Raw genomic sequence first — 144,179 nt, 5'->3', positions numbered from 1 at the left:
TATAGTCACAATAATAATCTAAATATAATAAGATCTCTAATTCAAATCGAATTCGTTATTATTAAAATTTGTACTCCGTATATATTTTGAATTAGAGATCTCTAATTGGATTTATCATTTTGTAAACATAGACACATGATATAAACTTAAACTAGAGCTCTCTACACTGGACTTACATTCGTTATTATTAAAAAAAAAAAGAACTCATATCATATCATTTAATATTAATATGATAGGACTTTAAATTATAATTATTATTCATTAAATTTAATATTTTAATAATTAAAAGCTATTATATTTATACTTTTAAATAAGCAACATGCCACATAAACGGGCTCATAATCTATGCATTACTATTTAATATTAATATTAATGTTTTCGATGCATCAAGAATAATGTTATCGAACATTAAGTTATAAAATTGACATGCCATGCACGGGCTCACGTTTGTATTTAATACTAATGTTTTCGATATAAATATTATTAGTAGTAAATAATATTTTCATTGTAATTGTATTATACATTTGATAACATATTAATACTAACGTTATCAGATACAGAAACTACCGTGCAACGCACGGGCTCATAAAACTAGTTTTGATATAAATATAAATAAATATGTAAATATGTAATATGTATATGTATACGTGTTATCTTATTCATAAACTTTATTTCATTAATACCAGCAATTTTAATATTGGATACCTAAAATTCTTTTCTTTTATTTATATATAGATATATAGATAAGTTTTAGATTTTTATAAGATACAATAACTTATTTTGATAATACTAAAATTAAGGATTTGAACCTTCATCCATCCAACTTTCATTTATTAGTTATTTATATTTATATAAGATAAAATTCTACAATAAGTATATCTAACGTTTGAATCCTTATCTATCTTATCTTATACTTTAAACCAAATATTATCTCAAATACAATACGAGTAATATAATAATTAACTAGCTTTATGAGCCCGTGCGCTGCACGAAAAGGTAAAAACCAAAGAAATTTTTAATTATAAGAGAATCGTTTTATAAGCCCATGATGTGTTGATATGTTATATATTCTTGTGATTGACCAATAGTTTTAGGTGTTTGTGCGTTGTACATAAACGTAAAAACTAAAGAAATTATCAATTATAAAAAACAATCATTTTATGAGCCCGTGATTTGAGAATCTATTATATATTCTTGCGATTGATATAGATTTCTTAATGGAGACGCATTAGATTGGATGAGAATATTGATAAATATAACATGATACATAAAAGTTATAAAACAACAAAATTAGCAAAACATGACAATGTTTGTTTTTTGATTTTTCGAGTTTTTTTTGGATCAATCACTTTAATCAAAATCAAAGTGCATCATATAAGTTAAATGAACATGCTAATTGACTTAAATTTACATACTAATACTAATCTTAAGAGATGCAAATGTTTCGCTAGAGAAATTATTTAAAGATTAACCAAATAAGTATTAAATTATGGAGGAGAAATAAATATAAAGTATTTAATCAAACGATGTGCAAATTTTAAGATTTACTCCTTTTAACAACCGAGTACATATTATTATTTTTTATATTTTGTATTAATTAAATGGTCAATGAATTATATATAATATCATATTTTCTGGAATGGATAATGATTTGGCCAGCTGGTGGTAGCTACAGAAACAAAAGGAAATATATTACCCAGAGTTGAAAATACTACGGAATAATAGATATTGAGCTATATTTACATATTAATTTTTGTGTTATTAGTAATATAATTATCTTCATTTTTTTTGTGGACGATCACCCTAGGGGGACTAAACCACCCGTTGCGATCATCTTTCGTTTCGACTATGCCGATGCAGCGATAATAACTCCGCCCCTATCGCTGCCCGGGAGGAAACCTTGAAACCGATCCAATAAAATTAAAATAAGATTGTTAAAACAAATATGATAAGTTTATTCTATAGAAAAATATGTTAAGTTTATTTTAGAGAAGCTATGGTGTATAGAAAAATATGGTATGTTTATTTAAGAGAAAAATATGGTGGTTACACATGGCATAATAATTAAAGGAGATAATTACATGTGGCATAATTGAATCTGATAGTGACACGTAGGATTTATAGCACACGCTTTATAATATATATATATATATATATATATATATATATATATATATATATATATATATATATATATATATATATATATATATATATATATATATATATATATATATATATGGTGAGGATCCATAGAGAACCAAAGGTAGTAGAGAACTCAGAGAACCAGCGGACTCACCTTCAGACTAACTTTCAATCTGCGTGCCGATTGAGTCAATCTGCGTGCAGATTGACTCAATCTGCTTGCAGTTTGAGTCAATCTACTTGCATATTGAGCTTATCTTATGTGCAGATTGATCAAACAGATGGAATCAACATATGATATTCAATATGTTGCAGGTTGATCTTCAATCTGTATGCAGATTGACCTTCAATCTGCAACAAATTGTAACTTTTATTTTTAATTTAACTCTGCAACATTATAAAAATTACACGAAATGATTAAAGCAAACATGTTATTATCGATTGAACTCAATATGAGTACAGATTGAACTCAATCTGTGTACAGATTGAACTCAATCTGTATCTACAAAATTTACCTACTCAATCGAATGTGCAGATTCTTAAATCAATCGAATTAATGTTTTAAATTGATGTTACCTTGTTCCATTAGCAGCGACTAGAAGATTTTGTGAAGGATTCAAGGTCTGAAAACAACTGAATCGTAAAAATCAAAGTTGCAGTTTATCTTCATCATTCGTCACTGTTCATCATGAAATTGAGGAATTCGATGATGATTTGGAGTATTGTCCTTCAAGGAACTTGATAATCGCTGCCTTAGAATCTTGTTTCAATCGACTGGGTTCTCTCCTATGGAGAGTTCTTCCAGGATCCTTTCACTATATATATATATATATATATATATATATATATATATATATATATATATATATATATATATATATATAAATCTGATTCTGATTAGTCAATTAATCTTCGAATTTAAAATCGAGACCAATAATTTGCTTCATATAATAATTAATATGTAGACATTTGGAGTTGTCTTTATATACACATTTACGTTTACTATATTAGTGTATAAACTTTTTTATTTTATTTGGAAGGTGAAGGTGATTTAATTTAATTAAATGTGGTCAAAGTGATGCATTATAGTTGTAACTTTTAAGGCTCTAGATATTGATTAGATGTGTTATGCTGGTAATATTGTGTTAAAATTGTCATAATATTAGATAAGATGAGATCGTTTTTTGGAATTGATGGTGTTATAAGACACGATTCAGATTGCTTTACTATATTTTGATTACGAGACACAATGTGTTAAGAGCACCGGTTTTAATGAAATGTGATGAAGTATGATCAATCCTATATCAAGTTATTACTTAATTAAGGATTGAGTGCAATGATAAGATGGAGGATGGAATGTTTGATGATTATTTTGAGCCCCGATGATCGTCTTTCACTTTATCAATCAAGTGATCAACCACCCCGACCCGGTCTTGATTATCAATTAGCATGATTCACCTTAGCACAATGTAGAAATTCCTTGGGCAAGATCACAAGTGAAAATCACAAAGGCTAGAGCAAATGGCAGAAAATCAACAACCTATAAATGAGAGGCCATGCTCTCTATTTATAGTATTCAAAATATCCGCGGTCTGCAGATTGCTTAACTATCCACGAAAACTTAGCGAAATGACCCACAGTCTTTTATTAGCGCGGAAACTGACCCGCTATCTTTATTTTAAGCGAATATTCCAAACCTTTTGGCTATAGTTCGCGTAGCTTCTGGTTCTAGCCCTTAGCTAATAAAATATACATATACAATGCTATGAATATGATAAAGTCCCCCCAGTTTATTATGATACATTTTGCGAAGTAAATGTATCATGATAAACTCTAAAAATTCGCGGTTAACTTGACCATTATCCGCATTGAAACATTTTTCGCTTTGCCTTTGTTACCGTTATAGCAAACAAAATTACCGTTTTTGTCGAAGATATTACCGTTTGAATTATCACAACGAATAATTAACACAATCAATTGCTTCGCCTATATATATTGTGATCCAAAATCACAAATTCCCTACTCACTTCTCTGAGATACTACGCAATTACTCAATTTTTCAATCAACCTTTACAACTTTACACATTACTTGCAACTCTTTTCCAATTGAAAATGAAGATTGATGAAGTGGATAGCAAGGCTGACCCAAAGGCACTAATTAATAGGCTATTAACAAGCCCGGAATCCAAGTCAGCTGCATCTTTCGAAAAAGAAACCAAACAATAGAAGCAAGCAATTCCAATTGTCGATCTAACATCTAAATCTCCCCCATTGAAACCGAGTTCCACCAAACGACAATACCAAACGCCGCCATCATCTCAAAGTAAAAAACTCAAACAACATGATACCCCATTTCACGATAATCCAATTACATCGGATTATGAAGGGGACCAGCAAACTGGTATGTCGCAAACATGATTTCATATTTATAATACTCACTACACTTTTATGTTGCCAGTTTATTAATCGCGTTGTTTTGTAGGGGGTTCGCCATTCAATCCAATTTTTTCAAGGCCACATACCGCGGAGCAAATTACTGAGTTATTCCGTACGCCACCCGACTCTTATGACGTGAGAATTGATGGCTTGTCGGGATATACTTACGCTTCTTCTGCGGCAGCACTGGATCAGCGCCAACAAATGAAGTTGGCAATTCCAGGCGAGCTTCGCCGCGAATTTTCGAAACTCTCTGCGCTTGACGCGCACAACAGCTTTGTTCAGAACTTTTATATGTGCTTTAATTCGGCGTACGATATGATATGCCGTCAAGAACAATTTTTCAATGTTCTTGAGGCTGAACAGTTGAAATACAACGCTGAGAAGATCAAGGCTGAAGACAGCGAAAAACGCTGTGTTAACCTCTCCTATGAACTCACCGCGGCAAAAACCACGGTGGATGACTTGAAACTGCAAGTTTTTGCTGCAGCTGAGAAAGAAAACAACTTTCACGCCACCATTAAAGCACTGTCGGAGGATGTGGCGAAGCTAACGACAGAGCGGGACAGCGCTCTTGCTTCTAAAGCTTCTACGGAGCTTGAGTTCACCAAGCTCCGCCAACATCTCCCCGAACTGGCTAGAAAAATTCTCAACTCCAAGCCTATTTCTACAAATTTTTCAACATTCGCTGCCGCGTTAAAACTACGCGAGAGGGTAGAGTTTATGGATCAGATTGCCATCAACTACCCATTGCCAGATCCGCTACCAACTACAATAGCTGATCGCCTTTGTTCGTTAGAAGAGGCGCAATCAGCATATTCTGTCGCTCAAAAAGGCACAGCCGAAATTCCCCTCCCTAAGATAACAGCAATAAGCGAGCAAGAGGATGTCATTGCAGATGACATCATCAAGCTTGACTTATCCAAGGAATAGAATTTTGCTTTGTATAACAGCGCGCAGCTGCCTCTGCGTTATTATTAATAAAATTGTCGCTATTCTTATATTTGCAAGTACTTTAATTTATATAGCGCGTTCATCGATTAATATTCATAACACGGACTTGTCCTTTGCAATTTCCAACTTTTATTATCGTGCACATAATAAGTATGTACTTTTGCGAAACAATCTGTATGCGTATATATTTTGTGATGACCCGGAAATTTCTGACCAAATTTAAACTTAATCTTTGTATGATTAATATTTCCAACGCGATAAGCAAAGTCTGTAAAACTGAATCTCAAAATTTTTGAACTACTTTCATATATTCAAATACCTTTCGGTTGTTCTCGACGATTCGCGAACAATTATATGTATATAGATACATATATATATATATACTATAACTTGAAAACGTAACAATGTATTAATTGTTTGATACCGTACATTAAACTTATTGGTTTAAATATTTATTTGAATATATATGATAAGTTGGAATATTAATTGTATGAATAACTTGCGACGTATATTTAAAACGTGTTTATGAATGTTGAAAATATATATTAACTTGGTCATAAAACGATTTGTTATTATATATATATTAACAAATAGCGAGACAATGATTTATAGAAGTAAATGACCAAAACACTTGAAAGTTTAAGATACACTTTGAATGATATAGTTTATTGATAATTTAAGACTATATTTTGACAAAGGTACGAGTCACAAAACGTAAATTGCAAGTTTTCTAAGCGTATGAAAATGCGTTCGAGAAACCGGAACCGGGACATAAGTCGAGTGACATCGTACGAGTCATCGAAATGAAAATTACAAGTTAACTATGCACATGAATTTAATATAATATATAATTAATTATTTAAATTATATAAATTATATTTAAATATGTCGACGAACTAGCAAACAAAAACATTTTGAGCTGGATCAGGCGGCCATGCGATCGCATGGCAAATACACTAAAAACCAATGCGATTGCATGGGCATCAGATTCCAAAAAGTTGCCTATAAAAGGCCAGTTTCTGCTCGAGTTTGTTTTACACATATACGACTCCCTCTGTAATATTATTATTATTATTATTATTATTATTATTATTATTATTATTATTATTATTATTATTATTATTATTATTATTATTATTATTATTATTAAGATTAATATTATTATTAATCTTATTATTATTAGTAGTATTTATATTATTATTAGTATTATACATAAAATACTACGACGAGGTCATGAGCGTGTCACTTTCAAAATGGGTTTTCAAGCAGGATAGAGCTAAGGAAACTATGGGTTATTACTAAGGAGGTTTTGGGTATTGTTCAAGGGTTTTGCTCGTGAGTCAAACTAGTATTTATCATCTCCGTTCCGTCTACGTACTTTTCTACAATATTGAATCACAATATTGATACGTAAGCATTTATATCTTATCTATTATATATTAATAGTGTATCCCTGACTAGTGCTCAAGTATATAGGATTATGCATGCTAGTACGATTAATTTTGTCGTTAAATAGTTTTTGATAGATCACGAATTTAATACATATATTACTTATATAAGGTATATGATATGCATGTTTTTGGAAAGCTGGCGAAAAATCAATAACTTTTCATTTAGAGATCGCGTAATTTCGATGAACGAATTAAAAGATATGGACAACTGAATTATGATTAACATTAATTGAAATTGCTTTTGAATCAGCAATTGATATTTAAACAACTTGTTTATAAGATTGATAATTTGGATTTTCAAATATTACTAATCGAGTAAATGAATTTCTATATAAGGCACGTCTCGATTTGTTGAACAATTGTCAAAATTGACTGTTTTATCATATTTTAAAGCTTTATAAAACTATAGTCTAATTATTCAAGTATTGGGAAACCATGTGAAATGTTAAACTATTTTCGATTACCATGATCATTCAAACTATAGTATAGATTTTAAAAGATCATATTGGGTCAGGTTGACTTTTTGAAATGACTTTTGATAACTTTTGTATTACAATCTCGAGCATTAGGATTGTGATACACTATGACCCAACCTAGCTTATTAGACATGTATTGACCAACATATGTTCTATAGGTTGAGATCTACGGTTAATTTTGCATTCTGAGTTTCGGTCACTTTTTGGTAAATGACCTTATGTGCTGCTAAGGTGAGTTTCATTTGCTCCCTTTTTAATTGCTTTTGCAATATATATTTTTGGGCTGAGAATACATGCAATATATTTTAAATGCAATGGATACAAGTACATACTTAATTCTACACTGAGTTTGAACCGAAAATCCCTTAGCTTTGGTAACTAGTAACTGCCGGTTATAAGAACTGGTGGGCGCGAATAGTGGTATATGGATCCATAGGGCTTGACATCCCCGTTCGAGCTAGAGCACTAGCCTTTTAACGGACGTATGCTATTTGAGAAGCGTATACGTTGGTTTGCGTGTATTATTAAGATTATTATACAAAGGGTACTTATTATATAGACGTTAAAGTTCAGTTACCAGGGTGCTCTGTTACGTAGAATCTTTTGATAAACGTTTCTGGATGAAAAAACTGAAATCTTGTGATCCATCTTTATATACAGATTATACGCAACATTAAAACTATGAACTCACCAACCTTTGTGTTGACACTTTTAAGCATGTTTATTCTCAGGTTCCTAGAAGTCTTCCGCTGTTTGCTTATATGTGATACAAGCTATGTGCATGGAGTCATACATGCTTTATTCAAGATAACTTTGCATTCACAAAATCATCACCATGTATCTTATTTTGACTGCATTGTCAACGGATGTAGTATTATAAACTATTATATACGGTGATTGTCTATACGTAGAAATCATCAGACGTCGAAAACCTTGGATTTATATATTCATTTATGGTGTGCCTTTTCAAAAGAATGCATTGTTTACAAAACGTATCATATAGAGGTCAAAACCTCACTATGAAATCAATGAATGATGTATTCGTCCAAAGGGATTTGGAAGGATCGTCACAGTTAGTATCAGAGCTTGAGGTCATAGGGAACCAGAATTTGCATTAGTGTGTTTAACTGGTAATAGTTAGGATGCATTAGTGAGTATGGACTATGACCGTATCTGTTTTTACCGAGTTTTGCTTACCATTTATTGTCGAAAATTACTTGCTTATCATTCCTAAGTCTAGAAATGTCTTACTGCATTTACTGCATAGATAGTGTACCGACAAAATTCATATCTTAGCATATCTGTTACTGTAAACTTTTCCTGACATCTTCCGAAAATTTCTCCATAATTTACGGGATTTTGGTATTATATATACATATGTAAATTATGTATTGAAGAGTACCAATCTAAATTCTATAATCTATCTTATATCAAAAATCAATTCCCTGATTATACAAGATGGATCATGTATCTAGTTCAAATTCCTTAAATTCCGACAGCTATTCCGATATGGATATTCACCTGAACTCCGAAGACAGTGTAACCGGAATGGATCAACCAATTAGCCATCATCTATTCTGGATGAATTGGGGATGGGTTCGTAGCTTACTTGGTCGTTGGAGACAAGAAGAAGGCGATCCCTTCCATCCACCACATTGCCCTCTTGGCGAAGAACCTGAAGCACTTACCGGCGAACCTGTTCGTAATACCATTTTCTCTCTCATTTCCAGAGTATCTAGTCATGATTATATACTATCTCACATTCTAAATCTTATTCGTCCGCTCGTTCGAACCGACAATCATCCCGGTGTAGTAGAAGAAGTCAACGAGCTTCGTGCTCGAGTGGTGACTTTAGAGAATATTTTACATAGGTTACAAGCACCAGCAGCATCACCAGCATCAAAGTATCACCATCATCAACGCCAACAGTATCATTACCACCAACAACAACAACATCCGCATTCCACACCTCAACATCACAATCTGTACCTCGAACATCAACGTCATACGCACCATAGATACCAAGGAATACCAACAACAACAAACGATGAAGTATTAATTCATAACTTCATCGAAGAAATATTCTGCAGAAAATATGTAGTTTCTAAAAGTTTTAGAGATTATATATTCTAGCCCTAGTCGAAAACCAGATGAGATTAATATTATGTTAACTCATTAAATCCATGATTACATCTAAAGAAAATATCTATGTAGGTATATTTTCATAAAGATTGTAATTAAGAAAATTCTTTTGTACAAACTGTTAATGGTGAGAATATTTTAACGGGTAGGTAATACCCAATAGATATATAAATTCACAATTAATATGTTACATTCTTCGATTCTGATTCAACAAATCATCAACTATACTCACTACTTTCACAACAAAATATATTCTTTTATAAAAATCAAAACAACCATCCTCATCCAAATTTGATTACATATTTCGATTTTTACAAATCAAAATCCAAGTCAAGATTTAACAAAAGACATCATTCTTAGATTCCTACATCTTTCGAAGCTATACTTTGACTTCAAAACTATGCTAGAACATCATTTCTATTCATAGAACCCAGAAAAGTATTTGCATCATTCAAAATCCTAGAACATCATATGAATATTAATGATTACAATCTATGTTCAAACCCTTCGAAATTTCTGAAGACACTTCAAATAATGAATCATTGAGATGATGATCCAACCACATGTTAACCGCAGTCTTGTACCTGAAAAACTCTCAAAACCAAAGTCACAGTTTAACACGTATCCGTGTCAGACCCTTTGGCATTTATTAGCTAAAATAACTTTTCAATTCCTTCTAAAAATAGACAGCTTTGTCACAGCTCCAACAAACCAACTTCAATTGTTCATTCGAATAAGCCTTATTATAACGATTACCCATTCACCATTATTACTGGAGAACATTTCATATTCCACCACATTAGCAGTAAACTTATCAGCAACCATAATGATCTAGGATTTTATGAAAAATTGTTATATTTATCAGAACCCTATCATTTACTCATCCGCATCTTGTAACGAGAATTGCCATACGACTCATCGGGAATTAGCAATCAGTATTTTGAATCTCGTAGCAATTTTATGCCAACAGTTACATAAATACATATAACGTCTACCTCTAAGACTTACAGACTTTGAATGTGAAGTTTCTGAAAAACACCTTAAACCGCGAACTAGTTCTCGAAATTTTGAAAAGTACTGATGAAGCAGCAAAAACTGTAAACGACCTTAACATTAAAAAGTTTGATGATAAAGAATAGTGTGTTGGCAAAGCTCAGAAAAAGAAAAGGTTTGGAACTGGAAAACGGATTGTGCAAAGTATGAAGGAGGCTGTGAATAAATCACAAGGACGAAACCTGCCTTCCAAGAATCCAAATGATTCAGTATTTGCTGAAGCCATTAACGAATACCTTGCTTCCGAATCTAAACCCTTGCGGATAATATTCTTCATCATCCTCTGATATTAGAAATTCTAAGATATCATCGTATATTTCATTATAAATATCCTCCATATTTCTGGAGATAATTCCATAATCATTCTTATCGGAAATCAATTTTCTCCTTATGATATCTGTGTTACATCATAAAAGAAACTATTTTAGTTTCTAAATTCTGAAATCTTCGAGTTTAAAATATGAATATTTTGAAGTGGTGTTGGGAGCTGAAGCATGAGTTAGTATAATATAATGACACTTGATCAACGTGATTATATTAAAGTAAGTCATGCTGAGTTTCTAAATGGAACGTGATGATTCACAGATCATAACATCATCATGTGCTATGTCATACGACTCTTGTATTCTAGTTAATGTCTAAAATATCAAGAAAATATTTCTTGATGATTCTGTCTTTTCCAGGGTATTCTGGTAATTTAACAAATCAAGATCGTGCCATTACCATTTTCTTCTTAGAACATTAACAATGTTCATTCCGAAATTCATATCTGCGAATTCTGGACCATTACAAGCAATGCTTAGTCACAAGAAGAAGAAACGAAGGGACAAAATTCCGAAATAGAAATTGGGGTATAAATTACAGCAAATAAAAGAAAGCATTAACTGGAGATGACAATAATTATAGAAGACAGAAGCAGGAACTTTGAAATATAAGGGAGAATATAAAGCCCGATAACAACACATAAATTACAAACCGTGTATATCAATGTTTATCGCAACATAAAGACACGGGAGAATTAAAAGCATTATAACCCCAAGAGCAAAGTAGAAGTAAGCAGATTCCTCCGGTGGTAAATGAAAAAGAAGAATGACAGATATGAAAGTTAGGAGTATATCAAGAATCAGAACTGGATGAAGCATTTTTCACAATCTTTTGAAAATAGGAAACGAGGAAGAAGATGTAAGAGTGATGAAAATAATGAAACGGAAGAGGTCAATTTATAGCGAAATATCAAACATAGCAATCAAGGCAAATTACGCATTTAATCAAAAGAAATCTTAATTTCCTTAAATTCCGAAGAATCAAATCTTATTTAGATTATGAAGATTTTCTATTCCTTAAATTACGATAATCAATCGTTAATACGTCAAGAGTTAAGACGAATCTCTATTCTTCATTTCACTCTTTTACGATAACTTCTCTCATACGCTTCGAATAATCGGATTGTTTTATCCATATTATTCAACGGTGATAAAACTCTATTTATCAACACATATACGGCATGAAAACATTTTTATTGTTAGTCATGACGACCTCACTCAAATTTCGGGACGAAATTTTTTTAACGGGTAGGTACTGTGATGACCCGGAAATTTCTGACCAAATTTAAACTTAATCTTTGTATGATTAATATTTCGGACGCGATAAGCAAAGTCTATAAAACTGAATCTCAAAATTTTTGAACTACTTTCATATATTCAAATACCTTTCGGTTGTTCTCGACGATTCGCGAATAATTATATGTATATAGACACATATATATATACTATAACTTGAAAACGTAACAATGTATTAATTGTTTGATACCATACATTAAACTTATTGGTTTAAATATTTATTTGAATATATATGATAAGTTGGAATATTAATTGTATGAATAACTTGCGACGTATATTTAAAACGTTTTTATGAATGTTGAAAATATATATTAACGTGGTCATAAAACGATTTGTTATTATATATATATTAACAAATAGCGAGACAATGATTTATAGAAGTAAATGACCAAAACACTCGAAAGTTTAAGATACACTTTGAATGATATAGTTTATTGATAATTTAAGACTATATTTTGACAAAGGTACGAGTCACAAAACGTAAATTGCAAGTTTTCTAAGCGTATGAAAATGCGTTCGAGAAACCGGAACCGGGACATAAGTCGAGTGACATCGTACGAGTCATCGGAACAAAAATTACAAGTTAACTATGCACATGAATTTATTATAATATATAATTAATTATTTAAATTATATAAATTATATATATTATATTTAAATATATCGACGAACTAGCAAACAAAAACATTTTGAGCTGGATCAGGCGGCCATGCGATCGCATGGCAAATACACTAAAAACTCATGTGATCGTATGGGCATCAGATTCCAAAAAGTTGCCTATAAAAGGCCAGTTTCTACTCGAGTTTGTTTTACACATATACTACCCCCTCTGTAATATTATTATTTATTATTATTATTATTATTATTATTATTATTATTATTATTATTAAGATTAATATTATTATTAATCTTATTATTATTAGTAGTATTTGTATTATTATTAGTATTATACATAAAATACTACGACGAGGTCATGAGCGTGTCACTTTCAAAATGGGTTTTCAAGCAGGATAGAGCTAAGGAAACTATGGGTTATTACTAAGGAGGTTTTGGGTATTGTTCAAGGGTTTTGCTCGTGAGTCAAACTAGTATTTATCATCTCCGTTGCGTCTACGTACTTTCCTACAATATTGAATCACAATATTGATACGTAAGCATTTATATCTTATCTATTATATATTAATAGTGTATCCCTGACTAGTGCTCAAGTATATAGGATTATGCATGCTAGTACGATTAATTTTATCGTTAAATAGTTTATGATAGATCACGAATTTAATACATATATTACTGATATAAGGTATATGATATGCATGTTTTTGGAAAGCTGGCGAAAAATCAATAACTTTTCATTTAGAGATCGCGTAATTTCGATGAACGAATTAAAAGATATGGACAACTGAATTATGATTAACATTAATTGAAATTGCTTTTGAATCTGCAATTGATATTTAAACAACTTGTTTATAAGATTGATAATTTGGATTTTCAAATATTACTAATCGAGTAAATGAATTTCTATATAAGGCACGTCTCGATTTGTTGAACAATTGTCAAAATTGAATGTTTTATCATATTTTAAAGCTTTATAAAACTATAGTCTAATTATTCAAGTATTGGGAAACCATGTGAAATGTTAAACTATTTTCGATTACCATGATCATTCAAACTATAGTATAGATTTTAAAAGATCATATTGGGTAAGGTTGACTTTTTGAAATGACTTTTGATAACTTTTGTATGTCAATCTCGAGCATTAGGATTGTGATACACTATGACCCAACCTAGCTTATTAGACATGTATTGACCAACATATGTTCTATAGGTTGAGATCTACAGTTAATTTTGCATTCTGAGTTTCGGTCACTTTTTGGTAAATGACCTTATGTGCTGCTAAGGTGAGTTTCATTTGCTCCCTTTTTAATTGCTTTTGCAATATATATTTTTGGGCTGAGAATACATGCAATATATTTTAAACGCAATGGATACAAGTACATACTTAATTCTACACTGAGTTTGAACCGAAAATCCCTTAGCTTTGGTAACTAGTAACTGCTGGTTATAAAAACTGGTGGGCGCGAATAGTGGTATATGGATCCATAGGGCTTGACATCCCCATCCGAGCTAGAGCACTAGCCTTTTAACGGACGTATGCTATTTGAGAAGCGTATACGTTGGTTTGCGTGTATTATTAAGATTATTATACAAAGGGTACTTATTATATAGATGTTAAAGTTCAGTTACCAGGGTGCTCTGTTACGTAGAATCTTTTGATAAACGTTTCTGGATGAAACAACTGAAATCTTGTGATCCATCTTTATATACAGATTATGAGCAACAATAAAACTATGAACTCACCAACCTTTGTGTTGACACTTTTAAGCATGTTTATTCTCAGGTTCCTAGAAGTATTCCGCTGTTTGCTTATATGTGATACAAGCTATGTGCATGGAGTCATACATGCTTTATTCAAGACAACTTTGCATTTACAAAATCATCACCATGTATCTTATTTTGACTGCATTGTCAACGGATGTAGTATTGTAAACTATTATATACGGTGATTGTCTATACGTAGAAATCATCAGACTTCGAAAACCTTGGATTTATATATATTCATTTATGGTGTGCCTTTTCAAAAGAATGCAATGTTTACAAAACGTATCATATAGAGGTCAAAACCTCACTATGAAATCAATGAATGATGTATTCGTCCAAAGGGATTTGGAAGGATCGTCACATATTTATACGTTATGAACCTTCTAAGTTCGCCAAAGCGATCCTTAGGCAATCAATTAGCATTGCGAAGCATCTAAGTATGGCAACATCAAACACTTAGGATTTTAGATTCCTTTCGCAATAATCATTTTCTGCGTAAGTGGGCAATTTCATCACTTCGCTACTTAGCTTTTACGAAATATGCCAAAAATATGAAACGAAAAACTACAGAAATATTTCATAAACTTTGAGTATTTCGCAAACTGTAACACCCCGTTTTTCAGTTACGCGTTGTTTTAGACGTTATTCGAAATACGAGGCATGTAAGCGTATATTTGGGTCCCAAATAAAATTAGATTTAATGTTCTAAAACCTTACCATTGGAGAGTAAATCTCATTACGTTTCCAACAAAATTTGATTCGTCGAAAACGGAGTTACGGTTTGAAAGTTATGACCAAAACAAGTTTCAGTTTCAGTCATAGTTCATTGGGACGCTGTCCAACATTTTTGGACGCCGTCCAAAAGGCCTGACAGGCCAGCAACTGTATTTTAATTAAATTAAAAGGGATATTTGGGTCTTTTCACTTGGGGTCAGTTTGGGATCATCAAAACTGATCTAGAACTCCATTGGAGCTCATTCTCACCCACACAAAACACTCCCAACATATTCTAGTGAGAGAGGATGATTTTAGTGTGAGAAAGCTCCGATCTAGGAGGAAGAAGCCCGGTTCTCGCCAAAGCTTGAGAGTTAAAGTTGTTCCTTTCGTTCACGGCTACATTTTGGTAGTATTAGTAAGTTTCAACTCCGAATTTCATTGTGTTGATTTGATATTCAAGTTAGGGTTTGAGTTTGTTTAAGTTGTGAAACCCGTTTAGATGACAAAGTGGGTTTATTGTGACTAGTTATTTTGATACTTGGCGGGTTTTGGGTTGGTTGACAATTTGGCCATGTTTAGGCATTGATTGTGAGTGTAATCACTTAGTTTAGTGATTTTAGATGTATTGGAACCCATTTAGGTATGATTGGAAGACTAGTTTTGAATTGGGTCAAAATTAGGGTTTATGTGTCAAATTGGGTAAGATAAGTGTTTAACACTTGTGAATTGATTTAATTGGTGTATTTGGGCCATTTTCACTCATGTTAGTGATTATTGGTTAGTTTGGACTTTTTTTGGGGACTTATGTCATAATGGATGTTAAACGCTTTTGTTAAGTGTTAAATGACGTTTTTAAATGGGTCAGAATTTTCACCCGTAGTGGTAATTGGTGAAGTCCACTTTAGGTGTCTAAATGGGCGGATTGTGGAGGTAGGTATAAACCTTGGTTACGGGTTTTGGCGTTGAATTCTCTTGTAGAGAATGTATGATGATTGTTTGTATATCTATATGCGTAATATAGGTAAAAGGTTTGCTCGGTTGCGTTTGGAGGCAATTTACATACATGATTTGTGCGGACGTTTCGAGGTGAGTGGAATAATTATGCGTATGTGTATATGGCGTATTTATTTGTGAATATTATGGTATGAACCACGTGCCGGTAGTACCATAACATGTATGTGACGAGTATTATGATGTGAACCACGTGCCGGTAGCATCAAGTGTGAACCACGTGCCGGTAGCACTATAAAATTTGGATGTGAACTACGTGCCGGTAACATCAAGTGTGAACCACGTGCCGGTAGCACTATAAAAATTTGGATGTGAACCACGTGCCAGTAGCATCAAGTGTGTACCACGTGCCGGTAGCACTATAAAATGAGGCGTGAACCACGTGCCGGTAGCGCCAAAGTGTGAACCACGAGCCGGTAGCACTATAAAAGAGTGAGACTCAAATGCGTATGGTGTGAACCACGTGCCGATAGCACCATAGCGTTATGGTTAACCATATTATGTTGATGGATATTGTTTAGCATGCTATATATATGTATATATATATATATATATTGTGTTGAGTATATGCTAATGTGGTGTTGTGATGGTGTACGAGTTGTTAGCATTATGTGTACGACGGCATGCTATTTTGAGTTATATTTTCGCATGAGGTATTTGGTGGGTGCGGTTGCAAATAGATGGGTTATATATGTGTATGTATAATTGTTGCACTCACTAAGCATTGCTTACCCCTCTCATTGTTTACCTTTTTACAGGTATTATGATTATGAAGCTAGCTAGTTGTTAGACTAGTTGCGTAGGAGTGCTTGGGCTCGGTGGGGTAGCTTTTGGATATTGAACGTGGATTGGGGATTTGGTAGTCCTCGGGATTGTGCTCTTGGTATCGGGTTGGGTTGTAGAGTCCTAACTCGTCCAAATGTATATTGGGTTGAAACATGTATTTTGTACGAAAGTCGTAAAACGGTCGATGTGGGCCCGGTGTCGTAAAACTCGTTTTATTATTGGAACGTGTTAGTCTTGTTTATTATAATGTGTTGTGAAAAGCGTTTCGTCTAAAAGTGTCGGGAAGTGGGAGATCTTTAATCAAAATTTGGAAAATCCGGACAGAGGCTGTCAGGCCTTGTGCGCGTCGCGCACAGGCAGTGGTGCGCGCCGCGCACCCTTCTGAAATAAAAAAAAATCTTTTGCTATGTATTCGATTGGATAATGGGCTGAGTCGTTACAAGTGGTATCAGAACATAGTCTAAGGGAATTAGGTGACCTTGGAATAGGTGCCTAGTCTTAGACTTATTGACAGTTACGTATTATTTGCGGGACTTGTAGAATACGGGTCGGATTGAGATTTGTTAGTGCCTTAGAGTAGGTGACTAACTAGGACTTCTGTTTATCTAAAGTGTGATTATGTGGGCCTTATTTCACGAGTAAATTAGTGCCTTAGATAGCTAGTGCCTAATGTAAGTAGGCGAACTTGGACGTTGTTTCAGTGATAGTCACCTAGGTTGTAGGTTGACTTGTTGTTGTGGTGTACTTGTGTACGTTTATTACTATATTGTATATTGGTGTATATATACAGGTATCTTTTGTGCAGTATCCTAGGGATGAATCTATTGGGGAGATTCGTATGTATGGCAGTTTTGAGTGATTAAGTTCACGGTAAGGACTTTCGTCATTCGGGTACTAGGAGTTATCGCGTGTTATTTTGTGTGAATGTTGCGTCAGTCCGGGTAAAGTACTTTGCTTGACCATGTGGAAATGGTAAGGTACGCATTTGTAATAATGACCGATCACCATTATTACGAAAGTGTATCTTGACACTAAGCATGACATGACAAGTACCGAACGGAGGAAACATGGCATGGTTGGGGTAGAACGGGACTAATTAGGAATCTTTTATTGGTTCCTAGGAGATAGTAGTCTCGAGTGATGTGCTTGTTATCACATCAGGTTCTTGTGAGTCGGGAAGTGGATGGATTCGGTTAGTTAAGTGAGCAAGCCAACTCACGAGTTTGGTGCGTTCTTAGTCACCCTAAGTAGTGGGTGCACTGTTGAGATTGTTATTGGTTTTAGTTACCCATTGTAACTAGGATGATCGATTTACGCTTGCATGTGTGCGACAAGGACTTGAATTCCGTAATGGAATGCGACAAGTCTAATGATTGTAGTTTTGAGTTACACTCGGTAGAGTGTGTGGTTAGAGAATCGTGTTAGGATTCTAGTTGTGAGTCGCCTTGGAATTGGCGAATCGAGGAGTCTTCGGGTCGTTAAACTCATGGGAGTGGGACCCGTATAATGATGATTGTGTTAGTGTGTTGTGGCTTATGAGGTAACATTCATAATGGAATATCCCTTGTAGTAGTGGTTTTATCGAGATGTAGAAGGGTGTAAGACTTGGTGTTCCCGAGCATCTCCTTAGTGTTACATGAAGGGCCTCATTAGGCCATATCGTTTGGCCTTGTGGAAATTGCGGGTAGCGTGTGATCGCTTGGGACTTTCGATAAGACAATAAACCGTAAGGTTGTTGAGTAAGTATGACTTCGGGTCATTTTTATAGAGAGATGGGTGTATGGAACCTAAAGATCGATTTTCTAAAATTCGATTGATTGTGGTGGGAGTCTGCATGACACTGCGTCATGTGCCTTTTTATACCTGCTAGTGTAATGTTCAACTCCGGTAGTGGTGTGATCACTTTGTGCTTAGGGTGCTCGTGAAATACCCTTGGAAGCATCGGAGATTATAATAGTGATCGACGGGTGATAGTAATTTGACGGTTGCGAAAGTCGAAGTTTAAGAGCATTGTGATAAATACTTCTTATGGGGTGACGGATGAGTGAATCTTGTTGCTCTTAAGTGATGGATGTGTAAAGATGACCGGTGAGCCGGTGATGTACTAAATCTTCGGTTAGGCCGAAGATTTTGATGAATTGTTGATATTGCGGTCGACGCAATTATCGTGTCAGATTGGTCACTCTTCATCATGAGAGTGAGCCATTGTTGATAAGGGTTCGTTGAGTGGAAGGTCGGGTGATCTCGACTGAGATGCACTACTGATTAAGCGGAGTGGCATATGTCTAGGCTTAGAGGCGTATGTGGGACTTTGGTGGAGTTCGCTTTGCGAACGATTCAGGCAGTTGACTGTGAATTGTAGTATGAAGGTGTGATGTCATCGCGTGTACGACATTCCAAGTGAATGTGGATGTCGGCTCTGAGAGCCTGAAGTGAATTTTAATAATGTGGAGTATGTGACCAACGATGAGAATGGTCATGTGTTCCGTGGAACGACAATTTCACGGGATGTTATCATCTTGGCGGTGAAAATATGGAGCTGAATCCTTAGTGGGGGAGTTTTTACTGCCGCCCAAGGAAGCTTCGGTGGTGTTTGTATAGTGAAATGTCGGGGTGTACCGTACTAGGCCTCAGCAGGAATTCGGATTTCCTAACGAGGAAGAGTGACGGGCTGGTGATGTCGACTCGAGATAGTGCATTTACGATTGTGAGTTACGATTCTGGAATGATATGTGTAGAGATTGTGATGATAGAATCGAGCATGGTGTAAGATTTCTTACGTAAGGTGGTCGTGTGGTACCAAAGGGCGGTATGAGACCAAGTATGCAGTTGGAGACCACGGAAGTGAGAAAAGGAAGATGTCATTGCGGGTGCTCTCGTAGTGAAAAATCTAGGTTGTCATGAAACCCAGATAGGATTATTGGATGGGAACGAGTTCGATATCGTGGCGAATGCTGTATTTTCCCTGTCGGGAAAAGTGATCTTAGAAATTGTTAGTGGATCATTCCACTTTATGGACGATTGTGAGGCGGAGAGTGTCGGTTCTGACTGTCTCCTGTAGAGACACGCGGATGTTGTTTGTTTGCGAGAGTGTGTACCCTAGTGATGTGACCCGTAGGTTGCATTAAAATGTCGAGACCATCCTTAACGGACGGTCTAGGTAGGAAGGTTCACCCGACGTTGGTAAATATTCTGTGAGTCGTGTGGCGAATTGCAGAAATTTCGTGATGATAATTCGCCATTGATGGGATTCTAGTATACGATTAGTCCCATGCTAGTACTAGGAAGCCGTCTTGTGTGGTTGTGTGGTATGGTTTAGAGGAGGAACCCTGCGTCGAGTGTTGATGTTTTGCTCAACACATGGTGTATTATTGTTGTCCTGGATTAATCCAGTGACGGATGGTCGTGTGCGGATAGATTGATTGAGTGATATGGTTACGGATGTAGCTTGTGGCGAGTTGTAGCCGAGAGAACTTGAAGGGATATGTAGTGTTTTTCGTATTTTCATAAATGGAAATTCTGGACGTGAGCGTATGAGATATCGCTTTTTGCGGTAGTGCACGCTAGTGACTATTAGCGTGTGGTGAGATCTTAGAATTCATGGAAGATGTTATGGATGTCGGGCTTGGTTGTGTTTCGCAGGATTGAAAGGAATGAAGACGATGGTTGTCGGTGAATTGCTCTACTTTTAAGACGATTGTGAAGTGTATGGTACGAGTTTGGATACACGGCGTAGGAGCAAACTGTTGCAGTTGTTTTGACTCGAGGGTTGATTGCCCGATATCGTTGTAATATGATGCATTAGAGCATGAAGTGAGAATTCGGAGGCGTGATTAATACGTGTGTGACTCCGCGTTGGAAGCGGAAATGTTCGAGGGAGAGGTACTTACTACTAGTGTTGGTGCGGATCACGAGGATGTGATCCAATTTAAGTGGGGGAGAGTTGTAACACCCTGTTTTTCAGTTACGCGTTGTTTTGGACGTTATTCGAAATACGAGGCATGTAAGCGTATATTTGGGTCCCAAATAAATTTAGATTTAATCTTCTAAAACCTTACCATTGGATAGTAAATCTCATTACGTTTCCAACGATATTTGATTCGTCGAAAATGGAGTTACGGTTTGAAAGTTATGACCAAAACAATTTTTAGTTTCAGTCACAGTTCATTGGGACGCCGTCCAACATTTTTGGACGTCGTCCAAAAGGCCTGACGGGCCAGCAGCTATATTTTACTTAAATTAAAAGGGGTATTTGGGTCTTTTCACTTGGGGTCGGTTTGGGATCATCAAAACTGATCTAGAACTCCATTGGAGCTCATTCTCACCCACACAAAACACTCCCAACATATTCTAGTGAGAGAGGATGATTTTAGTGTGAGAAAGCTCCGATCTAGGAGGAAGAAGCCCGGTTCTCGCCAAAGCTCGAGAGTTAAAGTTGTTCCTTTCGTTCACGGCTACATTTTGGTAGTATTGGTAAGTCTCAACTCCAAATTTCATTGTGTTGATTTGATATTCAAGTTAGGATTTGAGTTTGTTTAAGTTGTGAAACCCGTTTAGATGACAAAGTGGGTTTATTGTGACTAGTTATTTTGATACTTGGCGGGTTTTGGGTTGGTTGACGATTTGGCCATGTTTAGGCATTGATTGTGAGTGTAATCACTTAGTTTAGTAATTTTGGATGTATTGGAACCCATTTGGGTATGTTTGGAAGAATAGTTTTGAATTGGGTCAAAATTAGAGTTTATGTGTCAAATTGGGTAAGATAAGTGTTCAACACTTGTGAATTGATTCAATTGGTGTATTTGGGCCATTTTCACTCGTGTTAGTAATTAATGGTTAGTTTAGACTTTTTTTGGGGACTTATGTCATAATGGATGTTAAACGCTTTTGTTAAGTGTTAAATGACGTTTTTAAATGGGTCGGAATTACCACCCGTAGTGGTAATTGGTGAAGTCCACTTTAGATGTCTAAATGGGCGGATTGTGGAGGTAGGTATAAACCTTGGTTAAGGGTTTTGGCGTCGAATTCTCTTGTAGAGAATGTATGTTGATTGTTTGTATATCTATATGCGTAATATAGGTAAAAGGTTTGCTCGGTTGCGTTTGGAGGCGATTTACATACATGATTTCTGCGGACGTTTCGAGGTGAGTGGAATAATTATGCGTATGTGTATATGGCGTATTTATTTGTGAATGTTATGATATGAACCACGTGCCGGTAGTACCATAACATGTATGTGACGAGTATTATGATGTGAACCATGTGCCGGTAGCATCAAGTGTGAACCACGTGCCGGTAGCACTATAAAATTTGGATGTGAAACACGTGCCGGTAACATCAAGTGTGAACCACGTGCCGGTAGCACTATAAAAATTTGGATGATAACCACGTGCCGGTAGCATCAAGTGTGAACCAGGTGCTGGTAGCACTATAAAATGAGGTGTGAACCACGTGTCGGTAGCACCAAAGTGTGAACCACGAGCCGGTAGCACTATAAAAGAGTGAGACTCAAATGCGTATGGTGTGAACCACGTGCCGGTAGCACCATAGCGTTATGGTTAACCATATTATGTTGATGGATATTGTTTAGCATGCTATATATATGTATATATATATTGTGTTGAGTATATGCTAATGTGGTGTTGTGATGGTGTACGAGTTGTTAGCATTATGTGTACGACGGCATGCTATTTTGAGTTATATTTTCTTATGAGGTATTTGGTGGGTGCGATTGCAAATAGATGGGTTATATATGTGTATGTATAATTGTTGCACTCACTAAGCATTGCTTACCCCTCTCGTTGTTTACCTTTTTACAGGTATTATGATTATGAAGCTAGCTAGTTGTTAGACTAGTTGTGTAGGAGTGCTTGGGCTCGATGGGGTAGCTTTTGGATATTGAACGCGGATTGGGAATTTGGTAGTCCCCGGGATTATGCTCTTGGTATCGGGTTGGGTTGTAGAGTCCTAACTCGTCCAAATGTATATTGGGTTGAAACATGTATTTTGTACGAAAGTCGTAAAACGGCCGATGTGGGCCCGATGTTGTAAAACTTGTTTTATTATTGGAACGTGTTAGTCTTGTTTATTATAATGTGTTGTGAAAAGCGTTTCGTCTAAAAGTTTCGGGAAGTGGGAGATCTTTAATCAAAATTTGGAAAATCCGGACAGAGGCTCTCAGGCCTTGTGTGCGCCGTGCACAGGCAGTGGTGCGCGCCGCGCACCCTTCTGAAATAAAAAAAAATCTTTTGCTGCGTATTCGACTGGATAACGGGTTGAGTCGTTACACAAACAAAATTTCGCATATTCGTACAAGTGTCTACTTTTGAAACTTTTACAAGTGTGATCAAGACTTGCAAAAATTAAAAATAAGAACACATAAGAATATCAAGCATAGGCCTTGCAACTAATTTCGTACTTTGCACATATGCAACTTAGCCTTCATATGATTTTTCGCAAAGTTATGCATAATATCGCTTTAATAAAGCAGCATGCCATGCATTAGGTAAATTTCGCCCTTCCATATCTGCAAGCTTATATGAACCTGCTGCATTAATTGCTACAACTTGATAAGGACCCTCCCAGTTAGGTCCTAATTTGCCAAGTTTTTCTGCTCTACTTGCATCATTATTTCGCAACACCCATTCGCCAACGTCAAATGACAAAGCACGCACTCTTTTGTTATAATACTTGGCAATTTGCTATTTATTATTTGCCTCTCTGATAGCAGCCATTAACCTTCACTCTTCAATGAAACTCAAATTCTCGCCCAATGCATCATCGTTTGCTTCTTCTTCAAAGTTAGCGACTTTATGCGCTGGCAGAAGAATTTCAGCGAGTATTACTGCCTCAGAGCCATATACCAAACTAAAAGGTGTTTCCCCTATGCTTTTCTTGAAAGTAGTACGATGTTCCCACAACACATTGGGTAATTCATCTACCCAACCAGTTCTCTTTTCGCATAACCTCTTTTTAATACCGCTTACAATATCGCGGTTGGTTACTTCACATAAGCCATTAGCCTGTGGATGCGCCACTGATGTAAAATTTTGTATTATATTTAAATCAGTGCACCATGTCTTAAAAGGATCTTTCGCTATTTGTGCGCCATTATCACTAACCAACTCACGCGGAATACTGAATCTGCAGACAATGCATTCTCGCACAAAATTTTGCACTTGCACACCAGTGATAGTGCGAACCTCCTAGCTTCAACCCATTTTGTAAAATAGTCAATTACCACAATTAGAAACTTGACATTGTCAGGTCCTGCGGGGAATGGCCCTACAATGTCAATAGCCCACTTGTGAAATGGCCATGGCGAATTAACAGGAATCATATCATGCCTTGGCATCCGATTCTGCGGAGCATGCCTTTGGCAACTTTTACATCGCTTAACAATTTTTGCAACATCGCGATACATGGATGGCCAAAAGTAACTCATCCGCATAATTTTCGCCGCAATAGTTTTATAACCTGAATGTAGTGCACAAGAATCGCTATGCACTTCTTCAACTATCATTTTTGCCTCAATTGGTCCAACACATCGCATCATTGGACCGCAGTATGATTTGCGATATAAAATATCATTTTAAATGATATACATTGGTGCTCGCTCTCTTACTAGGCGAGCTTCGCGCTTATCTCTTGGCAAAACATCACTGCGAATGTATTGTAAGATTGGTCCCATCCAATTTGGCTGTTCTTCTTCAACAGACGCAACCATTAAGTCGTTATAAATTGATTTACTTGGCAATTCTTCAACCCAAACTTGTTTTTAAAAGTGCGAAAACGTTAGAGCAGCCAAATTACTCAAAGCATCCGCCTTCTTATTTTGACTTCTTGGCACTTGCGCGAGTTCAAAATACTCAAAACGCTCTGCTAATTCTTTCAATAACTGCAAATATTTCTGCATTGAAGAATCATGTGCTTCGAAAGAACCACTAAACTGATTTGCTACTAACTGCGAATCTGTAAATGCCCGCAACTTAGTGATATTCATTTTTCGCGCAATATTTAAACCAGCTAGTAATGCTTCATATTCTGCTTCATTATTTGTGACATCAAAATTAAAACGTAATGCATACGTATGCTCTTCACCACTTGGGCTTGCCAAGACCAAACCCGCACCTGCGCCTTCTGCACACGAAGCTCCATCAGTAAACAAATCCCAAGTTTCACCAACCACTGGTTTTAATGCTGTTCGCTCATTAATCACCTCCAACTCCCCAGTCATTTCAGCAAGGTAATCCGTCAAAACCTGGCCCTTTACAGCACTGCACGAAAGGTAATAAATTTGATAAGCACCTAACTCTACTGCCCACAACGCGAGTCTACCCGATATTTCTGGCTTTGTTAAGACTTGCTTGACCGGCATGTTAGTTAACACATGCACTGGATGCCCTTGAAATTATCTTCTTAACCATCGCGATGTTAATATGAGCGCATACACAAACTTCTCTATCGGTGCATAATTTATTTCACTTCCTGTAAGAGCTTTACTAACAAAATACACAGGTTTTTGTATTTTATCCCTTTCCGCAACCAAAACTAAGCCAAAAGCTTCATTTGCCACTGACACATATAGGTAGAGAATTTCGCCATCAACTGGCACCGTTAACGTAGGCAAAGTTTTCAACAACTTCTTCATTTCTTGAAACGCGGTTTCTGCTTCGCTTGTCCAAACAAAGCTTTTTTGTTTCAAATAACCTTTTAAAGTTTTGAAAAATGGTAAATGCCTTTCAGTAGCTTTAGACAAGAAGCGCGTTAATGCAACTAACTTTCCCGTCAAACTTTGCACTTCTTTAACCGTTCTTGGTGCGGTCATATTTTCAATAGCCGCAATTTTCTTTGGATTAGCTTGAGTACCTTGTTCCGTAACAAGATATCCCAAAAACTTTCCTTCAGTTTCGCCAAAACTACATTTTAGCGGATTGAACTTCATGTTAATTTTGCGCATCGTGTCAAATATTTCGCGTATATCTTCAACAATTCGCTCTTGCGTTGTGCTTTTGATTACCAAATCATCAACATAAGCCTCAAGATTATGCCCAATTTTCTTTTCGAACGCGGTGTCAATCAAATGCTGATATGTCACACTCGCATTAATTAAACCAAAAGGCATCATTATATAAGAGAATATGCCTTTGCCAGTATGAAATGCGGTTTTATCTGCGTCCTCTTGAGCCATTGGAATCTGATGATATCCCCTTGCCGCGTCCAAAAAACATTTATACGGAAAAGCATGCAATGATTCCACTTTCAAATCGATTTTTGGGAGTGGATAATTATCCTTAGAGCATGCCTTATTTAAATCCTTAAAATCAATACACATTCTCCATGAACCATCAGGTTTTTTCACCAAAACTGGATTCGCAATCCATGATTGGTATTGAACTTCGCGTAAAATTCCAGCTCGCACCAATTTTTTTACTTCTTCGCATAGCTATTTTACGCGGTCTGGGGCCATACCTCTACGCTTCTGCACTACAGGTTTTAAAGCTGGATTTACATTAAGTCTATGCTTCGCAATATGACGCGGAACACCAGTCATATCATTTTCACACCAAGCAAAAACATCCATGTACTGCACAAGTAACTGCACAATTTGTTTCCTTGTGTCCGTACTAACATTGCATCCCACTTTAATTTTTTGCCCGGGATATGCAGGATTAATCACTACCATGCTATCCGAAGCATCAGCGGTTTCTTGCTTTGCACTTTTTACATTAACAGCCGCACAAATGGGCATGATGCTCGTTGAATTTATTGTCGTGATACCTTTATGTGTTGCGAATTTAATCATGCGATGAATTGTGGATGGAACAATTCCGAATTTACCTAAGGTAATTCTGCCTAACAACATGTTATAGCGAGATGAGGTGCGCATAACATAGAAATCTAGCCGTGCTTAACGCGCTAAACCATCATTATTTTCATCAACGAGTTCAACATCTAAGGGCAAAATTCCCATAGGCGATGAGGATTCTCCAGCAAAACCGGTTAGCGAAACTGTGGTTGGTTGTAAAATTGCTCTGAGACTCTCCGGCAGTTGAACAAAACATTGTTCATAAACAATATCAACGCTACTGCCATTATCAACATGAACTTTCATGATCGTGATTCCATCTTCCGCAATTTTGCACGATACTACTATCGGCAGTTCAGAGAAATCATCGCTCTGCATTTTTGAAAAACTAATTGGCGCGAACTGCCAATTTTGATACATTTTTACCGACTTTCGCTTTCTTCCTCTTTTTTGAACATTCGCTTGCACAACGACAGCAATACCACTATCCATTCCGATATTGCTCATTATTTCAATTAATCAAACAATTTACCGCCAATAACAAACGCATTCGCCTGTGTATCATCAAAATAACACACGATTAGAATTAAACAAGTCAATTAATCGTTTGATAGCACAAAACAAAAAAATTTCCAGTTTAATTCTTAAAACGTGTCCCACGGATGGCGCCAATTGATCAATCCTATATCAAGTTATTACTTAATTAAGGATTGAGTGTAATGATAAGATGGAGGATGGGATGTTTGATGATTATTTTGGGCCCCGATGATCGTCTTTCACTTTATCAATCAAGTGATCAACCACCCCGAACCGGTCTTGATTATCAATTAGCATGAATCACCTTAGCACAATGTAGAAATTCCTTGGGCAAGATCACAAGTGAAAATCACAAAGGCTAGAGCAAATGGTAGAAAATCAACAACCTATAAATGAGAGGCCATGCTCTCTATTTATAGTATTCAAAATATCCGCGGTCTGCGGATTGCTTAACTATCCGCGGAAACTTAGGGAAATGACCCGCAGTCTTTTATTAGCGCGGAAACTGATCCGCTATCTTTATTTTAAGTGAATATTCCAAACCTTTTGGCTATAGTTCGCATAGCTTCTGCTTCTAGCCCTTAGCTAATAAAATATACATATACAATGCTATGTATATGATCAAAGTATGATTTAGATTTAGATGTTAAAAATGTAAGGAAATTGTTATTTAAAATTGACTAGTTAAAAGACCAGTGAATTCACGAATTTATACAAGAAATCATATGGCGCCACATTGCTTAGCGACACACAAATAAAAAGTTTTGAATAGATATCAAATTACCATAATAAAATGAACATGGATTGAAATTATTGGTTATGTAGTCCCCTATTCTATGATGCACTTATCGCTACAAAGAAAGGAATTGTCTAAGTAATTATTTTGCACTCTTCAACTCGAAGTTTAAAACCATAAATTTGTAACGTTCTTTATCTGTATAATTTATATAGTATCGCTAGTTTAGTTGTTGGAAAAGTTGTGTATTACACTGGGTTGTATATTTCAATTATATAATAAAGGTTCGCTTTTCAAAAAAAAAAAAAAGAAGAAGTAACAATAGACATTATGATTATACACCATAGTTAAAAACATGTAAGTACCATTCCTAACAACAAACCAAAAATTTGACCAAGTCTAAATACATAAGTTATCTACCCTAAAGATTCTTCCTAAATGGAGTAACCAAAGAGTCACTAATGGTTTCCTATAATACACTACACCTTATAATTCAATACATTGTTTCATACTAAGTTTCAAAAGCCCAGTCCACAATTATATGCAAGAGAAATACTTATAGTCAAATACATGTAGCTATGAAGCTCATCCACATACTAGTTAGAACTAAGTTTTACATTGCATAAGGCTATAGTAAAAGCATCATCTATCCATCCATTATTAGCAGGTAATAAATTTCAGACATATTACATGATATAATCTTTTGAGTGACAAGAATACCATAGTTAAAGTAGACCAAGTCGGTAGCCTTTTATGAAACTCTTGGGATAAGAGCTTTAAGATTAGAAAAGGGTGTTAATGATACTGTGACCCGCAAGCACATGTTATACGCACGCGGGCAAGCATGAGTATGCGTATGCGCAGGCTAGGCAAGCGTGAGTATGCGTATGCGCATGCTATCTTTGCGGTATGCGGTAGTGCATTGAATACTCTGTTCCCAGTATGGTGGTTACTTGGTGACCAAGTCTGAATATATTTTCCATAATTACATCAGAGATTCGGGGGAGTTTGTTATGGAATAGATTATCACAATCTAGGATGGTTCTAGAATTAGGGTTTGCCTATATATACTAACCCTAATCCTCTTTCAAAGGGATCATCCTACGTAACCCACAACATATAACAATAATCATCATCTCTCGTCTTCTAAGGTTAACAGGTTAGTTCTTCATTGACTGTTGCCTACAACCTTACTTTGGGCCTTCTGATCGACGACCGTCATCGAAGGTGGACTTAATCACTTAGCCACCCCACCGACATCATCATGTTGGCCAGGGTTATTCACGGTAGCCGGATCAGAGAGCTAAGTTCTAAGATCCTTAAACCTCTTTAAACGTATTGAACATGCATATTTACCTTTTGGGAAATATATGCATGATCAAGTGGTGCTTTCATTGAGAGCCGAATTAATTCAAGACATGTTTAATTGTTTTTCTTTTAAGTTTTGAATTGTAAAGCTCGTTACTCACAAATGTATTTTTTCGAATTTTTTGTTTCTTAACAGAATCATGGTTTCCGGGGAATCATCGGAACGTACTCAAACTGATATTCAGAACACGTCATCTGGTAATCAGCACACACAAGCTATGACTACTGGCGCGGGAACTACAAGTTACCCTCCGCCTGTATCCGGCGAACCATTTCAAAGGTACAAGCCAATATACCCGGACGGAATAACGCCACCAAGGGCAAACTCTCCGGTTACAACTACGCGGCTAGATTTCTCTGCAGTAGATCCAAGGGTTATTTCTGTAGGTACTAGCGGAGAAAATGTGAGGCCACATGTAGTTTATTACGGCCAGATGCCTATTTATAGTACTACGGTTTCAATCCCTCTGCAGTCGCAGAGTGGTCAGCAAAATTCATCGTTTACACCGTTGCAGCATTGGCAACCGCCGCGTCCAGTGTCACAGTTTCTAACCCTTGCAGATGCGCATGCATTACTTAATAGTTGGGAATTTGGTGTCATTCCAGACTCAAACTCGCATTGGACACCGCCAACTGCGGAACAGCAAAGCACTGCGCATACAGTAGGACTTTTGGCAGCATACCCGCATGTCTCGCAACCATTTGCGCCACAGGTTTCGGCTCCTTTACATCTACCTGTATACTCTGCGCCGTCAGGGCTCCCATATTTTCCAATACAACAGCCTTGGTCATATGCACAGACGCCAGGGCAATCTTGGCAAAATATTCAGGGGCAGGCTAACCTTGCGGGGCAATTTATGCAGGCCGCACCTCCTGACATGGTTCACTTATTTTCACAACCTGACTTTGTTCAGGAAATGATGAAGCATTTCTTCGCAGGTCTTAAAGGTGACCCTGTTAAACCAACTTTTGAGCTACCAACCACTTTTGATAAGTTTCCTCCGCACATAACTGCATATCCGTTTCCATCAGCACCAAAGATACTGTAACATCCCGCCTTTTTTCGTTTACTTTCTGTCTATCTATTTTAAAGTCCGTTATATAATTATAACATCTTCCGTTAATACGCATTTTAAAATATTTCGTTTAGGTATTTCATGCACCCACTTCAAACTTGAAGGACTAAACTTGCCAATGGACCAAAGTTGTGACTAGGTCAAAGTGGTCAAACCTCATCTCTTCCACTCATTCACCTCCTAACTCTTGATACTTTCATCTTTTACTCTCAAACACCCAATTCAAATATTCATCATCTATTTTCGATCTAGCAAGAGTTTTGCAAAACAAATTACATATTTGGAATTCTTGCATCTTCCTCTTCAATTCCATACCGATTTCATCAAGTTTGGGTAACTTTCTAAAATCACTAGATTCTTTGTTCTTGATGTTTTCAACTTATAAAAGTGTTAATTAGTGTCTATGGCTCAAGTCTAACATGAATATATGATTTGTATGCTTGTTCTTGTCACTTTGATGTAACTAGCTTAAACTTGAAATGGGTGTGTTTGATCTTGAGTTTTGGTTGATCATATGTTGTTAGATGTTAAAAGTGCATGTATTAAATGTGTTACTAGCATCACTAGCTTCAATTTGATATGTAAGTTGACTTGGAAAAGCCTCATTAACATGATTAATGATTTTATGATTGTTAGTTAGGGTTTGGTGGCCTTAAATGTGATCTTTGATGCATTAAAAGCCTTGCAATGTTATTTGTAAGTGTTTAGTAGTATTGTATGCGTAATTACCTACGAAACGGCATATTATATGTGTGCATTTAATTCCCGAATCATAAATGTGCATTTATGAACTTGAAAGTATTTATGATGAACATTAAATGAGCATTCAACTTGGATTTTGATTTTTGTAAATTATTTTTTTAATTGATGAAAGGTGTTTAGTTGTGTTCCTCGTTAAATTACCTTTCCAACGATGTATGGTATGCTTTTTAGGTATTTATGGTTCATGAGTTATGATAAATTGAAGTTTGGATGAGACTTGAACAACTAAAACATCCCAGGTACCAGCTCCCGCACAGTGTCGCGGCGCGGTAATAGCCGCATTCAGGGACTGACCTACCTTGTCACTTTTACGAAAAATGTTTGCTATGCTACGCACCTCTGATTCACATGTAACTTGTTCTAACATGCTTATATATGATTAAAAACCTCAGAAAAATAGTTCGGGACCCGACCCGAACGTGTTGACTTTTTTGTTAACTTTGACTTGACCAAAGTTAACTTTTGTTTAAACTTAACCAAATACTTATGCAATCATCCTAACATGCTTTTATATTTGTATCATGCATGAAACTTGGCAACGTGATTCACATGCTATATGTAATCGAGTCGTAACGAGCCATAGGACTAATTGAACAACTTTGACCCATCGTGTTTACCGTTATTGATACAACCTACTTGTTTAGGTCAAGACTAGCAATTGTCCTTGCACACGTTTACTTGTGAAGTACTTTATTACTCGTGCACTCAAGGTGAGATCATAGTCCCACTTTTACTATTTTGAACTTACATTTGGGATGAGAAAACATAAACGTTTCGTTTTACAAAGTGAACACAAGTACGAAAACAAACATTCTACATACGAGTTAGAACAAAATCCTCAATTCGATTATCATTAGTTACACTTGCCGGGTGTAAGCGAGAACTTATGTTGTATGGCCATACGGGTTTGACAAACCCTCATTCGAACGGTTCGCTACCGTTATTGGATAAAATATATTTTCGAGAAACAGTGTATGTTCTAACACTATTGTGATGGGGTTTTATGGATGGAAAGTTAAGCCTTGATAATTGGGTGCTCGTGATAACAAATTTTAGAATGGTTTACTATTATTTTCAATGTTATAAATCTTGTGGTTCATTTGTACTTACTTACTTACTTAAACCTATGATTTCACCAACGTTTTCGTTGACAGATTTCTATGTTTTTCTCAGGTCCTTGAACGTTTTGTGATACATGCTTTCGCTCATTATTTTGATACTTGCATTGGATGTCGAGTATATATGCATACATGGAGCGTATTTTGGCTACTTTTAAATTGTGTCGCATAGGTTTCATTTGTACTTATAACGTAACTTGTGGTTGAACTATTCTTGTAAACTTTGAAACAATCTTTACATTTGAAATGAATGCGACATATTTTTGGTCAAACGTTGTTTTAAAGACTTATGACCACGTAACGGGACCTAAGTAGACGGCGCCGTCAATGACGATTTTGTCGGGTCGCTACAGATGGTATCAGAGCATTGGTTGTAGGGATTTAGAGTTCATTTGTGTCAACCCCGAGTCATAGGGTACATTAGTGAGTCTAGACTACAACTGGCATATAGACTTGAAGTAGGAATTACTTGACTACTTGTGCATTTATACTCGAACTCTTCTATTCGTATCTAACTCTTATTTCATCTTAATCTCACGTAGTTTAATTTGATTGACACGCCACCTTGACTTTATGAGGTAATGTCGAATGCACATATGAATTAGGGTATTATAATTTTCGGGATTATATTACGGTGACTCATGTGGACGTTCTGACATTATAACATAAAGAATTTAGGGCGAGTCATGGAAAAATTTTCTATCTTTATTTCATATCACGATTAGTATTATTGAGAATACTAATCAATGATATTCTTGTGTCTTGAAGGAACAATGCCTCCTCGTCGAGTCCCACGCAATGAAACTCCCGAACAAGCTCTTCAACGAATGATAACCACCGCCGTAGATGAGGCCATGGCCGGTCACTCATCCAATAACAACAACAATAACAACAACCACAACAACAACAATGACAATGGAGCCAGTAATTCAAACGAGGGATGCTCCTATAAAGCTTTCATGGGGTGCAAACCTCACACTTTCGATGGAACCGGGGGACCGGTTGTGCTCACCCGATGGTTTGAGCAAATGGAAGCCGTCTTTAGCATAAGCAGTTGTCGGGATGAAGACAAGGTCAAGTACTCCACTCACACTTTTGTCGGTGTCGCACTCACTTGGTGGAACACCTATGTATAATCGGTGGGTACCGATGAAGCCCACGCCCTCTCTTGGGCCGATTTAAGGGAAAAGATGATCATCGAATATTTTCCTCGTGAAGAAACCCGAAGGCTCGAACAAGAGCTAAGAACTTTAAAAGCGGTTGAAAACGATCTCAAGGCCTATAATCAACGATTTTTCGAACTAGCCTTGATGTGCCCAAACCTTGTGAACCCCGAGTCTTTAAGGGTTGAACTTTACATGGATGGTCTTCCAAAGAGCATCAAACATGGGGTAATGTCATCCAAACCCGCTAATCATCAAGAAGCTTTGAAGATGGCCCGCAAATTGATAGAAACGGTGGACGAAATTGTAGTACCGGCACCTAAGGTCGAGGATAAAGCGGGTGGCAACAAAAGAAAGTGGGAAGCCCCCTAATCAAGCAACAACAACAACAACATCGCCAAGAAGTCTTTCACCTCCGACTGCAAGAAGGGTTATGCCGGAAACCTACCTCTTTGCAACAAATGCAACAAGCATCACTATGGTGAATGTGGCAAGCTAATTTGCCATCGGTGCCAAGGAATTGGTCATAAGGCTGACGATTATAAAAGTGCCACCCCCGTCGCTCGAAAGGGGCCCAATGCACCAAAGACGGCCACTTGTTACGAATGTGGCCAAATGGGTCATTATAGAAATGCATGCCCAAAGAAGAAAGATAACCCCAATACGCATAGCCGAGCTTTCAAAATTAACACTGAGGAAGCCCGAGATGACAATGAACTAGTCACGGGTACGTTTCTTCTCAATAATTCTTATGTCTCTTGCTTATTCGATTCGGGTGCCGATAAGAGTTTTGTATCCAAGACTTTGACTCATTCTTTTAGCATTCCACCACTCCCACTAGATACTACTTATACCATTGAAGTGGCCAACGGAAAACTATTGAGTGCCGACAAATTTTATCGGGGGTGTACGTTAAACTTAATGGGTAAAGAGTTTAAAATTGACTTGATACCTATAGAACTAGGGAGCTTCGATGTAATCATTGGTATAGATTAGTTAGCCAAAACGAAATCTCACATCCTTTGCGATCTTAAAGCGATTCAAATTCCTATCGAGAATGGTGAACCCTTGATTGTCTATGGCGATAAGAGTTGCACCGGACTCAACCTCGTCTCATGCCTTAAAGTTGAAAAATACATTCGTAAGGGTTGTTTCGCGATTCTAGCTCATGTTAAGAAAGTCGAGATCGACGAGAAGCATATCGATGATGTGCCAATTGTTAGTGACTTTTCCGATGTTTTTCACGATGAATTGCCGGGCCTTCCACCTCATCAACCGGTAGAGTTCCAAATCGATCTTATTCCGGGAGCTGCACCCGTAGCACGTGCACCGTATAGACTCGCTCCATTCGAAATGCAAGAATTGCAAAGTCAAATTCAAGAACTACTTGACCGTGGTTTTATCCAACCTAGCCATTCACCTTGGGGCGCTCCGATTTTGTTCGTTAAGAAGAAAGATGGATCCCTACGAATGTGCATTGATTATCGTGAACTAAATAAATTGACGGTTAAGAACTGATATCCTCTTCCGCGCATCGACGACCTCTTTGATCAATTATAAGGTTCTTGTGTATATTCAAAAATCGATCTCCGCTTGGGTTATCATTAACTAAGGGTTAAGGGGGAAGATGTCTCCAAAACCGAACAAGAGTTCGCATTTCAAATCTTGAAGAGAAAGCTAACCACCACTCCTATCTTGTCACTTCCCGAAGGCAATGCTGATTTTGTTGTATATTGCGATGCCTCGAAACATGGTTTTGGGTGTGTATTGATGCAACGAAAGAAAGTCATTGCTTATGCCTCTCGACAACTAAAAGTTCATGAACGGAACTACATGACACATGATCTCGAACTCGGAGCCGTTGTCTTTGCACTTAAAATGTGGAGACACTATCTTTATGGAACCAAGAGTAATATCTTCACCAATCACAAGAGCCTCCAACACATCTTCGACCAAAAACAACTAAACATGCGACAACGACGGTGGATTGAAACTTTGAATGATTACTATTGTGAGCTTCGTTACCATCCCGGAAAGGCGAATGTAGTAACCGATGCCTTAAGTCGAAAGGAAAGAATGGTGCCTCTTCATGTCCGAGCCTTAAACATCACCATTCACACCAACCTCAATAGCCAAATTCGTGTAGCCCATGATGAGGCTCTCAAGGATGAAAACATTTCTCTCGAACATTTAAACGTCCTCGCCTCTCGATTAGAAGCTAAGGAGACCGGACTCCGATTTTTCGCCGGAAGGATTTGGGTGCCTAGTTATGGGAATTTACGAAACCTTATTCTAGACGAAGCCCATAAGTCAAGATACTCGATTCACCCCAAAGCCAATAAGATGTACCACGACCTTAAAGAATAATATTAGTGGTCGAATATTAAGAGGGACGTTGCTACTTATGTTGCAAAGTGTTTGACTTGTTCCAAGGTCAAAGCCGAACACCAAAGACCGTCCGGGCTAAATCAACAACCGGAAATCCCACAATGGAAGTGGGAGAGAATAACGATGGATTTCATCACAAAACTACCAAAAACGGCGAGTGGTTATGATACTATTTGGGTTATTGTATACCGTCTCACCAAATCCGCCCACTTCCTAGCCATGAAGGAAATCGACAAAATGGAAAAACTTGCACAACTTTACATTAAAGAGATCGTAACCCGTCTCGGTGTACCCTTATCGATTATTTCGGACCGAGATGGCCGTTTTGTTTCTAGATTTTGGCGTACCTTACAAGAAGCGTTGGGAATGCGTTTAGACATGAGCACCTCATATCATCCACAAACTGATGGACAAAGCGAACACACGATTCAAACTTTGGAAGACATGTTATGAGCTTGCGTTGTCGATTTTGGAAAAGCTTGGGACAAGCATTTGCCACTAGCCGAGTTCTCTTACAACAATAGTTATCACGCAAGTATTAAAGCTGAAATGTCCCGTTCTTATTGATTAAAAACGTTCCATATTAATTGATTTCGTTGCGAGGTTTTGACCTCTATATGAGACGTTTTTCAAAGACAGCATTCATTTTTAAAACAAACCATAACCTTTATTTCATAAATAAAGGTTTAAAAAGCTTTACGTAGATTATCAAATAATGATAATCTAAAATATCCTGTTTACACACGACCATTACATAATGGTTTACAATACAAATATGTTACATCAAAATCAGTTTCTTGAATGCAGTTTTTACACAATATCATACAAACATGGACTCCAAATCTTGTCCTTATTTTAGTATGCAACAGCGGAAGCTCTTAGTATTCACCTGAGAATAAACATGCTTTAAACGTCAACAAAAATGTTGGTGAGTTATAGGTTTAACCTATATATATCAAATCGTAACAATAGACCACAAGATTTCATATTTCAATACACATCCCATACATAGAGATAAAAATCATTCATATGGTGAACACCTGGTAACCGACATTAACAAGATGCATATATAAGAATATCCCCATCATTCCGGGACACCCTTCGGATATGATATAAATTTCGAAGTACTAAAGCATCCGGTACTTTGGATGGGGTTTGTTAGGCCCAATAGATCTATCTTTAGGATTCGCGTCAATTAGGGTGTCTGTTCCCTAATTCTTAGATTACCAGACTTAATAAAAAGGGGCATATTCGATATCGATAATTCAACCATAGAATGTAGTTTCACGTACTTGTGTCTATTTTGTAAATCATTTATAAAACCTGCATGTATTCTCATCCCAAAAATATTAGATTTTAAAAGTGGGACTATAACTCACTTTCACAGATTTTTACTTCGTCGGGAAGTAAGACTTGGCCACTGGTTGATTCACGAATATATAACAATATATACATATATAACAAAGTATGTTCAAAATATATTTACAACCCTTTTAATATATTTTGATGTTTTAAGTTTATTAAGTCAGCTGTCCTCGTTAGTAACCTACAACTAGTTGTCCACAGTTAGATGTACAGAAATAAATCGATAAATATTATCTTGAATCAATCCACGACCCAGTGTATACGTATCTCAGTATTGATTACAACTCAAACTATATATATTTTGGAATCAACCTCAAACCTGTATAGCCAACTCCAACATTCACATATAGAGTGTCTATGGTTGTTCCGAAATATATATAGATGTGTTGACATGATAGGTCGAACAATTGTATACGTGTCTATGGTATCTCAAGATTACATAATATACAATACAAGTTGATTAAGTTATGGTTGAAATAGATTTGTTACCAATTTTCACGTAGCTAAAATGGGAAAAATTATCCAATCTTGTTTTACCCATAACTTCTTCATTTTAAATCCGTTTTGAGTGAATGAAATTGCTATGGTTTCATATTGAACTCTATTTTATGAATCTAAACAAAAAAGTATAGGTTTATAGTGGGAAAAATAAGTTACAAGTCGTTTTTGTAAAGGTAGTCATTTCAGTCGAAAGAACGACGTCTAGATGACCATTTTAGAAAACATACTTTCACTTTGAGTTTAACCATAATTTTTGGATATAGTTTCATGTTCATTAAAAAAATCATTTTCCCAGAATAACAACTTTTAAATCAAATTTTATCATAGTTTTTAATTAACTAACCCAAAACAGCCCGCGGTGTTACTACGACGGCGTAAATTCGATTTTACGGTGTTTTTCGTGTTACCAGGTTTTAAATCATTAAGTTAGCATATCATATAGATATAGAACACGTGTTTAGTTGATTTTAAAAGTCAAGTTAGAAGGATTAACTTTTATTTGCGAACAAGTTTAGAATTAACTAAACTATGTTCTAGTGATTACAAGTTTAAACCTTCGAATAAGATAGCTTTATATGTATGAATCGAATGATGTTATGAACATCATTACTACCTCAAGTTCCTTGGATAAACCTACTAGAAATGATAAAAATGGATCTAGCTTCAAAGGATCCTTGGATGGCTTGAAAGTTCTTGAAGCAGAATCATGACACGAAAACAATTTCAAGTAAGATTTCCACTCGAAATAAGATTGTTATAGTTATAGAAATTGAATTAAAGTTTGAATATGATTATTACCTTGTATTAGAAAGATAACCTACTGTAAGTAACAAAGGTTTCTTGATCTTGGATGATTACTTGGAATGGATTTAGAAAACTAGGAAGTAAACTTGCAATCTTGGAAGTATTCTTGATTTTATGAAACTAGAACTTTTGGAATTTATGAAGAACACTTAGAACTTGAAGATAGAACTTGAGAGAGATCAATTAGATGAAGAAAATTGAAGAATTAAAGTGTTTGTAGGTGTTTTTGGTCGTTGGTGTATGGATTAGATATAAAGGATATGTAATTTTATTTTCATGTAAATAAGTCATGAATGATTACTCATATTTTTGTAATTTTATGAGATATTTCATGCTAGTTGCCAAATGATGGTTCCCACATGTGTTAGGTGACTCACATGGGCTGCTAAGAGCTGATCATTGGAGTGTATATACCAATAGTACATACATCTAAAAGCTGTGTATTGTACGAGTACGAATACGGGTGCATACGAGTAGATTTGTTGATGAAACTGAACGAGGATGTAATTGTAAGCATTTTTGTTAAGTAGAAGTATTTTGATAAGTGTTTTGAAGTCTTTCAAAAGGTATGAATACATATTAAAACACTACATGTATATACATTTTAACTGAGTCGTTAAGTCATCGTTAGTCGTTACATGTAAATGTTGTTTTGAAACCTTTAGGTTAACGATCTTGTTAAATGTTGTTAACCCAATGTTTATAATATCAAATGAGATTTTAAATTATTATATTATCATGATATTATGATGTACGAATATCTCTTAATATGATCTATATACATTAAATGTCGTTACAACGATAATCGTTACATATATGTCTCGTTTCAAAATCATTAAGTTAGTAGTCTTATTTTTACATATGTAGTTCATCGTTAATACACTTAATGATATATTTACTTATCATTTAACATAATTAACCAAGTGTATCAATATCTTAATATGATTCATATGTACCTAGTAAGACGTTATAACGATAATCGTTATATATATCGTTTTCGAGTTTCTTAATTTAATAGTCTCATTTTTATGTATATAACTCATTGTTAAAATACCTAATGAGATACATACTTATAATAAAATCATGTTAACTATATATATAACCATATATATGTCATCGTATAGTTTTTACAAGTTTTAACGTTCGTGAATCACCGGTCAACTTGGGTGGTCAATTGTCTATATGAAACCTATTTTAATTAATCAAGTCTTAACAAGTTTGATTGCTTAACATGTTGGAAACACTTAATCATGTAAATAACAATTTCATTTAATATATATATAAACATGGAAAAGTTCGGGTCACTAAAGTACCTACCCGTTAAATAAATTTCGTCCCGAAATTTTAAGCAGTTGGAGGTGTTGACGTATCTTCTGGAAATAAATGCGGGTATTTCTTCTTCATCTGATCTTCACGCTCCCAGGTGAACTCGGGTCCTCTACGAGCATTCCATCGAACCTTAATAATCGGTATCTTGTTTTGTTTAAGTCTCTTAACCTCACGATCCATTATTTCGACGGGTTCTTCAATGAATTGAAGTTTTTCATTGATTTGGATTTCGTCCAACGGAATAGTGAGATCTTCTTTAGCAAAACATTTCTTCAAATTTGAGACGTGGAAAGTGTTATGTACAGCCGCGAGTTGTTGAGGTAGCTCCAGTTGGTAAGCTACTGGTCCGACACGATCTATAATCTTGAATGGTCCAATGTACCTTGGATTTAGTTTCCCCCATTTACCAAATCGAACAACGCCTTTCCAAGGTGAAACCTTAAGCATGACCATTTCTCCAATTTCAAACTCTATATCTTTTCTTTTACTGTCCGCGTAGCTCTTTTGTCGACTCTGGGCAGTTTTCAATCTTTGTTGAATTTGGATGATCTTCTCAGTAGTTTCTTGTATTATCTCCGGACCCGTAATCTGTCTATCCCCCACTTCACTCTAACAAATCGGAGATCTGCACTTTCTACCATAAAGTGCTTCAAACGGCGCCATCTCAATGCTTGAATGGTAGCTGTTGTTGTAGGAAAATTCTGCTAACGGTAGATGTCGATCCCAACTGGTTCTAAAATCAATAACACATGCTCGTAGCATGTCTTCAAGCGTTTGTATCGTCCTTTCGCTCTGCCCATCAGTTTGTGGATGATGGGCAGTACTCATGTCTAGACGATTTCCTAATGCTTGCTGTAATGTCTGCCAGGATCTTGAAATAAATCTGCCATCCCTATCAGAGATAATAGAGATTGGTATTTCATGTCTGGAGATGACTTCCTTCAAATACAGTTGTGCTAACTTCTCCATCTTGTCATCTTCTCTTATTGGCAGGAAGTATGCTGATTTGGTGAGACGATCAACTATTACCCAAATAGTATCAAAACCACTTGCAGTCCTTGGCAATTTAGTGATGAAATCCATGGTAATGTTTTCCCATTTCCATTCTGGGATTTCGGGTTGTTGAAGTAGACCTGATGGTTTCTGATGCTCAGCTTTGACCTTAGAACACGTCAAACATTTTCCTACGTATTTAGCAACATCGGCTTTCATACCCGGCCACCAAAAATGTTTCTTGAGATCCTTGTACATCTTCCCCATTCCAGGATGTATTGAGTATATCTGGTTTTATGAGCTTCTCTAAGTACCATTTCTCTCATATCTCCAAATTTTGGTACCCAAATCCTTTCAGCCCTATACCGGGTTCCGTCTTCCCGAATATTAAGATGCTTCTTCGATCCTTTGGGTATTTCATCCTTTAAATTTCCCTCTTTTAAAACTCCTTGTTGCGCCTCCTTTATTTGAGTAGTAAGGTTATTGTGAATCATTATATTCATAGATTTTACTCGAATGGGTTCTCTGTCCTTCCTGCTCAAGGCGTCGGCTACCACATTTGCCTTCCCTGGGTGGTAACGAATCTCAAAGTCGTAATCATTCAACAATTCAATCCACCTACGCTGCCTCATATTCAGTTGTTTCTGATTAAATATGTGTTGAAGACTTTTGTGGTTGGTATATATAATACTTTTGACCCCATATAAGTAGTGCCTCCAAGTCCTTAATGCAAAAAAAACCGGGCCTAATTCCAAATCATGCGTCGTATAATTTTGCTCGTGCATCTTCAATTGTCTAGACGCATAAGCAATCACCTTCGTTCGTTGCATTAATACACAACCGAGACCTTGCTTTGATGCGTCACAATAAATCACAAAATCATCATTCCCTTCAGGCAATGACAATATAGGTGCCGTAGTTAGCTTTTTCTTCAATAACTGAAACGCTTTCTCTTGTTCATCCTTCCATTCAAATTTCTTCCCTTTATGCGTTAATGCAGTCAAGGGTTTTGCTATTCTGGAAAAGTCTTGGATGAACCTTCTGTAGTAACCAGCTAGTCCTAAAAACTGGCGTATGTGTTTCGGAGTTTTCGGGGTTTCCCACTTTTCAACAGTTTCTATCTTTGCCGGATACACCTTAATACCTTCTTTGTTCACTATGTGACCGCGGAATTGAACTTCTTCCAACCAAAATGCACACTTTGAAAACTTAGCGTACAGTTTTTCTTTCCTCAATACTTCTAGCACTTTTCTCAAATGTTCTTCGTGCTCTTGATCATTCTTTGAGTAAATAAGTATGTCATCGATGAAAACAATGACAAACTTGTCAAGATATGGCCCACACACTCGGTTCATAAGGTCCATGAACACAGCTGGTGCGTTAGTCAATCCAAACGGCATAACCATAAACTAGTAATGACCATAACGCGTCCTAAAAGCAGTTTTTGGAATATCATCCTCCTTTACTCGCATTTGATGATATCCAGAACGTAAATCGATCTTCGAATAAACTGACGAGCCTTGTAGTTGATCAAATAAGTCGTCAATTCTAGGCAGTGGATAACGGTTTTTGATGGTAAGTTTGTTCAACTCTCTGTAGTCAATACACAACCTAAATGTACCATCCTTCTTCTTGACAAACAAAACAGGAGCTCCCCATGGTGATGTGCTTGGTCGAATGAAACCACGTTCTAATAGTTCTTGCAGTTGGCTTTACAGTTCTTTCATCTCGCTGGGTGCGAGTCTATAAGGAGCACGAGCTATTGGTGCAGCTCCTGGTACAAGATCTATTTGAAATTCAACAGATCAATGTGGAGGTAGTCCCGGTAATTCTTTCGGAAATACATCGGGAAAGTCTTTTGCGACGAGAACATCATTGATGCTCTTTTCTTCAGTTTGTGCTTTCTCGACGTGTGCTAGAACAGCATAGCAACCTTTTCTTATTAGTTTTTATGCCTTCAAATTACTAATAAGATGTAGCTTCATGTTGCCCTTTTCTCCGTACACCATTAAGGGTTCTCCTTCTTCTCGTACAATGCGAATTGCATTTTTATAACATACGATCTCTGCTTTCACCTTCTTCAGCCAGTCCATGCCAACTATTACATCAAAACTCCCTAACTCTACTGGTATCAAATCAATCTTAAATATTTCGCTACCCAGTTTAATTTCTCGATTCCGGCATATATTATCTGCTGAAATTAATTTACCATTTGCCAATTCGAGTAAAAATTTACTATCCAAAGGCGTCAATGGGCAACTTAATTTAGCACAAAAATCTCTACTCATATAGCTTCTATCCGTACCCGAATCAAATAAAACGTAAGCAGATTTATTGTCAATAAGAAACGTACCCGTAACAAGCTCCGGGTCTTCCTGTGCCTCTGCCGCATTAATATTGAAAACTCTTCCGCGGCCTTGTCCATTCGTGTTCTCCTGGTTCGGGAAATTTCTAATAATGTGGCCCGGTTTTCCACATTTATAACAAACTACATTGGCATAACTTGCTCTGACACTACTTGCTCCGCCATTACTCGTTCCGACACCATTTGTTCCTTTCGTTCTGTTAACCCCTGGTCCGTAGACCTCACACTTCGCCGCGCTATGACCATTTCTTTTACACTTGTTGTAAAATTTGGTGCAGAACCCCGAGTGATACTTTTCACACCTTTGGCATAGCTGCTTCTGATTGTTGTTGTTGTTGCGGTTGTTATTGTTGTTGGGATGATTGTTGTAGTTGCTGTTGTTGTTGTTGTTGTTGTTGTTGCTGTTGTTGTTGTTGGGCCGTTTGTTGTAGTTGCGATTGATGTTGCGATTGTTGGGATAATTGTTGCGATTATTATTGTAATTGCTGTTGTTGTTGTATTGGTGATTCTTATCACCATTTTCCTCCCACTTTCTTTTGACTTGCTTCACATTGGCCTCTTCAGCCGTCTGTTCTTTAATTCTTTCCTCAATCTGGTTCACTAGTTTGTGAGCCATTCTACATGCCTGTTGTATGGAGGCGGGCTCGTGTGAACTTATATCTTCTTGGATTCTTTCCGGTAATCCTTTCACAAACGCGTCGATCTTCTCTTCCTCATCTTCGAACGCTCCCGGACACAATAGGCACAATTCTGTGAATCGTCTTTCGTACGTGGTAATATCAAATCCTTGGGTTCGTAACCCTCTAAGTTCTGTCTTGAGCTTATTGACCTCGGTTCTGGGACGGTACTTCTCGTTCATCAAGTGCTTGAATGCTGACCACGGTAGTGCGTAAGCATCATCTTGTCCCACTTGCTCTAGATAGGTATTCCACCATGTTAACGCAGAACCTGTGAAGGGATGCGTAGCGTACTTCACTTTGTCCTCTTCAGTACACTTACTTATGGCAAACACCGATTCGACCTTCTCGGTCCACCGTTTCAATCCGATCGGTCCTTCGGTTCCATCAAATTCCAAATGTTTGCAGGCAGTGAATTCTTTGTAGGTGCATCCTACACGATTTCCTGTACTGCTAGATCCAAGGTTATTGTTGGTATGTAGCGCAGCCTGTACTGTGGCTATGTTTGAAGCTAGAAAAGTACGGAATTCCTCTTCATTCATATTCACGGTGTGTCGAGTAGTCGGTGCCATTTCTTTCAAAATAGTCAAATGGAACAAGTTAATCATACAGAATATTAAGAGTAGTTAATAGTATTTCGTAGCATAATATGAACTCATTTATAAAAGATTTTTCTTCATATTAGCGTTTTATAAGTTTAAATTCGGGTAGTACCTACCAGTTAAGTTCATACTTAGTAGCTAATATACAATTCAACTACTACAATTCTATATGAAAAACTGATTATAATAATATTTCGCGTTCAAACTTTTATACAATATTTTACAAACTTACAATACCGCTTATTTTACATAAAGCATGAAATATAGCACACAATAACTTTGATACAAGATAGTTGTGAAGATAATTATAGCTAGTACACAAGTCGTTCTGCAAAGGCAATAAAGACACGTAATTCATACGTCCAAAAACAAGTCATGCATTCTGGTTTTACTAGGACTACTTCCCATCCTTGGTCTTGTGGAACATAACCGTTATGGCCGTTGATAAGACAGCGTGTTGTAATGTCATCAAAGGGACGAGGGTTACGTAATGACCAACAGTCTCGTAATAACCTAAAAACCTCATTTCTTACCCCAATTACCGACTCCGTCACTTGTGGGAACGTTTTTTTTAATAGCCGTAGCCCGATGTTCTTTTTCTCACTTTGGTGAGAAGCGAACATTACTAACTCGTAAGCATAGCATGCTTCTTTATGTTGCATGTTAGCCGCTTTTTCTAAATCATGAAGTCCTATATTCGGATACATTGAGTCAAAATAATTTCTTTACCCGTTGCGTAAAATAGCATTTGGGTTCCCCGCAATATATGCGTCAAAGTAAACACATCGTAACTTATGGGTTTCCCAATGTGATATCCCCCATCTTTCAAACGAAAGTCTCTTATAAACCAAGACATTCTTGGAACGTTCTTCGAATGTCTTACAAACTGATCTCGCCTTAAATAGTTGTGCGGAGGAATTCTGACCGACTCTAGACAAGATTTCATCAATCATGTCTCCGGGTAGGTCTCTTAAAATATTGGGTTGTCTATCCATTTTGTGTTTTTAAACTGTAAAATAGACAAGAGTTAGATTCATAAAAAAATACTTATTAATACAAGCAATTTTTACATATATCATAAAGCATAAGCACAATATATTACATATATTACACCACACGAATACAACTATTTTATTCCGACTCGCTCGTTTCTTCTTCTTCGATTTTGGTTCGTTTTGCCAAGTTTCTAGGGATATATGATGTTCCCCTAATACTAGCTGTCGTTTTCCACAACGGTTTAGAAAAACCTGGTGGTTTAGAGGTTCCCGGGTCATTGTTACAACTTAAGGACTTCGGGGGTTGACGATACATATAAAGTTCATCGGGGTTGGAATTAGATTTCTCTATTTTTATGCCCTTTCCCTTATTATTTTCTTTTGCTTTTTTAAATTCAGTTGGGGTAATTTCTATAACATCATCGGAATTCTCGTCGGAATCAGATTCATCGGAGAATTGGTAATCCTCCCAATATTTTGCTTCCTTGGCGGAAACACCATTGACCATAATTAACCTTGGTCGGTTGGTTGAGGATTTTCTTTTACTTAACCGTTTTATTATTTTCCCCACCGGTTCTATTTCCTCCTCCGGTTCCTCCTCTTCCGGTTCTGATTCTTCTTCCGGTTCCTCTTCGGGAACTTGTGAATCAGTCCAATATATATTCGACTCTTCGTTATTATTAGGTGAGTCAATGGGATTTGTGCTATAGGTAGACATCTATCACACAATATCAATCATGTTAAGAGATTAATATATCACATAATATATACATGTTAATAATATATAGTTTCCAACAAAAATGTTAAGCAATCATTTTTAAAGAAAACACGGTCGAAGTCCAGACTCACTAATGCATCCTAACAAACTCGATAAGACACACTAATGCAGATTTTCGGGTTCTCTAAGACCAACGCTCGGATACCAACTGAAATGTCCCATTCTTATTGATTAAAAACGTTCCATATTAATTGATTTCGTTGCGAGGTTTTGACCTCTATATGAGACGTTTTTCAAAGACTGCATTCATTTTTAAAACAAACCATAACCTTTATTTCATAAATAAAGGTTTAAAAAGCTTTACGTAGATTATCAAATAATGATAATCTAAAATATCCTGTTTACACACGACCATTACATAATGGTTTACAATACAAATATGTTACATCAAAATCAGTTTCTTGAATGCAGTTTTCACACAATATCATACAAACATGGACTCCAAATCTTGTCCTTATTTTAGTATGCAACAGCGGAAGCTCTTAGTATTCACCTGAGAATAAACATGCTTTAAACGTCAACAAAAATGTTGGTGAGTTATAGGTTTAACCTATATATATATCAAATCGTAACAATAGACCACAAGATTTCATATTTCAATACACATCCCATACATAGAGATAAAAATCATTCATATGGTGAACACCTCGTAACCGACATTAACAAGATGAATATATAAGAATATCCCCATCATTTCGGGACACCCTTCGGATATGATATAAATTTCGAAGTACTAAAGCATCCGGTACTTTGGATGGGGTTTGTTAGGCCCAATAGATCTATCTTTAGGATTCGCGTCAATTAGGGTGTCTGTTCCCTAATTCTTAGATTACCATACTTAATAAAAAGGGGCATATTCGATTTCGATAATTCAACCATAGAATGTAGTTTCACGTACTTGTGTCTATTTTGTAAATCATTTATAAAACCTGCATGTATTCTCATCCCAAAAATATTAGATTATAAAAGTGGGACTATAACTCACTTTCACAGATTTTTACTTTGTCGGGAAGTAAGACTTGGCCACTGGTTGATTCACGAACCTATAACAATATATACATATATATCAAAGTATGTTCAAAATATATTTACAACACTTTTAATATATTTTGATGTTTTAAGTTTATTAAGTCAGCTGTCGTCGTTAGTAACCTACAACTAGTTGTCCACAGTTAGATGTACAGAAATAAATCGATAAATATTATCTTGAATCAATCCACGACCCAGTGTATACGTATCTCAGTATTGATCACAACTCAAACTATATATATTTTGGAATCAACCTCAACCCTGTATAGCTAACTCCAACATTCACATATAGAGTGTCTATGGTTGTTCCGAAATATATATAGATGTGTCGACATGATAGGTCGAAACATTGTATACTTGTCTATGGTATCTCAAGATTACATAATATACAATACAAGTTGATTAAGTTATGGTTGGAATAGATTTGTTACCAATTTTCACGTAGCTAAAATGAGAAAAATTATCCAATCTTGTTTTACCCATAACTTCTTCATTTTAAATCCGTTTTGAGTGAATCAAATTGCTATGGTTTCATATTGAACTCTATTTTATGAATCTAAACAGAAAAAGTATATGTTTATAGTCGGAAAAATAAGTTACAAGTCATTTTTGTAAAGGTAATCATTTCAGTCGAAAGAACGACGTCTAGATGACCATTTTAGAAAACATACTTCCACTTTGAGTTTAACCATAATTTTTGGATATAGTTTCATGTTCATAATAAAAATCATTTTCCCAGAATAACAACTTTTAAATCAAAGTTTATCATAGTTTTTAATTAACTAACCCAAAACAGCCCGCGGTGTTACTACGACGGCGTAAATTCGATTTTACGGTGTTTTTCGTGTTTCCAGGTTTTAAATCATTAAGTTAGCATATCATATAGATATAGAACATGTGTTTAGTTGATTTTAAAAGTCAAGTTAGAAGGATTAACTTTTATTTGCGAACAAGTTTAGAATTAACTAAACTATGTTCTAGTGATTACAAGTTTAAACCTTCGAATAAGATAGCTTTATATGTATGAATCGAATGATGTTATGAACATCATTACTACCTCAAGTTCCTTGGATAAACCTACTGGAAATGAGAAAAATGGATCTAGCTTCAAAGGATCCTTGGATGGCTTGAAAGTTCTTGAAGCAGAATCATGACATGAAAACAATTTCAAGTAAGATTTCCACTCGAAATAAGATTGTTATAGTTATAAAAATTGAATTAAAGTTTGAATATGATTATTACCGTGTATTAGAAAGATAACCTACTGTAAGTAACAAAGGTTTCTTGATCTTGGATGATTACTTGGAATGGATTTAGAAAACTAGGAAGTAAACTTGCAATCTTGGAAGTATTCTTGATTTTATGAAACTAGAACTTTTAGAATTTATGAAGAACACTTAGAACTTGAAGATAGAACTTGAGAGAGATCAATTAGATGAAGAAAATTGAAGAATGAAAGTGTTTGTAGGTGTTTTTGGTCGTTGGTGTATGGATTAGATATAAAGGATATGTAATTTTGTTTTCATGTAAATAAGTCATGAATGATTACTCATATTTTTGTAAATTTATGAGATATTTCATGCTAGTTGCCAAATGATGGTTCCCACATGTGTTAGGTGACTCACATGGGCTGCTAAGAGCTGATCATTGGAGTGTATATACCAATAGTACATACATCTAAAAGCTGTGTATTGTACGAGTACGAATACGGGTGCATACGAGTAGATTTGTTGATGAAACTGAACGAGGATGTAATTGTAAGCATTTTTGTTAAGTAGAAGTATTTTGATAAGTGTCTTGAAGTCTTTCAAAAGGTATGAATACATATTAAAACATTACATGTATATACATTTTACCTGAGTCGTTAAGTCATCGTTAGTCGTTACATGTAAATGTTGTTTTGAAACCTTTAGGTTAACGATCTTGTTAAATGTTGTTAACCCAATGTTTATAATATCAAATGAGATTTTAAATTATTATATTATCATGATATTATGATGTACGAATATCTCTTAATATGATCTATATACATTAAATGTCGTTACAACGATAATCGTTACATATATGTCTCGTTTCAAAATCATTAAGTTAGTAGTCTTATTTTTACATATGTAGTTCATCGTTAATACACTTAATGATATATTTACTTATCATTTAACATAATTAACCAAGTGTATCAATATCTTAATATGATTCATATATACCTAGTTAGACGTTATAACGATAATCGTTATATATATCGTTTTCGAGTTTCTTAATTTAATAGTCTCATTTTTATGTATATAACTCATTGTTAAAATACCTAATGAGATACATACTTATAATAAAATCATGTTAACTATATATATAACCATATATATGTCATCGTATAGTTTTTACAAGTTTTAACGTTCGTGAATCACCGGTCAACTTGGGTGGTCAATTGTCTATATGAAATCTATTTCAATTAATCAAGTCTTAACAAGTTTGATTGCTTAACATGTTGGAAACACATAATCATGTAAATAACAATTTCATTTAGTATATATATAAACATGGAAAAGTTCGGGTCACTAAAAAAGCCGCACCTTTTGAAGCGTTATATGGCCGAAAATGTCGTTCTTCTCTTTGTTGGGCCGAAGTAGGCGATACACAAATCACCGGACCTGAACTTATTCATGAAAAAACCGAGAAGATCGTTCAAATCCGAGATAGGCTCCGGACGACCCGTAGTCGTCAAAAGAGCTATACCGACAAAAGACGCAACGACCTTGAATTTCAAGTCGGTGACCTCGTAATATTAAAAGTCGCACCTTGGAAAGGTGTAATCCGTTTTGGGAAAAACTAAATCCACGGTATATTGGTCCTTTCGAAATCTTGGAGCGTGTTGGAACCGTTGTTTATCGTTTAGATCTTCTGCCTCAACTGAGCTCCGTTCATCCTACTTTCCATATATCAAATTTGAAGAAGTGTTTTGCCGAAACCGAACTCATCATCCCTCTCGAGGAGCTTACTATTGACGACAAACTTCATTTTGTGGAAGAACCGGTTGAAATTGTGGATCACTCCGTCAAAATGCTAAAACAGAGCCAAATTCCGATTGTCAAAGTCCGTTGGAACGCCAAAAGAGGACCCGAGTTTACTTGGGAAAGACAAGATCAAATGAAAAAGAAGTACCCTCATTTATTCATGGATTTGGAAACGAAAGATCCTGAGGAAGAAACAACGACTACTACGCCTACTTAAATTTCGGGACGAAATTTCTTTTAAGGAGTAGGTAATGTAACATCCCGCCTTTTTCTGTTTACTTTCTGTCTATCTATTTTAAAGTCCGTTATATAATTATAACATCTTCCGTTAATACGCGTTTTAAAATATTTCGTTTAGGTATTTCATGCACCCGCTTCAAACTTGAAGGACTAAACTTGCCAATGGACTAAAGTTGTGACTAGTTCAAAGTGGTCAAACCTCATCTTTTCCACTCATTCACCTCCTAACTCTTGATACTTTCATCTTTTACTCTCAAACACCCAATTCAAAGATTCATCATCTATTTCCGATCTAGCAAGAGTTTTGCAAAACAAATTACATATTTGGAATCCTTGCATCTTCCTCTTCAATTCCATACCAATTTCATCAAGTTTGGGTAACATTATAAAATCACTAGATTCTTTGTTCTTGATGTTTTCAACTTATAAAAGTGTTAATTAGTGTCTATGGCTCAAGTCTAACATGAATATATGATTTGTATGCTTGTTCTTGTCACTTTGATGTAACTAGCTTAAACTTGAAATGGGTATGTTTGATCTTGAGTTTTGGTTAATCATATGTTGTTATATGTTAAAAGTGCATGTATTAAATGTGTTACTAGCATCACTAGCTTCAATTTGGTATGTAAGTTGACTTGGAAAAGCCTCATTAACATGATTAATGATTTTATGATTGTTAGTTAGGGTTTGGTGGCCTTACATGTGATCTTTGATGCATTAAAAGCCTTGCAATGTTATTTGTAAGTGTTTAGTAGTATTATATGCGTAATTACCTACGAAACGGCGTATTATATGTGTGCATTTAATTACCGAATCATAAATGTGCATTTATGAACTTGAAAGTATTTATGATGAACATTAAATGAGCATTCAAATTGGATTTTGATTTTTATAAATGATGTTTTTAATTGATAAAAGGTGTTTAATTGTGTTCCTCGTTAAATTACCTTTCCAACGATGTATGGTATGCGTTTTAGGTATTTATGGTTCATGAGTTATGATAAATTGAAGTTTGGATGAGACTTGAACAACTGAAACATCCCAGGTACCAGCTCCCGCACAGTGTCGCGGCGCGGCAATAGCCGCATTCAGGGACTGACCTACCTTGTCACTTTTACGAAAAATGTTTGCTATGCTACACACCTCCGATTCACATGTAACTTGTTCTAACATGCTTATATATGATTAAAAACCTCAGAAAAATAGTTCGGGACCCGACCCGAACGTGTTGACTTTTTCGATGACTTTGACTTGACCAAAGTTGACTTTTATAAACTTAACCAAATACTTATGCAATCATCCTAACATGCTTTTATATTTGTATCATGCATGAAACTTGGCAACGTGATTCACATGCTATATGTAATCGAGTCGTAACGAGCCATAGGACTAATTGAACAACTTTGACCCATCGTGTTTACCGTTATTGATACAACCTACTTGTTTAGGTCAAGACTAGCAATTATCCTTGCACATGTTTACTTGTGAAGTACTTTATTACTCGTGCACTCAAGGTGAGATCATAGTCCCACTTTTACTCTTTTGAACTTACATTTGGGATGAGAAAACATAAACGTTTCGTTTTACAAAGTGAACACAAGTACGAAAACAAACATTCTACATACGAGTTAGAACAAAATCCTCAATTTGATTATCATTAGTTACACTTTCCGGGTGTAAGCGAGAACTTATGTGGTATGGCCATACGGGTTTGATAAACCCTCATTCGGACGGTTCGCTACCGTTATTGGATGAAATATATTTTCGAGAAATAGTGTATGTTCTAACACTATTGTGATGGGGTTCTATAGATGGAAAGTTAAGCCTTGATAATTGGATGCTCGTGATAACAAATTTTAGAATGGTTTACTATTATTTTCAATGTTATAAATCTTGTGGTTCATTTGTACTTACTTACTTACTTAAACCTATGATTTCACCAATGTTTTCGTTGACAGATTTCTATGTTTTTCTCAGGTCCTTGAACGTTTTGTGATACATGCTTTCGCTCATTATTTTGATACTTGCATTGGATGTCGAGTATATATGCATACATGGAGCGTCTTTTGGCTACTTTTAAATTGTGTCACATAGGTTTCATTTGTACTTATAACGTAACTTGTGGTTGAACTATTCTTGTAAACTTTGAAACAATCTTTACATTTGAAATGAATGCGACATATTTTTGGTCAAACGTTGTTTTAAAGACTTATGACCACGTAACGGGACCTAAGTAGACGGCGCCATCAATGACGATTTTGTCGGGTTGCTACAGATACCTCACACGCTAGGTACCTACAATGGTTTGACTGATCCAGATGATTTCCTGCAGCATTTCGAGGGCGCAATGTGCACCCAAGGATGGGTGGATCCAATTGCATTTCAGATATTTCCCATGAAGCTGCAGGGTATTGCATGTGAATGGTTCAATAAGCTCCCAGCCAGTAGCATATCCGGGTTCATGGATTTACAAAAAAAGTTTTTGCTTCAGTATCAAAATCAGAGGCCGCACAAGCGCACTCATATTGAATGTCATGATATTGTATAGAAACCCAAGGAATCTTTGGGTGAATTTCTTATAAGATATACTAATGAGTGCTTGCGCATACCAGACCTTAAGCCGGAGCAGCAGATTTCTGGGCTCATACATGGTATAAGTTCAGAGGTCATCCAACGCTGGTCAACTGTCTGACAACTTATGCTGAAGCACTTAATGAATGTCACGATTATATACGGAGTGGTGAAGATAATGATATTCCTACCGCTAGCTCACGCAACGAGAGGAAAGACGATGATGATCGTTCGCGCGATCAAAGCCGCAGTAACAGTTCTCGAGGAAGATATCCTAGTAGGGGCACTATAAGAAGTGATAAGGGACAAGCAAATGGTAGTTTTTGAAACAATAATCAACGCGACATTAATAACCAGAACTATGCGCTACTCAAAAGCTTGTCTAAAACACCAAAGGAGATTTTAGCCACTGAACCAGTGTGCGCAACCTTTGCAGTTCCAACTCCGCTAATAGAATTCGGTAAGCGGGATAAAACAAAGTACTGGAAATTGCATGACGATCACGGCCATGACACCAATCGCTGTAAAAACTTAATGGAAAGGGTGCTGGAAGCACTGCGCATAGGAAAGTTAGATCACTTAAAGCCACCAAAGAAGGATAAGGTGAAATCCGTGGAAGAAGGTTCAAAAGCCAAAACTTTTGCGTGGCAGAACACAGACAAAGCTAAAAGTGCCGATCTAACCATCAATATGGTTGACGCAGAGAAATTTGGCCAGCGAAGAAAGTACAATGACCATAAGGAGTGGGAACTTACCCCAAATTCATTCCCTCCTATTATGTCAATCGACACAGTTAATGAGCCTGTTATCATCAAGTGTCATATTCCTGATCGTAGGATACAGATAAACGCATGCACGTTGTTACTGGAAGCGTTGTCGACATTATGTACGAACACTGCTATCGTTTTCTCCCCACAGAAGTCAAAGCACAATTACGAAAACCTGATATTACGCTGTCCGGATTTTCTGGGGAAAGTTCATGGCCATTAGGCCGGATAGAGCTTGAAGTAGAGCTTGCAGATGACGAGAACCCACAATTGGTTAGAAGTGAGTTAATCGACTTCTATGTGGTTCGTTCGACTTTGTGTTACAACGCGCTTCTGGGCAGAAATTTCATACGACGTTTTAACATTATACCCTCGGTGGTGCATAGTTTGATTAAGTTTCCCACCAAGGGTGGAATCGCCACGATTGTGTCGCATCAATCAACTGAGTTATGTGGCTCAGTCACGCCTGTAGACATTCCTAGCGTAGGAGAACAACTTAAAGGCAGCTCAGTAATAGCTAATCACTTATACCCATACCAGCGAATCAAAATTGGTGTGGGTTTGTCAATGGAAACTAAGGCTAAGTTACACGGCATCTTACTAACTAACGGAGATGTTTTCGCATGGAGAGAATCAGACATGATTGGGGTTCCGTGGGATATCGCGGAACATAAGTTGAATATTAATCCATTGCTTACGCCTGTTAGATAAAAGAAGCGGCACATGGCTCTCGAACGCAGTGATTGGTTATGCGCAGAAGTTGACAAACTGGTTAAAGCAAACATCCTGCGGAAAGTGCGGTACCAAACATGGGTCACTAATCCCGTGTTGGTGAAGAAGGCTGATGGTAATTGGCAGATGTGCGTCGATTTTAAGGACGTTAACAAAGCTTTCCCTAAGGATAACTACCCTCTTCCAGAGGTTGACTGGAAGGTAGAATCATTATCGGGTTTTCGATACAAGTGTTTTCAAGATGCATACAAAGTGTGACAACTCGGAAATTTCCGACCAAATTTAAACTTTAATCTTTATATATTCCCGACACGATAAGTAAAGTTTGTAAGTTGAATATCAAGAATTTTAAACTGTGTTCATACACTCGTTTAACCTCGACCAAATTCCAATGATTCACGAACCATTATATGAATGAACATGATTATATATGTATATGTATATATATTATAACTTGAAAACATTAACAAAGTATTAGACGTATAATACTTTATATAAACGTATTTGTTTCAAAATATATTCTAATAGTTATCAATGGAATTAAGAGATGATATCAAATGATTGAATTATTAGATACATTGAATTATAATTACGAGTCTCTGTTAAGAGGTCCATTATGATTTGAGAAATCTATTCTTTTTAATGGTATTAGGATTAATTGGTAAAGTGATTTATTAGAAGGAACAAAAGTGTCAATTAACGGGAACTAGACAAGGGTTAGTGGAGATTTCTGTTTGATTTTTCAATTTATGCTTTACAATAATTGTCTCGTGACTTTTGATAAGATAAATTATTAAACTTGTATATTAATTAACGTGAAAGTAAAATTGTGGAATATAGATAACTTAGAAGATGGATATCGACAAGTTAAGTAAATTAACGTTTTACATTAAAATGATTTTTATATGTTTATCAAACCTTTAGACATTATATCACGTTGCACCAACAAACGTTAAAAATTTGAAATCTATTAAAAGTATATTTAATCTTACTTTTCTAAAACATTTTTACGATATAACAGCTTCTTCTATTTTAATAAAATGATTATTTTATATATTTAGTTTTAGAAAAACAAAGTTATCATATTTGATTTAAATGTATAAAAACGTTTCAATTTAAAAAGAACTTTATTAATTAGGACGTTTTATAAGATAATTTGTATATGACTTTTGAAGAATTTAAATAAAGTTTATATTATAAATTACAAGTAGATAAAGCATTTCAAAAATGTAAATGTGATTGATATAATATTTTTCTACTATCTAAACGATTCCAAAATAAACTTTAAAAATATAATTAGTTTTGAAAAACTAAAAATTGTATTATTACATATTAAAATATGAACAAATATATATTTTAAATAAGGATGTATATATATATATATATATATATATATATATATATATATATATATATATATATAATACAAGTGACAAAAGATAATATTTTAACAGATGATTTAAAATGATACATTTTGATAAACTACGAGACTCTGATTTATAAAAGCAAATGACCACAACGCTCAATTTTATAGGTTACATTTATCATAAGGTAAATTTTTGATGAGTAAAGTCAAATTATTAATAAGTGTACATGTAGCGTAACGTAAAAGGCTAGTTTTCTAAAAGTACGAAAGTGCGCTCGAAAAATCGAAAGTGGTACATGAGTCGAGTGACGACGTCCAAGTCATTTGAGTAAAAATTACATTTTTACCATGAGCGTAAATATAATATAATATATAAGTAATTATATAAATTAAATATAATATATATATATATATATATATATATATATATATATATATATATATATATATATATATATATATATATATATATATATATATAATAATAATAAAAAGTGTCAGTAGCCTTTCAATCGTGCATGTGAGCTGGAAATGGGAGCCATGCGATCGCATGGCCTTCCCTCACATTAACCATGCGATCGCATGGTAGCTAGGATCAGAAAACTTGTTTAAAGCTTGCGAGTTCGGGTCAGTTTTACACACACACACACACACACATATCCCTCTATATCTCTCTATCTAAGATATATACTCCGTATGTTATTTAATTTATTTAAAATTATTAATATTATTATTATTATCAAGATTAATATTATTATTATTATTATTAGTATTATTATTAGTATTATACATAAAATACTACGACAAGAGGTACTCGTGAGTTATTTCAAAACACGTTTTGTGAGCGGGATATGGCTAAGAAAATTATAGGTTATAACTATGGAGGTGATGGGTAATGTTCGAGGGTATGCTCGTGAGGTCAATCTAGTGTTTATCGTCTCCGTTGCGTTTACGTACCTTTCCTGCAATATTGAATCTCAATATTGATACGTGAGTACTCATAATTTAACTTTTACATACTAATAGTGTATCCCTGACTAGTGCTCGAGTATATAGGATTATGCATGTTTGTACTTTTGATATTGCCTTTAGTTAGGTTATGTTGAATCCTGAATTAGTTATATATGCGGTTGAGATAAGGTATAAGATATGCATGTCGTTGGAAAGCTAGCGAAAAATTAAGAACTTTTCCTTTAGATATCGAAAGGTTTCGATGAACGGATTTGAAGATATAGTCAATCGAATTTTTGTATTATTATTAAAAATGATTATTATTATCGTCGTTCTAGTTTTATCTTATTATTATTATTATTATTATTATTATTATTATTATTATTATTATTATTATTATTATTATTATTATTATTATTATTATTATTATTATTATTATTATTATTATTATTATTATTATTATTATCTTTATCAATAAAAGGATTTATCATTAAAAATTGTTATTTTTATTATTATTACTATCGTTATTATCGTTAAAGTTATAATTAGTATTATTATTATTGTTATTATCTAATTATTATTATTATTATTATTATTAATATTAATATTATTATTATTATTATTATTATTATTATTATTATTATTATTATTATTATTATCATTATTATTATTATCATTATTAATATATATATATCATTATTTAAAAATGGTTATTGTTATTGTTATTTTTATTATTATATTATCATTAAAATAATTATTAGTGTTATCGTTAATAATGTCCTAGTAATTATCATTATTAGTATTATTGTAATTAAAACTAATATTAGTAACACCTAATTATTTTGATTACTATTATTATCATTATTATGAACACGATATAAAAGACGATTAAAAGCTATTAAACGAAACGATTAGAAAATAATGAGTAAGAGTATTATGATGAAATTAAAATATTATAAGATATTGATTTAGATAAAATTACCGTTCTTATTTTTTATTATTACTATTATTATTAAAAGTATCGTTAGTATTAAAACTATCATTTTAACGAAAATTATCATTTTAATAGAAATGTCATTGTTATTATAAAATATCATTATTATTATTATCATTTTTAATAGAGTTATTATTTTAAAGTTAATATTAAAAAGTGTTGTAATTATTAAAGTTATCATAATTAGAATTATCGTCTTATCATAATATCACTTTTAGTAAATATAAATATTGATATTTTTATTAATAGAATAATAATAATTATTATTACAAAGTAATATAACTTTCACTTACTATTATTATTATCGATATTATTTTATCAAATAAATATGTAATACAAAGATATTTTACTACGTATAACATAATTACATTAATACTACCTATCATATTATTTTTATGATGTTAAATGAACGTTATAAATTTATTATTTAAGATATATAAAAGTATATTTTATATAAAATTTTATTTAATAATAAATGAATTATATTATTTAATCTAATAGATCTTTTAAAAATATTTAAAAATATAAAATGACGATATATATTATAATCATGTATAAATTTTGGAAATAATTTTGAGTCAAGTTGACTTTTGCATATTAGTCTTGAGTATTAGGATTGTGGTACACTATGACCTGACCTAATTTTTAGACAAATATTGACCAACATATATATATATATATATATATATATATATATATATATATATATATATATATATATATATATATATATATATATATATATATATATATATATATATATATATATATATATATAATTAATTAATTTAAGTTCGTGAATCTGAGGCCAACCTTGCACTTGCTCATTGACGTTATATATATTTTTACTACGAAATACAGTATGGTGAGTTTCATTTGCCTTTTTACCCTTTATATTTTTGGGCTGAGAATACATGCGCAATTTTTATAAATGTTTTACGAAATAGACACAAGTAATTGAAACTACATTATATGGGTGAATGATCAAAGCCGAATATGTCCCTTTTGCTTGGTAACCTAAGAATTAGTAAACATATCTACTAATTGACGCGAATCCTAAAGATAGATCTATTGGGCCTAACGAACCCCATCCAAAGTACCGGATGCTTTAGTACTTCGAATTCGTTTTTATCATATCCGAAGGATTTCCCGGAATGATAGGGGATATTCTTATATGCATCTTGTTAATGTCGGTTACCAGGTGTTCACCATATGAATGATTTTTGTCTCTATGCATGGGACGTATACTTATGAGAACTGGAAATGAAATTCTTGTGGTCTATTAAAATGATGAAAATGAATGATTATGATAAACTAATGAACTCACCAACCTTTTGGTTGACACTTTAAAGCATGTTTATTCTCAGGATTGAAAGAAATCTTTCGCTGTGCATTTGCTCATTTTCAAGATATTACTTGGAGTCTTTCATAGCATATTTCGAGAACGTTGCATTCGAGTCATTGAGTTCATCAAAGATTATTATTAAGTCAATTTATAGTTGGACAGTGGATATTATGAAATGGTATGCATGCCTGTCAATTTTCGATGTAAAGAAAGTTTGTCTTTTAGAAACAAATGCAATGTTTGTAAAATATATCATATATAGGTCAATTACCTCGCTATGTAATCAACTATTGTGAATCGTTTATAATGCATATGAACGGGTCCTTTCAGTTGGTATCAGAGCAGTGGTCTTAGCGAACCAGGTCTGCATTAGTGTTTCTAACTGATAAGTCGTTAGGATGCATTAGTGAGTCTGGACTTCGACCGTGTCTGCATGTCAAAAGTTTTGCTTATCATTTCTAGTCGAAAATCATCTGCTTATCATCCTTAGGAAATTACCTGCTAATCATTATTAGTCTAGACACGTCTTGCTACATTAATTGCATGAGTAGTGTATAGACAAAATTCATATCTTAGCGTATCTGCTAAATCATATCTTATCGTATCTGTTACTTTAAACTTTTCCTGATATATTCCGTAAATTCCTCCGTAATCTACGAAATCTTTTGTTCTATATATATAGATATTCTTTATAATTTGAATACCATCCGATAGCCAGAAATCACTTCATATCGAAAAATCCTTTACTCGATCGTACGAAATGGAATTTGTCGTTAGTTCAAGTTCCTCGGATTCCGAAATGGAAATCCCACTCAAGCTCCAAAAGCAGTGTGACCGGAATGGATCAACCAATTAGCCATCATCTATTCTGGATGAATTGGGGATGGGTTCGTAGCCTCCTCAATCATTGAAGACAAGAAGAAGGCGATCCTTTCCATCCACCACATTGCCCTCTTGACGAAGAACCTGAAGCACTTACCGGCGAACCCGTCCAAAACACCATTTTCTCTCTCATTTCTAGAGTATTTCGTCATGATTATATATTAAATCAAATTTTAGATTTTATTTATCCGCTCGTCCGAACTGACAATCACCCCGGTGTAATAGAAGAAGTCAACGAGCTTCGCGCTCGAGTAATGGCTTTGGAGAATATGTTGCAGAGATTACAAACACCAGCAGCATAACCAGTACCACCATCATCTACGCCAACAGTACCATTACCACCTCCAACCACAACCGCGTCGTAAACCTCTGTGATGACCCGTAAATTTCCGACCAAATTTAAACCTAATCTTTATATGTTTCTGACACGATAAGCAAAGTCTGTAATGTTGAGCCTCAAAATTTTGGAACTATATTCATGTAATTAATTACCCTTCGACTGTTCTCGACGATTCACGAACAACTATTTTAGAAACATATATATTTAAAAATATAAATATATATATTAAATCGAAATATAATTTGAAATATTATATTATTTAGTTATTAGTATTAATTTCTTTTTAAAATAAAATAATATAAGATATAATAAAGTTTATTATTAAAATGAATCTATATATAGATATAAAAGTTTATTGAACACATTTATTAATCAATTGTGATACTCGGTTGACTTTTTGTTAGTGTTCATATAGATCTAATACGAAATTATGAAGATTTAAAATGAAAGCTGAATCGTAAATTGATTACGAAGATTTTAGGTTTGATAGAAATATTTTTATCTTTTTAGTTTAAATTATAATACTCCGTACATATTAATTGGAACTAAAAATAAATATTAGACGCACCTTTTTGATCAGGTTTCAAACATTTAATGACCAAAATAAATAAATATATTTAATTTAAAAATTGGGGATTTTTTCGGAAGACATTTAGATATTAACTGTTTAGCAATGAACCACGTTATAGCATTCTGTGAAAAACTGTCGGTTGTATAATGACAATTAAATTTCACGAGTGTTTTATTACTATTATTATTATTATTATTATTATTATTATTATTATTATTATTATTATTATTATTATTATTATTATTATTATTAAATTATTGTTCTCTCCGTGTGAATTCATAATGCAAATGCATTCAATTATTGTTCTTTCATATTAATATTATGATTCACATACATCCACCACATATCTTCTATATATATATATATATATATATATATATATATATATATATATATATATATATATATATATATATATATATATGTTTATATATATACATATACATACACACACACACACACACACACACACACACACACATATATATATATATATATATATATATATATATATATATATATATATATATATATATATATATATATATATATATATATATATATATATATATATATATATATACGGGACAACATATCCATCACCACACACACCCTTTGGGTCTTCTTCTTCCACCTACAAATCAACCACCCCATCATTTGAATCACCATCACACAACCCAAACCCAACACCATAACCACTTGCATGATACACTGTAAATCTTTCCAGGCTGCTATTTTTTTATGTTGTCGAGCAGTCCCTAAAACCTCATTGGAAAACACCACAAATCTAAAACCCACTTGTTTCCTTCTTGTTTTCGATCAAAACCCACATCATTTCTCTGTTACTCATTGTTACTGTACCCGGTTTGTAGTTGATCAAACTAAACAACATTTAATTCGCAACCAAACACCATTGGATGTTTGTGTCTTGTTTATCTTCTTACTCGGGTTTAATCATCACCGGGAGACCACCATTGAAAACCATAAACAACTATGGTATCGTGATCTGCTACATTTTTGATGTTTTGATGAACCGAGACCAACCATCATCATCAACACCTTCTACAATTAGTCAAACACAATCTTTTGTTCACCTCTTACGATCACCAACCCCTTAACCACCTTTCGAAACCATCTCCAAAACTCACCATATTATTCACTACGTAGTATCTTCGTTAAAACCATCAAACCCATTTAATCTTCTGTTTTACTCGAACTAAACCGCCACCAGATATGCTGCTGTATATATTTCCATACTATGATTTCCAGATGATTAAGCTACTGCTACATTTTCTTTTTTCTTTCTATTTTGAAACCACAACAATCAACTACTATATTCGATCATTAGTGATCTTCTTTCTGTGCTACAGCTCATGTATATTTCTGTTTCAGTTTGATCTAAACCAAAACCCTTAAACCTATCTTGAATTATAAACTTCTGCTGCAATCTGATTACTGTTTTCGTTTGAAAAACAATCCCAACCCAAATATTGCAACTACTAATGTTACCTTGCTTTTTCTATTGTTGCTTCCTTCTAACACCCATGTAAACGTTGCCTATTTCCTGTTCCCTGTCCCGGTTGCTTAAAACGCACCATATACACCAAGTTTTTTTGCAAACATTCATTGCTACTATGACACGCCTAAATTGCTACTATATATTTTTGTTGTGGCCGAAAATCTCAACAAGAGGTACCCCACTTACCATTATAGTTTTGATAGTGGGTTACATGAGGAATTTTAATCCAATAAAGTTAGAAACAAATGGAAAGATTACCTGTCAAATGACTTGAACCATTTAACATTCACGACATTTTTTTTCTTCTTTCTTTCTTGATGGACCACAATGATGGGAGAACAAAGATGAAGGAAATATTGATGATGATGATTATAATCGTGATTATAGAATGGTGATATAGGTGATATGGAATGTGAGTCACGATTCGTGAAAATAAATATCGAACGTGATCATGATAATTGATACATGAAATAATAAACGTTAATAATAAACATTGATAATGAATGATGATGCCGTGCTATAAGAATGATTACAATGATGATGAATATCACATTGATGATATAAATAATGATGATACAGTGATGATGAAGATAAGATGTTAATGATTTGACGATTAGGTTAATTCGATGATGATGAGGACTTGATGACTGATTTAACGGCCGAACCTAAAGTGTGTGTTGTTGTGTCGAATGGAAAACCCTGATCCATCAATTGGTATAGGTTATCAGACTTTTAGATCCAAATAATCTATTAGATGGGTCATTTTAATGGACTAGTGAATATGGGCTTTTGAATCCATTTAACCAAACAACACTTGAAACTGTTGGGCCGAAGGAGTGTTGGGCCGAGATATAGTTAAATATTTCGCTTATTAAATATTACCGAAAAGTGATGGTAGAGTAATGGTTTGGTTGGGTTTTTGTTAAGCGAGAGGTCGCGGGTTCGAGCCCGGGCTATGGCATTTATTCCTTTATATGCTGTTTAAGGTAGTCTTCTTATATTTTTAATTATTATTATTATTATTATTATTATTATTATTATTATTATTATTATTATTATTATTATTATTATTATTATTATTATTATCAAGTATTTTATGTATTGTTATTAATATTATTATTATTATAAAAAGATACAACTTTTTATTATTAATATTATTTTACCAAATAAAGAATAATTATATAAAAATATATTTAATACCCATAATCTAACTATATTAATATTTTTATATATAAAATGAAAATATTTAATTAAATAATGAAATCTATAAATTATTAAATATAACAATTATATCACTAATAATAATATATAAGTTTGTTCGATTACGATTATATGTTTTAATATATATAATTGATATAGGTTCGTGAATCCGAGGCCAACCCTACGTTGTTCAGTTTCGTCATATGTATTTTTACTACAAAATACAGTATTGTGAGTTTCATTTGCTCCATTTTAAATGCTTTTGCAATATATATTTTTGGGACTGAGAATACATGCGCTGCTTTATAAATATTTGACAAAATAGACACAAGTACTTAAAACTACATTCTATGGCTGGATTATTAAACCGAATATGCCCCTTTTTAGTTTGGTAATCTAAGAATTAGGGAACAGACACCCTAATTGACGCGAATCCTAAAGATAGATCTATTGGGCCCAACAAGCCCCATCCAAAGTACCGGATGCTTTAGTACTTCGAATTTATCATGTCCGAAGGGAGTCTCGGAATGATGGGGATATTCTATATGCATCTTGTTAAGGCCGGTTACCAGGTGTTCACCATATGAATATTTTTATCTCTATGTATGGGATGTATATTGAAATATGAAATCTTGTGGTCTATTAAAATGATGAAAATGATCGTTTATGATAAAATAATGAACTCACCAACCTTTTGGTTGACACTTTAAAGCATGTTTATTCTCAGGTGTTACAGAAATCTTTCACTGTGCATTTGCTCATTTTAGAGATATTACTTGGAGTCATTCATGACATATTTCAAAAGACGTTGCATTCGAGTCATTGAGTTCATCAAGATTATTACTAAGTCAATTATAGTTGGATATATTATGAAATGGTATGCATGCCGTCAACTTTTGATGTAATGAAAGTTTGTCTTTTAAAAACGAATGCAATGTTTGTAAAATGTATCATATAGAGGTCAAGTACCTCGCGATGTAACCAAATGTAATGTATTCGTCCAGATGGATTAGGACGAGTCACTTTAGGTGGTATCAGAGCGGTGGTCTTAGCGAACCAGGTCTTGCATTAGTGTGTCTAACTGATAGTTGTTTAGATGCATTAGTGGGTCTGGATTTCGACCGTGTCTGCATGTCAAAAGTTTTGCTTATCATTTCGTGTCGAAAATTACCTGCTTATCATCCTTAGAAAATTACCTGCTTATCATTCTTAGTCTAGACACGTTTTACTGCATTGACTGCATGAATAGTGTATAGACAAAATTCATATCTTAGCGTATCTGCTAATTCATACCTTAGCGTATATGTTACTGCAAACTTTGCCTTATATATTCTGTAGATTCCTCCGTAACTTATGGGATTTTAGTATTATATATGCATATGTAAATTATGTATTGCAGGGTACTAATCTACATCCTATAATCTATTTCTTATCGAAAATCCTTCATCTGATCGTACGAGATGAATCCCTCAATCAGTTCGAATTACTCGGATTCCGACAGCTATTCCGATATGGAGTTTCATCTAAGCTCCGAAAGCAGTGTCATCAGAATGAATTAACCAATCATCCATCCCCAATTCACCTAATAGGTTCATGATCGACTTAATTAATGGAGACACGAAGAAGGCGATCCCTTCCACCAACCGAATTTACCTCTTGGCGATGAACATGAAGCACTTACCGGTGAACCTATCCGAAACACCATTTTCAGCCTCATTTCCAGGGTAGCTCATCACGATTATATTCTATCCACAATTCTAAATCTTATTCAGCTGGTTGTTCTGACCGACAATCATCCTAGAGTAATGGAAGAAGTCAACGAGCTTCGCGCTTGAGTAATCAATTTGGAAAACGTGGTGCAAAACCTAGCAGCTTCAGCAACAGCACCGGCAACACCAGTACCACCAACAACAACATCCGCAGCACAAGCCTCAACACTACACGCCTCAAACTCACAGTCTGTACCTCCAACATAATCATCATATTTCATGATGTCCTACATCTATTATCTTCGTTCTACATGACATTCTACATCATTTATCTTCGTTCGACATGGCGAATATGTAATCTCTAATGTTTTAGAGATTAAATATATTTTTTACGGTAAATCATATGAGTTTAATATCATATTAACTCATTAAATCCATGGTTACATCCGAAGAAAATATATATGTAAGTATATTTTCATAAAGAATGTAATTAAAAATTCTTTTGTACAAACTGTTAATGATGAAAATATTTTAACGGGTATGTAATATCCAAGGAATATTTAGATTTCACATTAATAAATTACACTGTACATTCTTCGAATCTGATTCAACAATCCATTTACAATCCTACTTATATCCACAGATATACGAGTCCGATCACCACAGAATAACCATTTTCATTCAATTTCATATTTGGATTTTGACTTATCAGAATCCAACAAGTGACATAATGAAGAAAACATTGGACAAAATAAAATTTGTTAGAAACTAACAATTTAACTATGAGAAGAATTTTGTTAAGAATCCACGCTAACTGTTCCTAGCTAACTGTTCCTAGCTAACTTATTACATTTAATTATCGTAATTTATTATCGCAATTTTAATTCTCGCAATTTTATTTATAGTCATTTAATTTCTGTTATTTATTTTACGCACTTTAAATATCGGGACATGTATACAAGGTTTTGACATATCATATCGACACATATATATATTATTTGGAATAACCATAGACACTCTATATGCAGTAATGCTTGAGTTAGCTATATAGGTTTGAGGTTGATTCTACAATAATATATATACTTTGAGTTGTGATCGAGTCTGAGACATGTATACGGGTCATGATACGTATTAATTAATTCAAATATTATATATCTAACTATATATGAATTAGTGGACTATCAACTAAGGACTGCCAACATTGGACAATTAAAATGAATTAAAATATTGATTATAACATATGAAACTAAACAATTCTTCAAGTTTGCCACTTGATTTCATCTTAAACCTCATTTGTATCTTGACGATTACAAACTGCGTTCAAACCTTTCATGATTCTTGAAAACACTTCAATCGAGAGGATGAACCAACCGCACTTCATCTACGGAAGAAAAGATTGATGCATATAATTATGCACCTGAAAACCCTCGGAACCTGAGTAAACGTTTAACACATAGCTGTGCTAATTCCTTTAGTGTTATTATTATCGAAAATAACTTTGCAACTCCTGATCGAGATAGCCAGTTTTGTCATAGCTCCAGCAAGTCAACTTTGACTTTTCGTTCGAAACAACATTATTATAACCTTGATATATATGCGTGCTCATTTATTGTTACTGGGGAATCTTTTATATTCCACTAAATTACCAGCAGACGTACCAGCAACCTCATTGCTCCTTGGCTTAAATCTCTACGACAAATCAATATATTTATCTATTGAAGTCTTATCATGAACTCATCGGTATCTCGTAACGATAATTACCATACCAAGTACCGGAAGGCATCAATAAATAATCTCGAAATTCTCAGCGATTCTACGACAACAATTTATATATATATATATATATATATATATATATATATATATATATATATATATATATATATATATATATATATATATATATATATATATATATATATATATATATATATATAACTTCTATCTCCTGGATTTACGAATTTCAATTCTGAATTTTTGAAAAGCGCTTTAGCTTATGAATCAGTTTCCTAAATTTTGAAAAAGCTGATGAAGCAGTGAAAACTGAAGACTGCCTTAACAGTCAAAAGTTTGATGATAAAGAATAGTGTGTTGGTAAAGTTCAGAAAAAGAGAAAGTTTGGAAGTAGAAAACGGATAGAGCAAATCATGAAGGAGGCTGTGGACAAATCACAAAGGCTAAACCTGCCTTCAAAGAATCTAAACGATTCAGTATCTGCTGAAGTCATTATCGAATACCTTGCTCCTGACTCTAAACCTTTACGAACAAATCTTCATCATCATCCATCGATATTAGAAATTCTAAGATATCATCGTATATTTCATTATAAATATCCTCGAAATTTCTGAAGATATTTTCATAACTATTCTTATCTGAAATCATCTATCTCCTCGCGTTATCTGTATTACATCAGAAAGAAAACTGTTTTAGTTTCTAAATTCTGAAAAATTCGAATATAAATTATGAATGTTTTGATGTAGTGTTGGAAATTAATGCATGAGTTAGTATAATATAATGACACTTGATCAACGTGATTATATTACAGTAGGTCATGCTGAGTTTCTAATGGAACGTGATGATTCACAAACCCTACCGTCATCATATGCCATGTTACATGACTCTTACATTCTATCTAATCTATAAATATATCAAGAACATATTTTCTTGATAGTTCTATCTTTCCTCTTGAATTTTGGTAACTAAACCAATCAAGCTCGTGATATTACAACTTCTCTCTTAGAACATTAGACATGTTCATTCGGAACTTTATACCTACGAATTCTGGACCATTATTCGCTTGACTTAAAGGCGGGAAGAGAAAACAAAAGGATGGAACTCCATAATATAAAGGAAATGAAGAGGGTGGATTTATAGTGAAATATCCGACAGAACAATCAAAACAGATTATCGCATTTAATCAAAGAGGATCCTAAATTCCTTATTTATAAAAAAAAAATCAAAAATCAAAAATCAAATCTTATTACGAAGATTTCCTCTAAATCTCTTGAATTCCGGAAATCAATAGTGACTATGTCACCGGTTAAGACGAACCTACATTTACCCATTTCACTCTTTCGTGATAACTTCACTCCCACTCTTCGAGTAATCGAATTATTTTATCCATATTACTCTATGGTAATAAAACTCTATTTATCGACTCATATTCGTCATGAAAACATTTTTATTGTTAGCTACGACGACCTCGATCAAATTTCGGGATGAAATTTCTTTAATGGGTAGGTACTGTGACGACCCGTAAATTTCCGACCAAATTTAAACCTAATCTTTATATGTTTCTGATACGATAAGCAAAGTCTGTAATGTTGAGCCTCAAACTTTTGGAACTATATTCATGTAATTAATTACCCTTCGACGGTTCACGAACAACTATTTTAGAAACATATATATTTAAAAATATAAATATATATATATATATATATATATATATATATATATATATATATATATATATATATATATATATATATATATATATATATATATATATATATATATATATATATTAAATCGAAATATAATTTGAAATATTATATTATTTAGTTATTAGTATTAATTTCTTTTTAAAATAAAATAATATAAGATATAATAAATTTTATTATTAAAATGAATCTATATATAGATATAAAAGTTTATTGAACACATTTATTAATCAATTGTGATATTCGGTTGACTTTTCGTTAGTGTTCATATAGATCTAATACGAAATTATGAAGATTTAAAATGAAAGCTGAATCGTAAATTGATTACGAAGATTTTAGGTTTGATAGAAATATTTTTATCTTTTTAGTTTAAATTATAATACTCCGTACATATTAATTGGAACTAAAAATAAATATTAGACACACCTTGTTGATCAGGTTTCAAACATTTAATGGCCAAAATAAATAAATATATTTAATTTAAAAATTGGGGATTTTTTCGGAAGACTTTTAGATATTAACTGTTTAGCAATGAACCACGTTATAGCATTCCATGAAAAACTGTCGTAGTATAATGACAATTAAATTTCACGAGTGTTTTATTACTATTATTATTATTATTATTATTAAATTATTGTTCTCTCCGTGTGAATTCATAATGCAAATGCATTCAATTATTAAATATCTGTACTAGTTCTTCTGTCTTCATTGAATTCAATCGATCGAATATTACTGTGTTTGTCTTTCATATTAATATTATGATTCACATACATCCACCACATATCCATCACTACACACACCCTTTGGGTCTTCTTCTTCCACCTACAAATCAACCACCCCATCATTTGAATCACCATCACACAACCCAAACCCAACACCATAACCACTTGCATGATACACTGTAAATCTTTCCAAGCTGCTATTTTTTTTATGTTGTCGAGCAGTCCCTAAAACCTCATTGGAAAACACCACAAATCTAAAACCCACTTGTTTCCTTCTTGTTTTCTATCAAAACCCACATCATTTCTCTGTTACTCATTGTTACTGTCCCTGGTTTGTAGTTGATCAAACTAAACACCATTTAATTCGCAACCAAACACCATTGGATGTTTGTGTCTTGTTTATCTTCTTACTCGGGTTTAATCATCACTCGGAGACCACCATTGAAAACCATAAACAACTATGGTATCGTGAGCTACTACATTTTTGTTGTTTTGATGAACCGAGACCAACCATCATCATCAACACCTTGTACTGTTAGTCAAACACCATCTTTTGTCCACCTCTTACAATCACCAACCCCTTAACCACCTTTCGAAACCATCTCCAAAACTCACCTTCTTATTCACTACGTAGTATCTTTGTTAAAGCCATCAAACCCATTTAATCTTCTGTTTTACTCGAACTAAACCGCCACCAGGTATGCTGCTGTATATATTTCCATACTATGATATCTAGATGATTAAGCTACTGCTATGTTTTCTGTTTTCTTTCTATTTCGAAACCACAACAAGCAACTACTATATTCGATCATTAGTAATCTTCTTTATGTTCTACAGCTCATGTATATTTCTGTTTCAGTTTGATCTAAACCAAAACCCTTAAACCTATCATGAATTATAAACTTCTGCTGCAATCTGATTACTGTTTCCTTTTGAAAAACAATCCCAACCCAAATATTGCAACTACTAATGTTATCTTGCTTTTTCTATTGTTGCTTCCTTCTAACACCCATGTAAACATTGCCTATTTCCTGTTCCCTATCCCGGTTGCTTAAAATCCACCATATACACCAAGTTTTTTTTTGCAAACATTCACTGCTGCTATGACACGCCTAAATTGCTACTATATATTTTTGTTGTGGCCGACAATCTCAACAAGAGATACCCCATTTACCATTATAGTTTTGATAGTGGGTTACATGAGGAATTTTAATCCAATAAAGTTAGAAACAAATGGAAAGATTACCTGTCAAATGACTTGGCCCATTTAACATTCACGACATTTTTTTTCTTCTTTCTTTATTGATGGACCACAATGATGGGAGAACAAAGATGAAGGAAATATTGATGATGATGATTATAATCGTGATTATAGAATGGTGATATAGGTGATATGGAATGTGAGTCACGATTCGTGAAAATAAATATCGAACGTGATCATGATAATTGATACATGAAATTATAAACGTTAATAATAAACATTGATAATGAATGATGATGCCGTGCTATAAGAATGATTACGGTGATGATGAATATCACGATGATGATATAAATAATGATGATACAGTGATGATGAAGATAATATGTTAATGATTTGACAATTAGGTTAATTCGATGATGATGAGGACTTGATGACTGATTTAACGACCGAACCTAAAGTGTGTGTTGTTGTGTCGACTGGAAAACCTGATCCATCAATTGGTATAGGTTATCAGACTTTTAGATCCAAATAACCTATTAAATGGGTCATTTTAATGGACTAGTGAACATGTTTTGAATCCATTTAACCAAACAACACTTGAAACTGTTGGACCGAAGGAGTGTTGGGCCGAGATATAGTTAAATATTTCGCTTATTAAATATTAACGAAAAGTGATGGTAGAGTAATGGTTTGGTTGGGTGTTTGTTAAGCGAGAGGTCGCGGGTTCGAGCCAGGGATATGGCATTTATTCCTTTATATGCTGTTTAAGGTAGTCTTCTTATATTTTTAATTATTATTATTATTATTATTATTATTATTATTATTATTATTATTATTATTATTATTATTATTATTATTATTATTATTATTATTATTATTATTATTATTATTATCAAATATTATTATCAAGTATTTTATGTATTTTATGTATTATTATTAATATTATTATTATTATAAAAATATACAACTTTTTATTATTAATATTATTTTACCAAATAAAGAATAATTATATAAAAATATATTTAAAACCCATAATCTAACTATATTAATATTTTTATATATAAAATGAAAATATTTAATTAAATAATGAAATCTATAAATTATTAAATATAACAATTATATCACTAATAATAATATATAAGTTTGTTCGATTACGATTATATGTTTTAATATATATAATTGATATAGGTTCGTGAATCCGAGGCCAACCCTGCATTGTTCAGTTTTGTCATATGTATTTTTACTACAAAATACAGTATTGTGAGTTTCATTTGCTCCCTTTTAAATGCTTTTGCAATATATATTTTTGGGACTGAGAATACATGCGCTGCTTTATAAATGTTTGACGAAATAGACACAAGTACTTAAAACTACATTCTATGGCTGGATTATTAAACCGAATATGCCCCTTTTTAGTCTGGTAATCTAAGAGTTAGGGAACAGACACCCTAATTGACGCGAATCCTAAAGATAGATCTATTGGACCCAACAAACCCCATCCAAAGTACCGGATGCTTTAGTACTTCGAATTTATCATGTCCGAAGGGAGTCCCGGAATGATGGGGATATTCTATATGCATCTTGTTAAGGTCGGTTACCAGGTGTACCATATGAATGATTTTTATCTCTATGTATGGGATGTATATTGAAGTATAAAATCTTGTGGTCTATTAAAATGATGAAAATGATTGTTTATGATAAACTAATGAACTCACCAACCTTTTGGTTGACACTTTAAAGCATGTTTATTCTCAGGTGTTAAAGAAATATTCCGCTGTGCATTTTCTCATTTTAGAGATATTACTTGGAGTCATTCATGACATATTTCAAAAGACGTTGCATTCGAGTCATTGAGTTCATCAAGATTATTACTAAGTCAATTATAGTTGGATATATTATGAAATGGTATGCATGCCGTCAACTTTCGATGTAATGAAAGTTTGTCTTTTAAAAACGAATGCAATGTTTGAAAAATGTATCATATAGAGGTCAAGTACCTCACGATGTAACCAAATGTAATGTATTCGTCCAGATGGATAAGATGGTCATTACAACCTCAACTTCATATAGAGGTCAAGTACCTCGCGATGTAACCATAGATACCAAGGAGTACCAACAATAATAACTGACGAAATATTAATTCATAACTTCATTGGAGAAACATTCCGCGGCGATTATGTAATCTCTAAAGTCTTAGAGATCATCTAATCTGGCCCTAACCATAAAACAGTTAAGCGAACCAAAATGATAGAAGGAAGAGTAGAAAACCTGACAAAAATGGTGTGTGGTTAACAAGCTAAACTTGTTTTATCATCAGCATCAACAACCGTCAGCGTCACCAGCATCGTCAGTACAGTCAGCATCAGAATCAACAACACCTATAACATCAAAAACTCCGTCAGTTCAAGAATCACTGTAGACATCATTACGAAATCAATGACGCGTATATTGTATCAACGAGTTATGAAGAATTAACTCATTCCCTCTGAAGAAATTATATGTATATTATATATATATATACATATATATATTTTTTGAAATAAAAATAAATCTTTCCGTGCTAAGCTATTGTGTGTGAATCTTAACTTCTCGGTTAATTCATATTACAAATATGCAATAATGTACGTCTTTCGCCCGCAACTTAACCATCGTTAACTACAATCTCTGTCTCAATTCAACAAATTCCAATTCATAATAAATCAAGTATATATTTGATTTTACACTTTCATCATCGATGTACCCGAAACTTTTCAGATACCATCATTCGTACTTTGCGAAGTTCACAAGAATTAAAAAAAAAAACATCACGCCTCAACAAATAACGAAGTATTGATTCATAATTTCAATATTATTGAAGAAATACTTATGTAATCTCTAAAGCCTTCAAGGGATTATTCAATTCTAGTTCCAACCGTAAAACGAATGAGTTTAATTTAGTATTAACTCATTAAAATCTATGTTACATCTGAAGAGAGTATATACATATATATTTTCATAAAGGCTGTAATAAAATTCTTTTGTACAAAATATTAATTGTGAAATTTTTTTTAACGGGTAGGTAATACCCGAGATATATATATATATATATATATATATATATATATATATATATATATATATATATATATATATATATATATATATATATATATATATATATATATATATTCACAATTAATATGTTACATTCTTCGAATCTGATTAAGCAAATTATCAACTATACTTCCTACTTTTACAATAATATACATTCTTTCATAGAAATCAAAACAAACATACTCATTCAAATCCAATTACATATTCTGATTTTGAAACCTCAGAATTCTATTCGAGATATAACCGGTATCATCACTTTTAGATTCCTACATCTTTCAAAGCTATACTTTGACTTCAAAACTGTGTTAGAACATCAAATGTATATTAACGATTACAATCTGTGTTCAAACTCTTCGAAAATTTCTGAAGACACTTCAAATAATGAGCAATAGAGATGATGATCCAACCACATATTACCCACAGTTATGTACTTAAAAAGCTCTCGAAACCAAAGTCATAATTCAACACATATCTGTGTCAAATCCTTTGGCATTTATTAGCAAAAATGACTTTTCAATTCCTTTCCAAAGTAGTCAGTTTTGTCACATGAAATGTCCCGTTCTTATTGATTAAAAATGTTCCATATTAATTGATTTCGTTGCGAGGTTTTGACCTCTATATGAGACGTTTTTCAAAGACTGCATTCATTTTTAAAACAAACCATAACCTTTATTTCATAAATAAAGGTTTAAAAAGCTTTACGTAGATTATCAAATAATGATAATCTAAAATATCCTGTTTACACACGACCATTACATAATGGTTTACAATACAAATATGTTACATCGAAATAAGTTTCTTGAATGCAGTTTTTACACAATATCATACAAACATGGACTCCAAATCTTGTCCTTATTTTAGTATGCAACAGCGGAAGCTCTTAGTATTCACCTGAGAATAAACATGCTTTAAACGTCAACAAAAATGTTGGTGAGTTATAGGTTTAACCTATATATATCAAATCGTAACAATAGACCACAAGATTTCATATTTCAATACACATCCCATACATAGAGATAAAAATCATTCATATGGTGAACACCTGGTAACCGACATTAACAAGATGCATATATATAAGAATATCCCCCATCATTCCGGGACACCCTTCGGATATGATATAAATTTCGAAGTACTAAAGCATCCGGTACTTTGGATGGGGTTTGTTAGGCCCAATAGATCTATCTTTAGGATTCGCGTCAATTAGGGTGTCTGTTCCCTAATTCTTAGATTACCAGAGTTAATAAAAAGGTGCATATTCGATTTCGATAATTCAACCATAGAATGTAGTTTCACGTACTTGTGTCTATTTTGTAAATCATTTATAAAACCTGCATGTATTCTCATCCCAAAAATATTAGATTTTAAAAGTGGGACTATAACTCACTTTCACAGATTTTTACCTCGTCGGGAAGTAAGACTTGGCCACTGGTTGATTCACGAACCTATAACAATATATACATATATATCAAAGTATGTTTAAAATATATTTACAACACTTTTAATATATTTTGATGTTTTAAGTTTATTAAGTCAGCTGTCCTCGTTAGTAACCTACAACTAGTTGTCCATAGTTAGATGTACAGAAATAAATCGATAAATATTATCTTGAATCAATCCACGACCCAGTGTATACGTATCTCAGTATTGATCACAACTCAAACTATATATATTTTGGAATCAACCTCAACCCTGTATAGCTAACTCCAACATTCACATATAGAGTGTCTATGGTTGTTCCGAAATATATATAGATGTGTCGACATGATAGGTCGAAACATTGTATACGTGTCTATGGTATCTCAAGATTACATAATATACAATACAAGTTGATTAAGTTATGGTTGGAATAGATTTGTTACCAATTTTCACGTAGCTAAAATGAGAAAAATTATCCAATCTTGTTTTACCCATAACTTCTTCATTTTAAATCCGTTTTGAGTGAATCAAATTGCTATGGTTTCATATTGAACTCTATTTTATGAATCTAAACAGAAAAGTATAGGTTTATAGTCGGAAAAATAAGTTACAAGTCATTTTTGTAAAGGTAGTCATTTCAGTCGAAAGAACGACGTCTAGATGACCATTTTAGAAAACATACTTCCACTTTGAGTTTTACTATAATTTTTGGATATAGTTTCATGTTCATAATAAAAATCATTTTCTCAGAATAACAACTTTTAAATCAAAGTTTATCATAGTTTTTAATTAACTAACCCAAAACAGCCCGCGGTGTTACTACGACGGCGTAAATCCGGTTTTACGGTGTTTTTCGTGTTTCCAGGTTTTAAATCATTAAGTTAGCATATCATATAGATATAGAACATGTGTGTAGTTAATTTTAAAAGTCAAGTTAGAAGGATTAACTTTTGTTTGCGAACAAGTTTAGAATTAACTAAACTATGTTCTAGTGATTACGAGTTTAAACCTTCGAATAAGATAGTTTTATATATATGAATCAAATGATGTTATGAACATCATTACTACCTCAAGTTTAGTAGGTAAACCTACTGGAAGTGACAAGAAATGATCTAGCTTCAAAGGATCTTGGATGGCTTGAAAGTTCTTGAAGTAGGATCATGACACAAAAACAAGTTCAAGTAAGATTTTTACTCGAATTAAGATAGTTTATAGTTATAGAAATTGAATCAAAGTTTGAATATGAATATTACCTTGAATAAGAAAGATAACCTACTGTATATAACAAAGGTTTCTTGATCTTAGATGATTACTTGGAATGGATTAGAAAGCTTGGAAGTAAATTAGTAAACTTGAAGGGATTTTTGAAGTGTTCTTGAAGTGGTCTTCCTATGATGATTATAGCTTGATTCTTGAAGTGATTTTTGATGAAGATGATGATTAACTACTGGAAAAATACGTTCATAATAGTGTGTGTGTGTGTTGAGAGAGAATTAGAAAGAGAATTGGAAGTGAAATGGAGTGAATGATGAGTGGTAATTGGTGAGTGGTGAGTGGGGTTAAAAGGAGTTCTAGTTAGTTGACTAGCTCATGGTAGAAGTTAAAATTGATTAGTCATACATGACATAATCAAGAGTGGAATCCCATGCTAATTACTATTGGTATATACTCATAGTAAGTACGTTTTGAAGCTGTGTATAATACGGGTAAGAATACGACTAGAATTCTTGATGAAAGAAAAGAATGGAAAAAGTAACTGTAACCATTTTCGTTAAGTATGAGTGTTTTGATATATGTCTTGAAGTCTTCCAAAAGTATTTTAATACATCTAAATACACTACATGTATATACATTTTAACTGAGTCGTTAAGTCATCGTTAATCGTTACATGTAAGTGTTGTTTTGAAACCTTTAAGTTAACGATCTCAATTAATGTTGTTAACCCATTGTTTATTATATCTAATGAGATGTTAAATTATTATATTATCATGATATTATGATATATTAATATATCTTAATATGATATATATACATTTAAATGTCGTTACAATAATAATCGTTACATATATGTCTCGTTTCGAAATCCTTAAGTTAGTAGTCTTGTTTATATGTATATAACTCATTGTTAATATAATTATGGAGATACTTACTTATCATAATCTCATGTTAACCATATGTATATCCATATATATATATATATCGTCATGTCGTTTTTACAAGTTTTAACGTTCGTGAATCGCCGGTCAACTTGGGTGGTCAATTGTCTATATGAAACATATTTCAATTAATCAAGCCTTAACAAGTTTGATTTCTTAAAATGTTGGAAACATTTACTCATGTAAATATCAATCTCAATTAATATATATAAACATGGAAAAGTTCGGGTCACTACAGTACCTACCCGTTAAATAAATTTCGTCCCGAAATTTTAAGCTGTTGAAGGTGTTGACGAATCTTCTGGAAATAGATGCGGGTATTTCTTCTTCATCTGATCTTCACGCTCTCAGGTGAACTCGGGTCCTCTACGAGCATTCCATCGAACCTTAACAATTGGTATCTTGTTTTGCTTAAGTCTTTTAACCTCACGATCCATTATTTCGACGGGTTCTTCGATGAATTGGAGTTTTTCGTTGATTTGGATTTCATCTAACGGAATAGTGAGATCTTCTTTAGTAAAACATTTTTTCAAATTTGAGACGTGGAAAGTATTATGTACAGCCGCGAGTTGTTGAGGTAACTCAAGTCGGTAAGCTACTGGTCCGACACGATCAATAATCTTGAATGGTCCAATATACCTTGGATTTAATTTCCCTCGTTTACCAAATCGAACAACGCCTTTCCAAGGTGCAACTTTAAGCATGACCATCTCTCCAATTTCAAATTCTATATCTTTTCTTTTAATGTCAGCGTAGCTCTTTTGTCGACTTTGGGCGGTTTTCAACCGTTGTTGAATTTGGATGATCTTCTCGGTAGTTTCTTGTATAATCTCCGGACCCGTAATCTGTCTATCCCCCACTTCACTCCAACAAATCGGAGACCTGCACTTTCTACCATAAAGTGCTTCAAACGGCGCCATCTCAATGCTTGAATGGTAGCTGTTGTTGTGGGAAAATTCTGCTAATGGTAGATGTCGATCCCAACTGTTTCCGAAATCAATAACACATGCTCGTAGCATGTCTTCAAGCATTTGTATCGTCCTTTCGCTCTGCCCATCAGTTTGTGGATGATAGGCAGTACTCATGTCTAGACGAGTTCCTAATGCTTGCTGTAATGTTTGCCAGAATCTTGAAATAAATCTGCCATCCCTATCAGAGATAATAGAGACTGGTATTCCATGTCTGGAGACGACTTCCTTCAAATACAGTCGTGCTAACTTCTCCATCTTGTCATCTTCTCTTATTGGCAGGAAATGTGCTGATTTGGTGAGACAATCAACTATTACCCAAATAGTATCAAAACCACTTGCAGTCCTTGGCAATTTAGTGATGAAATCCATGGTAATGTTTTCCCATTTCCATTCCGGGATTTCGGGTTGTTGAAGTAGACCTGATGGTTTTTGATGCTCAGCTTTGACCTTAGAACACGTCAAACATTCTCCTACGTATTTAGCAACATCGGCTTTCATACCCGGCCATCAAAAATATTTCCTGAGATCCTTGTACATCTTCCCCGTTCCAGGATGTATTGAGTATCTGGTTTTATGAGCTTCTCTAAGTACCATTTCTCTCATATCTCCAAATTTTGGTACCCAAATCCTTTCAGCCCTATACCGGGTTCCGTCTTCCCGAATATTAAGATGTTTCTCCGATCCTTTGGGTATTTCATCCTTTAAATTTCCCTCTTTTAAAACTCCTTGTTGCGCCTCCTTTATTTGAGTAGTAAGGTTATTATGAATCATTATATTCATAGATTTTACTCGAATGGGTTCTCTGTCCTTCCTGCTCAAGGCATCGGCTACCACATTTGCCTTCCCCGGGTGGTAACGAATCTCAAAGTCGTAATCATTCAATAATTCAATCCACCTACGCTGCCTCATATTCAGTTGTTTCTGATTAAATATGTGTTGAAGACTTTTGTGGTCGGTATATATAATACTTTTGACCCCATATAAGTAGTGCCTCCAAGTCTTTAATGCAAAAACAACCGCGCCTAATTCCAAATCATGCGTCGTATAATTTTGTTCGTGAATCTTCAATTGTCTAGACGCATAAGCAATCACCTTCGTTCGTTGCATTAAACACAACCGAGACCTTGCTTTGATGCGTCACAATAAATCACAAAATCATCATTCCCTTCAGGCAATGACAATATAGGTGCTGTAGTTAGCTTTTTCTTCAATAACTGAAACACTTTCTCTTGTTCATCATTCCATTCAAATTTCTTCCCTTTATGCGTTAATGCAGTCAAGGGTTTTGCTATTCTGAAAAAGTCTTGGATGAACCTTCTGTAGTAACCAGCTAGTCCTAAAAACTGGCGTATGTGTTTCGGAGTTTTCGGGGTTTCCCACTTTTCAACAGTTTCTATCTTTGCCGGATCCACCTTAATACCTTCTTTATTCACTATGTGACCGAGGAATTGAACTTTTTCCAACCAAAATGCACACTTTGAAAACTTAGCGTACAATTCTTCCTTCCTCAATACTTCTAACACCTTTCTCAAATGTTCACCGTGTTCTTGGTCATTCTTTGAGTAAATAAGTATGTCATCAATGAAAACAATGACAAACTTGTCAAGGTATGGTCCACACACTCGGTTCATAAGGTCCATGAACACAGCTGGTGCATTAGTTAAACCAAACGGCATGACCATAAACTCGTAATGACCGTAACGTGTTCTGAAAGCAGTCTTTGGAATATTATCTTCTTTCACCCGCATTTGATGATACCCGGAACATAAGTCAATCTTTGAATAAACAGACGAGCCTTGTAGTTGATCAAATAAGTCGTCGATTCTCGGTAGTGGGTAGCGGTTCTTGATGGTAAGTTTGTTCAACTCTCGGTAGTCGATACACAACCTGAATGTACCATCTTTCTTCTTGACAAACAAAACAGGAGCTCCCCACGGTGATGTGCTTGGTCGAATGAAACCGCGTTCTAAAAGTTCTTGTAATTGGCTTTGCAGTTCTTTCATCTCGCTGGGTGCGAGTCTGTAAGGAGTACGAGCTATTGGTGTAGCTCCTGGTACAATATCTATTTGAAATTCAACGGATCGCTGTGGGGGTAATCCCGGTAATTCTTTCGGAAATACATCGAGAAATTCTTTTGCAATGGGAACATCATTGATGCTCTTTTCTCCAGTTTGTACTTTCTCGACGTGTGCTAGAACAGCATAGCAACCTTTTCTTATTAGTTTTTGTGCCTTCAAATTACTAATAATATGTAGCTTCGTGTTGCCCTTTTCTCCGTACACCATTAAGGGTTTTTCTTTTTCTCGTATAATGCGAATTGCATTTTTGTAACAAACGATCTCTGCTTTCACTTCTTTCAACCAGTCCATACCAATTATCACATCAAAACTCCCTAACTCTACTGGTATCAAATCAATCTTAAATGTTTCGCTAACCAGTTTAATTTCTCGATTCCGACATATATTATCTGCTGAAATTAATTTACCATTTGCTAATTCGAGTAAAAATTTACTATCCAAAGGCGTCAATGGACAACTTAATTTAGCACAAAAATCTCTACTCATATAGCTTCTATCCGCACCCGAATCAAATAAAACGTAAGCAGATTTATTGTCAATAAGAAACGTACCCGTAACAAGCTCCGGGTCTTCCTGTGCCTCTGCCGCATTAATATTGAAAACTCTTCCGCGGCCTTGTCCATTCGTGTTCTCCTGGTTCGGGCAATTTCTAATAATGTGGCCCAGTTTTCCACATTTATAACAAACTACATTGGTATAACTTGCTCCGACACTACTTGCTCCGCCATTACTCGTTCCGACACCATTTGTTCCTTTCGTTCTATTAACCCCTGGTCCGTAGACCTCACACTTCGCAGCGCTATGACCATTTCTTTTACACTTGTTGCAAAATTTGGTGCAGAACCCCGAGTGATACTTTTCACACCTTTGGCATAGCTGCTTCTGATTGTTGTTGTTGTTGCGGTTATTATTGTTGTTGGGATGATTGTTGTAGTTGCTGTTGTTGTTGTTGTTGTTGGGCCATTTGTTGTAGTTGCGATTGATGTTGCGATTGTTGGGATAATTGTTGCGATTATTGTTGTAATTGCTGTTGTTGTTGTATTGGTGATTCTTATCACCGTTTTCCTCCCACTTTCTTTTGACTTGCTTCACATTGGCCTCTTCAGCAGTCTGTTCTTTAATTCTTTCTTCAATCTGGTTCACTAGTTTGTGAGCCATTCTACATGCCTGTTGTATGGAGGCGGGCTCGTGTGAACTTATATCTTCTTGGATTCTTTCCGGTATTCCTTTCACAAACGCGTCGATCTTCTCTTCCTCATCTTCGAATGCTCCCGGACACAATAGGCACAATTCTGTGAATCGTCTTTCGTACGTGGTAATATCAAATCCTTGGGTTCGTAACCCTCTAAGTTCTGTCTTGAGCTTATTGGCCTCGGTTCTGGGACGGTACTTCTCGTTCATCAAGTGCTTGAATGCTGACCACGGTAGTGCGTACGCATCATCTTGTCCCACTTGCTCTAGATAGGTATTCCACCATGTTAACGCAGAACCTGTGAAGGTATGCGTAGCGTACTTCACTTTGTCCTCTTCAGTATACTTACTTATGGCAAACACCGATTCGACCTTCTCGGTCCACCGTTTCAATCCGATCGGTCCTTCGGTTCCATCAAATTCCAAAGGTTTGCAGGCAGTGAATTCTTTGTAGGTGCATCCTACATGATTTCCTGTACTGCCAGATCCAAGGTTATTGTTGGTATGCAGCGCAGCCTGTACTGCGGCTATGTTTGAAGCTAGAAAAGTACGGAATTCCTCTTCATTCATATTCACGGTGTGTCGAGTAGTCGGTGCCATTTCCTTCAAAATAGTCAAATGGAACAAGTTAATCATACAGAATATTAAGAGTAGTTAATAGTATTTCGTAGCATAATATGAACTCATTTATAAAAGCTTTTTCTTCATATTAGCGTTTTATAAGTTTAAATTCGGGTAGTACCTACCCGTTAAGTTCATACTTAGTAGCTAATATACAATTCAACTACTACAATTCTATATGAAAAACTGATTGTAATAATATTTCGCGTTCAAACTTTTATACAATATTTTACAAACTTACAATACCGCTTATTTTACATAAAGCATGAAATATAGCACACAATAACTTTGATAAAAGATAGTTGTGAAGATAATTCTAGCTAGTACACAAGTCGTTCAGCAAAGGCAATAAAGACACGTAATTCATACGTCTAGAAACAAGTCATGCATTCTGGTTTTACTAGGACTACTTCCCATCCTTGGTCTTGTGGAACATAACCGTTATGGCCGTTGATAAGACAGCGTGTTGTAACGTCGTCAAAGGGATGAGGGTTACGTAATGACCAACAGTCTCGTAATAACCTAAAAACCTCATTTCTTACCCCAATTACCGACTCCGTCACTTGTGGGAACGTTTCGTTTAATAGTTGTAGCCCGATGTTCTTGTTCTCACTTTGGTGAGAAGCGAACATTACTAACCCGTAAGCATAACATGCTTCTTTATGTTGCATGTTAGCCACTTTTTCTAAATCACGAAGTCCTATATTCGGATATACTGAGTCAAAATAATTTCTTAACCCGTTGCGTAAAATAGCATTTGGGTTCCCCGCAATATATGCGTCAAAGTAAACACATCGTAACTTATGGATTTCCCAATGTGATATCCCCCATCTTTCGAACGAAAGCCTTTTATAAACCAAGGCATTCTTGGAACGTTCTTCGAATGTCTTACAAACTGATCTCGCCTTAAATAGTTGTGCCGAGGAATTCTGACCGACTCTAGACAAGATTTCATCAATCATGTCTCCGGGTAGGTCTCTTAAAATATTGGGTTGTCTATCCATTTTGTGTTTTTATACTGTAAAATAGACAAGAGTTAGATTCATAAAAAAAAATACTTATTAATACAAGCAATTTTTACATATATCATAAAGCATAAGCACACTATATTACATATATTACACCACACGAATACAACTATCTTATTCCGACTCGCTCGTTTCTTCTTGTTCGATTTTGGTTCGTTTTGCCAAGTTTCTAGGGATATATGATGTTCCCCTAATACGAGCCGTCGTTGTCCACATTGGTTTAGAAAAACCTGGTGGTTTAGAGGTTCCCGGGTCATTGTTACAACTTAAGGACTTCGGGGGTTGACGATACATATAAAGTTCATCGGGGTTGGAATTAGATTTCTCTATTTTTATGCCCTTTCCCTTATTATTTTCTTTTTCCTTTTTAAATTCAGTTGGGGTAATTTCTATAACATTATCGGAATTCTCGTCGGAATCCGATTCATCGGAGAATTGGTAATCCTCCCAATATTTTGCTTCCTTGGCAGAAACACCATTGACCATAATTAACCTTGGTCGGTTGGTTGAGGATTCTCTTTTACTTAACCGTTTTATTATTTCCCCCACCGGTTCTATTTCTTCTTCCGGTTCCGATTCTTCTTCCGGTTCCGATTCTTCTTCCGGTTCCGACTCTTCTTCCGGTTCCTCTTCGGGAACTTGTGAATCAGTCCACAAATCATTCCAATTTACATTTGACTCTTCATTATTATTAGTTGAGTCAATGGGACTTGTTCTAGAGGTAGACATCTATCACATAATATCAAACACGTTAAGAGATTAATATATCACATAATATTCATATGTTAAAAATATATAGTTTCCAACAAAAATGTTAAGCAATCATTTTTAAAGAAAACACGGTCGAAGTCCAGACTCACTAATGCATCCTAACAAACTCGATAAGACACACTAATGCAAATTTTCTGGTTCTCTAAGACCAACGCTCGGATACCAACTGAAATGTCCCGTTCTTATTGATTAAAAACGTTCCATATTAATTGATTTCGTTGCGAGGTTTTGACCTCTATATGAGACGTTTTTCAAAGACTGCATTTATTTTTAAAACAAACCATAACCTTTATTTCATAAATAAAGGTTTAAAAAGCTTTACGTAGATTATCAAATAATGATAATCTAAAATATCCTGTTTACACACGACCATTACATAATGGTTTACAATACAAATATGTTACATCGAAATCAGTTTCTTGAATGCAGTTTTTACACAATATCATACAAACATGGACTCTAAATCTTGTCCTTATTTTAGTATGCAACAGCGGAAGCTCTTAGTATTCACCTGAGAATAAACATGCTTTAAACGTCAACAAAAATGTTGGTGAGTTATAGGTTTAACCTATATATATCAAATCGTAACAATAGACCACAAGATTTCATATTTCAATACACATCCCATACATAGAGATAAAAATCATTCATATGGTGAACACCTGGTAACCGACATTAACAAGATGCATATATATAAGAATATCCCCATCATTCCGGGACACCCTTCGGATATGATATAAATTTCGAAGTACTAAAGCATCCGGTACTTTGGATGGGGTTTGTTAGGCCCAATAGATCTATCTTTAGGATTCGCGTCAATTAGGGTGTCTGTTCCCTAATTCTTAGAGTACCAGACTTAATAAAAAGGGGCATATTCGATTTCGATAATTCAACCATAGAATGTAGTTTCACGTACTTGTGTCTATTTTGTAAATCATTTATAAAACCTGCATGTATTCTCATCCCAAAAATATTAGATTTTAAAAGTGGGACTATAACTCACTTTCACAGATTTTTACTTCGTCGGGAAGTAAGACTTGGCCACTGGTTGATTCACGAACCTATAACAATATATACATATGTATCAAAGTATGTTTAAAATATATTTACAACACTTTTAATATATTTTGATGTTTTAAGTTTATTAAGTCAGCTGTCCTCGTTAGTAACCTACAACTAGTTGTCCACAGTTAGATGTACAGAAATAAATCAATAAATATTATCTTGAATCAATCCACGACCCAGTGTATACGTATCTCAGTATTGATCACAACTCAAACTATATATATTTTGGAATCAACCTCAACCCTGTATAGCTAACTCCAACATTCACATATAGAGTGTCTATGGTTGTTCCGAAATATATATAGATGTGTCGACATGATAGGTCGAAACATTGTATACGTGTCTATGGTATCTCAAGATTACATAATATATAATACAAGTTGATTAAGTTATGGTTGGAATAGATTTGTTACCAATTTTCACGTAGCTAAAATGAGAAAAATTATCCAATCTTGTTTTACCCATAACTTCTTCATTTTAAATCCGTTTTGAGTGAATCAAATTGCTATGGTTTCATATTGAACTCTATTTTATGAATCTAAACAGAAAAGTATAGGTTTATAGTCAGAAAAATAAGTTACAAGTCGTTTTGTAAAGGTAGTCATTTCAGTCGAAAGAACGACGTCTAGATGACCATTTTAGAAAACATACTTCCACTTTGAGTTTAACCATAATTTTTGGATATAGTTTCATTTTCATAATAAAAATCATTTTCTCAGAATAACAACTTTTAAATCAAAGTTTATCATAGTTTTTAATTAACTAACCCAAAACAGCCCGCGGTGTTACTACGACGGCGTAATTCCGGTTTTACGGTGTTTTTCGTGTTTCCAGGTTTTAAATCATTAAGTTAGCATATCATATAGATATAGAACATGTGTGTAGTTAATTTTAAAAGTCAAGTTAGAAGGATTAACTTTTGTTTGCGAACAAGTTTAGAATTAACTAAACTATGTTCTAGTGATTACGAGTTTAAACCTTCGAATAAGATAGTTTTATATATATGAATCAAATGATGTTATGAACATCATTACTACCTCAAGTTTAGTAGGTAAACCTACTGGAAGTGACAAGAAATGATCTAGCTTCAAAGGATCTTGGATGGCTTGAAAGTTCTTGAAGTAGGATCATGACACAAAAACAAGTTCAAGTAAGATTTTTACTCGAATTAAGATAGTTTATAGTTATAGAAATTGAATCAAAGTTTGAATATGAATATTACCTTGAATAAGAAAGATAACCTACTATATATAACAAAGGTTTCTTGATCTTAGATGATTACTTGGAATGGATTAGAAAGCTTGGAAGTAAATTAGTAAACTTGAAGGGATTTTTGAAGTGTTCTTGAAGTGTTCTTCCTATGATGATTATAGCTTGATTCTTGAAGTGATTTTTGATGAAGATGATGATTAAATACTGGAAAAATACGTTCATAATAGTGTGTGTGTGTTGAGAGAGAATTAGAAAGAGAATTGGAAGTGAAATGGAGTGAATTATGAGTGGTAATTGGTGAGTGGTGAGTGGGGTTAAAAGGAGTTCTAGTTAGTTGACTAGCTCATGGTAGAAGTTAAAATTGATTAGTCATACATGACATAATCAAGAGTGGAATCCCATGCTAATTCCTATTGGTATATACTCATAGTAAGTACGTTTTGAAGCTGTGTATAATACGGGTAAGAATACGACTAGAATTCTTGATGAAAGAAAAGAATGGAAAAAGTAACTGTAACCATTTTCGTTAAGTATGAATGTTTTGATATATGTCTTGAAGTCTTCCAAAAGTATTTTAATACATCTAAATACACTACATGTATATACATTTTAACTGAGTCGTTAAGTCATCGTTAGTCGTTACATGTAAGTGTTGTTTTGAAACCTTTAAGTTAACGATCTCAATTAATGTTGTTAACCCATTGTTTATTATATCTAATGAGATGTTAAATTATTATATTATCATGATATTATGATATATTAATATATCTTAATATGATATATATACATTTAAATGTCGTTACAACGATAATCGTTACATATATGTCTCGTTTCGAAATCCTTAAGTTAGTAGTCTTGTTTATATGCATATAACTCATTGTTAATATACTTATGGAGATACTTACTTATCATAATCTCATGTTAACCATATGTATATCCATATATAGATCGTCATGTCGTTTTTACAAGTTTTAACGTTCGTGAATCGCCGGTCAACTTGGGTGGTCAATTGTCTATATGAAACATATTTCAATTAATCAAGTCTTAACAAGTTTGATGCTTAACATGTTGGAAACATTTACTCATGTAAATATCAATCTCAATTAATATATATAAACATGGAAAAGTTCGGGTCACTACATCACAGCTCCAGCAAGTCAACTTCGACTCTTCATTCGACATAACCTTATTATAACCCTGATATATATGCGTGCTCTTTTATTGTTACTGGGGAACCTTTCATATTCCACCACATTAGCAATAAACTTATTCACAACTTCACTGATCTTTGACCTTCCGAAGAATCATTATATTTACTGAAACCCCATCATTTACTCATTCGCATCTTGTAACGAGAATTGCCATACGAATCATCGAGAATTAGCAATCAGTATTATGAAATCTCCCAGCATGTCTATGCCAACAGTTATATGTGTATATATAACGTCTATCTTCTGGGCTTAATTTGAATGTAAAGTTTCTGAAAAACACTCCGAACTACAAATTGGTTCTCCGAAAATGGAAAAATGCTGATGAAGCAGCAAAAACTATAAACGACTTTAACAGTAAAAGTTTGATGATAATGAAGAAGTGTGCTGGCAAAGCGCAGAAAAAGAGAAGTCTTAGAATTGGAAACCGGATTGAGCAAAGTATGAAGGAGGCTGTGGATAAATCACAAAGACTGAACCTGACTTCAAAGGATCCAAATGATTCAGTACCTGCTGAAGTCATTAACGAATACCTTTTTCCTGACTCTAAACCCATGCGGATAATATTCTTCATCTTCCTCTGATATTAAAAATTCTAAAATATCATCGTATCTTTCATTATAAATATCCTCCATATTTCTGAAGATACTTTCTTAATTATTCTTATCTGAAATCATTTACCTCTTCGCGCTATCTGTATTACATCATAAAAGAAACTATTTTAGTTTCTAAATTATGAAACATTCGAGTTTAAAATAGGAATATTTTTTTGAAGTAGTGTTGGGAGCTGAAGCATGAGTTAGTATAATATAATGACACTTGATCAACGTGATTATATTACAGTAAGTCATGCTGAGTTTCTAAATGGAACGTGATGATTCACAGACCATACCGTCATCATGTGCAATGTTACACGACTCTTGTATTCTACTTAATCTCTAAAATATCAAGAAAATATTTCTTGATGATTCGACTTTTTTCGAGGTATTCTGGTAATTTTACAAGCCAAGATCGTGCCATTACAATTTCCTTCCTAGAACATTAACAATGTTTATTCCGAAATTTATATCTGCGAATTCTGTACCATTACAAGCAGTGCTTAATCGTAAGAAGAAAAAACGAAAGGACAAAGCTCCGAAACAGAAATTGGGGTATAAATCGCAGCAAATAAAAGAAAGCATTAACTGGAGATGACAATGATTATGGGAAACAAAAGCAGGGACATCGAAATATAAGAGAAGATATAAAACCCAACAACCACCCAGAAATTATAAACCGTATACATCAATACATATAGCAATATAAAGACACGGGAGAACTAAAAACACTATAAAACCAAGTGTATAGTAGAAGTAAATAGATTCTTCCGGCGGTAGATGAAAAAGAAGAATGACCGATATTAAGGTTAGGAATATATCAAGAAGCAGAACTGGATGGAGCATATTGATGAATGCTTTAAAGTATGAGTTAGAAATAATGGAAGGTGTGAGTTAAAAGCAAACAAAGGAGGTGGATTTATAGTAAAATATCCGACAAAGAAATCAAAACAAATGATCGCATTTAAAGCAGATCCTAATTCCCTTGATTATCGAAGAATCAAATCCTAATACGAAGATTTTCTCCAAATCTCTTGAACTTGGAAATCAATCCTATCTACGTCAAAAGATATGACGAATCTATACCTACTCATTTTCACTCTTTTGGTAATAGCTTCACTCGTACTCTTTAAAAAATCAAATGGATTTATCCATATTATCCATATTACTCAATGATGCTAAAAACCTAATCTTCAGCTTATATGCGTCATGAAAACATACTTATTGTCAGCCATGACCATCCCAATCAAATTTCGGGACGAAATTTCTTTAACTGGTAGGTACTGTGACAACCCAAAAATTTCCGACCAAATTTAAACTTTAATCTTTATATATTCCCGACACGATAAGCAAAGTTTGTAAGTTGAAATCTCACGAATTTTAAACTGTGTTCATACACTCATTTAACCTCGACCAAATTCCAATGATTCACGAACCATTATATGAACGAACATGATTATATATGTATATGTATATGTATATATATTATAACTTGAAAACATTAACAAAGTATTAGATGTATAATACTTTATATAAACGTATTTGTTTCAAAATATATTCTAATAGTTATTAATGGAATTAAGAGATGATATTAAATGATTGAATTATTAGATACATTGAATTATAATTACGAGTCTCTGTTAAGAGGTCCACTATGATTTGAGAAATTTATTCTTTTTAACGGTATTCGGATTAATTGGTAAAGTGATTTATTAGAAGGAACAAAAGTGTCAATTAACGGGAACTAGACAAGGGTTAGTGGAGATTTCCGTTTGATTTTTCAATTTATGCATTACAATAATTGTCTCGTGACTTTTGATAAGATAAACTATTAAACTTGTATATTAATTAACGTGAAAGTAAAATTGCGGAATATAGATAACTTAGAAGATGGATATCGACAAGTTAAGTAAATTAACGTTTTACATTAAAATAATTTTTATATGTTTATCTAACCTTTAGACGTTATATCACGTTGCACCAACAAACGTTAAAAACTTGAAATCTATTAAAAGTATATTTAATCTTACTTTTCTAAAACATTTTTACGATATAACAGCTTCTTCTATTTTAATAAAATGATTATTTTATATATTTAGTTTTAGAAAAACAAAGTTATCATATTTGATTTAAATGTATAAAAACGTTTCAATTTAAAAAGAACTTTATTAATTAGGACGTTTTATAAGATAATTTGTATATGACTTTTGAAGAATTTAAATAAAGTTTATATTATAAATTACAAGTAGATAAAGCGTTTCAAAAATGTAAATGTGATTGATATAATATTTTTCTACTATCTAAACGATTCCAAAACAAACTTTAAAAATATAATTAGTTTTGAAAAACTAAAAATTGTATTATTACATATTTCAATATGAACAAATATATATTTTAAATAAGGATGTATATATATATATATATATATATATATATATATATATATATATATATATATATATATATATAAGTGACAAAATATAATATTTTAACAGATGATTTAATATGATACATTTTGATAAACTACGAGACTCTGATTTATAAAAGCAAATGACCATAACGCTCAATTTTATAGGTTACATTTATCATAAGGTAAATTTTTGATGAGTAAAGTCAAATTATTAATAAGTGTACATGTCGCGTAACGTAAAAGGCTAGTTTTCTAAACGTACGAAAGTGCACTCGAAAAACCGAAAGTGGTATATGAGTCGAGTGACAACGTCCAAGTCATTTGAGTAAAAATTACATTTTTACCATGTGCGTAAATATAATATAATATATAAGTAATTATATAAATTAAATATAATGTATATATAATAATAATAATAAAAAGTGTCGGCAGCCTTTCAATTGTGCATGTGAGCTGGAAATGGGAGCCATGTGATCACATGGCCTCCCCTCACATTAGCCATGCGATCGGATGGTATCTAGGATCAGAAAACTTGTTTAAAGCTTGCGAGTTCGGGTCAGTTTTACACACACATATCCCTCTATATCTCTCTATCTAAGATATATACTCTGTATGTTATTTAATTTATTTAAAATTATTATTATTATTATTATTATTATCAAGATTAATATTAATATTATTATTATTATTAGTTTTATTATTAGTATTATACATAAAATACTACGACAAGAGGTACGCGTGAATTATTTCAAAACACGTTTTGTGAGCAGAATAGGGCTAAGAAAATTATGGGTTATAGCTATGGAGGTGATGGGTAATGTTCGAGGGTATGCTCGTGAGATCAATCTAGTGTTTATCATCTCCGTTGCGTTTACGTACCTTTCCTGCAATATTGAATCTCAATATTGATACGTGAGTACTCATAATTTAACTTTTACATACTAATAGTGTATCCCTGACTAGTGCTCGAGTATATAGGATTATGCATGTTTGTACTTTTGATATTGCCTTTAGTTAGGTTATGTTGAATCCTGAATTAGTTATATATGCGGTTGAGATAAGGTATAAGATATGCACGTCGTTGGAAAGCTAGCGAAAAATTAAGAACTTTTCCTTTAGATATTGAAAGGTTTCGATGAACGGATTTGAAGATATAGTCAATCAAATTTTTGTATTATTATTAAAAATGATTATTATTATCGTCGTTATTATCGCCGTTCTAGTTTTATCTTATTATTATTATTATTATTATTATTATTATTATTATTATCTTTATCAATAAAAGGATTTATCATTAAAAATTGTTATTTTTATTATTATTACTATCGTTATTATCGTTAAAGTTATAATTAGTATTATTATTATTATTATCTAATTATTATTATTATTATTGTTATTATTATTATTATTATTATTATTATTATTATTATTATTATTATTATTATTATCATTATTATTATTATAATTATTAATTAATATATATATCATTATTTAAAAATGGTTATTGTTATTGTTATTATTATTATTATTATATTATCATTAAAATAATTATTAGTATTATCGTTAATAATGTCATAGTAATTATCATTATTAGTATTATTGTAATTAAAACTAATATTAGTAACACCTAATTATTTTGATTACTATTATTATCATTATTATGAACACGATATAAAAGAAGATTAAAAGCTATTAAACGAAACGATTAGGAAATAATGAGTAAGAGTATCATGATGAAATTAAAATATTATAAGATATTGATTTAGATAAAATTACCGTTCTTATTTTTTATTATTACTATTATTATTAAAAGTATCGTTAGTATTAAAACTATCATTTTAACGAATATTATCATTTTAATAGAAATGTCATTGTTATTATAAAATATCATTATTATTATCATTTTTAATAGAGTTATTATTTTAAAGTTAATATTAAAAAGTATTGTAATTATTAAAGTTATCATAATTAGAATTATCGTCTTATCATAATATCACTTTTAGTAAATATAAATTTTGATATTTTTATTAATAGAATAATAATAATTATTATTACAAAGTAATATAACTTTCACTTACTATTATTATTATCGATATTATTTTATCAAATAAATATATAATACAAAGATGTTTTACTACATATAACATAATTACATTAATACTACATATCATATTATTTTTATGATGTTAAATGAAATTTATAAATTTATTACTTAAGATATATAAATGTATATTTTATATAAAATTTTATTTAATAATAAATGAATTATATTATTTACTCTAATTGATCTTGTAAAAATATTTAAAAATATAAAATGACGATATATATTATAATCATGTATAAATTTTGGAAATCATTTTGAGTCAAGTTGACTTTTGTTGACTTTTGCATATTAGTCTCGAGCATTAGGATTGTGGTACACTATGACCTGACCTAATTGTTAGACAAATATTGACCAACATATATATATATAAAATTAATTTAGGTTCGTGAATCCGAGGCCAACCTTGCACTTGCTCATTGACGTTATATGTATTTTTACTAGGAAATACAGTATGGTGAGTTTCATTTGCCTTTTTACCCTTTATATTTTTGGGTTGAGAATACATGTGCAATTTTTAAAAATGTTTTACGAAATAGACACAAGTAATTGAAACTACATTATATGGGTGAATGATCGAAGCCGAATATGCCCCTTTTGCTTAGTAACCTAAGAATTAGTAAACCGATCTACTAATTAACGCGAATCCTAAAGATAGATCTATTGGGCCTAACGAACCCTATCCAAAGTACCGGATGCTTTAGTACTTCGAATTCGTTTTTATCATGTTCGAAGGATTTTTCGGAATGATAGGGGATATTCTTATACGCATCTTGTTAATGTCGGTTACCAGGTGTTCACCATATGAATGATTTTTGTCTCTATGCATGGGACGTATACTTATGAGAACTGGAAATGAAATTCTTGTGGTCTATTAAAATGATGAAAATAAATGATTATGATAAACTAATGAACTCACCAACCTTTTAGTTGACACTTTAAAGCATGTTTATTCTCAGGATTGAAAGAAATCTTCCGCCGTGCATTTGCTCATTTTCAAGATATTACTTGGAGTCTTTCATAGCATATTTCGAGAACGTTGCATTCGAGTCATTGAGTTCATCAAAGATTATTATTAAGTCAATTTATAGTTGGACAGTGGATATTATGAAATGGTATGCATGCCTGTCAATTTTCGATGTAAAGAAAGTTTGTCTTTTAAAAACAAATGCAATGTTTGTAAAATGTATCATATAGAGGCCAATTACCTCGCGATATAATCAACTATTGTGAATCGTTTATAATGTATATGAACGGGTCCTTTCACAAAGGTTATCATCAAATCCTTATGGTAGCAGAAGATGAGGACAAGACTGCTTTTCATACACTGCAGGGTATTTATTGCTACACGAAGATGCCCTTCGGATTAAAAAACACAGGCGCTACCTATCATCGTGTAATTGACATAGCTTTCAAACACCAAATTGGTAGAAATCTTAAAGCATATGTCGATGACTTGGTAATTAAAAGTAACACCGAGGAACAGATGCTCACTGACATCCTAGAAACATTTGCATCTCTATGCAGGATAACATGAAACTTAACCCACTCAAGTGTAGTTTCGGGGAAGAGGAAGGTAAGTTTCTAGGTCATGTGGTGACAGCGTGAGGAATCAAGGCGAATCCCAAAAAGATTGAAGCCATTGATACTTTACCATCTCTAAAAATAAAGAAAGATGTACAGAGTCTAAACGAGAAGCTCGCGGCGATCACGCAGTTTTTGTCAAAATCTGCGGAGCGGCAGTTGCCATTCTTCAATACTTTGAAGAATTGTTTAAAGAAAAAAGATTTGGTATGGACTTAGGAAGCAGAATCAGCTTTTCAGGAGATGAAGAAGGTACTTGCAGAATTACCAACACTCATTGCGCCAATATCAGGTGAAACACTTACGCTGTACCTTGCGGCATCAAAAGAAGCTGTCAGTTCGGTTCTCATCGCTGATCGCGGAAAGGTATTCCATTCTTTTATATATATATATATGAGTTATTTATTTCGCGTGCAATTAATGCTGATGGTTTCTCATGCACAAATGCCAGTTTACTTCGTAAGCAAGACGCTGATAGCAAGTGAAGTAAACTATTCACCAATCGAGAAGCTAGTATACGCGCTAGTTCACACAGCGCGACGTTTGTGTCGATACTTTCAAGCACACCCAGTTGTGGTTCTAACTGATCAGCCGATCAAACAGGTTGATAACTGCCTAATTTGCGGCAATGTCCGGGAATACCGCATTGACTAACGCAATCATCTTTCTTTCAGGTGCTATACAAGCCCGAGATTTCTGGCCAAATGGCTAAATGGGCAGTTGAGTTAGGGGAACACAAAATAACTTTTTCTTCACGAAACGCGGTTAAGGGACAGATACTTACGGATTACCTAGCAGAATTACCTGCGGATGTTGAAGTATCAGCTGAACATCAAGACATGCCTGCACCAATTCTGACACCATGGGAGTTATATACTGATGGTGCTTGTAACGCAGTTGGCGTGGGTGCAGGAGTAATTTTAACCGGTCCAAGTGACGAAGAACATACATATGCGCTGCGGTTTAACTTCGTTGTTACAAATAACAAAGCAGAATACGAGGCCTTGTTAGCAGGTATGCGGATTGCGCATAAGTTAAATGTTAAAATTTTACACGCTTACGTGGATTCAAAACTAGTGTGTAGTCAAGTTAATGGCGACTTTGAAGCGCGTGACATAGCCATGCAGCAATATCTATCGCTTGTTCGTAACCTCGCTGATCAGTTTGAGGCTTTTCAAATCTCTCATGTCATGCGAGGGCAAAATAAGAAAGCAGATGCGCTTAGCAAGTTGGCTGCATTGGTCTTCGATCATCTGGGGAAAAGAGTTCTCATAGAGGAACTACACGTGAAATCCATTGTTATGATGCCTTTAGTGGCACCTGTCGAGGAATCTAGTTCAACATGGATGACACCCATTATTGCTTTTCTGCGAGACGGCACATTGCTCGAGGACTCTGTTGACGCAAAGAAAATTCGTACCAAGGCACCAATGTATGCTCTTGAGGGTGACGTCCTATATCGAAGAAATTATTTAGTACCGCATTTAAGGTGTATTGGTCCAAATGAAGCAAAGGAGGTTATACGCGAGGTGCATGAGGGTGCATGTGCTCTTCATTTGGGGCACAGGTCTATTGTGTCAAAGATTATGCGGCTAGGTTATTATTGGCCAACCATGTACGCATATATTGCAAGCATAGTTAAGCGCTGTGAATCATGCTAAATACATGCACCAATCAGCAGGGCACTTGTGCATCCAATGATTCCAGTCTCCTCACCATTGCCATTCTGCAAATGGGCAATTGACATAGTCGGACCATTTCCAAAAGGCCGAGGTAATATAACCATTTATTTCATATCATAATTGCGCTACGTACATCAGTATCTTACGCATACTCTGCATACGCAGGGAATATCAAATTCTTGATTGTTGCAATTGACTATTTTACAAAGTGGGTGGAAGCAAGACCGCTGGCAACAATTCCAGGAAAAAGAGTCCGGAATTTTGTATGGGAAGACATTGTCTGTCGATTCGGTATACCAAACGAAATCTTTAGTGATAATGGCACGCAGTTTGCGGGAGATCCATTTCGCAGTTGGTACGCGAGCTTAGTATTAAGAAAACTTTCACATCCATTACGCACCCGCAGGCAAATGGTCAATGTGAAGTCACCAACCGAGATATAGTTACCGGAATCAAAGCCAGGCTAGGCCATAGCCGCATTGGTTGGGTAGATTAACTACCAAAGGTGTTGTGGGTGCATCGAACAACACCTAAAGTAAGCACTGGCGAGACTCCGTTTAGTTTGGTATATGGTTCAGAAGCTGTTGTATCCGCATAAATTGGGGTACCAAAGTTCCGCATACAGAATTTTGATGAAAACCCCAATTCGCAAGCTTTGCGGGAAAATCTTAATTTGTTAGAAGAGCGCAGACTCTCTGCGGCGGTCAACGAGGCTAACAATAAGTAGAAAATTGCAAAGTACTATAATCAGCGTGTGCGTTCGCACTCTTACAAGTGTGGGGATCTAGTATGGCGTCAGAATGATGCAAGTCATCCGGTAGATATTGGGAATTTGGGACCCCGTTGGGAAGGTCCATACAGGGTAGTGGGAACAAGCAACACCGAGGCATACCATCTTGTGAAATTAGATGGGAAACTTGTGAAACGCACTTGGCACGCGACGTTGTTGAAAAAATGTTACATGTAGCTGGTTGGACCTGATCACTCCAACATACTTTAGCACATCATTTTTCTTTTATTCTTTTTTTTTTGTAACTTCCGTCCATTTGAATGTGTTGCGGTTGTAATCACAATTAATGCCAATAATAATATTTACTCGCGTATACTTTCTCTATATATGTTTCATTTTTTCGTATGCGGTTTCCTGCCTACGTAAGATGTGTCCTATAGCCCCCGTGCGGCAGAAGCCTATTTGGTTACAAGGCTAGACATACACGGCAGGTGAAGGGAATTGGTTTTCCCCTAGCTAAGCGCCACGAAGACTAAAAGGCTGCAAAGTCGACTTAAAATACGAGCATTGGTTTGCTTGTGTGTAATGTAACATCTCGCATTTTTCCGTTCAATTATTTTAACGCCCGTCTTTTTTATTTTAATAATATCTTTCGTATTTAAATTCGTATCCTCCGATAGCTAACGTTCTTAATATTTCCGTTGTTGGATTATAACATCTTTCATTTACTCTCGCGTGTTTAAAATAATTCGTTGGTAAATTCACGCACCTGCTTGAAAATTTGAGGGACTAATCGTGACTAGTGGCAAAAGTGGTGACTAGGTCAACTAATCAACCACTTCACCACCACTCATTCATTCTATCTTTCTCTTCTCTCTTCCTCCTACTTCCATATTTTCTCTCAACTCACCAAATCATTCATTCATCATCTATTTCGGATCTAAGAAGCTCACAACAAATCCGACTACATATTTGTGATCCTTTCTTCATCCTCTACGTTTTGATACTAACTTCATCAAGTTTGGGTAACTTTCTAAAATCACTAGATTCTTTGTTCTTGATGTTTTTAACTTATAAAAGTGTTAATTAGTGTCTATGGCTCAAGTCTAACATGAATATATGATTTGTATGCTCGATCTTGATGTTTTGGTATAACTAGCATGAACTTGAAAAGTGTGAGTTTAATCTTGAGTTTGGGTGATTAAATGTTGTTTAAATGTTAAAGTTCATGTATTAAATGTGTTACTAGCATCATTAGCTTCAATTTGATGTGTAGGTTGATTAAGAAAACTTCATAAACATGATTATTGATTTTGTGATTTTGGGTTAGGGCTTGATGAACTTTAAAATGAACTTTTGATGCCTTGAATGACATGAGATGTTGTTAGTAAGTGCTTAGTTGTATTGTATGTTTAATTACCTTCGAAACGGCATATCATACATGTAAATTGGTTGCCCGAATCATGAAATGCATTTTTAGAACTTGAAACTTTGAGTATGAACATTTAACGATCATTTGACGAGATTTTTGTTGTGGTAAATGATGAACTTGTTTGATGAAATGTGTTTAGTTGTGTTCCTTGTCGAAATACCTTTCCAACGATATAAGATACTTGTTTTGAATGTTTACGGTTCATGAGTTATGCTTGTTTGAAGTTTGGTTCGTGCACTTGATAAAACTCAGAAATAGCATTTCCCAGGTACAGGAGCGACGCTCCTGAACTAAGAGCTCCGCTCCTGTTAGGCCTTTTTATGGAGTTTTTCATCAGACATCAGGAGCTCCGCTCCTGAAAACAAGAGCGTCGCTTCTGGTCCTCAAGAGCGGGCCTCCTGGTTTTGGTGCGCCGCTCCTGTGCTGAAAAAGTAGACTAACTTATTTTGTGTTTTCACAAATTCATCCCCGCTTACTCGCAACTCCGATTAACATGAAACTTGGATAATATGTTTATTTATGATTACTAATTGAAAAAAAATTGTCGGATACCCGACCCGACCCCGTCGACATTGACTTTGACTTTGACCAAGTTTGACTTTTAGTCAAACTTAACCAAATACTTATGTAATCGTTCTAATCTTCTTTTATACTTGATTCTTGCATGAAACTTAACAACTTGATTCACATGCTATATAATCGAGTCGTAATGAGCCATAGGACTAATTGAACAACTTTGACCAACCGTGTTTACCATTATTGAAACAACCTACTTGTTTAGGTCAAGACTAGCATTCATTCTTGCACACGTTTACTTGTGAAGTACTTTTATACTCTTGCATTCAAGGTGAGATCATAGTCCCACTTTTACTCTTTTGAACATACATTGGGGATGAGAAAATATAAACGTTTCATTTTACTAAGTGGACACAAGTAGAAGAAAACAAACATTCTACATACGAGTTAGAACAAAATCCTCAATTCGATTATCATTAGTTACACTTGCCAGGTATAAGCGAGAACTTATGCTGTATGGCCATATGGGTTTGACAAACCCTCATTCAGACGGTTCGCTACCATCTACGAATGAAATATATTTTCAAGAAACAGTGTATGTGCTAACACTATTGTGATGGGGTTCTATGGAAGGAAAGTTAAGCCTTGATAATTGGGTGCTCGTGAATATTAACTTTTAGAATGTATTACTATTATTTCAATGTTGCAAATCTTGTGGTTCAACTTATTTTACTTACTCAATTACTTACTCAAACTTATGATTTCACCAACGTTTTTGTTGACCGATTTCTATGTTTTTCTCATGTCCTTGAAAGATATGTGATACATGCTTCCGCTCATTATTTTGATACTTGCATTGGATGTCGAGTATATGTGCATACTTGGAGCGTCTTTTGACTTTATTTAAAACTGTGTCACATAGGTTTCAATTGTACTTATAACTTTGTAACATAACTTTTGGTTGAACAATTCTTGTAAACTTTGAAACAATCTTTACATTTGAAATGAATGCGACATATCTTTGGTCAAACGTTATTTTAAAGACTTATGACCACGTAACGGGACCTAAGTAGGCGGCGCCGTCAATGACGATTTTGTCGGGTCACTACAGAAGGTATCAGAGCATTGGTTGTAGGGATTTAGAGTTCATTGGTGTCAACCCCAAGTCATAGGGTACATTAGTGAATCTAGACTACAATCGGCATATATACTTGAAGTAGGAATTACTTGACTAATTGTGCATTTATACTCGAACTCATCTATTCACATCTAACTCAATTTCATCTTAATCGCACGTTATTTAATTGGATTGACGCGCCACCTTGACTTTATGAAGTAATGTCAAATGCACACGTGAATCAGGATAATATAATTGTCGGGATTATATTATGGTGATTCATGTGGACATTCCGACATTATGACATAAAGAATTTAAGGCGAGTCAAGGAAAATTTTCTCTTCATTCTTATTCCATATTACGGTTAGTATTATCGAGAATACTAATCAACGATATTCTGTATCATGAAGGAATAATGGCTTACCAAGGTCAACACAATACTCCTCCCGAAACTCTAGAACAAGCTCTTCAACGAATGATAACCACCGCCGTGGGTGCGGCCGTGGCCGATCACTTCTCCAACAACAACAACAATCATGGAGCCGGTAATTCAAGCGAAGGGTGCTCCTACAAAAACTTCATGAAGTGCAAACCTCCCACTTTCGATGGAACCGGGGGACCAGTTGCTCTCACCCGATGGTTCGAACAAACGGAAGCCGTTTTTAGAATAAGCGGCTGTCGGGACCAAGATAAGGTCAAGTTTTCCATCCTCACTTTCGCCGGTATTGCTCTCTCATGGTGGAGCATGTATGTACAATCGGTGGGTATCGATGAAGCCCTTACACTCTCTTGGACCGAATTAAGAGAAAGAATGATCACCAAATACTTCCCACGCGAAGAGACTCGAAGGCTCGAACAGGGGCCAAGAAATTTAAAAATAGCCTGAAATGACCTCGAAGCTTATAATCAATGGTTTGCCGAACTAACCTCAATTTACCCAAACCTCATGGCTCCCGGGCCCCAAGGAGTTGAATTTTACATGGGTGGCCTCCCAAAGAGCATTCCACACGGGGTAATGCCATCAAGACCCGCCGACCTACAAGAGGCTGCAATGATAGCCCGCCGATTTATAAAAACGGCAGACGAAATTGAAGCGCCGGCACCAACGGCCGAGGACCAACTGGGTAACAACAAAAGAAAATGGGAAGCCTCTCAATCGAGCAACCACAACCACAATGACTCCACCAAGAAGCCTTTCACCCCCGGCGGCAAGAAAGGGTATGCTGGAAATCTACCTTATTGTAACAAATGTCACAAACATCATTTGGGTGAATGTGGCAAACCATTTTGCATCAAGTGTTGAAGAAGTGGCCATGCGGCCCATGTTTGTAAAAGTACCGCCCCTGTCGTCCAAAAGAATCCCAATGTGAAATGTCCCGTTCATATCGATTATAAACGTTTCATATTAATTGATCTCTTTGCGAGGTTTTGACCTCTATATGAGATGTTTTTCAAAGACTGCATTCATTTTTTAAAAACAAACCATAACCTTTATTTTATCGACAAGATTAAAAGGACACTACCTAGATTATCAAGAAATGATAATCTAAAAATATCACACTTACACACTACCAATACATATTGGTTATCAATATTAATATGTTACAACAAAGTAAATCTCGAATACAGTTTTAAACAATATTATACAAGCATGCTGACACCGAATCTTGTCCATATTTTAGCATGCAACAGCGAAATCTCTTATTAATCACCTGAGAATAAACATGCTTTAAATGTTAACAAAAAAATGTTGGTGAGTTATAGGTTTAACCTATATATTTATTAAATCGTAATAATAGACCACAAGATTTCCATTTCCATTTTTCAATAACATGCGAACTGCATAAAAACCATTCATATGTTGAACACCTGGTAACCGACATTAACAAAATGCATATAGAATATCCCTAAAACAGAAATCCATCTGTATTAATAACTCGAAGTACTAAAGCATACCATTTTCCAGTATGGGGGGAGTTAGTGCCCGTAGATCTACCTTTAGGATTCGCGTCAATTAGGGTGTCTGTTCCCTAATTCTTAGGCTACCAAGCTAAAAGGGTGATATTCGGTATTCATAATCCAACATAGAATGTAATTTCAAGTACTTGTGTCTATTTTGTAAAACCTTTATAAAACTGCATGTATTCTCATCCCAAAATATTAGATTTTAAAAGTGGGACTATAACTCACTTTTACAGATTTTTACTTCGTCGGGAAGTAAGACTTGGCCACTGGTCAATTCACGAACCTATAACAAATATGTAAATATATATCAAAGTATGTTCAAAATATATTTACAATATTTTTATTACGTTTTAATGATTTGAGTTTATTAAGTCAGCTGTCCTCGTTAGTAACCTACAACTAGTTGTCCACAGTTAGATGTACAGAAATAAATCGATATATATTATCTTGAATCAATCCACGACCCAGTATATACACATCTCAGGCTAGATCACAACTCAAAGTATATATATTTTTGGAATCAACCTCAACCCTGTATAGCTAACTCAAACATTACTGCATATAGAGTGTCTATGGTTGTTCCAAATAATATATATACATGGGTCGATATGATATGTCAAAACATTTGTATACGTGTCTATGGTATCCCAAGATTACATAATATATTATAATATATGTATTATACAATATAAGTTAGCTAGGATATGATTAATATATATTTGTTACCAATTTTCACGTAGCTACAACAAGCAAAATTATCCAATCTTGTTTTACCCATAACTTCTTCGTTTTAAATCCGTTTTGAGTGATTCAAGTTGCTATAGTTTCATATTGAACTTAAGTTTATGAATCTAAACAGAAAAAGTATAAGTTTATAGTCGGAAATACAGGTTACAATTCAATATTATAAGAGGTAGTCATTTCAGTCGAAAGAACGACGTCTTGATGACCACTTTGAAAAACATACTTCCACTTTGAGTTTAATCATGATTTTTGGATATAGTTTCATGTTCATAAGAAAAATCATTTTCCCAGAATAACAACTTTTAAATCAAATTTTATCATAGTTTTTAATTAACTAACCCAAAACAGCCCGCGGTGTTACTACAACGGCGTATATCCGGTTTTACGGTGTTTTTCGTGTTTTCAGGTTTTAAATCATTAAGTTAGCATATCATATAGATATAGAACATGTGTCTAGTTGATTTTAAAAGTCAAGTTAGAAGGATTAACTTTTGTTTGCGAACAAGTTTAGAATTAACTAAACTATGTTCTAGTGATTATAAGTTTAAACCTTCGAATAAGATAGTTTTATATATATGATTGGAATGATGTTATGAACATCATTACTACCTCAAGTTTTGTGGATAAACCTACTGGAAATGAGAAAAATAGATCTAGCTTCAAAGGATCCTTGGATGGCTTGAAAGTTCTTGAAGCAAAATCATGACACGAAAACAAGTTCAAGTAAGATTTCCACTCGAAATAAGATTGTTATAGTTATAGAAATTGAATCAAAGTTTGAGTATGAGTATTTCCTTGAATTAGAAAGATATCTTACTGTAAATAAGAAAGATTTCTTGAGATTGGATGATCACTTGAAATGGATTTGCAAGATTGAAAGTAAGCTAGCAAACTTGGAAGTGTTGTTGGTGTGTTTTTGAGTAGTTGTTTTGTAACTTGGTTTATGTATGGATTTATGAACTAGATTGAGCTAGATTTTGATGAAGATGATGAAGAACACTTAGAATAATGGAAGAACACTTGAGAGAGTTTAGTTTGATGCATAAAAATTGAAAAATGAAAGTGTTTATGGTGATGATTGAAAAATTGATGTAGGTACTCCATATAAGGTCACATTAGTTTGTAATTTTGTGTAATCATTCATGCTAGTTGCCAAATGATGGTTCTCACATGGTTAGGTGACTCACATGGGCTACTAAGAGCTGATCATTGGAGTGTATATACCAATAGTACATACATTTAGAAGCTAGGTATTGTACGAGTACGAATACGGGTGCATACGAGTATAATTGTTGATGAAAATGAACGAGGATGTAATTGTAAGCATTTTTGTTAAGTAGAAGTATTTTGATAAGTGTCTTGAAGTCTTTCAAAAGTGTATGAATACATATTAAAACACTACATGTATATACATTTTAACTGAGCCGTTAAGTCATCGTTAGTCGTTACATGTAAGTGTTGTTTTGAAACCTTTAAGTTAACGATCTTGTTAAATGTTGTTAACCCAATGTTTATTATATCTAATGAGATGTTAAATTATTACATTATCATGATATTATGATGTATTAATATATCTTAATATGATATATATACATTTAAATGTCGTTACAACGATAATCGTTACATATATGTCTCGTTTCGAAATCCTTAAGTTAGTAGTCTTGTTTTTACATATGTAGTTCATTGTTAATACACTTAATGAAATGTTTACTTATCATTTATCATGTTTAAATATAGTGTATCAATATATTAATATGATTCATATGTATTTAATAAGACGTTGTTATAACGATAATCGTAATATATATCGTTTTCGAGTTTCTTAATTCAATAGTCTCATTTTTATGTATATAACTCATTGTTAAAATACCTAATGAGATACTTAATTATCATAATATCATGTTAACTATATATATATCCATATATATGTCATCATATAGTTTTTACAAGTTTTAACGTTCGTGAATCGCTGGTCAACTTGGGTGGTCAATTGTCTATATGAAACCTATTTCAATTAATCAAGTCTTAACAAGTTTGATTGCTTAAAATGTTGGAAACACTTAATCATGTAAATATCAATTTCATATAATAAGTGCGGGTACTTCTTCTTCATCTGATCTTCTCATTCCCAGGTGAACTCGGGTCCTCTATGAGCATTCCATCGAACCTTAACAATTGGTATCTTGTTTTGCTTAATCTTTTAACCTCACGATCCATTATTTCGACGGGTTCTTCGATGAATTGAAGTTTTTCGTTGATTTGGATTTCATGTAACAGAATAGTGAGATCTTCTTTAGCAAAACATTTCTTCAAATTCGAGACGTGGAAAGTGTTATGTATAGCCGTGAGTTGTTGAGGTAACTTAAGTCGGTAAGCTACTGGTCCGACACGATCAATAATCTTGAATGGTCCAATATACCTTGGATTTAATTTCCCTCGTTTACCAAATCGAACAACGCCTTTCCAAGGTGCAACTTTAAGCATGACCATCTCTCCAATTTCAAATTCTATATCTTTTCTTTTAATGTCAGCGTAGCTCTTTTGTCGACTTTGGGTGGTTTTCAACCGTTGTTGAATTTGGATGATCTTCTCGGTAGTTTCTTGTATTATCTTCGGACCCGTAATCTGTCTATCCCCCACTTCACTCCAACAAATCAGAGACCTGCACTTTCTACCATAAAGTGCTTCAAACGGCGCCATCTCAATGCTTGAATGGTAGCTGTTGTTGTAGGAAAATTCTGCTAACGGTTGGTGTCGATCCCAACTGCTTCTGAAATCAATAACACATGCTCGTAGCATGTCTTTAAGCGTTTGTATCATCCTTTCGCTCTGCCCATCAGTTTGTGGATGATAGGCAGTACTCATGTCTAGACGAGTTCCTAATGCTTGCTGTAATGTCTGCCAGAATCTTGAAATAAATCTGCCATCCCTATCAGAGATAATAGAGACTGGTATTCCATGTCTGGAGACAACTTCCTTCAAGTATAACCGTGCTAACTTCTCCATTTTATCACCTTCTCTCATTGGCAGAAAGTGTGCTGACTTGGTGAGACGATCGACTATTACCCTAATAGTATCATAACCACTTGCAGTCCTTGGCAATTTAGTAATGAAGTCCATGGTAATGTTTTCCCATTTCCATTCCGAGATTTCAGGTTGTTGAAGTAGACCTGATGGTTTCTGATGTTCAGCTTTGACCTTAGAACACATCAAACATTCTCCTACGTATCTAGCAATATCCGCCTTCATACCCAGCCACCAAAAGTGTTTCTTGAGATCTTTGTACATCTTCCCCGCTCCGGGATGTATTGAATAGCTGGTTTTATGTGCTTCCTTAAGTACCTTTTTTCTTACATCTCCAAACTTTGGTACCCAAATTCTTTCAGCCCTATACCGGGTTTCGTCTTCCCGAATATTAAGATGTTTCTCTAATCCTTTAGGTATTTCATTCTTTAAATTTTCTTCTTTTAAAACTCCCTATTGCGCCTCCTTTATTTGAGTAGTAAGGTTAGTACAAATAATTATATTCATAGCTTTTACCTGTATAGGTTCTCTGCCCTTTCTACTCAAAGCGTCGGCTACCACATTTGCCTTCCCCGGGTGGTAACGAATCTCAAAATCGTAATCATTCAATAGTTCAATCCACCTACGCTGTCTCATGTTCCGTTGTTTCTGATTAACTATATGTTGGAGACTTTTGTGGTCGGTATATATAATACTTTTGACCCCATATAAGTAGTGCCTCCAAGTCTTTAATGCAAAAACAACAGCGCCTAATTCCAAATCGTGAGTCGTATAATTTTGCTCGTGAATCTTCAATTGTCTGGACGCATAAGCAATTACATTTGCTCGTTGCATTAATACACCGCCAAGGCCTTGCTTTGAGGCGTCACAATATATCATAAAATCATCATTCCCTTCAGGCAATGACAATATAGGTGCCGTAGTTAACTTTTTCTTCAACAATTAAAAGGCTTTCTCCTGCTCATCCTTCCATTCAAATTTCTTCCCTTTATGCGTTAATGCAGTCAAGGGTTTTGCCATTTTGGAAAAATCTTGGATGAACCTTCTGTAGTAACCGGCCAGTCTTAAAAATTGACGTATATGCTTCGGAGTTTTTGGGGTTTCCTACTTTTCAACGGTTTCAATCTTTGCTGGATCCACCTATACCTTCTTTGTTCACTATGTGACCGAGGAATTGAACTTCTTCCAACCAAAATGCACACTTTGAAAACTTAGCGTACAGTTTTTCTTTTCTCAACAACTCTAGCACTTTTCTCAAATGTTCTTCGTGCTCTTGATCATTCTTCAAGTAAATAAGTATGTCATCGATGAAAACAATGATAAACTTTTCAAGATATGGCCCACACACTCGGTTCATGAGGTCCATGAACACAGCTGGTACGTTAGTCAATCCAAACGGCATAACCATAAACTCGTAATGACCGTAACGCGTCCTAAAAGTAGTCTTCGGAATATCATCCTCCTTCACCCGCATTTGATGATACCCAGAACGTAAATCAATCTTCGAATAAACTGACGAGCCTTGCAGCTGATCAAATAAGTCGTTGATTCTTGGTAATGGGTAACGGTTCTTGATGGTAAGTTTGTTCAACTCTCGGGAGTCGATACACAACCTGAATGTACCATCTTTCTTCTTGACAAACAGAACAGGAGCTCCCCATGGTAATGTACTTGGTCGAATGAAACCACGCACCAAAAGTTCCTGTAACTGACTTTGTAATTCTTTCATTTCGCTCGGTGCGATTCTATATAGAGCACGAGCTATTGATGCAGCTTCTGGTACAAGGTATATTTGAAATTCAACGGATCGATGTGGGGGTAATCCCGGTAATTCTTTCGGAAATACATCGGGAAATTCTTTTGCGATGGGAACATCACTGATGCTCTTTGCTTCAGGTTTAACTTCCTCGATGTGTGCTAGAATGACGTAACAACCTTTTCTTATTAGTTTTTGTGCCTTCAAACTTCTAATAAGATTAAACTTCGCGTTGTTCTTTTCTCCGAACACCATTAAAGGTTTTCCTTTTTTGCGCATAATACGAATCGTATTTTTGTAACAAACAACCTCTGCTCTCACCTTTTTCAACCAATCCATGCCAATTATTACATCAAAACTCCCTAACTCGACTGGTATTAAATCAATCTTAAACGTTTCATCACCCAGTTTAATTTCTCTATCCCGACATATATTATCTGCTGAAATTAATTTACCATTTGCTAATTCGAGTAAAAATTTATTATCCAAAGGCGTCAATGGGCAACTTAATTTAGCACAAAAATCTCTACTCATATAGCTTCTATCCGCACCCGAATCAAATAAAACATAAGCAGATTTATTTTCAATAAGAAACGTACCCGTAACAAGCTCCGGGTCTTCCTACGCTTCTACCGAATTAATGTTGAAGACTCTTCCACGGCTTTGCCCGTTTGTATTTCCCTGGTTTGGGCATTTACTCTTGACGTGGCCCAGTTTTCCACATCCATAACAAATAAAGGTGGCATTACTTGTCCCGACATTACTTGTTGCATTATTCTTGTTAATCACCGGTCCGTAAATTTCACACTTCGTCGCACTATGACCACCTCTATTACACTTAGTACACGTTGTCATGCAGAACCCAGTCGGATGGTATCCTTCACACCTTTGACATGGTTTTTACCTTTTGTTATTATTGTTGGGATGGTTGTTGTTGTGGTTGTTGTTGTTGTAGTTATTGTTAGGATTGCGGTTATTGTTGTGATTGTTGTTGCGGTTGTTGGGATAGTTGTTGCGATTGTGGTTGTAATTGTTGTTGTTGTTGTACTGGTGACTCTTGTCACCGTTTTCCTCCCACTTCCTCTTGAATTGTTTCGTGTTGGCTTCTTCGGCCGCCTGCTCTTTAATTCTTCCCTCCATCTGATTTATGAGTTTATGAGGCATTTGACTTACCTTTTGTATGGAAGCGGGCTTGTGTTAACTCACTTCTTCTTGAATCCTTTCTGGTAACCCTTTTACAAACGCGTCGATCTTCTCTTCTTCATCTTCGAATGCTCCCGGACACAATAGGCACAACTCTGTGAATCGTCATTCATATGTGGTAATGTCGAACCCTTGTGTTCGTAACTCTCTAAGCTGTACCTTAAACTTATTGACTTCGTTTCTAGGACGGTACTGCTCGTTCATCAATTGCTTGAATGCTGACCACGGTAGTGCGTAAGCAGCATTTTGTCCTACCTGTTTAAGATAGGTGTTCCATCACGTTAACGCAGTACCTGTGAAGGTATGCGTAGCGTACTTAACCTTGTCCTCTTCAGTACACTTACTTATGGCAAACACCGATTCGACTTTTTAGGTCCACCGTTTCAATCCGATCGGTCCTTCGGTTCCATCAAATTCCAAAGGTATGCAGGCAGTGAATTCTTTGTAGGAGCATCCTACATGATTTCTTGCGCCGTTAGCTGCATTGCTAGATTCAGAGTTATTGTTGGTATGTAGTGCATCCTGTACTGTGGCTATGTTTGCAGCAAGAAAGGTACGAAATTCCTCTTCGCTCATATTCATGGTGTGTCGAGTAGTTGGTGCCATTTCCTTCAAATAGTCAATGAATCAAGTTATTTATACAGAATATTAAGAGTAGTCAATAGTATTTCGTAGCATGATATGAACTCATTTATAAAAGCTTTTTCTTCGTATTAGCGTTTTATAATATATAATTTGGGCAATACCTACCCATTAAGTTCATACTTAGTAGCTAATATACAATTCAACTACTACAATTACATATGAAAAACTGATTATAATAATATTTCACATTCAAATATTTTTCAAACTTACAATTCCGCTATTTACATATAACATGAAATATAGTACACAATAACCTGGATACAAGACAGTTTTGAAGACAGTTCTAGTTAATACGAAAGTCGTTCAGCAAAGGCAATAAAGACACGTAATTCATAAGTCCAGAAACAAGTCATGCATTCTGGTTTTACTAAGACTACTTCCCATCCTTGGTCTAGTGAAACATAACCGTTATGACCGTTGACAAGACAGCATGTTGTAACGTCGTCAAAGGGATGAGGGTTTCGTAATGTCCAACAGCCCCGTAATAATCTAAAAACCTTGTTTCTCACCCCAACTACTGAATTCATCACTTGTGGGAAGGTTTTATTTAAAAGTTGTAATCCGATGTTCTTTTTCTCACTTTGGTGAGAAGCGAACATCACTAACCCGTAAGTATAACATGCTTCTTTATGTTGCATGTTAGAAGCTCTTTCTAACTCATGAAATCCTATGTTGGGATATGTTGAGTCAAAATAGGTTCTTAAACCGTAGCGTAAAATTGCATTTGGGTTCCCCGCATTCAATGCCTTAAAGAAAACACGACGTAACTTAAAGTCTCCCCAATGTGATATACCCCACCTATCAAAGGAAAGCCTTTTATAAACTAAGGCATTTCTGGAAAGTCTTTCAAATGTTTGACAAGTTAATTTCGCCATAACTAATTGTGCTGATGAATTCTGACCGACTCTAGACAAGATTTCATCAATCATATCCTCTGGTAGGTCTTATAAAATATTTGGTTGTCTACCCTTAATGTCCATTTTGTGTTTTTATACTGTAAAATAGACAAGGATTAGATTTGTAAAAGATAATTAACAAACAATACAAGCAATTTTTACATAGAACATAAAAGTACAAGTACATTACAATACATATATTACACAACATGATTACAACCCTCTAATCTGAATCACTGGTTTCTTCTTCTTCGGACTTGGTTCGTTTTCCTAATTTTCTAGGGATATATGGTGTTCCTCTAATACGAGCTGTCGTTTTCCACAATGGTTTAGAAAAACCTGGTGGTTTAGAGGTTCCTGGGTTATTGTTACAATTTAGGACATACGGATGTTGCCGATACCTATAAAGTTCATCGGGATTGGAATCAGGTTTCTCTATTTTTATACCTTTTCCCTTATTATTTTCTTTTGCTTTTTCAATTTGGGTCGAGGTAATTTCTATAACATCATCGGAATCCTCATCGGGATCCGATTCATCAGAAAATTGATAATCTTTCCAATATTTTGCTTCCGAAGACGGAGACACCATTGACCATTATTAATTTTGGACCATTGGTTGAAGATTTTCTTTTATTTAACCATTTTTCTGTAGTTATTAATATTTCTTCCTCTGGAACCTCTTCTTCTTCCGGTTCCTCTTCTTCCGGTTCCTCCTCTTCCGGTTCTTCCTCTTCCAGTTCTTCCTCGGGAATTTGTGAATCTTCCCAAAATATATTCGACTCTTCATTATTATTAGGCGAGTCGATGGGATTTGTACTAGATGTAGACATCTATCACATAATATCAAACATTTTAAGAGATTAATATATCACATAATACTTACAATGTTAATAATATATAGTTTCCAACAAAAAGTGTTAAGCAATCGTTTTTAAAGAAAACACGGTTGAAGTCCAGACTCACTAATGCATCCTAACAAACTCGGTAAGACACACTAATGCAAATTTCTGGTTCTCTAAGACCAACGCTCGGATACCAACCGAAATACAGTTGGGGACAACCACCGTCCCACCCAGTGCCTTTCCAGCTAACTGTAACGACCCGTCAAAATCGCTATTGACGCGGCACGTTAATCATTGATTCCACAGTGAGGTTTTGACCTCTATATGATACGTTTTGATAAAATATTGCATTCATTAAAATAAGTGACTTTCTAAACATAGAAAGTTATAAACATGTGGGCGAGTGCTTAGGTATAAGCAAAACCCCGAAATACATAAGTCTTTAATTTACAGGTTGACATCACAGTCCAATTATTTATTACACAACGTAGTTTTATTTTGAATGCAATAAACTTTGTACAAAGCATGAGAGACTCCATGCAGGCAACAAGCACATCACAGCGGAAGCATTCTAAGGACCTGAGAATAAAACATGCTAAAAAGTCAACACGAATGTTGGTGAGTTATAGGTTTAATTGCTCGAGTCATAAACATATATAAAGATAGACCACAAGATTTCATCAAAAGTTTATCAATAGATTCTACGTAACAGAGCACCCTGGTAACTAAACTTAACGCTATAGTGATAATTACCCCATTCATTTTAATACACGCAAACCAACGTGTCTTAAACTCAAATAACATACGTTCGTTAAAAGGCTAGCGCTCTAGCTCGGACGGGGATGTCAAGCCCTATGGATCCATATACAATTATTCACGCCCACCAGTCCATATCCTATGTACTGGCAACTACCAGTTACCAAAGCTAAGAGATTTTCGGTTTAACTCAGTGTAGAATTTAGTATGTACTTGTGTCTTATCGCGTTTAAAATAAATTGCATGTATTCTCAGCCCAAAAATATTTAAAGTATTTAAAAAGGGAGACTATAAACTCACAGTTCAATATTGCGATTCAATATTGTAAAAAAATTGCGTAGACGTAATGATGGTAGACGACTGTATGGTTGGCCTTGGATTCAAGAACAATACCCCGAATAATACCCAATATTTCCTTAGCTTAAAGCGGTTTGAAACCCGAATTAAAACACCCTCGAATATACCTTATTATTATTAAACTTAAATTTAAAATTATAATTATAATATAAATATAAATATTGATTATAGAAGAAGAAAATATGTGATAATCCGTCGAGCAAAACTGGCCTTTTATAGGCATGTTTCCTGATTTTGGTCCTCATGCGATCGCATGAGTTTTCAGTGTTTTTGCCATGCGATCGCATGGCCGCCTTTTTCGTTTTTGTTTGCTAGCTCGTCGACATCAAATAGTGTTTACTGTAGAAAATAGTGTTTACTGTAGAAAATAGTGTTTACTGTAGCAAATAGTGTTTACTGTAGCAAATCACTGTAGAAAAGTCGTTTTCACTGTAGCACTGTACCAAAATACGATTTCACTGTAGCAAATAGTGTTTTACTGTAGCAAATAGTGTTTTACTGTAGCAAAGTCATTTTTACTGTAGCAAATAGGGTTTTACTGTAGAAAAGTCGTTTTTACTTGTACATATATATATATATATATATATATATATATATATATATATATATATATATATATATATATATATATATATACATACATATAATTGTTCATGAATTGTCGAGAGTAATCAAAGGTAATTGTATATATGAAACAGTTCTAAAATTTTGAGACTCAATCTAACAGACTTTGTTTAACGTTTTAAAATAATAAATCGTATAGAGAATTGGTTTAAATAAGTCAAAAAAAATTTCGGGTCATCACACTAACCGCCTGGTGACAACTGAGCGTACCTCAGATACTGATTTAGGGCCTGCCTCTAGGCTATTGCCAACCCTCGTAAGGGATCGCAAGGAGTAAGAGCCAATGCTTCGTCACACACTGTGAGAACCTCCTTTACGACTAACCCGCCACACATGGACAGCGTTATACCAGCTCTGATACCAACTGAAATGTCTAGTTCATATCGATTATAAATGTTTCATATTAATTGATCTCTTTGCGAGGTTTTGACCTCTATATGAGACGTTTTTCAAAGACTGCATTCATTTTTAAAAAAAAAAACCATAACCTTTATTTTATCGACAAGATTAAAAGGACACTACCTAGATTATCAAGAAATGATAATCTAAAAATATCACACTTACACACTACCAATACATATTGGTTTACAATATTAATATGATACAACAAAGTAAATCTCGAATGCAGTTTTAAACAATATTATACAAGCATGCTGACACCGAATCTTGTCCATATTTTAGCATGCAACAGCGGAAGCTCTTAATAATCACCTGAGAATAAACATGCTTTAAACGTCAACAAAAAAATGTTGGTGAGTTATAGGTTTAACCTATATATTTATTAAATCGTAATAATAGACCACAAGATTTCCATTTCCATTTTTCAATAACATGCGAAATACGGTTTCACTGTAGCAAATAGTATTTTACTGTAGCAAATAGTGTTTTACTGTAGAAAAGTCATTTTTACTGTAGCAAATAGGGTTTTACTGTAGGAAAGTCGTTTTTACTTGTACATATATATATATATATACATACATATAATTGTTCATGAATCGTCGAGAGTAATCAAAGGTAATTGTATATATGAAACAGTTCTAAAATTTTGAGACTCAATCTAACAGACTTTGTTTAACGTTTTAAAATAATAAATCGTATAGAGAATTGGTTTAAATAAGTCAAAAAAAATTTCGGGTCATCACAGTACCTCCCCGTTAAAGAAAATTTCGTCCCGAAATTTTGAGTAGTACCTGTTTCATGAGCGATATCAGTGAACAAATGTGGATACTTTTGCTTCATTTGATCTTCTCGTTCCCAAGTAAACTCGGGTCCTCGTCTAGCGTTCCAACGAACTCTAACTATCGGTATTTTGCTTTTTTTAAATGTTTGACCTCACGGTCCATGATTTCAACAGGTTCTTCGACAAAATGGAGTTTATCATTGATTCGTATTTCGTCAAGAGGAATTACGACATCCTCTTCAGCTAAACATTTCTTCAAATTTGACACGTGAAATGTGTCGTGAACACTACTAAGTTCTTGCTGTAGCTTTAATCGATAAGCAACTACTCCAATTCTTTCGGTGATTTCAAAGGGTCCTACGTACCTAGGACTTAACTTTCCTCGTTTACCGAATCATACTACGCCTTTCCAGGGTGACACTTTCAACATGACTTTGTCTCCCACTTGAAATTCTAGCGGTTTTCTTCTTACATCAGCATAACTCTTTTGGCGACTCATGGCCGTTTTCAATCGCTGTTGTATTTGAATGATCTTTTCAGTGGTTTCATGAATAATTTCTGGTCCAGTAAGTTGTCTTTCTCCTACTTCACTCCAACAGATAGGAGATCTGCACTTTCTACCGTAAAGTACTTCAAATGGCGCTGCGTTGATGCTCGTATGATAGCTGTTATTGTATGAAAATTCTGCCAACGGTAAGTGTCGATCCCAACTGGTTCCAAAGTCAATCACGCATGCCCGTAACATATCTTCCAATGTTTGTATTGTTCTTTCACTTTGACCATCTGTCTGTGGGTGATAAGCGGTGATCATATCTAATCGAGTTCCCAATGCTTTTTGTAATGACTGCCAGAAATGTGATGTAAATCGGGTGTCGCGATCAGATATGATGGAGATAGGTACACCATGCCTGGAAACTACTTCCTTCAAATATAGGCGTGCTAATTTCTCCATACTGTCTGTCTCCTTTATTGGTAGAAAGTGAGCTGATTTAGTTAGACGATCAACTATCACCCAAATAGTATCATGACTACTTGTAGTCCTTGGCAATTTCGTAATGAAATCCATGGTTATTCTTTCCCATTTTCACTGCGGAATTTCTGGTTGTTGCAGTAATCCTGACGACTTTTGGTGCTCAGCTTTGACCTTTGCACACGTCAAACATTTGCTTACATAAGTACAATTTCTGTCTTCATATTAGGCCACCAATAAAACTTCTTGAGATCGTGGTACATTTTCCCATTTCCTGGGTGAATTGAGTACCTCGTTTTGTGTGCTTCATCCAGTACTAGTTGCCTTAGATTACCATGTTTTGGTACCCATATCCTACCAGCAAAATACAGGGTTCCATCGGCTTTTTCTTCAAGTTGTTTTTCTAACCCTTTGCTTATTTTGCCTTTTTCGTTTTCTTCTTTTAAAGCTTCTAACTGTGCTGCTTGAATTTGCTTTGTGAGATTAGTACAAATTGTAATATTCAATGCTCGGACCCTAAGAGGTTTTACTCTTTCTTTTCGACTTAGGGCATCAGCTACAACATTAGCCTTTCCGGGGTGGTAACGGATTTCACAATCGTAATCGTTTAACAACTCTACCCAGCGACTTTGCCTCATATTGAGTTGTTTTTGATCAAAAATATGCTGAAGACTCTTATGGTCGGTGTACACTGTACACTTGGTGCCATATATATAGTGTCTCCATATTTTGAGTGCAAAAACTACTGCTCCAAGTTCTAAATAGTGCGTCGTATAGTTCTTTTCATGAATTTTTAGTTGTCGTGAGGCATATGCGATAACTTTTGTGCGTTGCATTAATACACATCCTAAACCTTGGCACGAAGCGTCACAATAGATCACGAAATCATCATTTCCTTCCGGTAATGACAAAATGGGTGCAGACGTTAACTTCTTCTTTAATAACTGGAATTAGGATTCCTGTTCCGTGGACCAATCATACTTCTTTCCCTTTTGAGTCAATGCAGTTAAGGGTTTGGCGATTCTAGAGAAATCTTGAATGAATCTTCGGTAGTAACCAGCAAGACCTAAGAATTGGCGAATTTGTGTTGGAGTCTTCGGGGTTTCCCATTTACTAATGGCTTCGATCTTGGCGGGGTCAACTTTAATTCCATGTTTACTGACAACATGGCCCAAAAATTGTACTTCTTGTAACCAGAAATCACACTTTGAAAATTTTGCGTACAATTCTTCTTTCTTGAGTATCTCCAGTACCAGTCTTAAGTGTTGCTCATGTTCTTCCTTGTTCTTCGAGTAAATCAATATGTCGTCGATAAAAACAATGACAAATTTGTCTAAATACGGTCTACAGATGCGATTCATTAGATCCATGAATACTGCTGGAGCATTAGTTAATCCAAAAGGCATGACTAGAAACTCATAGTGACCGTAACGGGTTCTGAACGCGGTTTTAAGAACATCTTCTTCCTTCACTCTTAGCTGATGATATACGGAGCGTAGATCAATCTTAGAATAAACACTTGATCCTTGCAATTGATCAAACAAATCATCAATCCTCGGTAATGGGTACCGATTCTTGATCGTTAATTTGTTTAATTCTCGGTAATCTATGCACATTCTCATAGATCCATCCTTCTTCTTGACGAACAGAATAGGAGCACCCCAAGGTGAAAAACTAGGATGAATAAATCCACGGTCGAATAATTCTTGCAACTGGTCTTGTAATTCTTGCATTTCTGAAGGTGCAAGTCTATATGGAGATCGGGCTACAGGTGCAGCTCCTGGTATGAGATCAATCTGGAATTCTACACATCTGTGTGGAGGTAGCCCCGGTAATTCTTCTGGAAATACTCTGGGATATTCTCTTACAACCGGCATGTCATTAATGTTTCTTTCTTCAGTATCGATCTTCTTTATGTGTGCCAGAATAGCAAAACAACCTTTTCTTATAAGTTTCTGGGCCTTCATACAGCTGATAAAGTTCAGCTTTGAGTTGCTCTTCTTCCCATAAATCATTAATGATGTTTCATCCTTACGAGGGATGCGGATTGCTTTCTCAGCGCAAAGAACTTCCACTCTTGTTTTGGTCATCCAGTCCATGCCAATGATTACGTCAAAACTTCCTAATCCTACGGGTATCAAATCGATTTTGAAGGTTTCACCAGCGAGATTCATTTCGCAACCATGGCAAATTTTATCGGCTTTTATCAGTTTACCATTAGCTAATTCAATAGTATATTTATCGTCTAGAGGCAATGATGCACATTTTAGTTTAGAACTAAAGTCTTTACACATATAACTTCTATCAGCACCCGTATCAAACATAATAGAAGCTAGTTGATTATTAACGGTAAACGTACCCGTGACAAGATTAGGATCCTCACATGCTTCACTGGTACTAACATTAAATGCCCTCCCACGTGCGGGTACTTTGTTCTTCTCCTTATCAGGGCATTGATTTATAAAGTGACCAGACTTCCCGCATCGAAAACATTTCTTGACATCGGTCGGTTTTGTCTTTACTTCAGAAACGGTGGCATAACAATCTTTCGCCACATGTCCTTTCTTGTTGCACTTATCACAGACCACTTGGCAATAACCTGCATGATGTGTGTAACATCTTTTGCAGAACGGATGGAGTCCCTTACAGTTTGGACTTGCAGTTGCCCCATCTTGTTTACCTTTAAAAGTTTCTTGTTTCTTCAGGTGAGTACTTTTACCCTTATAGTCTTCCCATTTCCTCTTTCCTTCAGTTGTCTTGACTTCGGTAATTGGTGCCTTAATCAAACTCTCTGTGATCTGGTCCATGAGTTGGTGTGCCATTGTCATGGCTTCCTGCATCGTATTCGGTTTGGACTATGTAACATTTCCTTTGATATTGATCGATAAACCGTCAATATACATTTCTATCTTTCGTTTCTCATTTGGCACCAATTCGGGACACAACAAGGCTAGTTCCATGAAACACTTTTCATAGTTATTGAGATTCGCGCCGATAACCTTCAGATTACGTAACTCATATTCCATTTTTCTGATCTCGTTTCGAGGACAGTACTCCTCGATTAGCATCTTTTTCAGTTCTTCCCAAGAGATATCATATGCCGTATCTATTCCTTCTGCTTTAGCATAATTGTTCCACCAAGTAAGTGCACCATCTTGCAACGTGCACGAAGCATACTTTGACTTGTCTCCGTTTGCACAATTACTGATTTTGAAAACGGACTCCATCTTTTCAAACCATCGGGTTAGACCGACTGGTCCCTCGGTTCCACTAAACGTCTGTGGTTTGCATCCTTGAAAAGTTTTATATGAGCATCCGCTTCGTGAGTTTGTGTTTACGGCTGCTGCTTTGGCTGCTGCTTCGGCTGTTGCTTTTGTTGCCTCGGCTGCAGCAATTTTTTCATTCACACGTTTCTCGACTAGTTGCTCAAACTCAGCATCCGACATTTGAGACATGTTTCTTCAATAAACACAACAGATATAATTTAATCATATAGAATATTATAGGTAAAATGAGTTGTCAATAGTTAATCGTAGCATATTAATAATATGAACTGATTATTATAAAAGCCTTTTCTTCTTATTAGCATTTTATAATTATTTCAAGGGTATTACCTACCCGTTAAGTTCATACATAATAGCTAGTACAAGGAATTAACTACTAAAATCCTAAAAATATTCCACTATGAAAAATTATAGCGAGTTACTACGTTATTATGTAATAATAATAATAAGAAGTAGTAATAATACAAATAATCATTCCATGCATTTATTATTAATAAACCAAAATAATACAATACCATACAATACCGATATTTTACATATGCATATTTTACATAACAAGACAGAGTAGCACACATAAGCAATAAAATAGCACATGGAAGATTTATGGTTGCGAGGTCGTTTATTCAGAACTATCAGAAACTTCTTCCCATTTGGTTCTCTCTGCCAATTGTTTGTGTGCACATGGTCCGACAGACATTCTGGCAGTGTATTTTATTTTTGGTTGGGGTTTTAAGGTACCCGTTGCCTCAGTGGGTTTAATACAATGAGGGTGGTTACGGATCGAATGGTCATGTTCCTTTTTAATAATTAAGGACTTTTTATTATTGTGGTTGTTTTTATTATCTATAGCAAGTTGGAATTTCTCCTTAGTGATCTCTTTTATTTCATTAGCGAAATCCTCCTCCTTACTGATCTCGTCTGATGACGAACTGTCTGAGTCATGTGTAGGAGAATATGATGACGAACTGCGAGAATATGTACCGGTGGTCATGAACCGAAATCTGCCAGGCGTAATCGGCATAACCCGCCCGTCGGCGGTATATCTGGACCAATGTCCATATTTGTTTAGAAATGGACGATCCTCGTTTACTCCAGGGATCATGGGTCCATGCCAACCATACTGTGGCTCCGGAAAACTAAAGCTGGGTGGAGCTGGAACCTCCTCTGGGTTTACCGGGAGTTGAGATTCCCCAGCTAACACAATTTCTTCTTTAATAGGTATTGGAACGCCCTTTTCAGTTGTGGATAGAATACATTCAGTGTCCGATTCCGAGTCGTACAAAATGATAGGATTAGAAGAAGTCATCTATCACATAATTGAAACAACAATTACGTTAGCATATAAATATATCACATATAATGTTTTTGACCAAATGATAAGCAAAAATCAGTAAAAACAGATACGGTCATAGTCCAGACTCACTAATGCATCCTAACAATTACCAGTTAAACACACTAATGTAATTTCTGGTTCCCTATGACCTCAAGCTCTGATACCAACTGTAACGACCCGTCAAATTCGCTATTGATGCGACACGTTAATCATTGATTCCACAGTGAGGTTTTGACCTCTATATGATACGTTTTGATAAAATACTGCATTCATTAAAATAAGTGACTTTCTAAACATAGAAAGTTATAAACATGTGGGCGAGTGCTTAGGTATAAGCAAAACCCCGAAATACATAAGTCTTTAATTTACAGGTTGACATCACAGTCCAATTATTTATTACACAACGTAGTTTTATTTTGAATGCAATAAACTTTGTACAAAGCATGAGAGACTCCATGCAGGCAACAAGCACATCACAGCGGAAGCATTCTAAGGACCTGAGAATAAAACATGCTAAAAAGTCAACACGAATGTTGGTGAGTTATAGGTTTAATTGCTCGAGTCATAAACATATATAAAGATAGACCACAAGATTTCATCAAAAGTTTATCAATAGATTCTATGTAACAGAGCACCCTGGTAACTAAACTTAATGCTATAGTGATAATTACCCCATTCGTTTTAATACATGCAAACCAACGTGTCTTAAACTCAAATAACATACGTTCGTTAAAAGGCTAGCGCTCTAGCTCTGACGGGGATGTCAAGCCCTATGGATCCATATACAATTATTCGCGCCCACCAGTCCATATCCTATGTACTGGCAGCTACCAGTTACCAAAGCTAAGGGATTTTCGGTTTAACTCAGTGTAGAATTTAGTATGTACTTGTGTCTTATCGCATTTAAAATAAATTGCATGTATTCTCAGCCCAAAAATATTTAAAGTATTTAAAAAGGGAGACTATAAACTCACAATTCAATATTGCGATTCAATATTGTAGGCAAATTGCGTAGACGTAATGATGGTAGACGACTGTATGGTTGGACTTGGATTCAAGAACAATACCCCGAATAATACCCAATATTTCCTTAGCTTAAAGCGGTTTGAAACCCGAATTAAAACACCCTCGAATATACCTTATTATTATTAAACTTAAATTTAAAATTATAATTATAATATAAATATAAATATTGATTATAGAAGAAGAAAATATGTGATAATCCGTCGAGCAAAACTGGCCTTTTATAGGCATGTTTCCTGATTTTGGTCCTCATGCGATCGCATGAGTTTTCAGTGTTTTTGCCATGCGATCGCATGGCCGCCTTTTTCGTTTTTGTTTGCTAGCTCGTCGACATCAAATAGTGTTTACTGTAGCAAATAGTGTTTACTGTAGCAAATAGTGTTTACTGTAGCAAATAGTGTTTACTGTAGCAAATCACTGTAGAAAAGTCGTTTTCACTGTAGCACTGTACCAAAATACGATTTCACTGTAGCAAATAGTGTTTTACTGTAGCAAAGTCATTTTTACTGTAGCAAATAAGGTTTTACTGTAGGAAAGTTGTTTTTACTTGTACATATATGTATATATACATACATATAATTGTTCATGAATTGTCGAGAGTAATCAAAGGTAATTGTATATATGAAACAGTTCTAAAATTTTGAGACTCAATCTAACAGACTTTGTTTAACGTTTTAAAATAATAAATCGTATAGAGAATTGGTTTAAATAAGTCAAAAAAAAATTTCGGGTCATCACACTAACCGCCTGGTGACCACTGAGCGTACCTCAGATACTGATTTAGGGCCTGCCTCTCGGCTATTGCCAACCCTCGTAATGGATCGCAAGGAGTAAGAGCCAATGCTTCGTCACACACTGTGAGAACCTCCTTTACGACTAACCCGCCACACATGGACAGCGTTATACCAGCTCTGATACCAACTGAAATGTCTAGTTCATATCGATTATAAATGTTTCATATTAATTGATCTCTTTGCGAGGTTTTGACCTCTATATGAGACGTTTTTCAAAGACTGCATTCATTTTTTAAAAAAAAACCATAACCTTTATTTTATCGACAAGATTAAAAGGACACTACCTAGATTATCAAGAAATGATAATCTAAAAATATCACACTTACACACTACCAATACATATTGGTTTACAATATTAATATGTTACAACAAAGTAAATCTCGAATGCAGTTTTAAACAATATTATACAAGCATGCTGACACCGAATCTTGTCCTTATTTTAGCATGCAACAGCGGAAGCTCTTAATAATCACCTGAGAATAAACATGCTTTAAACGTCAACAAAAAAATGTTGGTGAGTTATAGGTTTAACCTATATATTTATTAAATCGTAATAATAGACCACAAGATTTCCATTTCCATTTTTCAATAACATACGAACTACATAAAAACCATTCATATGTTGAACATCTGGTAACCGACATTAACAAAATGCATATAGAATATCCCCAAAACAGAAATCCATCTGTATTAATAACTCGAAGTACTAAAGCATACCATTTTCCGGTATGGGGGGAGTTAGTGCCCGTAGATCTACCTTTAGGATTCGCATCAATTAGGGTGTCTGTTCCTTAATTCTTACACTACCAAGCTAAAAGGGTGATATTTGGTATTTATAATCCAACATGGAATGTAATTTCAAGTACTTGTGTCTATTTTGTAAAACCTTTATAAAACTGCATGTATTCTCATCCCAAAAATATTAGATTTAAAAGTGGGACTATAACTCACTTTCACAGATTTTTACTTCGTCGGGAAGTAAGACTTGGCCACTGGTCGATTCACGAACCTATAACAAATATGTACATATATATCAAAGTATGTTCAAAATATATTTACAACATTTTTATTACGTTTTAATGATTTGAGTTTATTAAGTCAGCTGTCCTAGTTAGTAACCTACAACTAGTTGTCCACAGTTAGATTGTAAAGACCCGTCCTAATCCATTCGGACGAAGTCCATATCGATTATAAACGATTCACAACAGTTGATTACATCGCGAGGTACTTGACCTTTATATGATACATTTTACAAACATTGCATTTGTTTTTAAAAGACAAACTTTCTTTACATCAAAAGTTGACGGCATGCATATCATTTCATAATATATCTAAACTATAAATGACTTGATAATATTCTTGATGAACTCAACGACTCGAATGCAACGTCTTTTGAAATATGTCATGAATGACTCCAAGTAATATCTTTAAAATGAGCAAATGCACAGCGGAAGATTTCTTTCGTACCTGAGAATAAATATGCTTTCAAGTGTCAACCAAAAGGTTGGTGAGTTCATTAGTTTAACATAAATAATCATTTCCATCATTTTAATAGACCACAAGATTTTTCATTTTCAGTTCTCATAAATATACGTCCCATACATAGAGATAAAAATATCATTCATATGGATTGAACACCTGGTAACCGACGTTAACTTAATGCATAGAATATCCCCAAAACAGAACCTCTCATCTGTATAATAATCTCGAAGTACTAAAGCATTCGTACCCCGAATGGGACTTGTCAAGGTCCATAGATCTATCTTTAGGATTCGCGTCAATCAGGGGCCATTTCCCTAAATTCTTAGGTTACCATAATTGAAGGGCGATATTCGGTTAATAATCCAACCATATAATGTAGTTTTTGATCACTTGTGTCTATTTCATAAAACATTTATAAAAAACAGCGCATGTATTCTCAGTCCCAAAAATATCTATTGCAAAAGAATTTAAAAAGGGAGCAAATGAAACTCACCTAATGTATTTTGTAGTAAAAATACACATGACTATATTGAACAATGCAGGGTTGGCCTCGGATTCACGAACCTATATCATTTGTATATTTATTAATACATGTAATCGTAATTGATTGAACATATATACAAATTTATTGGTTACACCATTTATGTTAATAATATATATTTTTAATTTGTATATACATTCAAAATAACTATTATTTTACCGTTATATTAATATATATGTATATCTGCTTAGTGTTATATTATAAATACCTAAATTGTTATATATGAATATTTCTAAGAATAATTTGTTATTATATACTTATAATCTTAACAACGTCGTTAGAACTTTTATTTTCATAGTTATAATTATTTTGAATAATAATACTTACATTAATCTAGTTAATATTAATAACAATGATAATAATAATAATAATAATAATAATAATAATAATAATAATAGTAATAATAATAATAATAATAATAATAATAATAATAATAATAATAATAATAATAATAATAATAATAATAATACTAATAATATTCATAACCATAATAATGTTAATAATACTAAAATGACACATTTTATATTAATCTTACTTATAAAAATATATTAATGATAAATAATGTTCCTAATACTTATAGCATATAAATACGATATTATAATACTAACAATATCCATAATAATAATAATAATAATAATAATAATAATAATAATAATAATAATAATAATAATAATAATAATAATAATAATAATAATAATAATCCTAATGTTAATACTTTGTAGGTAATAATAATATCAGTAACAATTTACTTAGCCTAATCATAATAATAATAATAATAATAATAATAATAATAATAATAATAATAATAATAATAATAATAATAATAATAATAATAATAATAATAATAATAATAATAATAATAATAAGTGTTAATTAATAATACTAATAAAAATTATAATTCTAATACTTAATGATAATAATAATAATAATAATAACAATAATATTAATAATCATAATAATAACAATAATAAAATTAATATTAATAATAACAATAATAAAAATTAATATTAATATTAATATTAATAATTTGATGAAGGAACTACCTCAAAACGATTTTCTAAAAAGAGTTGCCCCAGACTAGGATCGAACCTGAGACCTCTCGTATATCTCAACACCCTCACAACCATTCCTCTATCTTTCCATTCCTGATTTAATCACCATTATAAATTTATTTAACCCTTTTCTATTTCATTGCTTCTTCTTTTTCTCAAACCCAACATGGAATCAACAAGGGATCAAATGAATCAAGATAACGAATATATGATAACATTTAGGTCTTGTAACCAACATGTAAATAGAAAAGAGGGCTCTTGATTGAATGAAAATGAAAAAAAAAATGAAAAAAAAACTGCTACTGCAGTTCGTAAAAGAAAGAAAAAAAAATCCAATTCTACTTTTTAATTCGTTTTAGCCAAAGGTCATAACACGAAAAAGACTCTAAATCATTCGTATAAACTTTCTGTATCATTAATTTAATGTATAACATCAAAAACAAACACGAATTTCTTGATGAACACCTTGTTGACTTTTTGTTTCAAAAACTTTGACTCGAAAATTCTTGCTTAATACTAAAAATTGAGGTATAATACTTTCCAGAAAGTTTATATAGAAGGTTTAGAACAGATCTGCATTAATGGATTTTGAAATAAAGTAAAAATTCTGAGTTTTTGAAAAATGATACAAGAACAGAGACGGGTTCTTTATTTTCTGTTTTATTTTTATAATTTTAATGAGTACAGGGTATCTATGAGTAAATGACCGAATGTTTCTTCTTATAATTGATCAAACATATTGTAATGTTTGTTGAGGTCGACTGGTAACCAATTTCGACAACAAGGACATGAAATTCCTAATCAGAAAAGTAAAAGAATAAATAAATTGAAATGGCTAGCTATAATCTGGATTATATTTGTACTAATATTCGATTGTGTAATTGTTTTAGGGATAAAAACAAAACAGATTACATTTTGATGGCTACGTGAAACAACTCAGGTCCCAATTCGTAATTGATTACATATTTTATAAAATTTTGTTTATATAATTGTTTTTATATAAATATCTGTATAATTATCTATATATATACAACTTGTCTTATATATTTTAATTAACTGTTTATATATATATATATATATATATATATATATATATATATATATATATATATATATATATATATATATATATATATATACCTGAATGAAATTCGAATGTTTTTAAAATAACAAGTGTATATATATTTATACCTTTAATAACATTTTATAATACTAATAATATGATATTAATAATAATAATAAAGTTAATCATAATAATCAATTATATTTAAATTACATCTAATTAATAATTTTAATCATCCTTATAATAATATTTATTTTTAAGTATTTGTTTTGATAAACATAATCTTAAATATATTAAAATTCTAATATTTATCATTTGTTAATATCATTAATACTGATTTTAATAATAATGAAAGTGGTAATACTATAATTGTCATTGTTATTATATTTTTAACTTGTTATTATATCATATATTATATATGTAAGTATGAATACATTAATAATGTTTTATGTATATAATTGTTATATATCTAGTTACTATATTATTTCATAATAGAATATAGATTTTATAAATTTCAACACACAATATTTATTTCATTTATATATATATATATATATATATATATATATATATATATATATTACAATATAATAATTATTAATAACAATCATATATATATGTGTGTGTGTGTGTGTATATATATATATATAAATACAATTTCATTATACTTAATTATTTTGTATCTTGTTTTACATACTTAATGCTAATGTTTACATTATATTTTACAATTTTAATTTATAATATATATTTACCTTTATATATATATATATATATATATATATATATATATATATATATATATATATATATATATATATATATATACATATTTATTTATAAATAATTGTTCGTGAATCGTAGGGAATAGTCAAATCTCAAATGGTTTCATGTAAACAGTTCACAAATTTTGAGTCTCAACATTACTGACTTTGCTTATCGTATCGGAAACATATAAGGATTAAGTTTAAATTTGGTCGGAAATCTCCGGGTCGTCACAGTACCTACCCGTTAAAGAAATTTCGTCCTGAAATTTAAGTGAGATCATCATGGCTAACAATAAAAATGTTTTCCTTGCGAATATGGGTGGTAAATAGAGTTTTATCATTATCGAGTAATATAGATTAAACGATTCGGTTACTTGAAGTGTATGGCTGAAGCTATCGCAAAAAATTGAAATAGGAAAAGTAAAAATTCGTCTTAACTTTTGACGTTGTCTTGGTTGAATTCCAGAATTCAAGAGATTTAAAAGAAAATCTTTGAATTCTAAAAGATTTGATTCTTCGGCGAGTAAGGAAGCTAAGATCTCTATAATTAAATACGGTGATCTGCCTCGATTGCTCTGTCTGATATTTCCTTTATAAATTTACCTTTTCCGTTCCATTTGTTTTCACCACTTCTTTACTCAATTCCCAAATTCAAAAGATTTATGAAAATGCTTAACCCTGTTCCGATCCTTGTTCTTATTCTAACTATCGCAATGATCGTTCTTCTTTTCCAACTCCCACCTGAAGAATCTGTTTATTTCTATTATGCTCTAGGGATTATTGTATTTATAATCCTCCCGTGTCTTTATATTGCTATACGTACTGATATCCACGGTTTGTATTTTCGGTGTTGTCATTGGGCTTTATATTTTCTCTTATATTTTGGATCTCTTTACCTTTTTATTATCCTCTCGACCTCTACTAAAGCGAGCAACGGTCCAGAATTCATAGATATGAATTTCGAAATGAACATAGTTAATGTTCTAAGAAATAAATGGTAATAACATGATCTTGATTCGTCAAATTATCAGAATATCCGGGAAAGATAGAACTATCAAGAAAATATGTTCTTGATATGTTTATATATCAAATAAAATGTAAGAGTCGTGTAACATGGCACATGATGACGTTATAATCTGTGAATCATCATGTCCCATTTAGAAACTCAGCATGACTTACTGTAATATAATCACGTTGATCAAGTGTCATTATATTATACTAACTCATGCATCAGTTCCCAACATTACTTCAATAACATTCATATTTTAAGCTCGAAAGTTTACAGAATATAGAAACTAACAGTTTTCTATATGATGTAACACTGATAGCACGAAGAGATAATTAATATTGGACGAGAATATTTATTAAGATATCTTCAAAAATATTGAGGATATTTATAATAAAAGATACGATGATATCTTGGAATTTCTAATATCGAAGGATGATAGAGAAGATTTATCCGTAAGGGTTTAGATTCAGAAGCAAGGCGTTCGCTAAAGATTTCATCAGATACAGAATCATCAGGATTCTTTATGTACAAGTTTAGTCCTTGTGATTTGTTCAGAGTCTCCTTCATGGTTAGCTCAATCTGTTTTCCAGTTCCAACTTTTCTAAGCTTTTCCAACATACTATTCTTTATCATCAACTTCCGATGATTATGGTTGTTTACGGTTGTCTACGGTTTCTGCTGCTTCATTCAGCTTTTTCAACATTCAGAGTATTGATTTGTAGATTGAGTGCTTTTTAGAATTTCAGAATGAAAAATCATAATTCTAAGAGATAAATGTTATACATATGACTGTTGATGTATATATGCGGTGAGTTTTCAAAGTACTGATTGCTTATTCCCGGTAATTGGTATGTCAGTTCTCGTTTCAAGATGCGGATGAGTATATGATAGGGTTTCAATGAATAAATATATGATTTATCAGAGAGATTTAAGCCGAGAAGCAACGAGGTTGCTGGTACATCTGCTGGTAATATGGTGAAATATAAAAGGTTCTCTGGTAACAATAAAAGAGCATGCGTATAAATCAAGGTGATAATAAGGTTGTTTCGAACGAAAAGTCGAAGTTGACTTGCTGGAACTGTGACAAAATTTGCTACTTTAAAAGGAATTACCAAGTTATTTTTGGTAATAATAATACTAAAGGAATTAGCACAGATACGTGTTAAACGTTTACTCAGGTTTCAAGAGTTTTCAAGTCCATAACTATATGAGTCAATCTCTTCTTATGTAGATGAAGTGCGATTGGTTCATCCTCTCGATTGAGGTGTTTTCAAGAATTACGAAAGGTTTGAACGCAGATTGTAATCGTCGAGATACAAATGAGGTTTAAGATGAACTCAAGTGGCAAACTTGAAGAAATGTTTAGTTTCATATGTTATAATCAATATTTTAATTCATTTTAATTGTCCAATGTTATTACTCCACAGTCGATAGTCCACAATTAACAGTCCAATAATTCATATATAGTTTAATATATAATATTCGAATTAATTAATACGTATCGTGACCCGTATACATGTCTCAGACTCGATCACAACTCAAAGTATATATATTATTGTAGAATCAACCTCAACCCTGCATAGAGAACTCGATCATTACTGCATATAGAGTGTCTATGGTTATTCCAAATAATATATATACATGCGTCGATATGATATGTCAAAACTTTGTATACGTGTCCCGATATTTAAAGTGCGTAAAATAAATAACAGAAATTAAATGATGATAAATAAAGTGCGTAAAGTAAATAACAGAAATTAAATGACGATAAATAAAATTGCGATAATTAAATTGCGATAAATAAATGGTGATAAATAAAATGTAATCAGTTAGCTAGGAACAGTTAGCTAGGATTTTGTTAGCGTGGTTTCTTAATAGAATTTCTCATAGTTAATTTTTTTGTTTCTAACAAATTTTATTTTTGTCAAATGTTTTCTTCGTTATGCCACTTGTTGGATTCTGATAGGTCAAAATCCAAATATGAAATTGAATGAAAATGGTTATTCTGCGGTGAACGGATTCATATATCTGTGGATGTAAGTAGGATAGTGAATAACTGTTGAATCAGATTTGAAGATTGTACAGTGTAACTTATTAATGTAAAATCTAAATATTCCTCGGGTATTACCTACCCGTTAAAATATTTTCACCATTAATAGTTTGTACGAAAGAATTTTTAATTACAATCTTTATGAAAATATATATATTCATATATATTTTCTTCATATGTAATCATGGATTTAATGAGTCAATATGATATTAAACTCATTTGATTTACCGTTAAAAACAAGAATATATAATCTCTAAAACATTAGAGATTACATAATCGTCATGTCGAACGAAGATAAATGCTGTAGAACGTCATGTAGATCGATGATTATGCTCGAGGTACAGATTGAGATGTTGATGCATGGTTTGTTGACGGTGCTGGTGCTGTTACTGATGGTACTGTTGATGCCGGTGATGTTGCTGAAGCTGGAAATTTTTGCACCATATTCTCCAAATTGATTACTCGAGCGCGAAGTTCGTTGACTTCTTCTATTACACCGGGGTGATTGTCGGTCAGAAAGAGCGAATGAATATGATCTAGAATTTGGTATAGTATACAATCGTGAAGAGATACTCTGGAAATGAGAGAGAAAATGGTGTTTCGGACGAGTTCGCCGGTAAGTGTTTCAGGTTCTTCGCCAAGAGGACAATGTGGTGGATGGAAAGCATCGCCTTCTTCTCATTTCCATTGATTAAGTCAACTACAAACTCATCAGATGAATTGGGGATAGATGATTGGTTGATTCATTCTGGTGACACTGCTTTCGGAGCTTAGGTGAAAATCCATATCGGAATAGCTGTCGGAATCTGAGGGACTCGAACTGGTTAAGGGATTCATCTCGTATGATCAGATGAAGGATTTTCGATAAGAAATAGATTATAGGATATAGATTAGTACCCTGCAATACATAATTCAGATATGCATATATAATACTAACATCCCATACGTTACGGAGGAATCTACGAAAGCTGTCAGGCAAAGGTAACAATAATAGATACGCTAAGATATGAATTTATCTATACACTGTCTATGCAATAGAGGCGGTAAGACGTGTCTAGACTAAGAGTGATAAGCAAGTGATTCCCTAAGAATGATAAGCAGGTAATTTTCGACACGAAATGATAAGCAAAACTTTTGACATGCAGAAACGGTCGAAGTCCAGACTCACTAATGCATCTAAGTAACTATCAGTTAGACACACTAATGCATGACCTGGTTCACTAAGACCACCGCTCTGATACCAACTGTAAAGACCCGTCCTAATCCATCCGGACAAAGTCCATATCGATTATAAACGATTCACAATAGTTGATTACATCGCGAGGGACTTGACCTCTATATGATACATTTTACAAACATTGCATTCGTTTTTAAAAGATAAACTTGCTTTACATCGAAAGTTGACGGCATGCATATCATTTCATAATATATCTAAACTATAAATGACTTGATAATATTCTTGATGAACTCAACGACTCGAATGCAACGTCTTTTAAAATATGTCATGAATGACTCCAAGTAATATCTTTAAAATGAGCAAATGTACAGCGGAAGATTTCTTTCGTACCTGAGAATAAACATGCTTTCAAGTGTCAACCAAAAGGTTGGTGAGTTCATTAGTTTAACATAAATAATCATTTCCATCATTTTATTAGACCACAAGATTTTTCATTTTTAGTTCTCATAAATATACGTCCCATACATAGAGACAAAAATATCATTCATATGGATTGAACACCTGGTAACCGACGTTAACTTAATGCATAGAATATCCCCAAAACAGAACCTCTCGTCTGTATAATAATCTCGAAGTACTAAAGAATTCGTACCCCGAATGGGACTTGTCAAGGTCCATAGATCTATCTTTAGGATTCACGTCAATCAGGGGCCATTTCCCTAAATTCTTAGGTTACCAGAATTGAAGGGCGATATTCGGTTAATAATCCAACCATATAATGTAGTTTTTGATCACTTGTGTCTATTTCATAAAACATTTATAAAAAACAGCGCATGTATTCTCAGTCCCAAAAATATATATTGCAAAAGAATTTAAAAAGTGAGCAAATGAAACTCACCTAATGTATTTTGTAGTAAGAATACACATGACTATATTGAACATTGTAGGGTTGGCCTCGGATTCACGAACCTATATCATTTGTATATTTATTAATACATGTAATCGTAATTGATTGAACATATATACAAATTTATTGGTTACACCATTTATGTTAATAATATATATTTTTAATTTGTATATACATTCAAAATAACTATTATTTTACCGTTATATTAATATATATGTATATCTGCTTAGTGTTATATTATAAATACCTAAATTGTTATATATGAATATTTCTAAGAATAATTTGTTATTATATACTTATAATCTTAACAACGTCGTTAGAACTTTTATTTTCATAGTTATAATTATTTTGAATAATAATACTTACATTAATCTAGTTATTATTAATAACAATGATAATAATAATAATAATAATAATAATAATAATAATAATAATAATAATAATAATAATAATAATAATAATAATACATAATGATAATACTAATAATATTCATAATCATAATAATGTTAATAATACTAAAATGACACATTTTATATTAATCTTACTTATAAAAATATATTAATGATAAATAATCTTCCTAATACTTATAGCTTATAAATACGATATTATAATACTAAAAATATCCATAATAATAATAATAATAATAATAATCCTAATGTTAATACTTTGTAGGTAATAATAATATCAGTAACAATTTACTTAGCCTAATCATAATAATAATAATAAGTGTTAATTAATAATACTAATAAAAATTATAATTCTAATACTTAATGATAATAATAATAATAACAATAATATTAATAATCATAATAATAACAATAATAAAAATTAATATTAATAATAACAATAATAAAACTTAATATTAATATTAATAATAATAATTTGATGAAGGAACTACCTCAAAACGATTTTCTAAAAAGAGTTGCCCCAGACCGAGATCGAACCCGAGATCTCTCGTATATCTCAACACCCTCACAACCATTCCTCTATCTTTCCATTCCTGATTTAATTACCCTTATAAATTTATTTAACCCTTTTCTGTTTCATTGCTTCTTCTTTTTCTCAAACCCAACATGGAATCAACCAGGGATCAAATGAATCAAGATAACGAATATATGATAACATTTAGGTCTTGTAACCAACATGTAAACAGAAAAGAGGGCTCTTGATTGAATGAAAACGAAAAAAAAAGAAAAAAAAAAACTGCTACTGCAGTTCCCAAAAGAAAGAAAAAAAAAATCCAATTCGACTTTTTAATTCGTTTTAGCCAAAGGTCATAACACAAAAAAGACTCTAAATCGTTCGTATAAACTTTCTGTGTCATTAATTTAATGTATAACATCAAAACAAACGCGAATTTCTTGATGAACACCTTGTTGACTTTTTGTTTCAAAAACTTTTACTCAAAAATTCTTGCTTAATACTAAAAATTGAGGTATAATACTTTCCAGAAATTTTATATAGAAGGTTTAGAACAGATCTGCATTAATGAATTTCGAAATAAAGTAAAAATTCTGAATTTTTGAAAAATGATACAAGAACAGAGACGGGTTCTTTATTTTCTGTTTTATTTTTATAATTTTAATGAGTACAGTGTATCTATGAGTAAATGACCGAATATTTCTTCTTATAATTGATCAAACTTATTGTAATGTTTGTTGAGGTCGACTGGTAACCAATTTCGACAACAAGGACATGAAATTCCTAATCAGAAAAGTAAAAGAATAAATAAATTGAAATGGCTAGCTGTAATCTGGATTATATCTGTACTAATATTCGATTGTGTAATTGTTTTAGGTATAAAAACAAAATAGATTACATTTTGATGGCTACGTGAAACAACTCAGGTCCCAATTCGTAATTGATTACATATTTTATAAAATTTTGTTTATATAATTGTTTTTATATAAATATCTGTATAATTATCTCTATATATATATATATATATATATATATATATATATATATATATATATATATATATATATATATATATATATATATATATATATATATATATATATATATATATATATATATATATATATATATACACAACTTGTCTTATATATTTTAATTAACTGTTTATATTTATATACCTGAATGAAATTCGAATGTTTTTAAAATAACAAGTGTATATATATTTATACCTTTAATAACATTTTATAATACTAAAAATATGATATTAATAATATTAATAAAGTTAATCATAATAATCAATTATATTTAAATTATATCTAATTAATAATTTTAATCATCCTTATAGTAATATTTATTTTTAAGTATTTGTTTTGATAAACATAATCTTAAATTTATTAAAATTCTAATATTTGTCATTTGTTAATATCATTAATACTGATTTTAATAATAATGAAAGTGGTAATACTATAATTGTCATTGCTATTATATTTTTAACTTGTTATTATATCATGTATTATATATGTAAGTATGAATACATTAATAATGTTTTATGTATATAATTGTTATATATCTAGTTACTATATTATTTCATAATAGAATATAGATTTTATAAATTTCAACACACAATATTTATTTCATTTATATATATATATATATATATATATATATATATATATATATATATATATATATATATTACAATATAATAATTATTAATAACAATCATATATATATGTGTGTGTGTGTGTGTATATATATATATATATATATATATATATATATATATATGTAAATACAATTTCTTTATACTTAATTATTTTGTATCTTATTTTACATACTTAATGCTAATGTTTACATTATATTCTACAATTTTAATTTATAATATATATTTACCTTATATATATATATATATATATATATATATATATATATATATATATATATATATATATATATATATATACATACATATACATATTTATTTACAAATAATTGTTCATGAATCGTCGAGAATAGTCAAATCTCAAATGGTTTCATGTAAACAGTTCACAAATTTTGAGTCTCAACATTACTAACTTTGCTTATCGTATCGGAAACATATAAGGATTAAGTTTAAATTTGGTAGGAAATCTTCGGGTCGTCACATAGATGTACATAAATAAATCGATATATATTATCTTGAATCAATCCACGACCCAGTGTATACACGTCTCAGGCTAGATCACAACTCAAAGTATATATATATTTGGAATCAACCTCAACCCTGTATAGCTAACTCAAACATTACTGCATATAGAGTGTCTATGGTTGTTCCAAATAATATATTTACATGGGTCGATATGATATGTCAAAACATTTGTATACGTGTCTATGGTATCCCAAGATTACATAATATATTATAATATATGTATTATACAATATAAGTTAGCTAGGATTTGATTAATATCGATTTGTTACCAATTTTCACGTAGCTACAACAAGCAAAATTATCCAATCTTGTTTTATCCATAACTTCTTCGTTTTAAATCCATTTTGAGTGATTCAAGTTGCTATGGTTTCATATTGAACTTATGTTTATGAATCTAAATAGAAAAAGTATAAGTTTATAGTCAGAAACATAGGTTACAATTCAATATTATAAGAGGTAGTCATTTCAATCGAAAGAATGACGTCTTGATGACTACTTTGAAAAACATACTTCCACTTTGAGTTTAATCATGATTTTTGGATATAGTTTCATGTTCATAAGAAAAATCATTTTTCCAGAAGAACAACTTTTAAATCAAAGTTTATCATAGTTTTTAATTAACTAACCCAAAACAGCCCGCGGTGTTACTACGACGGCGTAAAACCAGTTTTACGGTGTTTTTCATGTTTTCAGGTTTTAAATCATTAAGTTAGAATATCATATAGATATAGAACATGTGTCTAGTTGATTTTAAAAGTCAAGTTAGAAGGATTAACTTTTGTTTGCGAACAAGTTTAGAATTAACTAAATAATGTTCTAGTGATTATAAGTTTAAACCTTCGAATAAGATAGTTTTATATATATGATTCGAATGATGTTATGAACATCATTACTACCTCAATTTTTGTGGATAAACCTACTGGAAATGAGAAAAATAGATCTAGCTTCAAAGGATCCTTGGATGACTTGAAAGTTCTTGAAGCAAAATCATGACACGAAAACAAGTTCAAGTAAGATTTCCACTCGAAATAAGATTGTTATAGTTATAGAAATTGAATCAAAGTTTGAGTATGAGTATTATCTTGATTTATAAAGATATCTTACTGTAAATAAGAAAGATTTCTTGAGATTGGATGATCACTTGAAATGGATTTGCAAGATTGAAGTAAGCTAGCAAACTTGGAAGTGTTGTTGGTGTGTTTTTGAGTAGTTGTTTTGTAACTTGGTTTATGTATGGATTTATGAACTAGATTGAGCTAAATTTTGATGAAAATAATGAAGAACACTTAGAACAATGGAAGAACACTTGAGAGAGTTTAGTTTGATGCACAAAAATTGAAAAATGAAAGTGTTTATGGTGATGATTGAAAAAGTGATGTAGGTACTCCATATAAGGTCACATTAGTTTGTAATTTTGTGTAATCATTCATGCTAGTTGCCAAATTATGGTTCCCACATAGTTAGGTGACTCACATGGGCTGCTAAGAGCTAATCATTGGAGTGTATATACCAATAGTATATACATTTAGAAGTTGGGTATTGTACGAGTACAAATACGGGTGCATACGAGTATAATTGTTGATGAAAATGAACGAGGATGTAATTGTAAGAATTTTTGTTAAGTAGAAGTATTTTGATAAGTGTCTTGAAGTCTTTCAAAAGTGTATGAATACATATTAAAACACTACATGTATATACATTTTAACTGAGTCGTTAAGTCATCGTTAGTCGTTATATGAAAGTGTTGTTTTGAAACCTTTAAGTTAACGATCTTGTTAAATGTTGTTAACCCATTGTTTATTATATCTAATGAGATGTTAAATTATTACATTATCATGATATTAAGATGTATTAATATATCTTAATATGATATATATACATTTAAATGTCGTTACAATGATAATCGTTACATATATGTCTCGTTTCGAAATCCTTAAGTTAGTAGTCTTGTTTTTACATATGTAGTTCATTGTTAATACACTCAATGATATGTTTACTTATCATTTATAATGTTTAAATATAGTGTATCAATATCTTAATATGATTCATATGTATTTAATAAGACGTTGTTATAACGATAATCGTTATATATATCGTTTTCGAGTTTCTTAATTCAATAGTCTCATTTTTATGTATATAACTCATTGTTAAAATACCTAATGATATACTTACTTATCATAATATCATGTTAACTATATATATATCCATATATATGTCATCATATAGTTTTTACAAGTTTTAACGTTCGTGAATCGCTGGTCAACTTGGGTGGTCAATTGTCTATATGAAACCTATTTCAATTAATCAAGTCTTAACAAGTTTGATTGCTTAACATGTTGGAAACACTTAATCATGTAAATATCAATTTCATTTAAATATATATAAAAATGGAAAATTCGGGTCACTACACAATGTACCAAAAACGGGTGTTTGTTATAAATGTGGCCAACCGGGTCATTTTAGAAATGCTTGTTCAAAGAATAAAGCTAAAACCAACGCACGCCATTGAGCTTTCAACATTGACGACAAGGATGCCCGAGATGACCACGGACTAGTCACGGGTACGTTTCTTCTCAACAACTCTTATGTTTCTTGTTTATTCGATTCGGGTGTCGATAAATGCTTTGTATCCAAGGCTTTGGAGCCTACTCTTTGCGCTCCACCACTTTCCCTAGACACTACTTACACCATTCAAGTGACCAACGAAAAACTATTGCGTACCGACAAATTTTATCGGAGGGTGTACGTTAAACTTATTGAGTAGATAATTTGAATTTTGACTTGATACCTATAGAACTAGGGAGCTCAAAACCTGTTCGTTAAGAAGAAAATGATTCCTTACATGTGTATAGATTATTGTGAACTAAATAATTTCCGGATAAGAACCGATGACCTCTTGGTCAATTAAAAAGATCTCGTGTGTATTCCAAAATCGACCTCCATTTCGGTTATCATCAATTGAGGGTTAAGGTAGAAGGTATCTCCAAAACCACTTTTCGAACTCGCTACGATAGTTATAAATTTCTTTTAGTGCCGTTCAGTTTATCTAAGGCTCCGTCCGTATTCATAGACCTCCTGAACCGCGTATGCAAACATATCTAGACAAATCCGTTATCGTATTTATAGATGATGTATAAATCTATTCAAGTAAATAAGAAAACGAACAACATCTCTATCTTACGCTTGGACTCTTGAGAAAAGAGCAACTCTATGCCAAAATCTCCAAGTGTGAATTTTGGTTAAACAAAGTTCAATTTCTAGACCATGTTGTTAGAGGTCAAGGTATTACTGATAATGCTAAAAACGAACATATATTTCATAGCATTATTCCTCAAGAAAGACAAGCTTTTAGTTGCAATTGTTCTATTTAAAAGTGATATTCGTTTAAATAATAAAAGGTGAAGACAAAAGACAGATTCGACGAATTGAAGACGTAAACGACCAAAAAGCTCAAAAGTAAAAAAGACAATCAAAGAGGTTCCAATTATTGATAAGAAATGTCTCTAAATTACAAGAGTACAAGATTCAAAACGCAAAGTACAAGATATTAAATTGTACGCAAGGACGTTCAAAAATCCGGAACCGGGACCAGAGTCAACTCTCAACGCTCGACGCAACGGACTAAAAATTACAAGTCAACTATGCACATAAATATAATATAATATTTAAATAATTCTTATAATTATTTATATATTATATAAATAAAATAAACCGTCGGCAAGAAAGACTCCAAACTGGAGTGAGCTGTATTTACAAACTCTGCGACTCGCGGAGTTTGAAGGCAAAAAGGGCCGCGAGTCGCGGAGTACCCCTGAACTCAATTCCCTATAAAGCCAACCGAATTCTGATCATTTTCATCATCCTTTTTCTTCTTCTCTCATAATACGTAAATATTTATATTTATATTTTAATTTTAATTTTAATTATAATTATAATTCTAATAATAAGGGTATGTTAGCGAATATTGTAAGGGTGTAAGTCGAAATTCTGTCCGTGTAACGCTATGCTATTTTTAATCATTGTAAGTTATGTTCAACCTTTTTAATTTAATGTCTCGTAGCTAAGTTATTATTATGCTTATTTAATCCGAAGTAATCATGATGTTGGGCTAATTACTAAAATTGGGTAATTGGGCTTTGTACCATAATTGGGGTTTGGACAAAAGAACGACACTTGTGGAAATTAGACTATGGGCTATTAATGGGCTTTATATTTGTTTAACTAAATGATAGTTTGTTACTGTTAATATAAAGATTTACAATTGGGCGTCCCTATAAATTACCATATACACTCGATCGGACATGATGGGCGGGGTATTTATATGTACAAATAATCGTTCATTTAACCGGACACGGGAATGGATTAATAGCCACTAGAATAATTAAAATAGGGGTGAAATTATGTACAAGGACACTTGGTATAATTGATAACAAAATATTAAAACCTTGGGTTACACTCAGTCGACATCCTGGTGTAATTATTAAACAAAGTATTAAAATCTTGTTACAGTTTAAGTCCCCAATTAGTTGGAATATTTAACTTCGGGTATAAGGATAATTTGACGAGGACACTCGCACTTTATATTTATGACTGATGGACTGTTATGGACAAAAACCAGACGGACATATTAAATAATCCAGGACAAAGGACAATTAACCCATGGGAATAAACTAAAAATCAACACGTCAAACATCATGATTACGGAAGTTTAAATAAGCATAATTCTTTTATTTCATATTTAATTTCCTTTATTTTATATTTAATTGCACTTCTAATTATCGCATTTTTATTGTTATTGTATTTAATTGCACTTTTAATTATCGTACTTTTTAATTATCGCAAGTTTATTTTATCGCACTTTTATTATTCGCAATTTCATTATCGTTATTTACTTTACGCTTTAAATTAAGTCTTGTATTTATTTATTATTTTACATTTGGTTTTAACTGCAACTAAAGTTTTAAAATCGACAAATCGGTCATTAAACGGTAAAAACCCCCCTTTATAATAATAATATTACTTATATATATTTGTATTTTTATAAAAGTAAACTAATATAGCGTTAAGCTTTGTTTAAAAAGATTTCCTGTGGAACGAACCGGACTTACTAAAAACTACACTACTGTACGATTAGGTACACTGCCTATAAGTGTTGTAGCAAGGTTTAAGTATATCCATTCTCTAAATAAATAAATATCTTGTGTAAAATTGTATCGTATTTAATAGTATTTCCTGCTAAAATTAATAGCTATTTTATATACACCTCGCGTAACATCAAGTTATTTTTGGCGCCGCTGCCGGGGAACTCTTAAACGCCGGAAGCGCAACGCTAATAAAAAAAAAGATTTTTAGTTTACTTTTATTAAAATTCATTTTTATAAAAATACGTTTTAAATATTCGAAAATATAAAAAAGAAAACAAAAATATAAGTATTTTTAAGATTTTGTTAAATATTTAAGTTTTATAAAGTTTCTTTATTTTTATATAAGTTTTATTTAAGTATTTTGTTTTTATTTAAAACATATAAAAAAAATTTAATATATATAAATCTATTTTTAAGATATTTATTAAATTATAAAGTAGTTCTATTTTTATTTTAGTTTTTAAATATAAGTTTTTATTATATAAATATTTAGATTTTAAAACAGAAAAATATAAAACAGAAAATAAAATAAAATAAAATAAATAAAAAAAACGTCAAGTTTTAAACTGTTCCAGAGTTGAAAACTGGAACCCCGCGACTCGCGGGGTTTTCTGCTTGGAATACCGCGACTCGCGGAGACACTCTGACACACGTGACAGAACCCTAATTTCACATTAATTACTGATTTTATTATTATTATTATTATTAATAAACCCTAATTAGTTTAATTATTATAATTAGTTTAAGTTTTTTTAATTAAATTGTATTTTTAATTTTAATTAGTTTATTTAAAGTTTAAAATTAATAGTTTTAATAAATAAATAATATAAAAATAATATTTTTATAAAAATTGTACTTTTTACAACTTATTGTATATTTTTATATTTTATCCCTTTTTAATCGGTTTAGCGTAATATTTGTATTTTTAGCTCATATTTAGTTTTAAACTTAGTTTTTGCCATAGTTATTTTTACTTCTAGATTTTTAGGCTTTGCCGTAGAATTCCTTAAGTGCTTTTTCTTTAGACTAAGATTTAGGTACTTTAAAATTTTGCGACGCCTTTTTAAGTTTTAGTTTCTTTTTAAGTTATTTCCATTTGGGATATAGTTTTTCCTGTAAGCTTTAATAATTTTAGACACCTTTTACCTATGTATCAATTATCATTCCAATTAGTAATCTCAATTTGCGATTATAATTTTAAGTTAGTTGTAGTAATAAGGTTAGGTTAGTCAAGTGTTTTTAAGTTTTATAAGTTTCTTTTATTTTTCCGTCGCCTTTTATTTTTCTTTCTTATTATTCTTTTTCGACCTTTTTCCGACGCGCTTTTTTTCTTTCTTATTTCTCGCCATTCTAGTTTTTAGGACATAGATTTTTATTCTACTTCTTATCTAAATTTCTTAAAATTACGAAAATTTATTTTATGTGGTTAAATTGATAGACATCAAAATTTTCTGGTTCGTAGTAATAGTTGGATTTGTACGTGGACCGGGTTATTGGAGCCAAACAGTCCTCAATTATATTGAGACCAAACGAATCCTGCCCCTCTGCTGCATCTTTTGGCTATTCGAAACGTGGGCAAAATCAGAAAAGTCTATTGATTGGATAACTTATTATAATTTTTCTTTCCTTTTGAAAACTAATAGGATATTCAGTGAATGCACCGAGCAAGACGTTAACCACCTTTTGTACGTTCACCACCTGTAACTAGATCAAGACATTTAGCAAATATTACTGCCGTTGATTTTTCTTTAGAATTGTCATCCAGTCGACCAAGTACTCCAGTTCAAATTTCCGATAATCCATTTTTTGAACCCGACCTCACAATTGAGAATCCGGAGAATATTCAGGAACGATTCGTAGATCCTGAACCACTAAACTTTCCTCCGGAACCACCAATCATTCAAACAGAGATTGTTGAGGAACGAACCATTAAATCAGAATCCTCTAGTGATTCCGATTCAACAAATTCAATTATGGAGAATCTGGAACCTTTAAGTATGGAAGACCGAATGAGAGCTAAACGCACTGGCCAAGGTCACGCAATTACTCATCCAGACATTAATGCGCCAGATTATGAAATCAAAGGACAAATTCTACACATGGTGACTAATCAATGCCAATTTAGTGGTGCGCCGAAGGAAGATCCAAATGAACATCTTCGTACCTTTAATAGGATCTGCACACTATTTAAAATCCGAGAAGTGGAGGATGAACAGATATATCTCATGTTATTTCCCTGGACTTTAAAGGGAGAAGCCAAAGATTGGTTGGAATCGTTACCTGAAGGGGCGATTGATACATGGGACGTTTTAGTTGAAAAATTTCTTAAACAATTCTTTCCTGCATCTAAAGCCGTAAGACTTCAAGTAGAAATTGTTACGTTTACACAGAAGCCAAATGAAACTCTATATGAGGCGTGGACAAGATTTGGAAAGTTGTTAAGAGGATGTCCGCAACATGGTTTAGACACCTGTCAAATAGTACAAATATTCTACCAAGGATGCGACATCACTACAAGGAAAGACATAGATATAGCAGCTGGTGGTTCTATTATGAAGAAAACCGAAACTGATGCTTACAAAATTATTGATAACACTGCTTCCCACTCACATGAGTGGCACCAAGAAAAAGATATTGTTAGATCATCTAAAGCAGCTAGAGCCGATTCTAGCCATGACTTAGATTCCATTTCCGCAAAGATAGATGCTGTCGAGAGACGAATGGAGAGGATGACTAAAGATATTCACTCAATACGAATTAGTTGTGAGCAGTGTGGAGGACCACATTTGACAAAAGATTGTCTCAGTATTGAATTAACAATGGAACAAAGAGAGAATATTTCATACATAAACCAAAGGCCTGGAAATAATTATCAACCGCCAAGACCTATTTACAATCAAAACCAGAATTATATTCCATACAACAACCAACAAGGTCCTAGCAATCAACAAGTATCCAATAATACTTACAATCAGCAAAGACCTAATTTTCAAAACAAATCACCACAACAAACCGATGATAAAAAGCCGAATTTAGAAGATATGATGACGAAGCTAGTTAAAACTCAAACGCAGTTTTTCACATCTCAGAAACAAACCAATGAACAAAATGCTCAAGCATTTAGAAATCAACAAGCTTCTATTCAAAATCTGGAACAAGAAGTAAGTAACCTAGCAAGGTTAATAGGTGAAAGAAAACCGGGAAGTCTACCTAGTGATACAAATGCTAACCCCCGGAATGAAACAGCTAAAGCCATTACTACAAGAAGTGGTACAACACTTAAACCACCTGAAATACCTGTAACTTCTGATGAAACTATTCCTACTCCACAAGAACCACAACCTGATCAAGATAAGGAAAAAGAACCGGTAGTTGAAAAGGTTAATGAAGATAACACAGTTAAGGCTAAACCTTATGTTAAACCATACCAACCACCACTTCCTTACCCGAGTAAAATGAAGAAAGAGAAACTTGAAGCCGAGCAATCCAAATTCTTGGATATGTTTAAACAGATAAATGTAAATCTTCCTTTCATTGATGTGATTTCAGGAATGCCTAGATATGCTAAATTCTTGAAAGATCTAATCTCAAATAGAAAGAAAATGGAAGAACTCTCGGCTATTACCATGAATGCTAATTGTTCAGCAGTGCTGTTGAATAAGATACCAGAAAAACTATCTGATCCAGGAAGTTTCACAATTCCATGTTTTCTGGGTAGTCTTAGTTCAATAGAAGCATTGGCAGACTTAGGTGCTAGTATAAATCTAATGCCGTATTCACTATACGCTAAACTAGACCTTGGAGAATTGAAACCAACCAGAATAAGCATACAACTAGCCGATAGATCAATAAAATATCCTAGAGGGATAATGGAGAACATGCTAGTTAAAGTTGGTACTTTAGTATTTCCAGTAGATTTTGTTGTTCTGGACATGGAAGAAGATTCTCAAGTTCCTCTTATATTAGGAAGACCATTCTTAAACACGGCTAAAGCAATGATAGACGTGTTCGGTAAGAAATTGACCCTAAGTATAGAGGATGAGAGTGTTACCTTTTTAGTTGATAGAGCAATGCAACAACCACAATCTGCAGATGATACATGTTATTATATTCAAACTATAGATGCACATGCAGAATTATTAGAAGAATTTCCAGAATTACAAGGAACAGGAGAATGTTCTTTAGGAGAAGGTAATGAACCAATTGATGAAGCTGAAATGTTAGCTACACTTATAGCTAATGGATATGAACCAACAACTGAAGAAATTCAAATGCTAAAAGAAGAAGACAGATATCGATACAAATCATCGATAGAAGAACCTCCGAAATTAGAGTTAAAGCCACTTCCAAACCATTTGGAATACGCTTATTTACATGGTGAATCTG

General features: G+C 33.6%; 2 protein-coding genes across 2 annotated transcripts; one reads left to right on the top strand and one right to left on the bottom strand.

The window, feature by feature from the left end:
• Positions 1-24,946: 24,946 nt before the first annotated feature.
• Positions 24,947-25,546, bottom strand: LOC139854773 (uncharacterized). Its single transcript, XM_071844056.1, has one exon. The coding sequence runs from the start codon at positions 25,544-25,546 to the stop codon at positions 24,947-24,949; it is 600 nt and encodes a 199-aa protein (XP_071700157.1).
• Positions 25,547-54,872: 29,326 nt separating this feature from the next.
• LOC139854772 (uncharacterized) lies at positions 54,873-96,800 on the top strand. The gene is made up of 4 exons (XM_071844055.1): positions 54,873-55,082; positions 94,842-94,988; positions 95,297-96,139; positions 96,711-96,800. Exons 1-4 carry the CDS (start codon positions 54,873-54,875, stop codon positions 96,798-96,800), a joined length of 1,290 nt encoding a protein of 429 aa, XP_071700156.1.
• The last annotated feature ends 47,379 nt before the right edge of the window (positions 96,801-144,179 follow it).

Source organism: Rutidosis leptorrhynchoides, chromosome 6 (assembly GCF_046630445.1).
Source record: "Rutidosis leptorrhynchoides isolate AG116_Rl617_1_P2 chromosome 6, CSIRO_AGI_Rlap_v1, whole genome shotgun sequence".
NCBI lineage: Eukaryota > Viridiplantae > Streptophyta > Magnoliopsida > Asterales > Asteraceae > Rutidosis > Rutidosis leptorrhynchoides.
This window is presented reverse-complemented; position numbering and strand designations above follow the sequence as displayed.

Coding starts and splice junctions, on each gene's coding strand:
- LOC139854772 (XM_071844055.1), top strand. CDS start 54,873: ATGGCTCTCGAACGCAGTGATTGGTTATGCGCAGAAGTTGACAAACTG. Junction 55,083..94,841: donor TTCCAGAGGTTGACTGGAAG/GTAGAATCATTA, acceptor GTATGGACTTAG/GAAGCAGAATCAGCTTTTCA. Junction 94,989..95,296: donor TCATCGCTGATCGCGGAAAG/GTATTCCATTCT, acceptor TCTTTCTTTCAG/GTGCTATACAAGCCCGAGAT.
- LOC139854773 (XM_071844056.1), bottom strand. CDS start 25,546: ATGCCGGTCAAGCAAGTCTTAACAAAGCCAGAAATATCGGGTAGACTC.